General features: G+C 37.4%; 1 protein-coding gene across 3 annotated transcripts; it reads right to left on the bottom strand.

Annotated features, from left to right (window-relative positions):
- Positions 1-92849: 92849 nt before the first annotated feature.
- Positions 92850-130550, bottom strand: tsc22d3 (TSC22 domain family, member 3). Of its 3 annotated transcripts, XM_032554577.1 has the most exons (4): positions 129834-130550; positions 101892-101960; positions 95112-95163; positions 92850-94535 (listed from the first exon to the last, which is right to left on the bottom strand). In XM_032554577.1, the coding sequence occupies exons 1-4, from the start codon at positions 130172-130174 to the stop codon at positions 94266-94268; spliced, it is 732 nt and encodes a 243-aa protein (XP_032410468.1). In that variant the 5' UTR covers positions 130175-130550; the 3' UTR covers positions 92850-94265. The 3 variants fall into 3 exon arrangements, with proteins under 3 accessions (XP_032410468.1, XP_032410469.1, XP_032410470.1); XM_032554578.1 differs by lacking the exon at positions 101892-101960 and having other exon boundaries at positions 129834-130548; XM_032554579.1 differs by lacking the exons at positions 101892-101960; positions 129834-130550 and adding an exon at positions 95532-95902.
- Positions 130551-144179: the final 13629 nt, after the last annotated feature.

Raw genomic sequence — 144179 nt, 5'->3', positions numbered from 1 at the left:
TCATACTAAGAGAGCTGAAAACAAATGCACACCACAATTTTAGGACTTTTGTTAATAAGAAACATGTTTCTTTTAATTCTACTCTTAGTTGGTCTCTTGCATCCATTTTAAATTAAATATACTAAAATATGTTGTTGTAATGTGACAAAGTGTAAAAAAGATTTCTGCCATTTCTGTTGTACCTCTTTGAGGACACAGCACTAGAGACTATTTAAAACCCACCCAATTACCAGTTTGCTTCCTTTATGTAGGATTGGCCACTGATGGGAACATGCAACACTACTGCACTTGCACTGTTTTAATATTCATTGTTAAATAAGCATTGGCTGGGTATACCCAGCATGTAGCCATATTTCATTAGAGCCCTTTGGCAGTGTTTGGCTTTTAACAACAAGGCCGGTTTTTATCTTTCGAGGACCACTGCCCACTTCCACAAGCAGGCCATTTCATGTGAGACTCCAGGTGTTTGGAAGTTTAAAGTCAGAGAAGCATGGTGGGAGGCTGCAGTAAACAGCATGCGTACATGCCTTTTTATATATTGCCCTTAGCTATTGGCAAGGCGCCTTGTTGCGTTTTACAACTCTACCTACACACAGAGTTGCACAAACATGAAGACCCAAGAACTCAGAGTTCAAAAGGAAGACATGTATCCATGAGAACTCATTAAAGCTAATTACCTTCAACCTAGAAAGAACTCCAATAACGCTCCTGATGAAAAAATTATTTATATAGTGTGTAAGTAAATATATATAAATCTCTTCACTCCCACATGGTGTGAGTATTTCTGCATCGTAGAAACACCCCAAAGGGCAGCAGGGGGAGTAGATGGGGGCTGCAAAAAATACTTAGAATCTGCTCAAAGAGAACCACAAAGAGACTGAGTTATTCACTTGGCCTCCTAAATTCTGAGATACAAATCTAATGGGATCTGAGCGCATCAGTGGGGAGCAAACCCAATCCAAAATGATCCTACAATCCAACTCGCAGGGTCTAAAGGATTTATTTTGGTGCCTTGAGATGAGAGTAAGATAATGGCATGCTTTCTCTGAGTTAGATGACGTATCAGAGTATGGCTGGATTGCAGAAAGTCCTTAAGTGTGAAGGCAATAATAATGTTGCTTTTAGTACTAACCAGCTTTTACCCTAGTACTTCCCATACCCTTGAGATTTATCCTCCATGCATCCTCACCACACTTACTACGTCAGCTGCACTTTCCCATGAGCATCAAACCATATGTCCACATTCACACCACCCTGTCCTAGTCTATGGCAGAAATGTTGCAAACCACAACAGCTTGGTGCCTCTTCCTCATGCTTTTCACCAGCTTGGCCATACATGACTGTGGAATAGCAGCCATTCCTCAACTAGAATTTGCTGCAAATCAGCCTGTGTGGTTTTGTAGGACATCATGGCACAAACAGCATGCCCAAACGGACTTGCCGCTGAACCCAGCACTGCAGGCAGGTTGCTGTTCCCAGTGGTAGGAGTTCTAGAGAAGTCTACCAGCAGCCCATCATGTTTTTGTGTGATTTTGTTATCGGAAACCATTATTGGCAATACTTAAAAACCTACTGTAGAGTCTTAAATTCTAATTAAGTAATCAGCTAGTGAATCTTAAAACAAGCTATGCAATGCTGGTCTTATTTAAAAGTAAAATAAATGTGACCAAAAAATAAATATTTCCAATAATATTTTCTAAAATGGCGTAAGCACATTTATTTGCTTAACTAAATATGTTAGGGTACAAAATTCAAGTATTTAAGTTTCTTGTGCTTTCCTAAAGCCAAATGTTTTGTTTAATAATGTCTGGTACTAAGTGCAGTATGTTTGATTAACTGTTTTTTTATTTGATTAACTGGTTATTTATCAAGGCAAATGCAGGATTTGCAAGGAATACTCTGATTGGATGAAAAAAAAAATATATTATTGGCTGGCATTGAGGCTCTTTTGGAAGCGCTGACAAAGACATTTTCAACAGTTTCACCAAAGATACTGTTCAAACTGTCTTTGCTATCACTGGTACTGGTTTATAAACCTATTAAAATAAAAAAAACAAACAGGGTTTTGCCTGGCAGGGGAGCAAGTACAGCCTGGCAGCCAACCAGGCTTACAATACACTGGGAGAAACTCTGGCACTCCATCATTCTCCTCTCCCTATCTATCTAAAATTGAAGCTACATGAAGATATCCTTGTGATAAAAGGCAGAGCAGCAGTACAGTGCCACCAAGTGCAATACCCTGGTTGAAGTGCTGCTTGCAAGATGAGGTTTGTGTTTAGGTTTGACGCCAGGGTGGCCAATTCTGCTTCAAATTGTGTATAACAAAGCAACCTCAGCTAATGTGGGAGCCTCTTCATCAATACATTATGACTACTGCCACCACAATGCCCCATACTCTCAGCACATCTATATTCTAGGGAAGTTTTATGCATGGTCAAAACAGTTCGGGGATTATCATTCATGCATGATGGGTATCTGCAGCCCTGAAGATCTCGACCTGCAAGGACTATTCATGTTCTGTCTGATCTTTGCACATCATAGTGAGATTTTAATCTGGTGCGACAATATCTCTTATTATCGCTATGGTTACAACACCCAAGAGGACCGCAAGTAGATATTGTTTCTTCGTGTCCTGGCTGGTTTAAGTGAGAAAGAGAGCCTCCTTAGTATAAATAAGGCAGTCATAATTTCTGTTCAAATGCATGTATACAGTCCACAGCAAACACAAAGGAGCTATATCCAGTATTTTAAAAAGAGCACAGAACACATACATACTTTCTCTCACCCATACAAGCTATTCACGTATGCAAACAGATTTCAGTGTTTTACTTTAAATTTTCCAGGAAACAAGAATAGTCTAATTAAACGGTACACTGTATTTTCTGCTACAGTGTAATATAAGTTGGAGAAGTTAATTCCTCCAAAATTAATTACTTTTTCAAACTTTGGTGTAGTCTGAGACATTTCCATATTTTTAATCCGAGTTAGGCAAAAGATGTGTGTAGGAAATTACTCTGCAAGCTACACTGACAATGTGGAGTAACTTTGCATTTTGAATTCAGCTGTCAATGTTTCAACAAAACTCAGGAGCCCGCAGGTGTTTGTGAAGAAGAACTTTATTGTTGCACACAGATATGAAGGATTTTAAAATGTTAGCAATTTGTTCTTCTTAACCTTGCAATTAAAATGAAAATGACAATTCTGGCATGATGCTTCCAGAAATCCTAACAAAAGTGAATATATCGTGGTGAATTTCACTGCCGTTCATTCAGGGTTTTTCTTACACATTTAAGAAATGTGGTGCTTCCAGAAAATAGAGCTCATGAAAGTATGTGAGGTTAAAAGATTCAGTTCTCAAGCCAAAATTATGACCCTTAATTCATGGATCTACCCAAATTACATGAGTCTTAAAAATAATTATGGGGAGAAAATATATTAGGTTTAACAAACATAACTTTCTGTCTTACTACATCAATTTTGAAAGTTTGTAACAATTAAGACTATAATGCTTTATTTATACCACATTATCCATGTGATAACCGTTTTTCACACCTTTGCATTTTGTGAGCAGTTTGTTTTTTTGTTGGATATTTAAAGAGACTGGTATTTTCTTTGTATTTGTTTGCCTCTCAGCCCGTATCAGACTGACTGCAACCTGTAAGTTCTGTTCTAAAGCAAATGTGCAATTTAAAGCTTCACTGAAAAAGCAACTCTAACTGTCAGAGTTGAATACCCAAGTGTGAATACTCATCCTTGCAATTTTGTGTCAGCTTTATGCCATCGTTTTGTTTTTGTTGTTGTTGTCAACAAACCAGCTATGGAACAACGTCTTTGTTTACAAGGAAACCTGTGAATATTGTGTTAAATGAAGTTGGTATTGCCATGTGAAGCAGAAAATGAACTGTGACATGAATTTTATTATTAATCTGAAGCTAACAAGACATGTATGATCAAAGTAATTTTGATGAGATTCTGCTAATGCCTTAAGTACCATTTGAATTTATCAAAACTTTGAGGAAAAACAGCTTATAATGAATTTATTTTGCTTTAAAAATATAAATACCCCTTGAAAGTTTTGGCACTACACTAAAGTTTTGCCTTGTCAACACATGCAATATTTTAACAAAATAGTAAAGTAAACGTAGGGTCTCACACAGTTGTCTATGAACATACAATTTCCCAAAATTATTGAAGGTTAATTATTTCCTATTTGGTTTGTCCAAGACATTTTTTGAGCTTGCTCAGCAACTAGAGCAGGTTGATATTTTTTGAAAAACACTTCCTTTACTTAGCCAAGGTAGGGATACCATAAGTTTCTGAATGCTTGATGTCTTTCCTATTTTAAATTAAAATTAACTGAGTTGTAAGACCAACAATTTGTGTAGAAGTTAAGGCAAATTTGTTGGAGATAATCAGTTTTCATTTTTCTTATATGCTCATCAGAATCAAACACTTCAACCTCTTTTATTTTTTGAAGGCATTTGGTTGTTTTTTTTTTAGTTAGGGTTATCTGAGTAAAGTGGGCTGAAGGGAAAGACTTGATTTTTCTAAGTAACTTAAAAACCAATGTATCATTTTTTCATTTTTAAACGTGAATTAAAAGTGTCAACTTTGCATTAAAGTGTGATTATTCACAAAATACTTCAAAGTTGGTACTTTTAATGGACTTTTAATGCAACTTTTAGAGAAACTTTGCATTAAAAGTGTCATTATTTACTGAATGACACTTCATGACAACAGTCATGGACATTCATAAAGACTCCTTCATGTTAATGAACTATAAAGCCTTTTATGTCATGTTTAAGACAGTGTCATGTCAGTCTTATGCACACCCCGTCAAATGAAATGTTAGCCATTTTTCTTCAGTGTCAGGATTCTGTTGATCGATCACATAAAATTCCAATAAAATACTATGAAGTTTGTGGCTATAATTTCATAGTACATAAAAATAGGTGAAGTGGTAGAAATACTACTGCACTATGTGAAAGTGCTGCACAAAATTCCTGTAGAAAGCACAAATGAAAAATGTGAATTTCACTACAGAAGTATTCAACACTACTTCCTACAGAGATATGCTACTGAGATTTCTATGATTCTTAGCATTGTGGATACTATGAAATGACAGTAGAACACAATTGATACTGACTTGACAAAAATCTTATCTTCTTCTTCTTCTTCACCTGTAGGAAGACATCTTTATTGTGATTTCTTCTTTGCTTGGTGTTTATAAGGAGGAAGCTGCAGCACCATCCAAAAAACTGTAAAAAAGAAGATTACATGCCAAATTAAGCATGGCCTGTAAGTGTGGCTATCCCCTAATGTGACTGCTGGACTTGTATGTCTTATGCGGTCTGTTACTGGTGCGACTGTCATCATGATTTGTTACAGAGAAGCACCTGTCTGCTCCTTCACACATGACACTAATGTGTCCGGAAAAATGGAAAGGAATGGATATCTAAAATGGGCACATGGGAAATGGGAATAGTGACAACAACATTGGCTTTTTGAACTGTATGTAACAAATACACACATTCATACAAAACAGGTTGCAGTTAAGAGAAATCCATCTCAGAAGCTGTCACATCTCTTTGTTATTTATGCTTTCACCGGGGTCCGGGTGGTACATCTTAGCCCATACACCAGTGACATGAGGCGAGCGCACACACCTGCAAAGCAGACAGATATTATGCAGCATAACGCTCATTCGCACATCTGTTGAGGAAGAGACTGGATGATTTATTTATCAGCACCCAATTAAAACTTCAGGAACAAGAACACTTCAATGGGAATATAAATATCAAATAGAGTAAGCTCTACATGACTATTTAGTCATGCAATCTGGCTTCTTCACCACCGCACGCTGGTGAGAGAAAGAGAAGCTGAAGATGAGGAAATGAAAGTGGAAACACTCAGATCTTTTGTGCAGAAGAAAAAAAAAATCCTTAATTTCGCTCACGTCATTTCACTTCAGCTCCTCCGCTCTTTCTTGTGATTTCTTTTTTATGTTCACGCTTTTCTTAAGAGAAACCGGGTCTGTATTTCGGTTTGACAGAGGTTCGGTCTGACCACAGTGCGGGCCAATTGATTGGCCTCACTTGGTTTAGAGCAGGAATAAATGCTGTGGGCTGATTGTGTGGCATTTGTTGAGCTCGCTGGGGAGTCAAGAGCAGTATTGTTGGGAGTGAATATAGATTTGGGAGCTGCTGAAAATGGACTCACTTCTTTCATAGCAGCCTCACGTGCATGTGAAGTCACAGTAACTGCAGGTAACATTAGTGTTGGATACATACGCCCACACATCCAACCCCCTTTTTTTTGTTCTGTGCCATCATCTGAAAAAATCTCTGCAGCTCTCCTAACGTCTTCATCACTCCTCTTCCTGGCAGCAAAAGATGGATTGTTAATGTGCAGGACACATGGCCTACTTCGTCCTCAATTAATCCATCAAGTCTAAGATACTTTTAAGGATAAGTGTCTTCCCTCACACATGATCTGAGATTCATTTGAAAGTCATTACTTAATTAAAAAAGATTGGTATCAGGGGGTTAAAGAAGGGGGGAAAACTCTCACTGGAGGATAAGTGATTTCCACAGAGATGTACACATCAATTATAGGCTTATAAAAATATGCTCAGAAAAAAAAAGAAAATAGAACAGAAAGGTGCAAGAATGTGCCCTTTTAGCACACAAAGCAGAAATGTACCCTTTTACAGACGTAGACATATTTCTTGGCACACCTGGTTAAAATCCGTGAAAACACTTATTGCAGTTGCATAATGTCATGCAAAAAAAAAAAAAAAAGCAACCTTTAATTTGAATAAAAAAACAAATCCCATTTAAACATTTTTTTTTTTTTTTAACAAAATCACTGGTGACACTCCTGACAAACATTTTTTTTAAAAATAAATAAATCCAGCTAAAGAGTTTTAAAATGTCATTCTTTTATGTTTACTTTTAAGGTGGATTGTTGCCAATTTCATTCAGCCACTGGCCACTATCTTGAACTCAAACATTACATGTTGTGAAGGAGGAGCACACAGTGAACTTTTGTAAGCAGAAGAACCATTAGTCACTTTATATTTGCCATGATGGAGTTTGGGAAGCATGCCAGGGAAAGTACTTTTCTGTTCTTCTATAACATACGTTAACATGTGAAGCTTGTCAGACACTACTGGGGCTTTAACTTAGTTTAGTCAGAGGAGAATAACATTAAGCGTTTCAGCAAGAAAAGAAAAACACTGCAGGTGTGCTTGGCATGAAACAAAAGATGAATATGTGATGAAGTATCCCATATGTCCGATGTACGCACAATGGAGGATGTGTGATGTTGTGGGAGTGTCTTTCTTCCAAAGGTTCTGAAAACCTTTTCACGCTGTGACTTCAAGAACTATACATACTGGGACATTTTATATAAAAATGTGCTGGATTCTACCAGTAACATGAAAATGGGTCAACACTGAGTCCAAACCACATAAACATTAAAAGTTGTTCACAAAACACCAAATCAACCTTCTTCTATAGCCACTTCAGTCTCAAGACCTAAATCACATTGAAAACACGTGAGGGTGAACAAAGAGGAACGATCAAAGACGCCTCTCACTGTCGGAGTCACATTTCTGAAATGTCACAGGAGAAGACTAAATGCTGTCTTACTGTCAAGAGAGAGTTGGACAGTATAGTTTACTGAGTTTACTGCCAATCAAATAGTTTAGTGAGTTTTTTGAGAACAATTATTTCTTACAATTATTTCATAACATTGTATTTTTACTCCACTGAATACACATTAACCAAATAAAGGCTGGATGTTTTCAGAATTTGTCAACGTGAGGTTATGCTGCTGCAATAAGAGATCATTTTATTTGAAAGCTTTTTCACACATCTTTACCAAGGGTGGCATCAAATCTGTCTGCCTCTGTAAATACTTCAATTTGCCTCAAAAAACCTTGCCAATACTTGCTCTATCTATTACATATCCTATTTTTCGCTGCTCCTGCCTGAGAGGAGCACATAACAAGCATAACAAGCACGTCCTGCCTGTCATATTTTGGCAATCTCGGCCAACAGGTAGGGATTGTACTGCGCAGGCAAGAGCACGAACCCTCGCCAACTTCACACCTGCAAGAACTGCCAGTGTGACAGCAGGTTTTATTGGTGTTCTGCTCAGGAGAGTTTGAAATGCTGAACTACGGCAAGCAAGTTAGAACTTTAAATTTAAAACAAGTGTGTCCAAGGAGTTCAGATGATGTTCCTTAAAACTGTCAGAAAGAAAAGAAAGGCTTGTTTGTCTTGCAATGCTACTTAACTACAGAGTTGTTGTTCCCATGCTGGCACAGGGGGAATGATTGGTTTGTCCACAGTGATTGGTTTGTTGGATCCCAAATAACAGAGAAGCAAGTGTGATAGTGATGTAGAAGCTGAAGGCTGGGAGGAAGATGGAGCTTGAAGAAAAATCTAGGTGAAGTTCATAAAGATTAGCATCGAGGAGAGCTGTGAAAACAACCACAGTGTTTACATTGCAGACATCCAATGGTTCTTAACTGAGGAGTTCTGCAAAACAAATGGGAGCTGATTTCTGAAGAAAATGAACTGTTTCTTCCACAAAGCAGATATGGAAGAGGAGAAAAGTTATGTAACTACTGCATTTGCTACGTACAAAGACAGTTAAATTTACAGCCATGTAACAGGAGAAGAAGAACACTCTCCAATGTGGAAAAGTAAACAAACCTTTCTGGCCTTGATCATTAACTCACATGCCCAGTCCATATCGCACTATTCATTTACTCAATGCTTTTCTTCCTGCTTTAGAGTTATTTACGCAAGGGAAGACTTGAAAAGAGTGCACTTTCAGGGGACTTCATCTGTGGGCACAGGGCCATAAGCACACATTTCTCAGTGAAATATTAATCTGAATGCCTGAAGGGAAAAGCCAAAGTTCTTTTTTGCTAGTTAAAAGTTAAAAGTATACATGCACAAATGTATGGATGAAAATAGAAATCTCACTATATGACTAAAGTCTAGTTTGACTATATTTTGCTTTTGTTTCTCCTTTTTTGCAGTTGCTTGTATCAAACTACTTTTTTTTATTTGATTATATTTTTAGTTATTTTGTTGACTTCTTACCAGAAATTATTAAGCATATACAATGGATATCATATTTTTAGCTTCTAATGCACCAGAATCATTATTCTACTATCTAAAACAACCAGATAGTCTAATGTCTGTTCCATGGTTCTGCCCTCTTCACTTGAGGACATTTCCCATTTCTGTTATACATTTTGATTTTTAAAAATGTAATTTTGACACCTAATTAATGCCAATTCAGAATATTTTATTTGTCTGTCATCCACTTTGCATGGTTAATCAAAACACATCTGGTCTTGCGTTTGCATATTTTCTGCTCTACTTTAGCGAAAGCTTTCGTCAGTGTCAGCTTTCACAAAGAGACAAAGCGAGTGAAAATGAGAGCGGGGGGGGGGAGCCTTGTGAAAGATGAGTAAAATCACTCACAAAACAGCAGCACATCTGTAAAATTAATAGAAAAGCTTTTCCTAACAGGGAGCCTGGCTGACATGCTGGCAGCCTGCCACCTATCAGCAGAGTGTCCTTATTACCTCTGACATATCAGAAGTGATGCGCTCTGTGACGGCTGTAATAAACTAGAATTTTTTACATCCATGGCCTCTGCTGACAGGTGCACATCATCAGCATGTTCCATTTGATCCTGTCTTCGTCTCTTTTTCCACCTGTCACTCATGTCGAAAGGACAGATGGTAACATGAGGGGACAATTAGATTTATAGAGAAAGTGCTGATAATGTTTGATTGGCTTGTGCTTTGCTGCCATAAACATCCTACGGCGTATATGTTAGTCGGGTTACCGCCTGTCTGTCTTTGGTGCTTCTCAGTTGTTTGCTGGACAGTTTCCCATCAATGATGTGTCTGTCTGACACAGAACCTCTACTGTTACAACATTAGGAGCAAGACTTGAGCAAATGCGCTGGGACCTGGTAAAGCTTTGTCAGATCGGTCGAGAAGTAAAGCCTGTGCACAAGCTAAGCTTAGGATGATTTATAGGGCTTATTTCTGAGAATGGTAAAGTGAAATTAATCACGTTCCCACCTGACGTTGCTGCTCAGCAGTGATAAATGACAAGCTGCCAGGGACAGACAGTGAGCCATCCATGCAGCGTTTGCCTATGTGCTCCTTCCTCAGATAGCCTGACCTGGGGTGCTGCCTTGCTAGATACCCTCCTTGCTTCCTCCCCCCCATTCCTGAATGGTCAGTGCTAGTCGTAAAGGGGGACTTGGCCCGTTCTCTTTAACTCTAATTCAACCCTATCCCAAATGGGTACCCACATAGGATCCTAATGGCATGGGGACAACATGGCAAGCAGATGGAAGGTGGAACAGGGGCCTAGCCAAATATGCTGTCTAAGGGCTTGACCTCAGAAGGCCACAAAGCAAACTCTGCGTTTCTCCCAAGCTCCTAGAAAAGAAGTGTAAAAGAATAACAATAATTACATGTTAATCTAGGGGTGGATGATATGGACTTAAAGTTCTATCACAATATTTTGTGATTCTACTGTGATAATGATTAAAGTGACAGTAAGAACTATTTATTACTTCTTTCTATGTATGACTGTGGCTGTGACAAACGCTGCTGTTTGAAAAATAGAAATATGTAATGAACTCCTTTAGGACACCAGTCAGATAAAGCAGTGTGATTTGCATAACTAAATGTACACAGTAACTGCATTTAATCATATTTTCAAATGTATTGATATTTATCGATCAGAAAGGAATTGAGAACATTAATTCTTATTAATGTTTTTAAACATTAAAAATAATTTGTTATGACAACAATAAATCAAAATCTTATCATAAGAAATTTATTGATAAACAATATATGATTCTATAAATGTCCAACCCTACAAACCAGCATACTTCTAAAGCTAAACTCTGTACTTAGCTGTGTACATAAAAACATTTACTTCATCTACACTCCTGGTACCACTTGTTGAATAAAGGCAGATTTTCTCTATAGTGACAGAGTGCATCTGAAGAGGTAGAAGAAAAAACAACTCTGCACACACTGACTCCAGAAATCCCTTGTGAGAGGCCTTAATTGTCGCAAGTTTAGATCTTATCAACTTCCCAGTCAAAATGTTTTCCCCCATTCACACAGTTAGGACTATCATTTGAAATACGACTGAGAATCATAGACATTTAACATAAATATCATGTGGACAATGAGATTCCCTATTATTGTGGAATATGTCTGAATAAATAAAATGAAAATTGTTCAGTCAGAAGCTATAGTACCATGTAGAGATATATCTTATTCATATTTTCTATGGCCACTATGATCCTGCTCTATTCATCTGAGATTACACTGTAATATTGTAGGTTACCTGAACCTAAGGTAATGATTCACCTGTGTATGCACTATAAAGTAAATAGTGCTCTAGGTATTTGTAAAAGGGATTCAGCTATATGAATGGGATTACTGTTGTCTTTGATGTAGTTTTGACCTTGATGACTTATAGTCTTGCACAAGTGCCACTTCAGATGATAAAAGTAGTTTGCAACCTATTTCAGTTCACAGTTTCACAGTAAAGCTTAGCTTCACATGCGGTGTGCGATTCGGTTTCAAATGGAAATGTATGGGCATGTTCGCACTTTTTGTAAACAACATGCTGATAATTTTCTTCAGATTTTTTTTTTGTTCTGCTTTTTTTTTTATGTTTTTTTTTTTTTTTAGAGGAGCCGTGTAAGTGAGTAATGTCATGTCACTGACCATTATCGGCAACATTTATTCACATGCTCACACGCAGCTTTTGTAAAGTACACAACATTTATCTGGCCAATCAGAGCATGTCAAACAGTTTCTCCCTGATTAATGTCAGCAGTGGCATTGCAACATTGGTCGCGGCTGTCCCCTCTCACCCAGAAGTCAGGTTAAGCCATTTATTGCCCTGAACAATAATGTAGACGTTAGGGGCCTTTGATTGAATGACCGTGTTTCCCTGTTGTTCTGTTAAGATGTGCATGTGCACATGAAAAATGACTCTCCTAAAACCAAAGCAGTCACCTATGGCATGATTTCACTCTCTCCCATGAAAATAAATATTCTTTTCTCCTGACAGCAACATAATTAATAGTGATGTTTAGCAGGTCCATTTCAACAGACCCACTTAATCTAATTTTGTTTCCACTCCGCGATTTGTAAATTACTGCAAAATGACGCACCATTTACCACTGTCTCTGCACTAGACAATGGCAATTTTTCTTCCGGGGAGAACTCTCTCTTCTCGTGGCTCTCTTAGCTGAAGATTTGAAAAAAAAAAGGGAAACACTAAGTGCAGTACTTCTTCCCCTTCCTACTTAGCTCTTTTTGTTTCCCTCAGCTGTTACCCAGCTCCCTTCCTCCCCTGTCTGCTTTCCCCCTTCATTTATCGGTATTCTAGGCCACTGAGACCGTCTAACACATTAGCTGTTTTACAGCTTCCCCAGAACACATTATGAGCACTGATCTAAAATGTCAGCACTACAAATGCCTTGTCCACCTTCCATTATTTGCCACTAAATGTTAAGCGTTTATACTCACACTGTGTTACATTGACATTTGAGAACAAGAAGCAAGAGAGTGGCCCGGATATTTCCAGCACCATTACGTATCATTCGTGAACAAGCTAACAAATGAAAATCATCCGTGCGACTGGATTTTTTTGATTTCACTTTCTAGAGAACATTTAGAGAGCAAGACTCAATAATAAACTTTTCTATTCGTGAAAAGCTATAGCTGAAAGTGTTGCTAAGGAAAAGGTTATGGTAGCTCCTGAAAAATTAAGATACTTACCTTCAAATGTCACACAGTGAAAAAAGTACTCAAATGTTACTGAAGATGCTGTAAACATCCCACTCTTCACAAAGGGAACATTTTCAACTTAAATAATTGATACTTCATACAATTAGGCGACTTTCTCTACAACTTATGCTGACATTGTTATATCTCTGAAAGATGTTGCCCCTATTTTCTATCAATATGCATAAAATTAGCAAAATTTCCAGTGAAATGATTTTAACCTTTTCTTACATAATGTAAATGATGTGGCAGTTAGCCAAAAAATAATGGAGGCCTGAATCTTGCCTTCCGTCTTTTTCAGGGGGCTTAATGAGGCAAAGCAAAATGTTTGAACAAACGTCTTCCCCTTAAAGGACAGGAGGGGCCTGACCTTAATACCATTCACAATGTCAACTAGCTAGACTGTCATTTTATATGTGCCAGACAAGACTGATAGAGCCCAACAAATGCTACTAAGTAAGAGAAAATACAATTAGCAGGCTCGTTGGACAGGGCAGGAGGTACCCATTTATTTAAACTGTTGGCTGACAGCTGCTGCTTCTAGCGATTCTACATTCTGCACTCTTGGTGTTCTTCAGATTGTTGCAGTTATTTCCAGGCAGCATAGCTATAGGCTTTCCAAATGTCCTGTACATTATTTTTATGAGGCTATTAGCTGTATTTATTTTTATTTTTTAGTTCAACCCAGTTATGTAAATATTTGCTGAAGAATCATCACTCAGTTCAGTTCAAAACAAATGTCATCTCAAGGGGCTTTGCAAGACAAACGTATAATTTATTTATGGATCTGCATAGTAAATGCAATGCAATCATATAGTTACATACTTTTCAGTTTGGTCTTTTTAAAACAATGTGCTCAAATTTAGTTTATAATGATGATTGGCAAATGTATTTATTTATTTATTCTTTTGCTCTCGGAGACCCAGCCATTTCCATGAAGTGTTACTTTATCACAATCCATCCTCCCCCTGAATGAACAGATAGTGACAGTGGACAGTTGATTGGATCAAGTTGTTAACTTTGCATCAATACTGAACATGAACGTGGCAACAGTGAAAATGAGAAGTCATTTTTAACAGGAAGAAACATTCAATAGGGTCAGTATGAGCAGCCGTCTCCATTCCCAACAGTCTGAGAAGACAACCCTGAAAAAACATAGAAGTGCTTGTTCAAGAGTACTTTTTATGTTAAACAAAAGGTAAACAATTAACAGCCTCTCTAATCTGCTTTATCTAGGAAAGAAAAATGGTGAAATATATCAGCTTTGACAAGTAGTAAAGTATATGAATGAAAAACAGAGTATATAATAGAGTTAGTGCCACAATAGCTTGTTCAGTTGCTTTGAACGAGGAAAGAAAAAGGTTAAAGGGAGAAAGTCATAATCAAATACATCACGCGTTTAGAGAGAGCATAAAGTTACCGACAGCAATACCTCAGACGTTGAACCCTTTCAAATATGTGATCATATACAATCTGCTCATCTCTTCAATTTAGATCCGACTGTTACGCTTATGTAAGCCTAAGTGTTAATGATTCATGGCTAAATTAATGTGATAAAACAAAAGAAACAAAAATCATGTGAAAATAACCAGGTAAAAAAAAAACTAAATAAATAATAAATTTGAAAAAATTGCAAGTTCATTCCAACCAAATATTGAAAAGGATTTAGAAGGCCTGGACAACATTTCCAATTGATTACTTTTAAAAAGTCAATCAGACACCACCCAGTGAGCCAGAAAGTTCCTGCCTACGTTCTCAATAAAACTAGGAAAGCAAAGAATATCAACCCAGTTGTAAAGTCTTCACACTGGTTCTGAGCTATAGATATTGCAACTGCAAGGTAAATATTATTGCTGTTTTCTGTTTCATGTTTCCATCATGTAGGTAAATCACTTTGGATTGCCTCATAACTGAAATATGCCATAAGAATAACTTTGACTGGACTTGAATATTTCAAGAAACTTTTACTCGTCAGGACCAAAATCCAAAAAACAGTAACTTTAGGCTTTCACATAGTTTTTCAAATGTCACTGTAAATGTAACTTTTTGTTCAGGAAGTTGTAGTCATGCTGCCAGGCAGCAGTTAAGTCCCCACATTAGCCTCTATAAGTAAGACTTGCATGGGGGAACACAGAGCTAACAAGGGCTGCAGAGAGCATTGATTGAATAGACTGTGGTCAATTCTTTCCGTGACAGCAAGACGAATAAATAAGTTTATTTAGCTACTAACTACAGTAACAACATAAGAGCACAATAAAATGAAATATTTGGCAGTAAAAGGTCATGGCCAACTGTAAAAAAATAACTATCCAAACAATGCAACTCCTCTAAAAACAGCACAAAACATGCCCAAGTGGTATTTTCATTCTTTTTTTATTTGGCCACTGGGGCCAGCTAAAGGTGAAAAGCCTTTCTACAGATGTCTGTCGTAGACAAGGGGAAGAACGAGGCGCCTGTGTGCAGGTGTGTGGACACTCACGGTAGAACGGCCTTCAAATGATTTCTCTCGGGGAGTGTGATGCGGCCAAACAAGGGTCTTCTGAAGTGCGTGAAAAGAAAGGAAAGGCGTATATGTCAGAATTGAAGTAAAAAGGAGTGAATTACTGCCTCATACTCAACCATTCTACTTCTCTTCCTCAGACAAAGCCTTTTTCATTTCCAACAACATTACAAAAATCCCATAAAGGCCATCAAAAGTAATATCTGTCATAAATACAAGTTGACTGGATAATGAGAAAGATGCCCCAAAGGGCAGACAATTTATTAAAAGTAATTAACATTAATGTTGCAGATTAAGATTTCTAAATCTTTATGGAAGATAATATTTTTTTCTCTGACTTAACCTTTATAGAGCTGTTGCAGAGAAATTTGAAATTAACTATTTATTTGTGTAGAAATACCTAAAAGTTTATCAGATCCCAATGCAAGTACTTTGTAAAATAAAGACAGATTTTTTAAAATTACAATTAATTGTAACGTGAAAGTACACTCAATCAAGTGGGAAATAATCAAGCTTGAATGGAGAACATGCTTAAGTTAATTAACATGAACTTCCATGAAAAGTTATATCTGTACAATTCAGAATAAAATTGGTCATGCTCATCAGGCCGGAAAAGGACACACGATTGATTTGATGTCTCGACCTTTTGTGATGAGTTTTGCTTACAGTTAATGGAGAATAAATGATCACACCAGACCAATAAAAAATCAATACAGATATGCAGGCTTCATGACCAGCACATACTTATAAGTTTTTTTTAAAAAGGCATTTCTGAGCTTCCAAACGAACCTTCCCAAAATACGTTCTAATTCACTAAGTGCATCTGTAGATGACATACGTGCTTCTTTTAAACTTTGCTAATATCATTATGTTGCTTAGTTCATATCTTAGCTCACAAACCTGCTCCCTTGCACCTCAGACCCTTTAGAAATGTCTCCTTATTTGAGCTCTTCTCTTCCTGCTTCTCACCACTACAGTGCTTGTTACTAAAAATTAAGGATTACTGCAGTCTCAGTAACCTAGTGCCTTTCTTGTGTAGGAGGTCCCAAATTCCTCCTCCAACCTTGTGATGGGTAGCTGTAGTCTGTTGTTTCTGCTTAACACAATATGGTTTTGTTGAGACACTGCGGCAGCTTGAGCTTTCTTTGAGTTTACTGTGGATCTATTTCTTCAGGTTTTCTGTCTTAGACATACTCAGCTTCATGAGCAGTATAAAGAAGAGGAAGTAGGACAACATTCCCTGGTGGTCTATCCAGATTTGAACTTGTCAGGTAACTAAGAGATGTTTTCTACGACGAGGAAAGGTGCAAGCTTCTTGTCTGTTAATGCTTCCCTGAGACATCACTAGAAGATCTAGCAAAGCCATGTTGACTGATTCTCTGTGACGGAAATGCAGTGTCACTCACAAGAAAGCAAATTTTACTCATAATTCAGTGTTTAAGACCATAAGCTTAGAGATGCAAATGTATGAATCCAAATTTTAACATGGAAGCCTATTTTGACTGTAACTGAACTTAAAGATTTTAACTAGGATTTTATCAATTCCATATAATTCAACAATATGATTGCAAGAAAATTAAAATAATATTTGATAAAAAGTCACTTTAGATTTCTTAAAATTATTATTTATTTTAATGTTTTCTTTTTGTTAACCTCTCTCTTTTCTGATTAAAATTTAAATTGTTTTCTTATCTTTATTTTTATATGAATTCTATGCTCCTATCACTCCCCCTGTTCTAGCCTCCTTGCACTGGCTCCTTGTCTATAACAGTTTAAAGTACTGGCCCTGACATGTCCTGAATGTCAGGGCCAAATCCCTGAATATTTTCAGAATTTAATGGACCATTACTGTTCCTCTCAGACTTTAAGATCATCTGATCAGAGGTTGTTAGCGATACCACGGAACCGTTTTAAAACTCGTGGAGATTGGGCTTTTCAGGTTGTGGCTTCAAGGCTCTGGAACTGCTGTCCCTGCACTGCATGAGCTGCACTGACTCCTTTAAGAAACAGCTAAAGACATTGTTATATTGACAGGCTTTTAGCTAAACTGCTACCTTTTATGTCAGTTTTTATGTTCTTGATTTTATGTTTCTGTCTTTGTGAAGCACTTTGTGATTTTAATGTCGTGGTGCTATATAAATACATTTTACTTACTATCCTTTTCCACTAATATTTTTGTCACTGTTGTTAAAAACAAAACAAAACAAAAAAAAGTCCTTGTTCTCGTTTTCCTTTTGCTTTAAAATTTGGTAGCTTTAATAGAAAGAAAAAGAGTGATCTTGAAAAATTCTATTCTGACTGTATTTTTTGTATTTTTCTGACTGTTAGTTTTTCCACTGTGTAAGACAAGAGCAACTGTTGTGGCTATGGGCTCAACACTGCCCCCTATCTGTGAGACATGATACTTTTCTGCCTCACCCTGTGCATTCTCACAGCGCATATATAGTCAATAAGAATGACTAAATATGTTACTCATATTCATTAAGTATATTAGACAGAGTTTGGAATGTCAACAGATGTTGAACATGTGTAATTAAACGAATATATTAACGATATAAAGAGAGGCAACGATGGGCCTGCGCCAACTGCCCGTTTCATTCACCATGTGAGACACGGCGCCACCAGACGTGAGGCACTGCACTGCACTGCCTCACCCCGGGCTTCTAGTGTTTCAACAAGCAACCCATAAATTCAGTGATTCTGACCATAAAATTGTTGATACTGATTCATAGAAAAGTCTGGTGGAAGCATAGATTTTCTCTTTTCATAGATAGCATCAATTTTACTTCTCATGTAACCATTTTTCTTGTCAGGATTTGGTGGGGCAATGCCTCCCCTAGCTACACGTCACTGCATAAGCCTACCTTTGGTCCTTAGGTTTAGAAATGTGTGCTAGTGCTAAAGCACTGGAGTGGTACTTGGCAAGAATGTGTCTGTCTGAATATATCAAACTAATACAAATACATTTTATTCCTTTGTATTTTACTTCTTTGACCAAGATACTACCAAGAATAATCTGTGCCAGGTAAAGAAGAAAATGAAGCCCTTTATAGAGGAAAACTAATTCTTTACAACTTTAAGGTGCTGCTTGTAGTGAAAGATGTAAACAGGTTCTGTAAATATAAAGATTAGAGGAGGTTACAGTAAAGGTTTGTAGACTTCAGTGCATTTTTCTCTTCATAACAAAGAACAACAAAAACTACTGTAGAGCTGTTATAGACCTGCAAATTCTAATTTTTATTCTTTCAGATTTCTTTTTAAGAACTGTATTTTAAGAAGATTAAAGAAACAGGATTCAGAATATTTATTGTAGCCACCCTGCTGTAAGCAGCGATTAATTATTTATATGAGGAGAGTGGATGTCACACCGGGGTCCTGTTTCAGAAATCAGAGTTGGTGAAAACAGAGTAAGTTCAGGGGTATGTACTGTATCTGCATACATATTACTTTGTGAACTATCCGTGTTCTGTTGCTGCAGAAAAAACAAAACCTCTGAGTTTGTCCTATGTTTTAGCTGTGACCTGACACAAGGAAAGCTTCAGAACTGGCATTTTATGTTGGAGAGCAAATACTCTGCAGAAATCTCTGTCGGGCGAGGGTGATCTCACCGCGATTAGATGTCTTATCACTTCCGGAATAATATGTTTTTGAGCGTTACCTTTTTTCGCAACAGTCAATAATTTATCTCTATAAAATTTTGCCGCACACATCATTCCTGTGACACAACGATGACAAATTCTTTGTGCTACATTTCATTTCTATGCCATCGGCATTCTTTCAGGAATGTTACTGTAGCACCCAAGCTGTTACCGTAGAGCGTCAGGACGACTGTGATTTGCGGGTCGATTGCAAAAGTGCATTGAATTCATCCTCCCCTCTTTTGAAGAGTGGTGCCTGTGGCTGCCTGCCATGTGGGACACAGGGGTTCGATCCCCGAGAGGTGTTGTGTAGATGTGTTTTATTATACTATTACTTTTATCAAGCACAAATAGTTTAGTTTCAGTTCAATTTTATTTTAAAACAGAGCTTCTTAGACAGAAGTCACCCTACCATCAGACAGTAGATCATTGTGAGTTGGACATTTATAAGAAGCTCGCAATCTGGAAACTGTGGGCATCCCTGCTGCACAGATTTGAGGTATCCCCTATTTCCAGACCCACATAACTAATAAAATAAGAACTTCACAGAACTGCAGGTCTCTTTGAAAGCAATAATGTAGTCTATATCACATTTTGAGACTTCAGGCATTGGTTTCCAGACATAATTGGCTGCATAGAAGCCAGTTGAAATCGCTGCTCCCTCACGCCTTCAACAAAAAAGATTAGTTTTTTTTTTTTATGTTTTATGCTATCTTGCACAGTTTTTCATCTGCCCAACACATGTTGACAGATTAACTCCACTGATCAATGCCACCTCACTCTGCTGATGCTCTAATTTCATTAATCTGAATAAGCCTTGATAACTACACAGATATGTTAAAAATAAATTCCATTTCATTTCATTCCTCCTGGGTTATATCCCTCTTTACTATAAAGTCTATAAAGTGACTCCTGCTTTTCCTGATTGTTTTGTGAAGTGTGAATCTGCTTCTGCCTTTTGCTTTGCTGCTGACTCAAATGAATTTCCACATTGTGAGACAATAAAGATATGCTATTCTACACTGTACTAAGTGCAAATGCATAATAGATGCATATATTAGTGTGACAGGGCATGTGGCAAGTAAATTCCTAAAATTTTGAAAAACGTTAACTTTTAGTATCACTCATTTAAACCATCCACACCAAAGACGGTTGTTGTTTGTGTAAACTGGTAGCCATGGCGTATTTGTTTCATAGAAATAGAGGAGATATTGGATTTTCTTACCACTCAGTCAGAGCTAGTCAACATAAAAACTGTTTGATTCTGGTCTCTAACCCGTTTACCAATACAGATCGAACTACAAGGTTTTATCAACAACACAAAAGGGAAAATATGTACACATAGTCCACATATTAAATTAAATGTAGACTATTATTCATTCCACATTTAGTAATAACCTGCAATGTTTTGAGCTTTTAAAAATATAGTAAAAGTAATTCTTTGTCTTAACCAACGGTGCTTAACATAGTGCTATTATTCTCTCCACCAAGTACCCAGAATGATTGACTCACATGGATTGAGGTTCTATTAACAAGCTGTTTTACATGTCCCATGCTGCTCTTCTTACACTGGGGTTCTTAATCCAGCCCTTTAGGTGTCTACTTATGTGCTTTTATGGATGATGGAGCCATCATTGAGCCCACGTCTGTAGCACCTACAGCCTTTGCCTTTTTCCATTTACACCTCCTTCCTGGTTACAGTAGTGTACAATTTTCACACAAAAGCCTTATGCAATGACAGTGAGAGAGGTTTCTATTATTTATACAGCTAGAATGATTATTTAAAAGCAACCTAGTCCCTTCACATTTCGGTCTCTTCAGTTGTTATCTTTACTGTTGTTATCACCTCATTCTCTTTTTTGTCTTTGCTCGTTTGCATGCACGCACATTTTTAAAGATATTATGATGTACATATTGTGCAACATGGAAGAATTCACATTTCTAGAATAATCCTCAGAATAAAACATGGAGTTCCATGAATTTCAAGTAGGTCAGGTCCCTTCCTCACCATGCAGCCATCTTCTTAAATGAATATTTGCTCAGTATTGATTAGCATTAAACCCACAGCGGTGTCTCTCATTTGCATGAGGCAGGCAAGGATGATGATTGGGTGAAAAATAAATGACACAAAACATGAAAAAAAGAATGATGGGAGGGAAAAAAAGACTAAATGTAGGTTGGTTGGATGGTGGCAAAGATATCAAAAAAATCTTTTCTCTCAACAGGGCTTCCCTTAATAATCCAACCATTATCTTGTGTTTCTCTGCTCACCATTGGGCCTCAGCCTGCCATGCTTTACAATCTGGCCCTCATCAGCACAGACAGCCAGATAGAGAGAGGAAGCAGTGAGGCTGGCAGAAGTGTAAGGCGTTTCGGTGAATGGTTGGCCGGGCACCTCACTGTAGGATACCAGAAAGATAATAATGTGCGGAGGCAAGCAGGAGCCGTCTATGTCTTGCAAAGGAATAATTGCTACCCTTTCAAGAGCCATTTCTTAATTGGCCTGGCTGTTGTTGAGGGGAACTTGGAGAGGAGACAAGTGAGAGAAAGACTGAGAGAAAGTGAAAGAGTTAGAGGAGGAGACGGAGAAAAGAGAGAAAAAGTCTCCTGCTCACAACTCAGTATGGCTGTGCATGTGTGTCTGTGTCATGGGGGTGGTTGTCAGTGTAGCCGAGTCTTCTCTACCTTCCCAGCACCGCTGTTGCCCTGGGAGCAGTAGTCATGGAGCTGCACTTAAACTAAGAGAAATTTCACACACACACAAACGCACACAGTCACTATAGTAGGCATAGCAAATCCATACACGCGGACACATCGACACAGACATACTCCAAAAAAAAAAAAAAAAAGAAACAGAATAGGTCCAAGTATTCGATGCATAGATAGCAAAAGTGAATGTTTTTGACATATCTCTACAGCAAACATTTTTGCAAGCAAAATTACAAAAACATAAAATAATCTTACACAGTGCTGACAAAACTCAGACCATTTTGTATGTTAAGATCAAATTGGCCCAATTTTATTAGTTTGTGTAATGCTAATACACAATAATAGAAAAATACAAGCAGTTGACCAGAACAGTCAATTTTCAACTTGATCAGCCCTGACAGTTGGAAACTGAGACATTTTAATCTTTTCATGAATTCATAATATGAATGTACAGTAGATAACAATGTTGTGTTTACAGCAACCCTCTTAAGTGTGTATGCTGTTACTTTATAAGGAGAACCCAGTTAGCTGTTTCAGTATCAACATCATACAAATTGAGACGAAACAACAATGTAAGAAACTTTTTAAATGGAATCTGTACTATATGAAAGTATTATTATACTTTAGAAAATGTTGAGCCGTGTGCAGTCCATTCAGACTCTAAGAAAGCAATAAAAAGAGTGACTTTCAGGATACAGAAAATCTTTATTCTCTGGAGATTTTAATCGCTGTGTTTACTGGGTGTGTTGGAATGTAAGAGTTTGGCAGACTTTTGGAAATACTGGAATTTATTTAGGTATATACAGTCAGGGAATGCACATGGTGACTGCATGTCAGTCATACGAACATTACTGATTGCTAATGTAAAATGCTAAGGAGTTAGAATTTGTGACTAGATAAATATTTAGAGGTAGTCTTAATCTTATGATCCCTCAAACATATGTGATTTAGCCTCTGCTACTAATTTTGACTCCTTTCGTAGAGAAGGTATTGGCTGGACAAAGTTTTCCAAAACCAAGAGATTTCAATTCTTATTGTGCATCTCTGCTGTGCAGTCATTATCAGGATGAATCACCAATGAACAGGAAAGCCTGCTATAAGCAAAACATGGATAGAAGAGTTTGGTAAAATAATATAAATCAGCCAAAAAGATGGACCAGATTAGAAGTTGCAGTTTAAAACAAAACATTGTCTACAAGTATTCATTCTGCATTCTACAACACTGCATCACTGTCATTGCATTTTCATTTTAAAATTCTCCTCACACCGACTGTTCAGGACAGGTCAGAGTTGCAGACAGGACTTTCTCTTTCAACAACTACACCTTTATAACGTGTGCCGAATGCAACTTAGATTGTCTTTGAAAAACGTGTGGAAAAGATGTAGGCAGCACATGTTGCTTTGAAATCAGAATTTACTTTTCTCATCCATGCTGTCATCATATAGAAGAGTGAATTACCTTGGGCCTGGGCACTGACACAGCAACACAGTTAGTGGCTTTGAGAGCTGTTAATGATAATAATGTAGATACTCCTTTCAGTCTTTGATTTAGTTTGCACTCTTTCTGGAAATCACCAAAACCAAATCTGAAACTGTGATGGAAGGATGACCCATTAATATAAACTCTAATCATGGCTAACTTTAAAGTTGGTGTTTGCACTTTAATAAGTTTTATAGGGGTGCTGGATAGCTCAGTAGAGCCTTAAAATGAACAAATAAAAATATATATACTGTTATTTCTTCACACTACTCTACTTACTTGTTAAAAAATATAATGCCAAAAAACAAAATGTACGGTTTTGCAGTAGAATTTGGTCACACTTAAAACTGTAGAAAATTCAACCTTTAATTTATTCGGTTTTGGAAAAATACAGAACTTGGATTCTTTTGACTTTTTTTTTCAGACTCTCCAATGCTACACTCATTGGCATGTCAAAGACTAAAAAACAACTAGTTCTCTACACTGAACTGTTCAAAATCATAAACTGTGATAAAAGAGACTGCTTAAGGACCCAACTTTATTTTGTCACCATTTACTGAAACATGGTTAGGAAGACAGAAAAAAAAATAACTGAAGCTTATTGTAGAATATTTGCAGCATTTATTTATTCTTTTTAGTGGGAGACTATTCTTTTGCTTGATTTCTTTACCTGTCTGCAAATCAATAAATGGTCTAAGACAGACTGGCATCCATCCATCCATTGTCCATCCCCACTTATCCTTTCAGGGTCGTGGGAGGACTTGTGTCTATCTCCAGCAGTCATTAGGCAAGAGGCAGAATACACTCAGGACAGGGCGCCAGTCATTCACAGGGCCACACAAAGATATACAGGACCAACAAAAGTGCACACACACACACACCCACACACACACCCCGGCATATTAAGACACTATTGTGTGTGACAGCCTGATCACACAGGGCATACACATCTCACAATAACTTGTGCTTAAATGAACATAATGTGACTAGCTTAAGCATAAAACTTGAGCATGCTTTGTTCCACATCATTTGATTTTAAAGCTGTCATTCATTCCACAATAGTGTAACTTCATGTTGATAGCACTGACAGTACTCAGCTCTTATGGTCAAAACCTCAGTTCGCAGAAAAAATGTAATATGTTCATAAAGACAACCACAGTCTATGTCAGAGGAGGGCAAATCCTGGTCCTCGAGGGCCAGTGTCCTGCAACTCTTAGATGTCTCCCTGGTCCAACACACTTGAATCCAACAGCTGAATCACCTCCTAAGTGCAGTCAAGTTTTCCAGAGTCCTGCTAATGACTTCATTATTTGACTCAGGTGTGTTGAAGTAGAGATACATCTAAAAGTTGCAGGAGACCGGCCCTTGAGGCCTGGAGTTGCCCACCCCTGGTCTATGTACACTCACTGACGGGGGAGGCAATATAAACCTACTTTAATCTGGAAAAAAGTTGTTTTGCATCACATTATTTTGTGTGAAGTTATTACGTTCGCCCCATGCATGGATGGGTTTTTGTCCAGGAAATTCTATTTTCTCCTTCACCTCCAGAGGCACTGCTGTTTATACCATCAGTGCTTCCGACATTCCCAATGAGTTGTTTACATCCCTGTTACTATTTGCATATATCCATATTCTTGTAAATATTGTGTTTGTAAGTGAAAATAGCACAGTTTGTACAGATTTAAAATCTAATATCTTATTTAATTGTACATTTCTACGAATTTGCAGTAGCCTGTTTATTACAGATTTTATTTTGTATTTGACCTTGCTGTACTGTCTCTACCTTATTTCAAGTCCCAATTTTTAAGCATCTGGTCACTGCTCACTTAAAGTACAGGCCTGTCATTTCTCAATAACTTCATGATCATATGAGTTTCTTAATATACGAAGGTGCTGTGCTATGCTTTTCACCCTAAATATTCCAGACATTATCAAGATTACTAATAATTGTGAACATTTGCCTTTAGCCTTGGTAATGTTATGTAATATGTACAATAGCTTGAATGTATATCTTCAATATTTTTAACCAAAACTGAAGATTTAGCTTTAATCAACTTTACTAATCTCATATCATCTGTTCTGGTCTTTGCGGGCAGGTGACTTACATTATGCTTTAATGTGTGAATCTTTGAGATACTACAGAGATAAATGTTTGATAATATTGCTGGTATATAAGAGTTGTGGCTTTCTTTTATTTATTTATTTGCTTATTTTTCTCTTATTACAAAAAAGGCAAGCAAGGCCAAAATGCAGCTTGCATCAATCATCAGGTGCTGTATAAAGTGTTTTGAGCCATTTGTTGTTCATTAGTTTACTTCAAGTGCAGTGCTGTAAAGAAGTAAAACATGGATTAATGATCCCCATGTTCTGTCCTTTCTTCTGTTAAGGTAAGCATATCAATAGTTTTTAAGAACTGAGTGTTTGCTTTACATATTACCTGAATTACAGAATACAACTTTTTTGCGTGCACAACAATACACACATTTATTCTGCTATATTGAATCCCCCCAAACTTAAAATGTTTTCTTTTTCTTCTTTAACCACTCTTTGGGTGGTTATAGAACATTACAGTGACCTTGATAAGAACATATTGAGTGCAAGTTTAATGATTTTTTGTTACACCTGAGTACTTACAAAAAATCTTGTGTTACAGTTTTGTTTTTAGTTTTCTTCACATTTTCTCAACAAAAGCATCAGTAAGTGCATCATTAGCTAGGCAATGGGATTCAGTATTTCAAACACAACAGGTACAAAACATTCTGAGTTCAAAAACTATCCATCTAATTGCTATATTGTTGCACTGTGCAAGGACTGTGCACCTACATCTTAACAAGATGTAGGTGGATTAAGGAGTTTTTTTTTTTTTTACATTAAAAGTTCTTCCGTAGGCAGCATGGTCAAGCTAAAGGCAGACATGTATAAGATTACAGATGTAACCTTGCAAAGGTAAAGGTAATTTTATTTATGTAGCACATTTTCAGCAACAAAGCAATACAAAGTGCTTTACAGTTTTTAAAGGAAATACAAACAAATTAACAAACCAAAAGAAAGAGCAAAAGAAGAAAAAGCTAATAATGTTGATCCAAGGTAAATAAACTAGATACTCCTAGTCAAGGTTGGTAGATAAATATATCCTCTGGTCTAATTCCTTTTCTGGTTTGGACAAATAGGAGTCTTAAAAGTAGTTGCTAAGGTAGTTTTTCTGGGTTCCAAGTTCTGAAGGAGCTAAATGGGGGCGTCGTGGAGAACGGGTACTCTGTGAGACGGAAGCCCCAGAGCTTGGAAACTGCAGCTCCAAGGAGGAACTGCGTCTTAAAGGCGGCACTAGGTTCACCCAGGTGTTTTGCATGACTGAATGGTTGCCATGGGATATTAAAGGATTTCTCAAACATGCATGAAAGAATCAAGGCTATGATTTTGAATAGAAAATAACATATCATGATATAAAGTTCAAAAGAGTTAATTTTACATAATACTATCCCTTTAATTCAAGTGGGAAGAAAAGGGGCACATCTAAAATTTGGAGGACTTTGGCCTTCATGTAATGAAGTTTGAGGCCACTGCTTTAAAACATAATTTTCTTAATAAGAGTGATGCTTGACAGTCCTGTAGTTTCCACATCATGCCTGTTTCTTCTTGTTTCTAAAAAGAAATTTATGATCAGTGAAATATGTCATTTTTGTAAAAGAGGGAACAGCATGGATGCCCATTTTCAGACAGTTGACTGGCAGTTCTCGGCAGCATGCAGGGGAGGGGAAGCTGTGCTCCAAAACCTTCAGTCACTTTGATATCTAATTACAAGGACTTTTAACAGTGGGAACAGCATGGCACTGATTTTTAAAAAAGGCTTTAAAACATTGCACACCTTTATACCACTAACCAGTCCTTACACAATGAAAAACAAAATAGATGTAATATAACTGATACCAACATTGCACAAAAAACATGTACTACCACTTCATTCCCACCATATACCTCATTGACATGCGTAATACTATATAACTCCTAACTTTTAGTTAAGCCTCCTTTTCTACAGTGACAATATTTATAACACTTTTGTGATGCAATATAAATACACAAGATCTTATCTTTTTGCTTGTAGCCAACTTTATAAGTTATATAAACTGAAACCAGCACATAAAACAGGACCATGTGTCAAATGGAAAACCAACAATATAAAACACAGCCAACTGTGTATTTTTATCATCAAATCCAGTTGCTGGAAAATACACACAAAAATATAGTTTTTGTTTTTAGTTTATTAGCTTGTGGTAGGATAGCTGCATGTAGTCAGTTACCTTCAGCGCTACAGGACCAAGGACAACGCAAGGGAAACAGAAGATGGAACGCACAGTATTTGCTATATTGGTCCCACCAGAGGAAAAGTGATGATCTGGCAGTTTATGACTGTGGTGACTGCATGTGAGGGACACTTTAAAGACAGAAAGATAACTCTTGGCACACACATTTTTGTACAGTATCTTATGCTCCATATATGTAGGTTATTTTATTAATGTTGTTCAAAGAGGACTTTGGCAAATTTCTGTATGCAGAGAGAGTGAGGAAGAAAGCGAGAGGTTTTGATTGAGTGCCCGCTGAGGTCCCATCTGATGTGGCTTAAAGGAATAAAGGATTCATTTGAAGGAGGGTGAGAAAGATTACATACAGTCCTCACATCTATCCAAATCCCTTCCAAATCCCTCTACATCACACTTATCAAGCCATGCGCAGGGCGGTACACTAACTCTCATTGGTCTTATCACAAGGCTACCATGTATCATGGTTGTCTAGTAGAGGAGCAATTTATTCCACGATATACTTAGGGATCATGAAAGCAAGTCGGAATAGGTTGCTGGGCACACCTATTTTTTGCTCATGTTCCTGAAAATGCCAAACTTTAATCACATAGGGATTTGAAGAAAATCCCAAAGGAGGTCATGCGTGAGTTCTAGCCCTCCTTAAAGGCAGAAAAATGCATTAGCAATGAATGTTGTGTAATATTTAATGTAAAGTCTTAATGATCATTTCTAACTAAGATGGTGTGTTTTGTTTTGTCAGTGTTTGCCAGGAGCATTTGTTTGACAATGCATTACACACATCGGTAAACATGTTTACGAATGTGTTAAAAGCCTGAGGCAAAGCCCTCAGCATGGTCTTTTATATCTGCAGGGCTCTTCAGTCAGGCCAAGGGTTCAGGTGACTCATAGCAAATCATGTCCTGCACATCAGGTTGACCCTCAAGGTTTTTACATCTAAAGGTAGAGATACGCATTCTAAAAAATTAAGTAATAGGAAGATTTGTTTCTAACTTTATAGACAGTGTATCTAAAAGCAATGCTTTTCTTCATCATCATCTGTTTGGCTTTGTTTACTAGCAAACATGTTTTCGCCCCAAAACACAAGATTTTCCCACATTCCTTGCTTTTATTAGTAATATTTGTATTGATATTAGTAAAAATATTGCACATAGCCCTAGTGTCTCAGCAAACGATAGAGTGTCTAATCAGATCTTGTTTTCCAATTTTAATTCTACAAGAAATGTGTATCCAAACTGTTTATGCTATCTTTTTTAAATGTAGAGTAAGAATGACTGACAACAATTACATCATGCAAACAAGACATCTTTATTATACTTATAAGCACATATAAAAGATGGATGTTATCCACCATTTTATACATGATTTAGTGATTCATATCATGGAAATCAATCTGAACAGATCACAGTGTTTTGTTTAGTGGGACCGGCTTATGACATTAGCATGTGCATTTGTGTCTCCTGACATCTAAATATAAGCCAAGCTGTGTATATATTTTTTAATCTATAATCTGCATCAGATTCAGATCTGTGCATCTCTTGAATTAAAAATGCAATTTAGAATCATACGATGGAGCTGCTCTGCCGATAGCTTGTAAAGGAGTGCTCGCATACATCAACAATCTTGGAGTGACTGCACATTCACTCAGCGGCACCTCTTCTGTCTCCAGCGCCTCCTACTGGTGGCTCCTGCTGGGAGATCCATCATCGATGCCAGAAATGTCCAATTGGTGCCTGTTGAAGAAATCAGTGACACTGTCTTTCTCTAAAGGGTAACAGTCCACAATAGAAAAAAACTCCTCAGCATTGGCAGTGAAGCTTGCCACCCAGTGCTACTTTTCTGCCGACAGAAGAAGCTCACAGTACGTGCATAATGCCTAGGGACTCCGAACCAAGCCAGTATGTCTAAGGCAGCCTCCATGGATGCTGTGTGGGTCGAAGCTCATTATGCAACCCAGCTGGTGCTCTTTGCTCATGTGGATAAAGCCTGAATTGGACATTAACTTCTATCTTATCCTTTTTTTTCTTACAAGAATAAGGTGTTGTTGCCTTGCTTGCTTAAGACATATCGGAGCCATCTGAGTAGACTTTTCCCTTTTAATAATCATGCCAATGGTGGAATTGGGCCAATACCAATTGGGTCACTACCAAAAAATGTAGACCACTGCTATAGTGGTCTACCTTTTTTTTTCCTTTTCTGAGCATGTGAACAAGGGAAAAACCCATTAGTCCTAGTTTAAAAGAATGAGACTTCTATGTGATTATGAGATAATCTTGGCAAAATATTGATATTTCATCATAGTCCGCTCACTACATTGCATCAGCACCATGCCAAAACATTTTAGCAGCTTTTAGACATTGTGATAAACATTAAAATTTATACGAATGTTAATGTATACAGTATGATAAAGCACTTGACCCATCAAAATTTATTCAGCATTCTAAACATCTCTCAAAAACCCTAAAAGGAAGTTCCTATGCATGTATGGATTGCAAAAAAAACAACAACTTTGTAGTCTAATATGCCTATGCAACATACTTTTGTAGAACCTATCATTACAGGACAGAAATTGGTCTGTAAAATACTTTCCAAATAAATATTCCTGGAAACAAATCTTCTTTGACTAAGCTTCTAACCTTTCATTTCGGGCATTGCCCAATTTAGTGATGCAAGCACATTTGTTTAAGAAAATGTACTTACTTATTAAAGTAAATAATGAAAAGAATAAAGTGTAATTAGAACTAGATTCACCCCATGTTTTAAAATGGACTACACTTTAAATGGGCTGAAATGAACTGCTTTGACTTGAAATTTATTAAATTAAAATGGCCTAAAGAGGAATAGAAAATGGATTACTCTACCTTTGGTTTGTGTAACACTGAGATTGTTTTTATTGAGTTAGAATGTTAGTCTTACTTTCAGCTGCCCCCTTCACTCCAGCTCTTTGTTTGGTTATCATCACCTTTGTATTGTTTTCTCTTTCAGCGTATGTGCATGGTGATTTTCTTTGTTCAGTGTCACACTACTGTCACTGTAAACTACTTCTGGTTTCTAAAACTTGTTCTTTGTGGCTTTCACAGCTTTTTTTCTGCTTCTTCTTGTGTTACCTCACTATTGGGTTTTTGCTTCCACTCGACAGCTTCTCTTTGGGAATTTAACTTTTTGGTCCTTGGTTTCCTTATTCTAGATTCTATACTCATCACTTCTTGTGACGCTTTATAAATAAACTGAACTTTACTTAGTATATTTACAAAAGCAATTTACACTATTTAATTGGGGATGTCTAACTATAAACTGGTGCTAATGCATAGGAGCAAACATCATCACTGCACCTTTCAGCAATTTTTTTTCATCTATAAAAGATACTGTTATCAGGGCTTTCCCTTATTTCCCCTTTGTACATATCAAAGCTCTTACTAAATTAAAGTTGGATATTTCAGATGTATAATTTGCATACACATATGTAACCCTCCCGACCCCATTAGGGACAAGGGTGAACAGAAAATGGATGGATGGATGGATGGATATGTAATATATTTATTTAATTTTTTTTGCATCTTTCTAAAATGTAAAAATATATATGTCATGTGACAAATTTATAGATTTCAGGTAACTGCAGTGAAATATAACAATGGTAGACATAAAACAGTATCTGAGATCAGACACACAGTTTATGCCATGTCCTCGCTGTTGGGGGTTACAGTGCATCACAATCATTATGTGATGCCGGCAGCAGACAGATTTATAGGGGATATTTTATGACACCACTATAAAGCCGCTTAAAACATTTCACTTCTTTTATCAGTGGAGTTCAAACATGGTTTCAGACCTGAAGGATTTTATCAAACTATTGAAAGCATTGCGCACACTGTTGCCATGGCAAGCAGAACAAACTGCACTTGCACAATAGATCCTTTTACTTTTTCAAACCTCGTGTATGAATATTGTTTCCATTTTGAATCGATACATCCTGCCTCTCAAGGTTGCTAAATCATTGCTGATTTTAGCAGCAATCCTGTTCTTTTCAACACGCTGCAGCTGTGCAGTTATAATGTATTATTTACCTGGCTCTTTCAAAGAATTCATCTGCAGCATCCCTTTTTCCAGGGCTAATCTAGTCCTTGTTGTCTATAAAGCATCATTAGGAACATGTTATAAAAAACACTTGACCAAATTGTGCTCAGACAAATTATTGACCATTGATGAAAATGATTACTGCAGTACAGAAAGAGAGTTCTGAGGATGGATTTTTAAGAAACAACCTTGAAAGCAGACAGTCGCCTGTTTACGAATGAAAGCAAGAGGAAAACTTGCCACACCTCATGTAACCCAATAAAACCCTGGTGAAGAATGTCTAAACAAATAAACAAATAACAAACAAATAAACAAATAAATAAATAACCTCCTCATGAGTTATAATCCAGACAGTGGGGCTGGAATTGAAATACTAAGCAGGAGGACTGAAGGGGTGGGTTAGCCTAAGTGAAGGGAGAAGAAACGGCATGCGCTATGGACAAAATAAGGAAATCATTAGAGATGATGAGACGGCGCGTGGGCCAGGCAGGGTGCAAGTTTTTTAAAGGTCTGTAAAAATTACTGTTGTTCGAAAGGTCACTGTCTGGTGCTGGAAAGCAGCTGGGAGTTGTAAACGACCCTTCTTATCAAATGTTAATGCTGGCAGACCTCGTGTCAAACGCGCCAGCACTGGGAATATGTCTTTGAGGTCCCGCAGGTTCCATAGAAACAAGTCATTTCATTTACATGCGGAAATGTGACCAGCTAATTGCTTTTTGCAGAACATCAAATAGCAGGATGGCTTTTTGTGGCGGGGGCCAAATGGAAGACTCGAGAGAGGGGAAGCACACATACGACCTCCCATCGAGTCCATTGAAGCTGTCTCACTTTGTTACCATATGTGTCACCAGTTTGACTCAAGGCCTGAGAATGAAGGGAGAATATTTAATTTCACCCAGAGGAATCCTTATGTAATTTGTTTACTTTGAGGCCATATTAGGGTCACTTTCTACATGATGTTAAACCAAATAGTTCTCTACCCACACAAGGCTAAACAGTAATACAGGGAGGGGATGACAACAGCTACACCTTAGTGCACTCAAACAGCCCAGATTTGACCTTTCACCTGAAGAGAAACTTTTTTTTTTCCTGGTCCCTTCAAATGTTTTCACTATGCCGTCAAAACAGACTTTAATGGACAAAATATTAAAAGCATAAACCTATCAGTTGTTATCAAGGATGTTTTGTTTGACTTTCTCTCAATACATGCTGGTCGTCATAGGTGTCAAACTCAAGGCCTCTAGATATAAATAGAACTTCAAGATAGCAGTAGTGTGCTTAAATATTATGTTAATCAAATTAAATCAGTTTATATTTGTATAGGGCCAAATTACATCCACTGTGAAAGATGCTTAAAATTAGTTTATTCTTAAGAAGTATAAATCAAATGCAGAGAAAGCTATAATATTTAACAGTTTGTTAATAGGTAGTTTTAGCAATATGTTCTGCCACAACCCTTTGAGGACATCCATAATCTTGATGTGGCCCAAAATAAAAATGAATTTGACACTCCTGTTTTACACTGTTATTATTCAATCTGTCCTGCACACATCCATCTCTGAGAGATTTGGCTCATCCACAAAACAGGACATGACCAGACTGCTACAAACAATTAGGACTGCAAGGATCATCAGGGCTGATCTAGCCTCCATGCAGGAGTTGTACAGATCTGGGGTCAGAAAATGGGCAATTGACATCTCTGCAGACCCCCCACATCCTGGACAGAAACAATTTTATGCTTTACTTTCAGATTGGTGCCACAGAGCGCTAGTTTCAAAAAACAGCCACCACAGCTGCCGAACAGTCCCCCTGTTAAAGAAAACAGGGATATATATATATATATATATATATATATATATATATATATATATATATATATATATATATATATATATATACAGTACAGACCAAAAGTTTGGACACACCTTCTAATTAAATGGGTTTTCTTTATTTTCATGACTATTTATAAGGCAAGAAATCCCACTTATTAACCTGACAGGGCACACCTATGAAGTGAAAACCATTTCAGGTGACTACCTCTTAAAGCTCATCAAGAAAATGCAGAGTGTGTGCAAAGCAGTAATCACAGCAAAAGGTTGCTACTTTGAAGAAACTAGAATATAAGGGGTATTTTCAGTTGTTTTACACTTTTTTGTTTAGTGCATATTTCCACATGTGTTATTCATAGTTTTGATGCCTTCAGTGTGAATCTACAATGTCAATAGTCATGAAAATAAAGGAAACTCATTGAATTAAAAGGTGTGTCCAAACTTTTGGTCTGTACTGTATATATATAGTCCTGTTATTTATGCTATTCAGCCATCAGATTGGAACAAAAGCCTTTTAGATCCATTCAATTTTCAATCATTAATTTTGAGAAATGTACAGAAATCAAATTTATTCTTTTATAGTATGTGTTAAAGATCATACAGTACGGATAGAAATTCTTGATCAGAGGAAAGGGCAAGAATTCATATTTCAGAGAAATTTGAATTGATTATGTCATGACAAAATGTCTTTAATGTATCTTAATATTGCCATGCCACCTTCCAAATCTTCTTCTTTTGGGATGCTCAGACTGGAATAATTTTGACTTTCTAATGGAAAAAAAATGAAACGCTGTCATCTTTTAGTCTCTCATCAGAGCTGCTAACTGCTGGCTAATGTGTGCCAGCACTGATTCCTTAGTAAATCCAGGCCATGTGAATATTGATGTATCTCCCTTGTAAACATTATCACGCAGGCTGGGCCCATTATGATGTGAGTTAGAGCGCCTCTGGACTGCAAAGGAAGATGGCACTTACTGTCTGTTTACCATCTCAAGGCTGATAACATGATGTGACGGAAGCAGAGAAATTGATTTAATCTTCAACCGCGTAGCAATGAATGTTAATTTTCTTCGAAGATGTAATCTTTGCCATGAATGGTTTGTTATAGACATTAGTGTAAACCCCACTGTTGGAGGGAACATGACTGTTATCATTCCCCTTTTGTCCCAGCTGAAAAGGGAGATCAAATGATGTGCGATTACAATGATAGGGTGTTATTTTCAATCCAAAATGCCGGAACCAGGAAACGTAGAAGGCAAATCCCTCCAGAATTATTTATAAACCTAATGATATGCTCAACACTTCGCACTTTCACAAAAAAAAAAAACATAAGTCCTGCATGCGAATCCCTTTTTGTCCTTGAGAGCTAATAATATGAGAGAGTTCATACCAATGGGAGAAGGGAGTAAAAGTGAGGCAAAAACCTATAACTAACTCTCAACACACAAGGCATACTAATGACCAAAGAGTAGCTGGAACTTCTGTCTGTAAAAAGCAACAGTGTCAGTGGTAATTACACATGTAGAGTGGGGATTGTCCAAACACAATTTAGATGTAAAACAATGGGTGAAGGCTGCAAATCCACCAGCTCCCTTTTCAGCCCTCCTCTTGATGCACTGCTGGGTTGTGCAATGCAGTAGCCCCCCCTTACTCTCCCTGTCTTTATCCAGACAAGACTGCAGCAGCCCCATCAGTCTGAGAGGACAAAAAGTCACCACTTGAACAGATATACCTCATTTAACACTGCCCCCTGCTGCTTGACAACTGGAAGAGCAGCCAGGATCAGCGAGAGTAAAAAAAAAGATTGAACTCGCATACCTCGCTTACTCCATCTAAACACCAAAAGAAAAAGAAAAGAAATCCATGAATTGCTTTATGAATACATAGATTACATGCTTCTAAAAATTCTGTCTGACTACGTGAGAAATACAGCCTTCAAAAGTGTCTTACGTGTCACGTTGATGGGAGCACTTATACAGCTGACAAAATATAAATTGTTGGCTTAAAGCAGTTATAGGCTGATGGTTAGAAAATTACATCCATGTCTTCCAAGTGGCTTGACTACATCGTTTGCAGTTTGATGTTCAATTTAATATTTGGCAAGAGGATGTTACTTTGTCCGCTGATGTGCAAAGACAAGCAGAGGTCCTGCAAATGAAAAAGAAAAAAATAGAAAGAAACAGCAAAATCATTAAGGCAGCCAAACATAGATTTTGTGTCAGTGCTTCATTCTAATTGTACAGACTTGCATGGTGTATTGGATGTAAAGAAGCTTGAGGGAACAGTGTGTGTTTAGTGTATGTTCAGACCTAGTTTGAACTCTGAGAAGATTGCACTCAAACTGCCTCCCTTAACGGCCTTTATAGAAAGAAAAAACAAAACAAGGTAAGAGATGGAAAAGGAGACAGAGCTGGAAAATACAAAGTAAGGAAAAAAAAAACAAAGCACATCTGCTGGGGCAACAAGCCACAATTGGTGGTGTTCTTCACGTCGCATCCCTGCAGTCACCTGTGCTGCTGCTCTCACCTCAATCCCAAACCCAGACCTTTCTCCCCTGCGTTTGTTGAATTGGTACTGTCCAGGAAAATAAACGATCTGCAAGTTCAGGCACAGCGTAGTGCCACAGTTAACTTAGCCAGTGTTAGAAAGATGTTTGTTTTTTTTTTAAATTGTATTCTCCAAAGGTCACGCTCCCCTCTCCTACAGTCTCTGCCCATCACCTCAGCTTTGTGCGTGGAATCCTTGCCTATTGATCCGGACTCCAACAAGCACGTCCTCAGAGGCGAGCTGCTCAAATCACAGCATGCCGTCCGCAGGGCGGCTCCCACACTGTGCCCCGGATCACAAAGCATTTGATAACAGAAGAAAGGACGAAAGGGCCTGGAGAAAGGGCGAGTGGATGGCAGGGAAAGAAGGATGAAACGGTGCGGGATGACAGAGAGGAAAGTAGGCATTATTGTCTGTATAAACGACATTTTTGTTTGCAGACGGAGAGAAAAACCTTCCCCCCGGATGTGTGAATCTTTTTTTTTTTTGAGCTTTGAAAATCTAAACGCTCTATCCAGCCCTCCCCTCTCTTTTCTCCACTGCTAAGCCAAGGCCAAATCACAAGCCCCCTTGTGTAATTTCTCAACAATGCCTCTGGCCGCCTGACTTGATGGCTCAATGCTCCCTGTATGGCATGGACTGCCTCAGAGGGAGGTCTGTGCTTTTATTTAACTCAAACTTGATACTAAAGCTATTCAGACAACAAGGATTTTTCTCTAAATACGCAGTAAAGAGTGTGTGCATGTGTGTTTGTGCAAGTCAGTGAAAGAGAGAGGTAAATCAGTGGGTGGGCCAACCAGATACTCAAGGCACAGCAACATTTGTCATCTTTCTTTTCCTCCACTCTTTTCTTTCCCCCAATAACCTTTTATTATGTATATTTAGAACTTTTTTTGTTCTTTTATTAATCGCAGTTTAATTTCTTTTATTATTATTATTATTATCTATAGATGTTTTCTCCTATCCCTTGCATGCCTCCTTCACAACTACTTGAAGTGTACCGCCACTGAGAGTGAGATGTGTTTTAACCTACCATGACAAATTAAAAGATCAGCCAAAGAGAGCAAATGTCATCTTTATTTGCCAAGCCCTATCAATAAAGTTGCGATCGATCCTTGTCTCTTTATCCGCAACTCCAGTCTCGTGTCGGGGGGACATTAATCTCGATGGCCAGCGTTTGTGTGGTCAGTGCGGATCTTTAAACACAGGCCCCTGGGATACAAACAGGCAGAGCGGCTCTTGAATTAGTGCTTTTGAGTTGCTGGCCTGACTGCAAGACTCCTGTCCACTTGTGTGTGAATTAGCGATTGATTGCAGTCTGATGTTGCACTTGCAGACAGTAAGCGTTGAGAGAGGAAAGTCCTGAGTGTGCTGGAATGAAAAAGTCTCTTATCACAGGGAGATATTTGATTATTTAAAGAAGCTAAGTTTGCCCCCCTGAGGCCCTCAGGGCATCAACAGTCGTGCACATTTTAATTCAGGTCACATCAAAAGCAACAACACACTATTAATGGGGCATTTGATTAATTAGTTTAATTCATTGTAAGCAGTGGACTGCTTCTTATGAGACCCTGACACAATATCCTCCCACGCTCATCTCTTCCATAAGTGTTTGCTAATAGCGGCAAGATAATGAACTACCTGAGCAACAACACAGTGGAACATTTAGTCTTGTTGTTATGTTCTTTCACTGCTCAGCCAGCCTTATGCGAAGGTTCAATGGGGACACTTACATTTAACCTCTTCTCTTTCTTGTTTTAGCAGCTTTTCTCTTCAGCTGTCAACTTTAAGCATAGCAATAATAAATCATGTACAATGTCATCATCGTCTACTCATTTGAGTCTGCAGCCACTAGCTGTCATTTACAAGTTAATTACAACAGAAGCTTTTTATTCAGACCTAAATTTTAGTTTATAAGTAGAAGAAAATTTAATTTAGTGCTAATTCAGATATTTCAGCGTTCACATTCCCTTAATTTGTTTGCCCAAATTTTGTACCACCAGATAGATGCATTAATAACATTTGTTACTAGTTATTTTTGTGAAATTATCAAACATTTACAGTGTAAAACTTATAGTAAAAGCCACTACAACAGCATCAGGTCATCACCAACCTCAAATTAGCACAATTAAGTTGCCTCCCTGGAGGAAAGTATGGACCTGATGATGAGTTTAGGAGGGAGCTCACAAGCCTGAGCAGAAGCCTGAGCAGAAGCCCTGCTGTTTAGTGCCACCATGTGGCAATGTAAAGTAAAACCCATTAAGGCAAAAGAAATTTTGATAAAACTCTTTACACTTTAATTTATTTGTTTTGTCTTAAATGAGAAGGTGGTGTGGAACCAATCACAATCATATTGGTAAAAAATTGGCTTAACAATTAAGTCTTGACATGACAATTTGTGATCAAAAGGCAACAGAGATGAAATATGTTTATGGCTTAAAAACAATCTAATTTGTATGCAAACCCTCACTTTTATTAATAAAGCTTTTACATATTCTTTAGCATTTATTGTGACCATGATATTAACTTGTCCTCTTTCAGCTCAGATGTGTGTATGCATGTTTAAAATATATGAATAAAATAGCTTTCTGTCTTTTAAGCAATCCAAACAATATGTGTACACAAGTCTACCAATTTTAACATGTTTAACAAAGATAAACTAATTGAATATGTGTGATCTATGCACACATAGATTACATTAAATTACTATGACTACTTGTCATAGTAATTTATTTCAGGATGAATTTATGCTTTTAACATCATTACCAAGCTTCATCCGAGTGGTGTTAATTTAATTGAACCATTACTCATGCAGGAACAATCTATAAATAAACCTCATAAGCCAATCATGTTGGATCTTCAGTTCACTCATATTTTATTTATTTATTTATTTATTTTAAATCTTTCCTCATCCACTCTGCAAGTCCTTCCAGGATTATTTTCACCTCTTAAAATATCAAGCCTCCTCTAAACTTCACACACTTGGGGGTTGCCCAAAGTTGTCCGAGGCAATCAGCATAATTTTGTTTGGGGGCCCATTTCCCACAAAGCCTTTTACAATCACTGCAGATTTGGATGAGCTGATGAAAATGAGCAAAGTTTAATTTGTTGTTCACAGGCATCATGGAAAAAAAAGGTTAATATTCTTAGACCTGCATAAAGAACTATGGTGTGTGAATCTAATGTTGACAAAAGCAGCAGAAAATGCTCAATTAGAATTAAAATATCACTTTTAATTATACTTTAGAATTGTGAAGGTGTTCCTCTCTCCTTAGTATCTGCCTTGCATGTCTAAGGTGTAGGAGGATATACTACCATAAGAAAAATGCTCCAGAATTGTCTTCTAAAGCATTTGATCACCAACTAAGCCAAACCACTGCCACAAGATTTACTGCTACTCAAATAGTGCAGAATGACCCTATCATAACCTTTCTTTGTAGGATGCAATATTAGTCAAAATTAGGCACAGCTGAGCATAAATTGACTGTTGGTGACTAAGTAGTTGCAACATCATACTAGGTATGTGTGAAATATGCATATACAAGTTAGCAGTAATTAGTTACATATGACACCTTTGCTGCATTAAGACCAGAAGTGGTTTGGAGCAAATTTGACTGCAGACAAATATTTAAGATTCACTCACCTTGAGGTACCAGATGCAAGGTCTTGATAGATGAATGATGACATGACCTGCTGTCTGATTATTCCAGGCTAATAATAATCTTCAGGAAACTCATAAAGCATTGTAATTTCGTTCCCAGATGCTCAGCTGATCATTAAATATATCAAAAATAAAATACATGTACCCCATCATAACAAAGTTTAGCACAGTGAATTCTTCAGTGAAATGCAACAAATAAATTTCTTACTCTGTCTTATGTAAATCCATGTGCCCTCAGGGACCCCAGACCAGTATTGGACCATTAGTGCTCTGCACTTTCCTATCTAGTCATCTTCCTTTGTTTTCACCCTGTCATAATTTGAAATTATCTCTGTATTTCTCATAGCAGGAAATAACCAAAACATATGCTCCATATTTCAGCCTGAATGCTGCACATGCAGAGCACTCAGCAACCTACACCTTTTATCGTCTTTCCTCTAAATTCACACAGTGTGTAACGGAGATAATCACTCCCCTAATGAGTCGCCAACTTACGAAGGAATGCATTGCCAGATTAGAGTGGAGCACGGAGCCAACAAAGGGCTTAGGGAAGGGGGAGTTAAGAGTTGACAGAGAAGCGGCCAAATAGCTATAGAATGGGGAAAAAAAGTCAGAAGCAAAGAGGGAGACGAAAAGTGCTAGCAGATAGTTTTATTCGTTAATTACTCCCCTTGTTAACCTCTCTCTAAAACTATGTGCATGGAAGCTCCACAAAGTGTCTGGGTGAAGAGAAGGAACAGTTTAATCCCACTTCCTTATATATCTCAGGCCATGCAATAAATTCTTTCCGTTGTCAGTTTTCTCCTCCTGCATCTTAAAATGTTCCTTCAGAGTTCCCCTGGGCTTCTTGTTTTAGAAGATAAGAATCAGAGGGAAAACACAACACAGCGTTTAAGCAACGGTTTGCTCTATCTCCTCTGTGCAGCAGAAGTACACCAGGATTGTACATATTGAGACCACACATTTTCAGACAATCCATCGTCATGCCAGACTATTGCTCCCGTCTTATAGTCAGTTATGTCATATAGAAGGACTAAAGTAAATTTTTTTTAAGGTCAGATCTGAAAACCTTTGATGTGTCAAGTTTTATTCACTATTGTGTGATTTGTTGTCAATTGTCTCTGACCTTAAGGAGTATGAAAGCAAGCACTCAGTGCATGAGGCTGATTCAGCAACCAACCAAATCGCGCGCTGCTTCTTTTTGTCACTGAGATGAAAAATGTAATCAATGCTTGCACCAATCTGAGCTCACGATTGCATCATAACCACTTCTTATTGCATTCATTTTGCATTTCATTTTGAAATTCAAGTGGGAGTTGTCTTCCAAAAAAACATTATTTATTTTTTTTTTTACAGTCCCTTTTTCTCTTCTGGAAGGAAAGCACACTGTGTCCGAATCTTTCTGATGGAGTACGTGATCAGAGACAAGAGTGTTCTTTTCAGTAAGATTGCACAATAGATTATACACACACACACACACACTCGTATCTGCAAAGGTTCATTGAAGATAGTTGATTCGCAGGTCAGAGAAGAGGGAAAATAATGGGTTCTGCAGTGCATGCACAGCTGTGTACATGAAATAAGACAGACTGCCATATGTAGCCAGTTATGCAATGTATTTTGAAGTTGAAGTCTTCAGTTTGAATGAAAAAGGGAAAATTTTCCTTAGAACTCCTGTGATTTGAAGGTGTCAGTCATACCTACGCCTATACACCATGCAATTACTGCCACAGTCCAGTGGTTCTCTGGCTGATTAAGTCAGTGATCTAAGGAACCCTAAATGTGCTATAATGACTATTCACAGCAAAGCCAGTTTTTCAAAAAGAGCCACTCGCCTCTCTACATTTTTCATGGCTCACTTTTCAAGGCGATGCGCCTCTATGCTGTGAAAAATCCTTCACTTGTGATAGCGGTCAAAAAGTAGGAATGAAAGCAACAACGGGCATGTGTTGAGGAGAATCGAACAGCTTGTCAAACTCGAACGTGGATGGAATGAAGCTGCAGTAAAGCACAGCCATCGTACTGACAGCTGATGGTGAAAACATCAGGAAGTCCATGGCCGGAAGCCAGATGGCTGAAATTCAGGGTGAGCAACTCTCTTAGCAGACCTATCGCTCATCACCATAAAGATTTAAGTCTGATCTCTTTGCTTTACTTCTGTGACTGAAATGTGAAAAGTTATGAAAATAATAAATAATAAATAAATACACTATGTAACATTTTTGATTTCAATATGGGAATACCTGCAAGACTTTGATTCAAAACAGAATATGTAGAAGTTGTTGTTTTAAGTATATTTGGTTTTGTTTGTGTATGAAACATGCAATTTTATTACATTTTATCAGAATTTTTCAGTTAAATGTGATCCTAAATGCTCCAATTCCTTTAAAAATTGATAAAGTAAATTTGTCATCCAATAATCTACCAACAACTATCATCGGCATGAATTTTTTGATCAGATTGATTCTCTTTTTTAGCCTGCAGTAAATATATTGATGATGAAAGCTTAAATAAATTCTTAAGCTTGGAAAAGTTGCTTCTTGATTTTTGCTTGCAGTATTCTCAAACTCAGTCAGAGACAGGGCCAGAGCAGAGTAAATTAACTGAACAACCTTGGGCTTTGTTAAAACAGACAGACGAAGCCAGCGAGTCTCTTTTATCCTTATCAAGGCAAGAGTGAGAGTTGAGAAAAAAATATTTTTTTATGTTTACTTGTTGCCTTAAAAAAATAGTTACTTGTTAAGTAAATCACAGCCTCGCAATGGGTCATTGAGTTTCATAAGCCGATGTAGATGAAGACTGTATGGCCGCGTTCATTTGACCAAACAAACCTATGAAACATGACATTAGTTTAGGAGAAAGACCAGATAGAGAAGAATGCTTAAACAAATTTATACCATTGGATGTGAACAAAGTATATATATCAAGAGATGAATGTCATAATAAGACATGACAAAAAACAGCATTAATGTTTTTAACAACAGACTATTAGTGATGGTATTATTTTATTATTTAAGTTTGTAATACTTCGTCTCTAACAAGAAACTGCTCTTTCAACCCTTCTCTCGGTACCATTACGATTCAGCGTGTTGACGCGTGCTAAATGCAAACGAACAAAGACTGTGAGTTGATGGTGAATTTTTAACAGAAGAATAATTAAACAAGATCTTAGGATACCAGAAGGGAACAGAAACAAACAGGAACCAGGTACATAAAGTTAACAAGAAGAATTCAGCAGTGAGTGAGTTGAGCTTTTAAACAAAGGAACTTGGTTTTAGTAAAAAGAAAACGTTAACCTCCTTTTTATCAAACACACAAATAAGAAGGCATAATTTCATTCAAGCGTTTGTGGACTCTGACACACTGCTTACATGCTTACAATACATGCATGTTATTGTGAAAATAGAATCCCGATTTCCCCTGCTCTGCAACATCCTTCAGGCACATCAGCCTGACTCTGATTTAACCATTACAAGAATTGCTGTTGTGTGTGGGCATATTAACAACAGAAAATTTAGCTGCCTATCCTATTGGTGTTTTTAAACTGAGATCTGGAGACTATAATTTGACCCGCCCACTGCAATGTTTAGTGAACCAGTGCTACTTTCAGTAGTTATATTTTTTTCAGATCAGTCTTTGCAAACCACAGAGATAATTATGTGTGAAAATTCAAATAAATCAACTGTTTCTGAAATCCCATCCAGTAAAACATGGCATAACAGTAAAACACGTAGGACAAACATGCCGTGTTGAAAGTCACTTAAATCATATTCCTTCACAATTTTGATATAAGTCATCTTCAGTACGCAATGATAGCTACATCCATTTAGCTGAAGTCATATGATTACCTGATTTTGTGTTTTTGTTAAAAAGCATTTAAACAGGTGGCCATCGAGTTTCATCTCATAGATTAATCGATTCTCATCAGCATTAACATTCTTCGGTATTACAACATGTTAAATCTAAAAATGAAATCTGAAAAACTGTGTTTTGTTCTTTGTTTGAAGATTAAACTTAAAAAGTCCAGAAATAAAAGGTTTGAAATGTTGGGAGCTAAACCATAAAGAAAAGTCAATTAACTACTTCAAAAATAAACTCTAATGATCAAGAAAATCAAAATACTCTTTGAAAGAGAAAGCCCAATCTTCAAGTTAAAAGTCAAATTTTGTTTTAAAAAAAAGTTTGAAAAAAAGTTTGATTACGTAGAAAAAAGTCAATATGCTTAAAATAAAATTGAATTGCAAAGAAAGAAGAAAATACTGAAAAAATGAATACAGCGAAATTGAGTTATTTTTGGGGCTTTAATGATAAAACATAGCAAAGATTGGCAATAATCCCAGCTTGTTAAAATTAGCTTGTAGATGGAATACAACTGCTTCTTTATTCTACATTTGTCATACATTTGTCAGAGAAGCTCAACATTGAAATTTAAGGCTTCAGAATTACAAACACCAAGTTCATAGAGGGTGTCTTCTTTAATTTTTGTTGCAATCATGAAAAAAACAATTTGATCTTTGAATTTCAGTGTGTAGCAATTCACCTATTCAGCAAAGTAGTAAAAGTATGGAGAAAATATGTACACATACCTAAATGTACCATTCAGTAAAACTTACATTCTTTTGCAACTATATTAAAACATTTGAGACTGGCAGAAGGCATGCAAAAAGAAAGAAAAAGCTAACTTTTTGGAACCACCTTGTGGTGGTGGTGTGCTCTCATACTTGACATGTTCAATACATACAACATCCAGCAGGAGGAAGCACAGGCTTTCCCTCCAAAGTTTGTGACCTGCTTTCAACCCTGAGTGTCTAGGACATTTTGTTCTAGTCTCGTCCATCGTTCCCTATTTTCTCACATGAGGTCAACCGTTTTAAGTAGCTTAAAGGCCAACTGTTCAGCCAAGTGTGGCCAAAGGAACATATTTCACACTCGTGTACAGAGCTTGTGACAGATATGTCCTTTTCATTCTAAACAAAGGAACCAAGCCCAGTGTGGTTGTGACATTAATAACTGATCTGTTAGTAAACTTAGGAACTAAATCAAGTGATAAATAACAACACTTCTTCATCAATCACCAGACAAATTTTGATCTCTTAATTTAAAATGTTTCATTTTTGTTTCCTGAAAGAACTCATAAATTGGGGTTCTTAATTTAGATCTGCTGCGTTTATTACACATTTCAGATTACACAGCACTGCTGTCACGATATTTTCTTTCAAAGCAAAAGTTCCTCAAAGTTCAGCACAAATCGTTCATGTTACATAAGAGCTTTTTGTTGTGTATTTGTGTCAATATCAGTGTTTTTGATCATATTGCGTTACTGTTAGCTGCTGGATTATGTGGGTGTGTACGTGAGAAGGAGCCGGTGAGATGCTTATGTGTTGTTTAAACTGCCTTGTGAAAATGCAAAAGCTGTGACAAGAGATCTTTTATCACATATCAATATTTATATTTTCAGTTGAATATGTCTCTGTTCACAAAAAATAGAATTCAAATGCATGGAGTAGGTCTGGAACAAGATGTACAGTACCTTACACAACAGGTATAAATGCATATTTCTTTTTTTATTTTCTCAAAATTTTATAATCTTGCATAAGGAGTATTTTATATAAATGCCAATTTGGTTATTGATACTGCAGCTACATTATATCCACATGTATATCATAACACCAAACAGTTACAAATCCCTTGCATAAATATCCCATAGAAGGACAAAATCTACAGAGCAGACGCCTCTAAACCCATGAAAGGCTTCGACAGTCAGCCAAAACACCAGCCTTTGTTCCCTGTATCACAAATCTTCTGAAAACCTGCATGAATCCTTGTGGTTACAATGCAGGTCAGAGACATCCAGGGAAATGAGATGTACAGTAAAGTTTTGTGAAACGATTAACCAGTCTATGCAAACGAAGCCAAGTGAGAAACAACACAAAGGCAGGGAAGTCCTTGTGATTTTGTGATGATTTTCTTTCTTTTTTGCACACATGCCACTGTACCACAGACCAAGCCAATTACACAACCACAGTGGCTACAATACTTGCTAGTGACTGCTGCAGTTATCTCAGGTCGTCTTCAAACTCTTTATTGAAGGTTTCATCCCTTGTCTCTCAAAGAAAACATGTTGCCTGTACTCTTGTCATCAGCTTTTCTGCGGCTGCTCAGTAAAGTGAAAGCAAGTCGTGCTCAGAACATGATGTCCTTGGTTGGTTTTCACAAAAGGAAGTGGCTGAAAACCACCTACACACAGACACACGCAACATCTGCCTTCACACATGAAATGACATGATTTATAATAGGATGTTGTGCATCTGTTGACGGCAAAAAGAAACTAAGCTGAAAAGACTTTGGTGGAAAATATTTTCTTTAACTTCAGTTGCGAGTTTCAAACTGCGGTCAAGGATTATATAACATTACATTTATTACAATACAGCTCTATAATAAAGGGTAGGAAGAACTCAAAGGTGAAAATATTGTATTTCAAAAATTAGTTTTAACTTTTTGGCAGTGAATCCCACACATTTCAACACTAGCAAATGTGAATTTATATAAAGTCATTGCATCACATGCAACAATTATTTCTTTAAAATACAAATACCACTTGCTAAAGAAAATCATAGTTATGCTTTGGATCATTGTTGGAAGCTGCATAACAAAAGCAAGTAGTTGCTGAAGGACCCTCTCGACAGTATTTCACAAAAAAACACCCAGTATCTTTTGAGCTTCCTCAAAGATCAGGAGCTGCTGTTCATCTGACCTGAAGGGCAAAGAATGTAAGCATATTGATGAAGAAGTTCAGAGAAGTAAGGTGGGGAAAGGTCATTCGAACACTTAAAACCTAAAATAAGGATTTTTAAAATGAACACCAAAATGTACACCCCGTGAAGTGAGACCAGAATAGAGGTGATATGTTGTATTCTTGGCAGTTAAAAACCTTGCAGCAGCTATTTGAATCATCTACAGACAAAAAGATGTATCACATTGGTGGTTGAAGTGGTGAAAGATAAGCTAATCACACAGCTAATCCGACAGACCCCTGTTTTAGCTAGTAAAACAACACAAACTGAAATTTTATATATTCATGGAATCCAACACAACGTTATGCATAGTAAACATCTAGACTTACATAACGGTCGTTAAGTTATCTGCTAGCATGTGCTCCTATAAAAAGTTATGTAAGCCAATTCTGTCAGTTCGCCTCATCAACTTGGACTTGTCAGTCTGTTCTGGGTCTGCTGACAGTGCATTATACTTTTAGATCTTGTGATAGATTGTCATTTGTCCAGCACCACTGAAGCTGACACACACTTGAGCTTTTCCAGGTATTTTGGTTGCTTGAAGGATATCCCAGTTACGTCATCATCAGCAGCCCACAGCCTGCATCACAATTACTTTGTGAAACCTTTACATATTTCTACTAATAGTGTTGTATTCCACAAATATTCAGTTTGAGTTTTTTTTTTGTATGTAAAATAGCTGAAGAGGGATTCTTGTTTCAATAGCAGCAAGCCTCTTTTCTTGAGGTGTGTTTGCTGAAGGACCAAAATGCAGACTAGCGATGGAGTATGGATCACGTTAATTGTTTAATGAAAAAAAAAAATTAAGGTCTTACTTGTCACATACAGCTTGTCTTCTCTTGCCCTTGTTGACTATAATCCAGCTGGTAACATATTTGAATTAGTTCCAGTTAATTGTAAACAACACAAAGTTAAAGATTTTCAGATTTTCTTTGGGACATCATAAAACATAATGACGCACCTTCTATTTCCTCAATGACAGCAGGAGGAGAAGGTTGCATGTCACAGACAATTTCTCTATCTTTTAAGTAGATGTCACCATAAGAGAATAAATAAAATCTTTGATTTTAGCTATATCTTATCAACAAAATAATAAGCACAAACTATAATTCAGATTTGAAAGCCCAGTCCAAAAACAATAGATCTTGACTCAATCACAGACAGAAGAGAGAGACTTTGGGAGCTGAGTTTTGTCAGACTCTCAACACTGATCATTTACAACTGCTGTGATTGAGCCCAAAGTCGATACCTTGGACTGGAGCTGATAACTTCACAGAACCTCATGTCAAAAACTCCGAACCTCATGTCAAAAACTCTGTAAACATCATCACAGAAGACTCTTTAGAGATCTGACTTGTGTAAATACTTAGCATACTATTTATAAAGTTCACAAATATGAGAAATTATACTTACGCTATATGTTTTTCATAAAAAAACAAATGAATTCAACCAAAGAAAATGCCCTGCAGTCTTTCCATTTTATGTTTTTAAAATTCTCTTTGAAACATATTTGAGAATTTTTACTGGGCTCAAAACATTTTCTAAATAAATAAAATCAATTGTTCTTATTTCTTTCTATATTCTTGGAATAAATTTTTTCTGGAAAAGTTTTGTTCTTAAAATTACGACCTTTAGGCACAACAGCAGGCTGCTGACATTCATCACTGGTAGTGTGAGCATTTCAGTTTACATGACATGCCTTCACCCTTGTGATGAATAGCAGCATTTTGCTATTGTTTACTGGGTAGTTTCCGGCAAAATGCTTTATATAATATGAGTTGGTCATGAGTTCACCTTTACAATCATTTTGTGTTACATTTCTTATTTATTTGTAGCTAAATTTTATTTACTATTTATTTGTTTATTTACCTGCTTTAGGAGACCGATAACAAAATAACCTAAATAAGAAGTGAGGGCAAGGAAGACTTTGCAAAGACTGAGAAAACACAATTGCATAAACACACAAAGACACACGACCCCACAGACAGACACACCCCCACACACACACACATAAACAATGAGTGGTGAATTATCCCAGTTGTCTCTGTAGCCCAGATGCAAATCTACCCAAATAGCGGAGGCACGCAAGCAGCAGCCGTCTGGGCGTTGTGCCATGCTGCAGAAAGGAGACATACTGTGCTGAGGACAAGCGAGGTCATGCTGTTTTCCTTCTCAGCAGGTTTAATGAGCATGAATCTGAAAGGACAGGGGCATGTGGTCTCAGGAAAATCGAAATAATAGGGAGGCATAGAATAACGCTCATGATATGTAGTCAGTGGTGCATGTATAGCAAGAAAAGAAATATGAGCAGTAAATTGCAAGTTGCTTTGTTAGAAAAGTTCCTGAAAGTGGAAAGCTTGTGAACTCTGTTTTAAGGCTTAAAAGTGCATAAAAATAGATAAATAAATAAACTGCTGTGGACTGCAGGATTTTCCCAGAATCCATTGATGAACCATGTAATTAATAAAATGCAAATTTGAGGAAAATGGCAACAAAAGCTTTTAATGAGGGCACACTGTCTGTCTTTCTTCATATATGTGCAGAACAACGTCAAACAAACTTGTGTAATCTGACTCGACATCCACAACAATTATTATACTCAGGCACACCCAGAAGAATGCATTTAATGTGTTTTTAGTGTGGCTGTTTGTGTGACATTAGGTAGCTGAGGCATTTTGTTTGCAACTTTGACAAACCTGTGGGACATAACCAAGATTGCATCTAAAATGTCTACCTCTAGGGGGCTCACCACCAGTAGAATCCCACTTAATTTTCACTACCATGCAAACTAACTGAACATGTACATTAGGGGAGCTTTAAATGTTATTGAACAACAATAACAACAGCACAGACACATCGGGCGGATAATAAGTGTGTATGTTTGTATATGGAACATTATTTATATATTTATATATATTACCCTTTTTTAGTAACCTCACATTTTAACTCTAAACATTTTCAGTGTCTGTTAACAATGACAATGAAATGTAAATATGATGGATGCATAAAATGGAAATAAAACATTTTTAACTGCTCTGTTAGTGCTTTGTGGCCACCTGAAGGTAAACCTCAGGCCTGCAGAGGGCCCACTAACATTACCTTGTTACCGTTGTCTGTTCAGTTGTGTTACATCAGACTAACCTCTTCTCTGCAATGTTGGAGGTTTACATCAGATTTCTTGGCTGATACAAGACTTCTGGAGGTATAATGTTTTTTTTTTTCTTTTTGTCACCTGCAAGTGTCTTAACTTATTTTCTTAGTGCCAGTGTTGGTGAGAAGTATGTCTTCCACTTCTGCCCACCAGCAAAATAAAATGTTACAGCTCTGATGTGAAAATGAATGAGTGCAAAGGAAGGTGCTGCTGGCAAAAGTGTGCATCCTGACTGAGGTTTTCTTGTAGGTGAAGGTTGGGGAAACACTTACGGCTCTTGCTGATGTGGTGCTAGAATGTGGTGACATTTAAGCAGTGTTAGTTGGGAAGCCAGCTGACTTGTGCCAGCAGGGAGCTCTGCCAACCTCCGTCCTGTGTCCTAGAAGGTGTCAGGTCACCCAAGTTTACACGCTTTTGCCTTTCTTCCCCAGGCGGACCATTAAATATTTATGTTCAATAGATTTTCTTAGCTTTTTCTCACAAAAGATGTGTGGACTTTTTCACTGTTTTACATAACTGCAACAGGTTTAGATTTGCAAATTAGGTTGCACAAAAAACTGCTAGGACAAGATTTATTAGCTGTAATGTAAAAGCTGCTTCTTCTTTTTCCGATATCCGTCTTACTCAGTGTTTTGATTATTTTGGCCTCTCTCCAAGTAACAACCGTGTTATTGATGCTCAAAGATTCTGCATGAGGCTAAACCTTTTCCCTGAAATGTGTTCATGCATGTAATAGCTTGGACTCATGAACTCAGTGTTACTGGAAAACCCCATGGATTTAGTTTCACTTTAGTACTCAGCTTGGTTGTCATGTGATTAGTAACATTGGCCAAATTGACAGTGACTTTCACTTCACTGTAAATGGACATGATTTCAGGAATTCAATTTTTTAATTGACTGGACGTAATTGTTTTGGAAAAAAAAAATACATCCTTATATTAAGCCCACAAAAAAGATTAATTATATTAAATACTAAACTATTCCGTTCACCATTTGGTTTGACCTGTTTTTTTTGTTAAATCCAACAAAAATATATCTATACACAATAAAATACATAAAATCTTTTTCTTTTAACCCATATCCAAAATTTATGTCATACTTAACTTGTGGCAAGCAAACTACTGTGGCACCTTACAACAGCGTTTTAATCGCTCAGCTAAGTTAAAATGTGCCAGTGGAGGTATTTTCGTCACAGGAAGCAGAGCCACCCTAAGGCTGGGTCCCTTTTGGTCGGGGGTCGTTTCGCCACTGTACATGATTGTTCCCACAGAAAAGGGGAAGTTTGCGGTTGCTGAAAACCTGCCTCAGCGCTGCGCATCACATCTGCGGGGCGTGATGGGAAAACATCTGAAGATGTCACCTCACTATCACGTGGTGAACTTCTGCATTTCGTGGCGGTATAAAAGCACAGCGAGTTATTCCTGTGCTCAGTGCTCAGAACATGCCCTAGCCACGTAATCAGAGCAGAATGAGTGTGGGTGGAAATGAATGTAGCTAACTAAACAAATAATTGACATGTTGTTTAGCAACTCTTGAAGGACTTCAAGTACAAAAGCTACATATTCATTCTTTAGAGGTGTTTTTAATTCAATAATTCTTTAAGTTATAAAAATAAAGGTTAGGTATTGAGCTATATTTTGTAGTTTTTTTTGTTTGGTAATCCACTGGACTTAAACCTTTTCACATTTTGTCACCTTACAATTTCAAATAGCAATGCTTTCTGAAACCAATGGCAGACCAATAAAAAGCATTGAATATTTGTGGACAATATACACTTTTAAATTTCTTTTACATGTAAAAAAAACATTAGTGCATTAGTGTTCAGATACTTGAGTGAGTACTTTGAAGAACCATCTTCTGCTGCAATTAAAGTTGTATGTTTTTTTCTGAAATGTCTCTTCCAGTTTTTAGATCTAAGAACTGAATTTTTTGCTTAACTTTAACTGGACCATTCTAAGATGTACATATTCAATATAACTTCATTGTAGCTCTGACTAGGTTTGTCATTCTGCAGAAAAAGTAAACCTCTTACCTAGTTATGTCAGTAATCACTTTGAATTGCCTTGTTGCTGAAAATGTGCTATATAAATGAAATTACCTTACCTTACATCTTATGGGCCTCTAACAGGTTTTTGTTCATGATTGTCCAGCACTTATATCCATCCTGTCTTTGACTTGTTTTCCTACCTCTGTGGAAAAAGAACATCATCAGGTTTCATAATGGAGTTGGTGTATCCAGAGTAATGTACAGTTTGGTTTGGTCTCATCTAAACAGACCAGGATTCTTCAAAAATTTGCTGTGGTCTCTACAAAACTTGTGGTAAACTAAAAATAGTATTTTTCTATTTGTTTGTTTTTTTTTGTTGTTGTTGTTGTTATTGTTTGTTCATTATTGTTCTCTTAATAACTTCTGGATTTTAATAGATTACTTATGAAGAAAATATGTTGTGCTGTGTTGTATTTTGCAATGTCAGCATAAAAGGGATTGAATACACTTGCATTCCACACATATTTGTACTAATTAAAATTTTGCAGATCATGTATACATTTTCATCCACTTCACTATTATGCACTGCTTTACATTGGTCAGTCAAATAACAAAAGAAACTGTTATAGCGAGGCATTGTACCTGGGGGAGCCAGTTGCATCAGAACATTTGGGAGGATACAGAAAAATAGGTGATGCCTATGATTGCATGAATGCATCTGTTCATGTCTCTGCCACTCAACATACTTTAGGTGCCATCTCTGTGAAATTGTTTGGTCAAACTGATGTGTGCATCAATATTTACCCAGATATAACAACAGAGCCGTACTGCAGCATCAGGATTACAGATGAAAACAGTTGCTAACATTTTGATCTAAGACAATTCCCCAAGTGAGTTCCTCAAATCAAAACTGTCCTCCTTTGATTTCTTGGGTTTCTCTGTAGATTGCACAGAGCGTATGATCCCGCTCAGTTACTGCCCTCCAGAGAGTCCAATTAAGACTTCTGCAGAAAGAAAGCGTCCGTCGTCTGCTGCCGTATTAAACGGTTTTTGCTAAAGTTTGAGCCAGAACAACCACTGGGTACGTAATAGGGCACAATTTGTCAGATGGAGAGGAATTTGGCATGCAGTTAAAAAAGCATATTTTATGCTCCTTGTAGTAGTCCATCATAAAGCAGAACAAACATGGCATAAGAAGACTAAAGCTTGTTCTTTTGTTTCAAACCTTGAAGGTTTGTAAAGTAGAGCTCAGAAATTCCCTTTGGCACAACACAAGTAACTAAAATAGACCTACTAGCTATTGCAAAAAGTTTAATTGTCATGTTTAAATACAGCTAAGGATGTATGTGCACATACATTCCTTACATTAACTGTTTTGGACAACGTCTTTATGATAGATGATTTTTTTTTTTTATTTTATTTTGGAAATATATCTACAGAACACAGCGTTCCCCACAAGCCCAAACCACACAGCATTTTACAACAGGTCTTCGTAATAATAAATTGCAAACTGCACACGCTCATGTTATTTTATGTGACTTCATCTCCGCTCAAAACTGTGCAAACAAACTGTCCTGTGCTCGGCTATGCAGCCAGACTCAAATGTCATCACCTGAGGATTACCCCTCCCTGAACTGACTGTCGGCTCAACACAGCTGGCAGCACAGATGGGCACATGATTGCACACACACCAGCACTGAAACACCCCACAATGAATACAATAATGAGCACATCAAGGAACATCAAGGATTTTTGTTGACGTTCGATCATATAATTCAGCTACGTACAACTTCAACACGACCACTTGTATTTAAAATGTATGGATGCTAATGGTTTACATACACAGCACACACTCGTAAACACCCCTGAAATCATCAGTCCTGCAAAAACATACTACAAGTACAAACCAGCTGTGTTCTCACCTGCACGAGTCTTTGCTGAAACCATGTTTTGGCTTTCAGTGCGGAGACACTGGTAATTGGTCATTTGTTTTTTTTACTTGTCTGGGGACATTATGTAACTTTAGCAATTTCACACAAGGATAAACATAAGTCCCTAATCTACCAAATGAGCTTATGAAACTGCCTCCTTAACACTGCAGTGACTCTAAAATTATTTGATATTTGTTAGATACATTGCCTTGTAAAAAGTATTCATGTACTCTAGACATTTTTAGTTTTACTGTAAAACAACCATAAACATTATTGTATTTTATTGTCATTTTATGACCGACCAAAACGAAGTAGTGTGTAAATGTGAGGTGTGAGCCAAGTCAACACTGGTTTTTGAAAATTTTACATAAAGAATTTTTTAACTTTAGTCAGCCTCCTTTCTCTGAAAAATACTTCAAAGAAGCTACAATATTTTGGTTTGCAGTGGAGTTTGTTGTGGAGCTCAACAAATTGTCACTCCACAACTTTTTGATATTTATTGTAAAATTATTCTTAAATGTCACTGAGGACACTGGTGTCGTCATGGATCCATTGACTAAGATATAAGAGTTTTGGGGATGACAGTTAAGGGATGTCGCTCCTTTGGGTCGGGTCATTACATAAAATGATGATAAAAATCTTTGTAACAGGACAATCAGCAGGTGAATATGTGAATGAATGAGTGAATGGCTGAATTCCACTGGAATAGAACATGTGCAGTACAAGTACAGGTCATTTACCATTTTACCGTAGTTATGGCTCAAAGGAGGGGCCCTATGCTGAAATGTTTCACAAATTTCGTAAACAGACAGTTCCTAAAGCTCTAAGTTGCATTGTGCATGTATCTGTGAAATCACAGTGGCTTTTCTCAAGGGTTGCGGTGGATCCTCAAGATGTTACTTCTTTCCTGGAAAACCATATGAATTCCTTCAGCTTTCGTGACATGACAAAATAACTTACCAAATGCCATCTTACTGTAACAACTGACTGAAATCTTTTTTCCCTGTTGTGTAAGAGGTTTTTTTTCCCCACACCCTGAAATAGCTTGCAAAACAACTTTTGAGTGTGAAAGTATTAATGCAACTTGAATTCAATGCTCAGATGCACTAATAGAAATAAACATATTTGTCCTGGTAAGATAAAAATGCCCCCCAACTCTTTTAATAACCCGTTCATCCATCCATCCATTATCTAACATGCCTATCCTTGCAGGGTCGCCAGGGGGCTCGTATCTATCTCCAGTAGTCAACGGGCCAGAGGTGTGGTACACCCTGGAAAGGTCACCGTTTCATCGCAGAGCTATTTTAATAATCAGTTTGCAAATATCTCTTACCTCTCAGTGATTACTAAATTCACTTCTCACCCTAACCAAAATGCTTTTCTTGGTTAGGATAAGAAGTTACATCCTGATTTAACTTCTCAAGAGTGCTGTGGTCATATTTGAAAATACAATGTTACCAAATCAGAGAGGAGAGAAGCTTTGTACCAATGTGTTGTTTGGTCTTTCTTCCATTGCCTTTTTCTTGCATCAGATTTCAGCTTTGCACTTTGTGAATCAGTATTATTCCAAAATTCCCACGCATGTGCTTATGAGGCTCATAAGTGCTCATAAGCACATAAGCAGTGTCTTTACCTCAGCTTCTTTTTGCATTTAAATTATGCACTTTGTTCCACTCTCCATCCTCCTCTGTCTGTACAAACTAATCACTTATTTTGCAAATGTCCCCCTACAGGAGGTAGTGGAGGATAAGGCCATGAGTAGTGGCCTGTCATAAGGTGTTGTGAATGGCTGAGCCGCTTTTGCCAGACACATCCAAGGTTGTTAGCTGTCTGGATCCACGACTTAATCCATGAGCTGGTAGGAGTTAATAAGGGTTTAGAGGCAGGAGGCTGTCTATTTAGCCAGGGCCTGCTTGTTCCCGTAAGGGTGATGTGGCATTAAAAAATGTCATTCTTTAATCAAATATACAGACGTGCATAAGACTGCAAGGGTTCTGGATTTCGTCTTTCACAACTTTTTACTCTTGAATATCTGTCCCTGTAATTCCTCCTTCCTCAATATAGGTGATAATTGCAGTTTATTCTCCTAAAGAAACAGTATTCTCTATACTTCATAGAAAAAAAAAACTCAAAGTATTGACTTCATTAAACATCCCAGCCCATTCTGGGAAACCCTTCAATGCAAGTTGATAAAAAAGTGGGCGTAAGCTTCCATATTTCAATCCCCATGAAACTTCCCGTAAAACACTGACAGGTGCAATCATTGAACCCTTTATAGCTGACCGCCTAAAGCTGAGGACAGGAAGTTGGATGATTTTGCTGCCAGAATCCCAGCATCAGCAGGAAAAAGCCTGGGCATGGCACTGGAAACAACTCCTTCCTGAGCCAAAGGCGCGTCGTGCACAGACATCCATGCACTCACACAATCACACTGTGCTAGCTGACAATTATAAAGCCTCTCACACACACATATGCACAAAGCAGCATGGGGTTATTAATCTGATGGGCAAAAATATTACTCACTGTACCTGTTCAGCTCCCTCTGAGCTGGGCTGGGAATCACAGTGCGTCATGCACAGCAAGAAGCATTTCTTCCTGCATTTCACGCCCATAAAGGCCTCTTGTGTTTCAGCACTAACTGTCAACTTCAAAATATAAAGATATATGATATGGGGTGACTAAACCTTATTTTTGCTTTTTCAAAACCTGTTATAGGTTGCAAAAGACTTGAGACTTTAAAAAAAAGATTCAGCTTCCAATAGAATAGCACCCTTAAGCATACAACCACAACTACAATATAATGCTTAGATCAAAGCGTGTGTGTGGGCGTGGGTGGGGGTGTTCAAATGGCCAAGTCAAACTACAAAAGATATGTGAAAAGAACCGATAATTTATGTTCTTAGGCAGTTTCTATCCAACTTGAATGAACTTTAACAATTTTGCAAATAAAAAATCAAACTCTAGATATCGCAAGACATGCAATGCTGAGAAATGTCACTATAATGATCATTGTATTTTGAACAATAACGTCACAAACTAGATTCTATACTCACTTCATCTCAACAACCACATGTTGTTCTTTTTCTACAGCAGCTTTCTGAAAATGCTGCTGTTGCTAATCAGATTGTTTCTATTGAAGGAAGTGAAAGGGCAGGTCTCAGTTATCATTTCCTTCTACCTTGAACATTTTCTTCTTTTGTGCAGCACTTAAAGTGTTTAATATCAGCTTGTATAACACTTAGAAATCCTGCAGTATGAACACTAAATAAATAAAGAGTTTTATGTAAGAAGCCAATCAAGGCCCAGTTGAAAAGTGGTGATTATGTCTTTCTAACTAATTCAGTGTTAAAAGATGATTTCAGATATGATTAGGTAGAAAACATGGAGCTTTGTCAGAGGGTGCAGTTGACTGCAGGAGACAGTTATTAGACAGTTAAAGAGGTGGATGTAATTCTCATTGACAGCGATAATGAAGGTTTTCATGGTCATTTCACACATCATACTGCATAATGCTTAATAACTGTTCATCTGTAACTTTACCTCCATGCTCATTTGGATTGCAGGTATGTCATATCAACTGACTTCAAAGTGATAGGTGGGCAAGTTAAAACTAAAGATGCAGTGAGGTGGAAATGAAACATATTTTTATTTTTGCTTTTATACAGTTCAGATCAGAAAGTTCTCACCAACAAAGCACAACCAAAAGAGTTGCTTAGCGGATGATTATTGTAAAACAAAAAATAAGTAAATAATTGTAATTGCTTTTAGTGCTGGTAGGGATACATTGATCCTTTTTATGACATAGAATGTGGAAATTCACAACATTAACTGCAATACTTCTTAGACAGGATTTATGCCTCTTGAATATTTCTGTATTTTGTAATGTTACAACCCAATCACATTTTGCCCATTCTTCTTAGCATACTTTATAACTCAAGCTCTGTCACACAGGAAATAAAGAATGAACGTTCAAGTGTTGCCCAAGACTTAGGTCCAGACATTGACTAGACAAAAGCATGGATATGTTGTGATTCCATCCCAGTTCATTGTAGTTCTGGATTCTATCTCTGCTCTCATGTGTTATATTGTCTCTTAAAACTTTTCAGCTCTGACTAGCTTCCCTGTCCTGCATCCCCATGCCACCACCATGTTCAACAGTGGAGATAGCTTGGAGAAGATGAAGAGGTGTTCATTTTCCGTCAACCATAGACATTTGGATGTGGGCCATACAATTAAGTTTTGGTCTAATGTGAGGACCTTCCTCCATATCTTTGTTGTTTCCATCACATGACTTGTGGCAAACTTTCAACATGGCTTCTTTCTTTTGTCCTTCTCTGAGGAATGACTTTCTTTTCCCCCTCTTTCATAAAAGCAGATTCTTCCATGTAAAATGTAGATTTTGCTGTGTTATAGCAATATTCACTTATATTGTTATTTGTAGTGAATATATACACTACAAATAACAATATAATGTAGGGAGCAAATAATAGAGAATTCAAAATTTCTGAATGAATGTAGCAGGAAGTATTTTTCTGCATTTGCTTATTTTAACAAAGGTTCGTAGAACAAACTAAAGTCACCTAATGAGCTGTTCAGTTTAAGAGAGGTCTCTATGGTCATTATTTTGAAGCTGCAGCTAACTGTGGCTAATAATCAAGCATATCCTTTCACAGCAAATATGTGCTGCAGAACTGGAGCTGTCAGAAGGCCACATGCTGGCTTGTTTTCACTCCTTATTCCATGAGATAAAGAATGGTAATACGGCTTGCGTCTTCAACCCCTAGTTTAAGTAAAGTCATGGGAGTAAAAGTCTAAGTTAAATCTGAAGTTTTTATTTTTGTGGCCTGATTGAAACCTGACTTTGAGTCTCAAACTAAAGTCAATATTTCTGCTTTATGTTAGTTTAAGGTATACAATCCAAATAACAAAATACTGTCATTTGTGATGGTAATGTGTCAAAATAAAAAATAAAAATAAAAAGAACTGTACCCTTTTGCAAGGCTCTAAATCATGTTGCAGAATCTCAGAACTTATTAAAGTAAATTGTAACGTCTTATTTTCTGGGCTGAGAAATATGAAAGGCAATGTATTCTATGCACAATTGTAGTAGTCACGTATTTCCAATGTACTTTCCCCTCTTCAGGGAAAGCTAAACAAATGGAAAGGAGCACAACTCGCTCATGACGTTATTTGGATATAATTAACACCCACAACTTTGCTTCTGTGGACCTCAGCTATTAATCAAGCTTAAAATGGTTGCTGCAGGAAGCAGGTCTCACACCCACAGCAGAACAATATCATGTCTCTTTTTGGCTCAATCCACCCTCATCAGTCTTCATCTACTGACAGCCACACCCTAGCATTAGCCTGTTCCTCACGTCTAACTTTCCTCACCTCAACAGTCTCCAAGATGAGGAGACTGAACACCATTAGAGCTGGCCTGGAGATGACTAACAATGCCAGCAGCTACACGGGCACAGTCACGTTCAGGGTCTAAGAGCGTATAAGTCCTTACAAGGTAATTGCCACACTTGGATAAATGTATGTGTACTGCTCAACTCACATGGGTCACTGCACACCTTCAGAGGTGACATGGATAGTTGAACATGCACTTCACCTTCTGTAAACACTCACTGGTTGTGTATTAAACAAAATCCTACATAAATTCAAACTGTACACTTTCAGATGCAAACCTGTACATTGAGCTATTTTGGACAAACAGTATCCCAGATAGGTTAGCGCAAGACCAAATTCTTTAGAAATTGGAAAATGATGCTAAGTTGTGCAATTAAGCATCACTCACACTTTCCCACTTATTCCCAGTTATTTGGCATTTGCTGCAGATTTGATTTATAGGCTGCAACTTATTCCTCAGTCAATATAAAACATCTTTCTCAGAGTGGTATTTCTTACTGCAATCTTTGTTGTAATTAGCTTGTTTTTGCAAATGTTTTTTTTTTTTTTGGCAAAATAGCAGTGCCCTTCCTCCGTTCAACACTTTAATCTGAGTTTGATGTTGTGGCAGTTTGAAGTCCGAAGTATGTGATGCTGGACTTGAGTCTGAGATTCTGATTTGTGCCAAAGACATTCTGTTTCTTTTTGACTTCCCTCTGCATGTGAAGTAGCTGTGTGAGTGTTTTTTCGCAGCCTTTTGGCTGGTTCTCTGCCAGTGACCGTACTTTGAACCAGCAGCAGCTGGGGCGCGAGCACAGCCAAAGATAGATGACTTGCTGGTGCTGAAACCAGCCCCTCTCTCTCTGTCTCTCTCTTCCCCAGTCTGTTTGCTTTTGGTCTATCTCAACCCTCCTCTTTCCCTCTGTGTCTTCCTTTCATCGTCCACGTCACGTTAGTAAATCTGCCAAATTACCATCCTCCTTCAAGCAGCTTTACAGCTCCCTGAACCACAGACGGGTAATGCTGAGCTCATTTTCCTTTGACCTATTTTCTGATGTTTTGCTTCAGTCTTTCAAAGTTATACAATTAATAAATCTAATATAATATCATGTAATATCAAAATGATATTATATGACCGATATTTCACAACTTTTTCATAGAAGCTATAGATGACCTTTATGCAATTTTGAAAACTGCATATTTTCACATAACTGAAAATATCATTGGTAAGGTTGTACTTGACTATATATTCTGCTCTCTGTGTAGTACTGGTGTTGGTAGTGACTACTAGGTTTTCATTGTAGAAACTACTTTAAATTATGTAGGCATTCATATCAGTACAACACACTCCAGAATTTATTGCCACCAATAATAAATATGTACAACACTTTCAAGAAATTTATTGTTTTGAAGACATAATTTTTCACAATAAACAAATACAAATATAACTTTTTATCTATGAAATCCCATGATAGCTAAGAAGCTTCACATTGTTTACATTTTTAAATAACGCCATATTAAAAGAGCAATTTAATATTTTTAAGATCGAAGCGCCTCAGACTTTTTTGATAGTTAAGCTCAAGCCCGTCCCATCCAAAGAGCATCTTATCATCTGAAAAACCTTCATAACATAGAAATGTTTTAGCAAAATCTCTGACTCTACAAGTGATAGGACATATCCCAGTTCCTAAAATTAAACATAACTGCAATACTTGTTTTATTCGTTTCAATTTAACTTTTTGAATTGACCGTAGGTCTTTCTTTGCTAATCTCTGCCTTGCCATTTGTGGAGGGACACAATGAAGGAAACCTCTGGCTGTTAACTTGAAGCTGAAGTTAGTTGTCAACCACCTTTTTAAAGCTGCCCTGATAAAAGACAAACTTTGACATGTATGGAGCGATGCCAGACATTTTCTGTTACCACCTTTTCTGTGAAATGTCCACTTTGCTCAGGTTTGGGCTTTTTCACAGCTGTCTCCTTTCCTAAACCTTAAGTGTCTGTTTTCAGCGCATTAACATCCATTGCTTCAAGATAGACAATGTTCATTTATTAGAAAAATTAGGAATCTTGCCCATTTATGGCACTAGAACAATATTTAAAAGGCATGAGAACACAATTTTATCTTGACAAGATGCACAATGAATGGTTTGGAGTTTGATAAGGGGGTAAGAAAATTCTCCAAAACTTATTCACGGAGGAATTCAGCAATGTGTGGCATCTAGGGTTAACATGGTGTTCACAACAACAAACTGTTCTAAGACTTTTCTTCAACAATTGTGGGCAACAGAAACTCCTGTGGAAGAATTAAGAATGATCATGTTTAGGGAGGAAAAGAAAAAACATTAATGTGATGGAAATGTTGACGTTATGTTGTTGGATATGTCCTGTTTACACCAATTCTTCTAAATGCCATTGCTGTTATTTCCTCAGGCATCTTTTTCTAATAATAGCTCATGCCTCTTCCCCTAAATAAAATGGCTACTAATGAACAACAGATTTCCTCCTTTCCTGCTCCCATACATCTTGTTAGCTGTCTGTTTTGTGCAGAGAGTCCTGCTGAATAAGATGAGCAGGAGGGGCTCTAAACAGCTGTGTTTTCCATTTACCTAAAGAGGAGTACTAAACAAATTTTCAACAAGAGATTTATCATGTGAAATATTGCAGGTTCTCTGCAGAAAAACTATAGAGATGCTGAACAGATGTCTAGTCAGTGGTTCAAAGACCTTTTCATCTGGATGATAAAGGACGGAAGTGAACACGCTGCTTTGATATACATCAGCATTTCTTCATCTCTTATGTAAATATACTTTGAGGCTCACTTCCAATGAGCCCAGCTATTGTTAATTCTTCTCTACAAAGCTTTGACTTTTCTGGTCAACATAAAACACTTATAGCTTCTTTTTGGTTTTAATTTATATTTCTCATGTTTTACTGTTTTGCAACCAGTTTACATTCTCCTATCTGAAAAAAAAAAAAAATCACTCAACATTGAACTACAAATAAGGGCATAAAATCTTTCAGAAGACAGAGCTTCTAGTTCATACTAAACATTTTTGTGTCTTAAGGGATTTAGCTCTCAGAGGCAGATGAAGCACAGCTTTGTGGTGGTGCCTGAAATCCTCACAGACTTGTTCATCTTGAGCTATATGGATATTTGGATACATTTAAACAGTATTTAAAAATTGAATCGCAGAAGGTTTTCATAACAAAATAAAGTTTTGTGTGCAAGTCTTAGCAGCCAGTGTGGACAGAAAAGGGCAGACTCAAATATCCTTTAGATAAAAAAAATAAATACACAGATAACTAGAAGTGCTCTTTACAGGTTGTGACGAACAGTGACATTTGAAACCCAAACAGTTTGAAAGATATTTGGCTAATAAATAATAAACTTCAGTATCACCCTGGCTTGCCATAGGTTGTAGACTTTTATCATTTTTTTTCTGATTTAATCTTCTCTGAGCTATCTGAATTTTTCATGTTGCTTCAGTTTGGGTCTTCTAAAGCCAGCAAATGAAACAGAATCATTTTAGATGTTCCATTATTCAAAATAATTCCTAATGCTGTCAGATGTTTAAAGCCTGTAGAATCGCTGAGATGAAATCACACAAAAGTACCCACAATTCTAGCTTCTCACTTCTTTACAAAAAAAAAAGCATCTGCAAAGCCTGCCTACTGGTCATTTAGACTCTGATATTTCTTACCTTTTGAGGCTTGACTGATGTAACACGGTCATTCTCAGATGTCTATTTTTATTTTTGTTTTTTCGATTCTTCAATTGAAAAATGTGCTGCTAAACTTATTCAGAAAAATATATTTGTATGTAAATCAGTTTTTAAATAAAAGTTTGTTTGTATTCATGATGGAACATATCTGTGTGCTGGGAAGGAGCACCATTTATGCAATCATTCAGTCATTCAAAGCTCTGTTAACAGGATTGGGGCTGGTCCAGCTCCAGTTCTGTTTGCCAATAGCCATCTGTCAAGGTGATTCAACTGCCAAGTTGTCGTGTCAAACATAAACTTGGGTACAGTGAGTTTCACAGAGAACATTGGTCAGATTGTAAAAAGGTACCTCAATTTACAAAATGAGAAACTTGGAAAATAAATCTTTCAGCATGTATTTTTCACCTGTGGACTGAAAGAAATCTCTATGTCACCTGAAACAAGCTGTATTATTAGTAGTAATCAATTGATTTGTTTGCTTTTGTTATTTTTAGTATTTTTCTTTCTTTTCTGTTCTTTCCTCTGAATTAATCTAAATATTCCTAAGCATAAGGCACACAACTAGCAAATTCATAATTAAAGGTTTTTCATTTTGCTGAGATATTTTTGTCTGACTGGAAGCATTGAATGTCGAGTAGATTAAGTCATAACTTTAGTCCAACAGAGAATTTGGGAAAAGAGCCACAAATTAGGATGAATCTAAGGAGGCCTTTTCAGCTCCAAATATGTACACCTCTTTGAAAACGATTAATTCTCAGAAATATCACTGGAAGCATGCAAAACGCTCGTCTTCAATTATGAATAAAGTTTGCTTGTTTATGGGGAAGGGAATGAAGAAATTTCCTCATATTGTTCAAAAAAGATTTCCTTTGTACCTTTTGGAGATGCGTGTCATTTCCGATCTGAAACAAACTCATTGGATTGATATAGATAACTTTGGATTTAAATCTGCCAAAGGTGTGGAAATTCTTGGGCATGTATAAATATTTTACTGTGCCTGAGATTTATTTTACAAGTCTAGTAAACGATAATGAAACTGCAAACTATTAGACACTCACTGGCACTAGTTAATGTCAAGTCATCAATCTTAAACAGTAAGGGTTTGTTGGGTTTTTTCATCACATTAACTACACCCAAGCATTTTTTAAAAATATGTAAACTCCTACAAGTGCCTGTACCACTTTTAATGAATCCTGTCCTTTCATTTACAAGGTGTTGAGTTTGACCTACATTTCCAGCCCTGGTTTGTCTCCTAAACACCCCCGGCAGCTGCAACCAGCAGCTAGAATCCAGACTGCAAGCTTTGGGTCAAACTTGGTGTTTTTGCCACAGTGGCAAACCGGAATACAGGGCATGAAAACCCATCATGCTGTATGTTGGTATAATACTTTTTTCCCCCTTTTCCATATAAACCTGCACACAAACACATGAATGTCAGCAAATTGGTGAATTGGTGGAAACGGGAACCTGAAAATAGAAGCGCTTGAATGTCATAATTGGCTGATTCAGATAATGGGGGAAACATTGATGCCAGTGGTAAAACACGGCCATACTGTTTAGGTGAAGTCACTACTGGAAAAAAAAAAAAAAAAATAGAAACCCAAACCCTCCTCGTCCTTCAACAAATGCTTTTTTTCCCCTTGACCTCCTAAAAATAAAATTGAAACAGGCTGTGCTGCAGATGGAAAAATTTAATGTATAAATCTTCCATCCATCCGTCGTCTGTACCCATTTATCCTTGCACGGGAACAGAAGCTTATCTTCAGTGGTCATTGGGCGAGTGGCTGGGTACTGTAGACAAGTCAGGGCCAAAAATCAGCCTTCCCTTTATATTTACAATTATACAGTTTTTAAACTCTTAAACTATATTTATAGGACTTTATTTTTAGAGCTTTGTGAAATGGCATTCATGTTTGTGTTTCAAAGTAAACAAACATCAAAGCTCATTTTATGAGTTGGGTGTTTTTGGAGCAGGAGTGTAAATTTCCCTCAGGGGTAAATGCATACAACTTAAATGAACTGTTTAACATTCTTGTAGTGTATTTAGGTTGACTGCCTCACCTTACATACTGATGAAAAGGGTCGCTTTGGGTCTGAGGAGAGTGTGGAGCGAGCTCATGAATGAAACTCTTGTACCACAACATCTGCATCAACAGTCATTAACGACCCAATTGTGTTGCTTTAAGCGCCAAATATAGGCACAGCATACATGACATAATGCGTCCAGTTTAGAAACTGCACTTCTGGCTTAACCACAGTGACGACAGGGTGGCATGACATCTTCAACAGCAAATCATTTTGCATGGCTTTTGTTTTTCTACCGAGTTTGGTCAATGTGAGGAGGACAGGGCTCAGCACCTCTTATTCATGTGTGAACCGAGTAAAAGAGGATCCTTGTCTTGTACTGATCAAGTCATTTCCTGCAAAATAACTTTTGATGCATTTGATGGAAATGAGAGACATATAGTTCTCACACTAGCTTTTTTTTTTTTCTCTGTCATTTATGTCCGTTGTCAGTTTAGAAAGGCACATCTCGTTTCTGAGATACTTGCTTGCGTCATTTCCTCTTTTTACCCTGTTTCTATAAACTGACTGTCGCCATAGTAACCATGTACCGCTGCTAAGAACAACAAACAGCTTATGAGTAAAACCTGAAGTGTTTCAATAGAGGAGAAATATCCCAGTTTGCACCCAGGTGTTTAGACTGAAAGCAAAATTACTTTTGCAAACAAACACGTCCATCAGCTTCTCACGTCTCTGCAAAATGAACTAAACATTTTAACTTTTCAGTGCCCAGACAACCAGAATAGATTTAAGAGTACAGGGGAGGGGCTGTGGAGGATTTTAGCTGGAAAGGCTGTCTGGCTCCCTTCCTGATGGTGACTCAGACTGAGGGGGGTTTCCTCTGTCTGTCTATCCACCATGTGACTGCAGGGTTTGCTACTTTTACTAACCCCTTTTTTACATCCTACTTTTCTTTAACAATTTTGTCTGGACTGTTTTTGTCCTTATCTTTTCCTCTATCCCTCTGTGTGTCTACCTTATCCTTTCACTTCAGGGTGTGGAAGCAAAATGAGCATGTCCTTATAAGGTCAGGTTAGCGCGGCTGTGACAATAGGTGTGCTGCTGATAATTCCCTCTGTGACCGTGCTCTCCCCGGGGAGCAGAATGGTTGGTGTTTCCCGAAGCCTCTATCGGCAGATGATATGAAGAGAAAGTAAACAGGATACAGATTGAAAACAGCTGCTGAGCTCCCTGGGTTGTCAGTCAACTCTAGCTTTCAAATTGTCTTCTAAGATTAAACAGTTTCAAAGATGTTTTGTCTGGTGGAACAGTCTGGAGGAAGCTTGTTGAGGGAAAAAGTTGCCTCTCTCAGCAGGATAATACCTGACTTTTAACACGCCGTCTTTGATTTTATTGCTGTGACTCATGTTTGACTTGAGTTTCTTCAGACTGATTTGGGAAACAGAGTTTAATGTCTGAACGTCACTCTGTTTTAACCATGGGTGCTTTTCTCCCGTGGGATTCTTTGACAAGAGTCTAGTGTGTTAAAAAAATACACTCCTATTTAACACAACAAAAGTGTATCTTTGACTTCAGTAATTACAGGCCTGTTGCCTTAAGATCTAACATAATTAAAACCATATTATTGGCACCTCTAATCAAGTGAGTTGCTTTTAGGCCCCACTGCAGTTTGTGTTTTGCCTGAAGGTTGTAACTGAAGGGTCTATTATTTACCTGCTTTTGTAAATGCACTCTATGCTAGAGGTCAATGTTGTTAGACTTCTCCAATGAATCTTTTGAGGCTTTATTGACACAATATCTTGCTATGTTAAAATAATGCAATATTCCTCAACAAAATATTCACAAAGTACATGCTGTCATCAAGTGACCTGGATAATTAGGTGAGTGTTATAGCCGTGATATCATGTATCAGACTTTAAGACTGATCCAGTCTGGTCATGAGGTGGTGCTGCAGTCACAGATGTGGATATACAGTATATATGTAAAGAAGTTGTGTAATCAATGGTATTTTACCTTATTAGTGTATGCCTACATGCAAGTTGAAGTATTTACATAACATTTCCACCATCTGATTCTTGACTCTCCTTCAGCAGTGAATTTCCCATGATGGACGTTTTCTCTTCTGTGGCACTGCTCCAGATGTAAAGCTAAATAACCAATCCTGTGTGGTTGTTATGGGAAAAAAAAACAAAAAAAAAAAACTGTTGCTATGATTTCTTTTTCAAAATTATTAATGATGCTCCAGGCTAAGAGAGGTGAGCTGTGCTGGCTATGAGTTGTTAATAATTTTATTAGCCTAATTCTAAATACTATAAACAGTTAAAACAATGTATTCTTTCATTCTTTCTTTCTTCACATGAACGTAGAGATAGATTTCAATCCAAATCCTATCTGTCACCAGTCCATACTATGGAAATTGGATGAATGGAAATACAACTTATAGGATTTGAGCTAATCATAAACACCAAAATTATTTACTTATTTATTTCTTTTTTAATACTGTTTCTGTTTTGGAAACATGAGTGAGGTACAACAATATGACTAATACCTGGTTTATCTCCTTGACAACAGGAAAACAAGATTCTTTAAAAGCAGGAAGTGCAGTGGGTTTTTTTTTTTTTGAGAAAACTTACTTCACTCATTAAGCAAAAGAGGAATGTTTATTTTTTTCTTTTACATAACTCTGAAATAGAGGAGGTTGTCATGCAGCTCATGGAGTAGGTTGTGAGAAGAAGAAAGTCTGATGATGTTCTTCAGCACATTAGAAATGTCTAAGTGTCTACAATCTAACTCATTTAGATTTTCTACAACAAAGGCTGATTTTGAACCCTTCCAACAAAAAATTTGAAAATTTTTTACCATCAGAGTGGTTTTCTCCTTCAAGCTAAAATAAACATTATTTTTCTTCTAACATTTTAGTCATTTAGGATGTGCTTTAGGAAGTGTAATGTTCTCAATCATTTTGGCAAATTTCATCAAGAGAATAAATGTTAAAAAAAAACAGGCTTCCAATAGTTATTTTCAACAGTTAGAGGTGCATGTGTTTACATGTTGTCTCTCTGTTAACAATGTAGTAGTTTCTGTTTTGCCAGTTTGAGTGGCATAAAACTGAATCTTAAAGTGAAACCTGACTTATAATTCATCATATTAAAATATGAAAAATGCAAACACCAACACTAATCAGTTGAAAGCTAATTTGTTGGGTCATTATACTATTAAACCTCACCCTCCATAGTACAAATCCTTTTGTGAGGCCTTCTTCTTTGTTTAAGCCTAAATAAATCAGTCTTAATCCAGACACATGTTTCTGTTGTGAAATAGGTATTAGAAAGCATTCCACAGACGGACATTCCCAGGACATTCCTTGATTCCCCTTAAGCATCTTTCATCCACTACTAAGGAGTAAAATGAAGTGCTACGTTCTAGTGTGGATGAAAGGGGGTCTTAATATTTTGCTATAAATAGAAAAGTCACTGAGCAGGTTTGAGCTGTTCTCTGAACATAATGATAGCACATTCTCCAACAGCTGATTGAGGCGACTTTCATGCTGTTCAATTCTAGATTGTATAAAATGAGTATTAGAGTTAGCCCAGTTTGCCAGTTAGTGCCATATGGAAAACAAAATGATGCCTCCATGGCAACTCATCTGGTCAGTAAAATAAAAATGTATCTGTTATATTTTGAGATTAATAAATTTATCCCATTATGGCAAAAATAAATGCAATACCTTTATCATTTTATGGGTTAAGGTTCCCTTTGGTACATTTTTTTCTTTCTCTCAAAATAGGTCTGCACTAGCAGAGGGCATAAGTCAAATCAATAAAAATTCTTCAAAAAAGAAAGAATAAAATATTCATAATATATTTGGAAAGGTGTTATGTTGAGTAACTTTAAAGACGTAAATGCTACAAACAAAAAAGGAGTAACAGAAAGCAATGTGTCTAAAGAATAAGCAAGAAATCCAAATAGGGGAGGTGAGAATAAAAACACTTAAAAACACACATGCAGCAGAAATGGTTGGGTTTTGAAGCAGAGATCAGCGAAGAAATGACGGTCCTGGGAGTTTCTGTCTCAGGATGCAGAGGTGATATGATAATCGGGTGCTCCACTCACAGGAAGGATGCCAGTTTCTTGGAGGTCGACCGCCTTGTACTCTTTTGTGGTAAACAAAGGTGCCGCCTTCTATTTGCACTGTCACCTCAGGCCACCTTGTGTGTGTATACAGTTACCATAGAGTAATGTGGTGCTGTTGGTAATCAGGGTATACATGACTCATGCTGAAAGCAGCTCAGCCCGTCCCTACGCACCGACAGAGGTGGTATGAAAACGACTGATTCAGCCTCATTCTCTCAGTCACAGTTTCTAGTGTGACCTCTGTTACTTAGCTACAGTTGTACTTTGTGGTTCAATACTGTTTTGCCTAAACTATGACAAGGCATGACAATGATTCAGTTTTTCAGGTATTTCGTCATAGAATAAATACTGATTCCTGAATCTGCATAACAGAGACTAAATAACTGACAGATACCAAACACCAGAGCTATGGATACACAGTGTTGCAAAGGCAAACTGAACACCAGATCCTGAATATCAGCCAGCAGAGCTGAACAGGGTAAACAGTGCCAGATGGCGCTGACAACACACCACCAGTGACAAGCACTGGGAACACTTTAAACAACGTTAGACGTGACTGGGGAATGTGCTCTGAAATACACAGGTCAACAAGTCACATTTTGTTCTTGTGCTTCCACACTGCCTCCGCGAGACTTTAAACACAAGCTGCCGAGCTGTGCCAGCATGAGTCCACTTTTTCTCGAAGAGTGTTCTGACTGCGTTTACCACCAGCACTTGTTGGGCTGTCAGTGTACATCATTTCGAGGCAGAGGGCATGTGGTGTCTCATGTGTAAAACAAGTGGATTCACAGCAGGTGGTCTGTCTGATTTTATCCTCAGTACTGTCACTGGGAATTTGCTCAAAGGAAAGCTTTGACTTTGGTGCTTTATAATCGTAAGATCTTTGCCTGATAAAACTCTATAAAATGACTCATGCTGTTTTCTGGTGTTGTATAGACAAGAAATGGATCAAGCTTGTGACAAATAGCAGACAATATTAAGTAGGGTCCCAGGCAGGGTTGAGAAATAATTTCATCTTACGCAATAGAATTTGGTTTTGTTTTCTTGTAAATCTATCCTAACAGTTTCCCGTGAGGGAAGTTATTTTTCACATTTCATTCATTATTTGCATCCGTGGATTGTTTTCATTTTGAATTAAAAAAAACATAACCAAACATGCTGAAAAAATTCCTGCCAGATTTCAGGGCCTATTGTACCAACTTTGTTTTATAAAATGTCTGCAGTGACATGCTGCTCTCAGGAAAAGGTAGCATGCATGCTATTTAGGTTTTCTTAGATGTTGGTGAATCCATGAATACAATTTATCACACTATTCTCCTACACCAATGATGTAATAGAGGTTGTTCATCCTCAGAGGTTATATCTTCTTGACTGGAAAGATTTTTCACTGTTGCAATTGGAAATGTTTCATCCTCAACCGCCCCAGGGAGTTCCTCAACGCTCTATCCTAGCGTCATTGTACATGATTCCTTTTGGCTCTATTTTTGTGCTTTCGTATTTTCTACTTGCTCTATATTTATTAATATTATTAATAATAATATTAATTATTATTATTAATAATTATTAATAATTATTATTATTATTATTTCATTTTCCTGGCAGTTTTAATGTTCTTTGTAATTGTTTTGGTATTGTGGAGCACTTTTCATAATTTGAATTGTGTACTAGTTTGCTGTTTCTTTTTCTCTATTGCCTTACTCATTCCTCACATTGCACTACTTCATTAAAACCACTTTTAGCATCAACAATGAGTGTGGGATAGAGAACAGAATTAAAAAAAATGTAGCACTTTCTGGAAGCCGACCACTTAGCAGTCACCTAACAGTCTGTGATTCACTTTGTTTTGGTGTCATTACCTAACAAACCACCTTTTCCTCCAAATCTGAAAGCACTTTAACTCCAGCCTAGCTTCAAAACCTGTATTTTCTCCAGCCAAATTATCCCATTGTGTGTTTAGGGCTAGAGATCATCCTGGCGTGTTTGCTTTACCATCTGTTTGCAGTCAGCCACTCCACACACACACAGGACAAAACCTGCTCAAGGACATGCACTTTGACAAGCGTGTCTGTTGCATAACTAAAGTGATCACTAAAGATATTTTTACTTAGTGTAAGAATTGGCTTCCTTTGTTTGGAGCCAATTTCTGTTCTAATTTTGTAAACCGGAACATTATTTAATTTTTTTCAATGCAAGACTGCTATGAGCTTTAATGTTTCATACTTGCTTGCAGGTCACTCCTTGTTATTACACCAGCTGCAGGATGAAAACAAATTATGGGATCCAATTAGCATATAAACATTGTGATTAAAGAAACATTTGCTTATCAAAGTGCTAATGTGCTGAAACAAATTTACACAAACACATTGCATAGATGTTTAGAGAGAGCAACTGAGGCATGGATAAGACAGTGAATTGATTGGTAACTCAGTTGATTTATAGATTCAAATCACATTGATGCTAGTCATTACAATTCATTTTGCATGATTAGGTCTGTAATTACTTCAGAATAGTGTGCCTGTTAAATACACTTACAGATGAAAGAAGTGCATGAAGGTTTGTGACTGTGTGCGAATATCAGTTTTAATACCCACTTTACTACACATGTACTAAGTGATCATGCTGGGAACTCTGGTAAAAAAAAAAAAAAAAAAGGATTTTAGATTTTCAACACACACATTGTTCATCAGCAAAAAAAATTTGGAAATTCATTCTTAATATTTTGTCATCACATCAGCATTTGTACCATGTAGTTTCATGCAATGGAATGTATTTTGTAATAAAACATTGTCAGTTCTTCTAAAGAAGTTGAGAAAAAAAATAAGATATTATTTGTTTAAAATAACATAAAATCAAACAAAAACTCTGATCTAATGTTATTTTAGCCTGTCACAAAATCTTGACATGCTAGTTTTTTTGCATTCCATCTAATCATCAGCATGAAGTATTCTTGTTTTCAAAGTCTACTATTTAGAAGTAACCAATCATAAAACTCTATATATGCTGACTGATGTTGCAAGAATGTTTGAACAACAAATGCTGATATATTAAATCACAAAGGTTTACTTTCAAAGGATAGATGAGGATTGCTGATTCATCAGGTTATTAGTCCTGTTTCTCAGTGTGATATTTTAAACAAATACCTGGATAAGGAGCCAAGGGATAGTGGGGAGAGTATTTGTTCTTATGTCTGTGAATTATTGGAATATGTTTATATTTTAGAGAGTGAAATGGATGTTTGCACAAGCTTTGTAAGTAACAGTCATCTCCAGAACCATGTGTAATTGGTGCTTTTGCCTTTGATAATTTTTGGATTAGTATATGTAGTTTGTTCACCTCTGTATGATTCTCTGTTCTTAAGAGGAAAAAAGGTGAGGCAAACACACCAGGGGAAAAAGTATTATCCTGGAACAAACACACACCCTTGTGTTTTATTTTTGCTCCAGCTTCGTCCACACCCAGTTTCAGTGTAAGACAGAAAAATGCAACATCTTTCCCAGAGTGAGGTACTAAGAGAATCATATGAAAAAAATGGGATGAGTCTTTGTTTCCTTTCACTTCTCACGTCACCTCCGTCTACAGTGTTTGTGTCAGAGATTGCTTTCATCTCTATAGCAACAGCGGCAGAGGGAAACCCGTAATCAGCGGACAGAATCTGATGAAGAAATTTCTCCCCTGCTCATGAAAGAAACCCAGAATAGAAGTTCTTGAGCCTCTGGAACTGGTTTGTACTTTCATGTACTGAAAGCGGAGGAGGTGGTAGCTGTTGTATGGTACACCACTGTTTGGATGGGGATTTATTCTACAGTTTTTCCCAGGGGTTTAACTGAGAAACAAAGAAGTAAAAGAGAAGAAAATCGGTCATGCCCTGGTCAGCCATAGAAATCCAACTCAGCACAGATGTGTGTCACCAGGAGTCCTGGCACAGCTTCTTTCAACAGAAAAGCTGGTCAAAGTTTACTTGCGCTCAGTGCCTGGTGGCTATTGTTCCAAAGTGTGCTGGTAAAACTAAAGTTTGGCAAAAAAACAAAACAAAAACCTGTAATTCCATTTAGGCTTATTGAAAGATTATTACTGCATTAGAGTTATTATCAATAAAGCTTGCTTCAAATTGTGTTTACTCTTATGCACGTGTTATGCAATAGGATTTGGGTTTATTTAATCTAATATAACCCTAAAGTGTAGCTCAGTGCAGGATGATGTGTGCAGCTGTCTAAATATAGAGAGGGGCCTGAAGGAGTCTCCTTCTGAGTGCTGTTCCAGAGAGTCTGCATGAGATCTGTGTGGGAAATGATGAATGAATTCAACAACAGTTTTACATGATCATAAGTTAACATCAAACCGACTGTGCCTGGATGAGTTGGTCTTTGGTGAAGGAACAGTGTTTTTCCTTTTCTCATTTTTTTGTTTGTTTCAACAACATTGTTGCATTCAAGAGAAACAACTTTCTATGTTGTCATTATAAACATAAATGTGTGGAGTTTACTCACCTGAACGGGAATTGTTTTCAGGAAAACAAGACAGTGTTTTTCAACAACAAAACCTCAAGGCAGACAGATTGTAAAACAAATGGTTAATTATGGAAAAGTAGCTCAAACCCAATTACAAGTATTGTTCAGGAGGCTGTGATGGCCTTTCAAACGCCTTGTTAGAGAGTATGTCACCTTGTTAGAGAGTGTGTCAGGATGAAATTTTTTATATACCTCTACATTATTCATTAATATGGATATGGTGGCCTCTCCCAGAGAACTCAAATATAGGTCATCACTGAATCTCTCAGCAGTATCACATTCAAAGACAAGAAGCCAAATCAGCATAGAATTGTTTCACCAGACGAATTCAACGCTGAATGGTGATCTTAAACCCCAGACCTAAATTCTACGGAATAAAATCCTCTGTGCTGAGTTGAAGACAAGAAGGCATAGAGAACAAGACCAACACATTCCTCTGTAAGTACCTACTTGATTTCACATTTGAGGAAAATATTTCCTTTCTTAAAGAAAGGAACTTTTGAAATAATCAAAGGAGCATCAAAAACTAAGAGGGAACAGCAAAAACCTGGAGGTATGTGCAAATCTGTAAAGACAAAGAAGAAAACATGAATTCACAGTGTCAGGCAGTACAAATTTATCAAAGAATGGAAAGTAAAACTGCTATTTCATAGTACTTACATGTGTTACTATGCTGTATGTTTAAATCAACAAAAGCTTTATTGGTTTAAAATATGAGTAGACAGTTTGCGTTTACTGTCATAGGAGATTATTTGGGGGATTGTAAAGTCTTCAATTTGAAACATTCACTCTGTCATTTTTGTTTTGGACCACCAACACTGAGAACATTTGCGACGAGTAGAATTAACTTGGAACTTAGGAAATTGCAGACTGTTGCTCGTCTCTAAAGCCTGTTGATTCTGCCTAACTTATCAGATGCGCTCCACACCAGAAAGTGTTGAATGATCTTGTCTGCAATTAATTCTGCATTTTCATTCGTCAAGTGTGACATCACAATGGAAGACATGTGTTCGGTGAACATGCTGCACTGCATATACTGTTACAGAACGATTTTGTTTTGGAAAAGATGAAGCAAAAATAACACTGTCTTTTTTTTCTAAAGACAGATGAGACCAACAGTGTTTTCTTTCTTTGATGTTGTTTTTTTGTCTCCCACAGTCTGATTCCTGAAACCTCCTGAGGGGAAATGAAATGAAAACACAGCAAGACAGCCTGATTTTATGCTGTGTTTATTTGAGTATCAGGTATAACAGTTGTAATATATTAAGAGTATCTCTGCATCCCAAACAGAGAAGTAAGTTGGTTTAACAATTTAAATCGACTTGATTTACTCTATAAATTAGACCGTCACTGTTCTTTAGATGTACACTTAACTAGCACAACATGGAAAATCTTCTGCATGGCAAAAATTCAATGATATAAAATTTATGTGTTGGAAAAGTTCCTCATTGCCACATTCAACAAACTAGTCTGAGTTGATTTGAGTTTTGTGATGTGCTACCATACTCAGTGGAGCCATCAGAAGATTGGTGCATTGTACTACTAAACAAATGGACATCCTAAGTAGTCAAAGTTTACTTATAAGTGGAGCTGACCCTGAGAACAGCACAACATATCTGTCCGTCCGTCCGTATATATTTTTTATTTGTTTTTGGGTGGGGGGTCGATTTGGTAAAGATTCCAACAATGATATTATCAATTCTAATTTAAGACTTGTGAATAAGGACACTGTTTCTTGAAGCAAATAAAGTTGCTGGGCCATTCTAAACAGTAGAAAGATTAACATGACAAGTTGTTTTACTTAATTTCACTGTCTGAAATCAGTTCATTTATGATGTAAAATTGGTTCTGTTTAGTTTCCCACAGTGCTTCTGCAATAGAATCTGATAATGTTCAAAGCATTTCTTCAAGCTTTTTCTTTAGTCCCTTTTCTTAACTGTTTCTCGGAACAAAGCACTATTATAACATTTATTAGTCTGTGACTCACTTTTGCCTACGCATTTAGACTGTTTTGCCCCAATTGACATCAGTGGCGCATCCCAATGATGCTGCCTCAACCAATATAAACAATGACCTCCACTGTTGTGTTATGAAAGCTCTCCTACATGGCCTGAATTGGTAACATGCAATGTCATTTTCCTCAAAGATGACATTCTCTGTTTCTGCACACTGTGAACGCACTTGTTTTCTAGGACAATTCATCAAAATGAAGCTCCCAGAGAAGTAGTTCTCATGAGGATTTCTTCCCTGCAGCTTTGTGTGTTTGTTTGATTCTAAATCTTATTTTAGATTAGTTATTTGGTGGATTGTAAAACAGCTTTAAAGTGGATTAGAAATTGCAGCTTCTGTAAGACTGAGATCAGAGTTGCAAACAAATCCTCCATTCTACGCACCCTGGATTTGAGGCTCATTAAATACATTTCTTACGGTTCAGCAGCTGTTTTCATTGACTGGTTTTATGGGTATATAAATGGAATGCCTGTCAGTGTGTTTAGCGCTTTCAAACTTTGATAGTGGGGTGTCATATGTTAGCATCTGTTGTTTTACTCTCCTCGGCCAGTAAAGTAATTTAAAGAGAAATATAAAACTCTCCGTGTATTTTCTCTCTAATTAAATCGTAATGTTTCTGCTTTTTATGTGACATTTTTTAATGCAGCTACCACCGTAAATTTACTGCAAATGTCTTGCAGCATACCTTTGAAATGAAAGCTAACTTTAGCTTTCTCTAATTAAAACAAACTGAGAAGTTCTCCCTATAGGAGAACAAAATAAACCACACTCCAGTGTGGACATATTTATCTTGCTTACATAAATTTGCATTGGTGAAGATTACAATGTTGGGCGATAAATGGTAGGTTTTTTTTTACCCATAAACTCCATCAAATTGCCAACTACATTTGAGCTCCTTGCAAAGAAGCACAAAATATCTTGAATAAAACACCAACGACAATTAAGATCAAAGCCATAAAAGCTGTCTCATTAGCCTGAAGCAAAATTCATTTAATGTGTTTAATTTCATTTAATGATCAGGCACACCTTAAGTGAACATGCTGTACATTTTGTAAGAACAAAATATTTTACGTTACACAAGTTACTAGAGACATTACCTTGACACAGATTTCCTTCTTGATACACAAGAAGTGTTTTTTTTTTTCTTTTACAGTAAATCTGTGGTCCTATTATGGATTTTTTGCTTTGACAACATAAAAAAAATAATTGAACTGAATTAAGCTGACTTGAGATGAACTGAACTAAACTGACACACACTGAATTGAGCTGGAGGGAAACTAAAATTGGTCTTCATAGAATAGAGTAGAATGGAATAGACCTAATGGAAGTAAATTAAAATACACACAATATAGTCCTTGATTTTCCATTCCCATAAACAGCTTCATCAATGTATTTCTAGTTTTCCCTCCTGTCCAGATGTAAAACTTGTAATCTCTTCTTAATTATAGCTGTCACTTGTATGTTTTTCAAGTCTGCCATAAAAATATATCATAAAAGTAAAGTACAGCAACACAAGTGAACAAAGAAATCAACATTAAAGAACAAAAATCTAGACAAAATGGCTGTATAGCAAATATACAAAAACATTAATTCTGCTTAAGCCCAAACACAAACATACCAGTACCTTTAAGAAAAGGAAGTAAATTAAAATGCATGTCTGTCCTGTGTGCAACTGCCCAGACAAGGTCTGATGCGACAAGAAACAAGCTGACATCTGCTCCAGATAGATTATTGTTGTCTGAGGGGCACTATGGGCCAAGTATCAAGTCTTAATCCAACTACTGCTAAAGTTTAACCAGAACAAAAGAATAAAGGACAGAAATAATATAAGAAACAATTAAAAATACCAAATATTTATCTTTCCCCCTTTTTGGTGGAAAACGTTTAGTGATTCAAAACAAAAAGCACTTCACTACATTGTATTGGCACACTTCCAACACACGTAAGCTAATGAAGGTCAGCTAAAAATGATCTGTTCGCTATGGTTCACATGACCCAAAAAAACAAATTAGGTGAGGCAGAGATTAGATGGAGGTTAACATGCAACATGTGCATGAATATAGGTTAGTTCTTTCAACACCACACAGACTCACATGTGCTGAAATTCAGAACAAAATGTTAAAAATTCTTCCAGGACTCAGGTTTGGATTCATAGTTTCTGGAGTTTACATATTAATGGTTAGACCCACCCAAATCAAGTGCAGAGTAATCTGGTGTTAGATAACGGATCAGCAACACAGCTGAAATAGAACAAGATATCCACTAGGAAGGAGCAAATAATGGAAGGCAAAGGTAAATAACTCAGTTGTATTGATGCAGCTGAAAATGTTTGGAAAGAAATACCAAAGGTCAAACCTACAATATGCAAACCTGAAATATTTAATCAGTACTAAACATTGTGTTTGTAAATACTATTTCAAATTAAACATTTATAGTATTTTGTTAGTTCTTAAAGTTTGTCAGTATAGATGCAAGTTAGTAAAAGCATTCAAAAGAATGTGTGGATAATTCCTGTGGATTCACTGACTCTGAAAAAAATCAGTTGACTGAATGATCTAACTGAATGTTAGTAAGAAAATAACTCTGTTCTCTTTACTGATCAAGAGTTCCTGGAAAACATTCATAGGAATGGAACAAACAAGCAAGAAAGAATGACGAAAGTTTTATCTCCCTCCTGTTTACCTTTAGACCGCTACATTGAATGGACCTGTTTGCATGTTATTCAAAGCTTACCATCTTTTGACTGTAACAAACCACTTTAAAAGACGTAACACTTGTGTTGTTCTTCTCCTCCGACTCAAAACTATTGAACAACATACCCCACATTCTTTTACTATAGGAACAGTCAATAAATGGAGTAAAAAATAATTTGAGCAACAAAGGCATGTGATTCTGGATGCAAACACCTAAAAATATGTCTTTGAATGTGTGCAATTATTCCTTTTGGCCTTAAGGGCACGGTTTGTGTAGTGGTCTACTAATTATTTTCCTGCAGCTCCTCCAGAGTTCCCATGGGGATCATGGCTGTTTTGCTGATTTATTCTGTCCTTATCAGAAGGGCACTGACTTGTTTGGTTTGCTGTTGTGCCATGGCCGTTTTGATTTTCAGATGATGCAATTGAACAGAGCTTTGTTAGACAATCACAACTTTTAATACTGTATCTTAACCTTATTATGATTAGAAATTCTACACATATTTATCCATGACATGTCTGCCTTTGTCTTCAGGTTGTTCTGTAATGTTCTCTAATAAACTGAAATTGCTTCTGTGTGCAGTGGTTATCTCCAGAGGTTATTTGTCAGAAAGGGTTATGAATAAAAATGCACACTGCCCTTTTTAGATTATTTGGTGAATATATATATATATACTGTACTTTACGGTTACTTTATAATGTACTTTCCTTTCCTTTGGTCTAATGCATATGATTCTAATAAAATGTATTGCACTTTGGGGATGTAGCATAAAATGGGAAAAAGGTCAAGGGTTGTGAATGCTGTTGCATGACAGTCAAAGTCTAGACTGAAGGTTGACAAGTTTACAATAGGCTACTTTTTTTTCCTTTGCTACCTACTTTCTGAGGGACAAAGGTCAGTGGTTTCATCTTCTGATTCGGCACACAGCTGAGGCCCGTGGGCCTGGAGGCCTTTTTCCAGTGTTATAAGGGAGGCAACCCATTCTTCAGAACTGGGCTATGCTTTGACAGCTGAGAGGAAATGACAGTGAAGTAGGTCGGTGATCCTTCCTTTCTGAGTTTCAGGCCCACAAGCCGAAGAAGAGAGAGTGAGTGTTTGTTTTGTCCGTAAGCCAGGACACAGCTTTCCCTCAGGAAACTCCTGAAAAATGCAGCATCAGACCTGAATAGTGCTTTGTGTGTCCCAAACTGCAGCTGAGGCAGCAGCAGGAAAAGCTAGAAGGATTTCAAGCCCTTTTCCTTGGTTTATTTGAATCTCTGTGACACCCAGAAAAACTATTGTTAGTTGACGGCTCAGGTAACAGGATATGACAGAGATATGGAGCAGCTACAGCGTGGAGAGCACTCTGATCTCACAACCCTACAAAGTGTCCTGGTTTGCACTTTTATTTCAGCAGTTGATGTTGTCTTTCCCTAAATAAAACCTTTAATTTTAGGGAATTGTCACAGCTACTTTAGTTTATGCAACAGACTCCAAGTCAGCAACTCATCAGAACATTCACATTCGCTTACAGTATATATGTTTTAATTTTCTATTTTATAGATAATCTAAGAATAAATGTTTTTCTTGACTAATATGGGGCTCTGAGACAAAGAATTGGGAGCTTATGCTCGACCTTGTTTGGCCATGTAAACCTTGCCCGTAGGGAACAACCATTGTATTTTTCCATATGTTGTTTTCTCTGCACAGCCAACTGCTTCCTGTGTTTTCACCCCAGACCTGACGTGGTCTTTGCTCTGTCTTTTTGTGTAAAACAATCAGCCTGGACAATCAGCAACCAGAAAAACAAGTTGTTCCCTATGGCTCATGGTTAGATTCCTCACAGAAATTACACAGAGTTTAAACTTTTCTCGATATCTTGGTTATTCTATAAATTTTTACCATCACACCATTTTGCAAAAAAATAAAAGTATTTAAATGAATTTAGGAAATCATGAAGCATCTTAATTATTATGTTTATTGTAGTTATTGACTCCTTGACTGCCTGACTTCTAAAACTACAGATTTTCTATCAACTCCTGGAGGTCAGAGTATATTGTTCCCCCATTTCTGACTTCAGTATCTATGGACAAACTTTACCATCAATAAATAAAGAATGAATTGTTTTTGTTAAATAAAATAGCTCATCATGTGAATGAGAGTGTGAAGAATCAAACAGCAATGATCTGTGTTATGTTTTTTACTGGAGCAATCCAGTTAGGAAGGCATTCTCCGTAAATCAGTTTGAGGAATTGTAGATTATATAATAAACAAGAGTAGACATTACACAGCAGTTTTATGTAACTCTTAAGTTGTTTACTATAATAAGTGTCAAGTTTGGATTGAAAGGAGTGAATGTCATTTTGTACACACACTTATTGGCCACTAGATTAGGCATAGCTGTTCAGTTGCTTGTTAACAAAACGTCTGCAAATTAGCCAATCACCGCTAAAGTGTAAACCAAGTATCAGAATATGGGAGAAAGGATTTTTAAGTGACTTTGGATTTCTAATTGGTTTGATTTCACGCAAACCATCTCTCATATTCCAGTAAGTTGGGGTTGTAAGGATTAAAATGCAGCACTAATATTATGCAAAATATTATCTCTGAGCACCCAGCACCTGAAAGCCTAAAGAAGATGGACTACAGCTGCAGAACACCACACTGGGTGTAACTCCTGTCAACTTAGAACAGGAAACTGAGGTTCGCCAAAATTGGACACGAATTTCAACTCATCTCAAGTTGCTTTCTTGAACTTGACAATGACTTCATTATACACCAAAATTTCTGAGAAATGTCTCTTACACTGATGCTATTAAAGGTGTACCTAGTATTTTGGCCAGTAAGCATTGTATACCTTTTTTAAGTTCTCTTCAACTTTTCACACTTTTAGAAAATCCTAAGGAAACTTTTGACATAAGTGAAACAAAAGAAGCAAAAAAGAAAGTGTTAGACACAGCCATCAAAATTAAACCTATTTGACAGCCTTAATAATTTGTTTTTTAAATAGACTAAATTACTATTAGTAGTTAGTCAGGGGAATCAGGGCAAAGTCATGCACACCCTCTTTAGCACACACACACGCGATGTGTGTGTACACAAACCTTTGGCTGGAGAGTGTTGCGTGTGAAGACTGTTGAGTCTGCAGAGCGAGACAGTCCATGCACTGATCTCTGTCTGCCTCAGAGTTATGCAACACAGGCTTGGCTGCACCACATGCTGACTTTTGATTGGCTCTGCGGGAGTTGCTGATTTGAAAGCCCTGCCCCCCAAAACGGTTTCTCTCTGGAGTCACTCTGACTGAGTGCAGGGCTGTTTTGAATGACTGTTCTCTATTTTAGAGCGGTCATGGTGGCATTTTGGCAGCTGGATCAAAGATGTTGAGCGACTAAACAAAATCGCTATTTTAGCTATTTGCAGGTGGGAAGAAAGTAGGTGAAATGAAAAAACAAAAACACATTGGAAAGAAAAATCTCTACTATTAGAGGTATAGGACTAGACTAAGATATAGAAGATCCAATAATTCCTCAGCTATACACCAATAAAAAAAATCACTTTATGATAGCTGATAAAATACATGAGACCACCAGAGATAAAATCTGCATTGAGTATTTCAAGTTGTATTTTTTTCTTTTTCTGAGGTGAACAAACTAGGAGCACAGATGCTCCTGGTTTTTACACAATTTCTTTTTTCCCCCTTTGAATCTGTTTAAATAGTGATTTTGCTCCTTTTTTAAACATCAAATCTGTCGTTATAAATGAGTCCACAGAGAAGCCAAACAACTCCTTACCTTGATGCATTTTGACAGCTGATTACATGTATTTCAGTTTAAAATGACCTTAAGCTCTATGTCCTCTGGAAATGCTGATGTGGCATTTTGCAGGCTCAGGGAAGTTAAATGGGAATTCTGGGTTAAAAGGCTCAGTGATTATGAAGGAAGGTAAACATGTGGTTGGACAGCTAATCCACACAGGGTCATCTAGATCCAGCTTGCTCCCAACAAACATAGAGTTCTCTCAGGTGGTTGAGATTCAGTATTAAACCAAATATTGGTTATCTTATTTCAGGCTTTTCCCGTAGTTTGTTTATATTTTTATAGTTTTTCATGAAGGATGGACATAACTGGATGTGATCAACTGTGCTTTTCATTTCACTGTCCACCATATTCATGCAGACTAAAAGCTTGTGAACTTGTTTTTGTCCCTGACCGGTTATATGAGTGTGCTTGTTTAATCTGAATGTTTCTTTCACCTGAAAGCATGCAAACTAGATATAGGATACGAGTTCTGGCCTGCCACTGTTTGTCCAGTGCATTAAAGCAACAGAGCAAGAATGGTCATGTTGCAAGAACTTTGCAACCATTGTTGCAGTATTTAAAATACTGACTGGTGATAATTTGGGAAAATGCATCTCAAGATTATAAATTAATCTTGATTGTCTAATAAATAACATCTAATATCTAGAATTTAAGGTTGGAATGACCATGCCACATACAATACTATTTAAAAGCAAGAAAAGAGGTCACTAGTTTTAATTTATTGTTAATTTACTATAATTCACAATTGGGTCAAAATTAAATATACAGGCGCAAATATTTATTTAAGAATCCACTGACATTTGGATAAATGCTCTTTTGCTACTTGCAGAAAACCTACTTGCTATTGGCAGTCAACAACATATTTGCATAGTTCTATTTAATTCATGATCTTCCTTGCTGAATTATGGACATTCATATAAACCTAATGGCTTTCTACCATAAGATGACTAGAAATGCCCAAAAATGTTGTAAATGTTTTTGTCTTTGCCATTTAAGAATATAGTCTTCTTGTCATTGTTAGAGGGTAGCTCAATGTTTGTCTTGTTGGACCATAAATCTTTTTGAATAAGAATTTTGACCTTGTCCTGCAAATTCAGTGCAGCTTGAAGGTGTTAATTCTGGAGCAGGGTTTTTCTTCATGTTGATTTTGAACCAGCTTTTTGGACAGTGACACTGGTGTTCCAGTAATCTCCAGCTTATGATCAGCATGAGCCTTAAGGTTCTGTAATTCTTTCTGAATATTCAAACCATTTATTTAGTCTTAGAGTAACAGTTTTTAGCATCTGTTTGGAAACTTGGACACAATTGGGTGATCCCAAAACTGTCTGTGGACAAGACAGACCCGACTCACATTGAAGTTTTGGAAAACCTAAGCCTCAACTGTGAAAGATTTGAGCCATAAAAGTGAAGATGCAAGCCTGGAATAAAGCACATAGCCAATGTTTTTTGAATTAGTCACTGCAAAATATATTTGCTTTTATTGTGTTTAAGAGGTACATCAGAAAAGATCTTCAAGCACTATAAAATAAATTATCTCCAAATAAGGTTGACAGACAGACACATAATAGCACATTACATTCAAATTGACATCAGCATTGCTAATTGTCTCTTGTCATTAGAGACAATGACTAAAACATAGTCAGACAATGACTATGTTTTAGTCAGACAAAGTTGTAATGAAGCTGGACAAGCCTACATTCTTGCTTTCTGCAATGCTTGCATGTCACCTAAAGCATGTTAGAAATCGCATCGCATGACAAGGCTGTATTTTAAAATATTTGGAATGCACACTGCAGCGCAGCATGTACTTACTTCATGCATTAAGATGTATGTCTGCAGTCTACAAACCTGTCAGTGTCCTCATAAACTGGGTATTGAGTGTCTTACGTACCGACAAGCTGTCATGAGCTCGGCCTTCTGTCCATCAGGGTGTCAGTTATCTGAACACAAGCAGCTGGGAATGGTGTTTATAGATATGTCTCCCCTGCAAATTAGCAGTTTGAAGCAAATGATTTACAGACTAAAGTGGCAGTAGACACTCACATGACTCTGACATGTAAATTGTGCTAATATTAGGAGATTAAAACATTGAAACCCAAGGGAAATAAATTTTGCAGAAATACTTGGATGTTTACTCCTTCACACACAGTCTACAGTCACTTTGAATGAGTTTACGTTATTTTACTAAGACCATTAATAGAAAAACAATTCAGATTTTCAAAGCTGGATGATACAACAATTATAAGACCTGGTGGTTCTGCACAGTTTTGACTCAGGGGGTTGAAGATAAATGCACACCATTTTTAGATCTCTATTTGCCAAAATTATCTTAACCATGTATCCATCTTGTTTTACTTTACACGTATGCAGTCCTTCATATTGCTCTATCACATAAAATCCTCAAAACATATATTAAAGTTTGTAGTTTTAGTGTTAAAAAGTTTAAGGGTTGTAAATAGTTTTTCAAGGTAGAATTTTTTATTACTTTGTTTACACCAATACAGTCACCAGGCGAGCTTGTCACCTGATCAGAGACTTTATATGAGGGGTGTTTCTGTGATCCACAGTTTCTCAGCTAGTTTTGTGTCTAGCCGTAAAATAACACTTTAATTGCTATGCAAGATTATATGAAGCACAGCACCAAATGGTGCATTAAGTCTTTATGCGTTTCAGCACACATGGCGTTGCGTGCGACTGCTTTTATTTGTGGCTCTGAAACATAAAATGTATTGTGATATAATAGTAACTTAGCTACTTTTCTTTGCATTAAGGTAGGTCTGACTTGTATAACATTATGACTGCTTATTAACCTATTGTAGATTACTGTTAATACATCTAAATGAAGTCTTTAAAGCTAAAGATGTGCCTCTGTCACATTTAATGACCTCAAAAAGTGAAAATAACTGCCTCCAAATTTGTAGTAATCCACTGATCTAGCAATAATCCGGGGCTTTCCTTTGACGTCTAGTTTACTGTAGCGATAATCCTACTAATTTTACAGTCAATTACAGTGAGTCAATGTTGGACATTGTCTATTGCGGATTTCACCTGAAGAATCAATTATAAGGCTTTAATCATTGACGCAAATGCATAATCATGGTCACAAAAATAGGTCAGTTCTCCCTGTTGGAAAACACAACACTGGATGGGATGGGATAGTACAGAGCTCGTCTGCACACAGGAGCCCTGAAAGACAAAAGTCATTCTGTTAGATCAGGGGTCTCAAACTCCAGTCCTCGAGGGCCGGTGTCCTGCAGTTTTTAGATGTGCCACAGGTACAAAACACTGGAATGAAATGGCTTAATTACCTCCTCCTTGTGTAGATCAGTTCCCCAGAGCCTTGCTAATGACCTAATTATTCTATTCAGATATGGTGCAACAGAGGCACATCTAAAAGTTGCAGGGCAGTGGCCCTCCAGGACTGGTGTTTGACACCTGTGTGTTAGATGAAGACTGAATAAAATACACAAGTAATTCCCCCAAACAAGATGTGCTTATATTTCAGTAAAGTGCTAGGATTTTTAAGTTTTTCAATGGTCACCACCATCAATATTTGTATCAACTAAATGTTGTGTCAAGTACTTTGGAGTCCTCTGACTTGATAATGCACTATTCAAATGCTGGCCACTTATTGTCACAATAAGCTGAGCCACAACGATCCCCACCTCACATGTATGTCCACTGAGTGTCCCAGTGCACCTTAGTGTTGATTTATAAGACCAAAAAGTATACACCATAGGGAATACTGCCATTTACTCAGTGTAGTAAAAGCTTTTTTTGTTTCTCATTGGGTCTTTGTTTTGTGCCACTGGCCTTCAGCTATGAATGATGTTGGTCTTAGTCTGCTAGTACAAAATTTTAATTGTAGGGATCAGAAAAATAAAGAGAGCGTGAGCAGCCCTGCCCTGGCAATTAAGAAGCTTCTTATTTTGACTTGTTGTATAACAGTTACATAAGGTAGCGCCTTCAGATCTGTCCTGGTTTTTTTTTTTTTGTTGTTGTTGTTTATTTTGGGTTTTTTGTCTTCTGTAAAAGCTGCTGAATTCCAGCAACAGTGCAAAGCATGCAAGCGTCGGGGGTGGCCTCTATTGTAATCGAATAAAATCATAGCCATGGAGCATAGCTGCCAATTGAGAAGCATAAAGATTTGGCTCACTGACAATGCTTTCTGATCTGCAATAGCTTTGCACAGCTGGGAACAGGTTAAACGGCTGTAAAGCAATCCTCATAAAGTTCACAAACCCGGAAAACCACAGGAAGGCAATAAACCATGGAAGAACATGATGTTCTGCCATCCAAAAGGAGCTCAAAGCATTCGACCTCCCAACACAATAGAAAGGTCAAGTGTGATTATTAGGTCACACTTAAGATATATTCAAAGAAACATTGTTGTTCTTATTGTTATTATATAATCTTAATAAGTAATGTGGGTCCATGTTATGTAGAGTTAGTTCTTAATTAAAGCTATTTTTTGTCTGATTCAATGTAAAAGTTGAGTATTAAGCTAAAATACAATTATTTTGGCAAAATAAATAATTTAAAGTCAAACATACAAATCTGGAAAGTCTATGTATTACAATGTCAATGTCTGCTTGTTTGTTGGAATATGAAAAAAAAGAGCAAAATAGCTACGTCTGTTTGTGTGTTATGATTTGCACAAACAGACATAGCGTATGCATACCAGGCTACCTGTAAGTGTTTTTCTGTGAAGAAGAGTCCAACTCAGCATTATGTAAGGTTTTGGTGTTACCAGGCAAGCTGCCTCCTATTCAGATGTAAGGCATGTAAAGAGAAATGTCAGAGATGAGACATCAGATATGCAACGAGACATACTGTATTTTCTCTGTACAAGGAGTTGTCTGTGTGCAGCCAGTTTAACCGCTTTCTGTCTGGCACACATCTACTCACTCAACACACATCCAATTATCAGTGAAAAACATTAACAGTAGTTGAGGCCTGTTTTGACACATATTTGAGTAACCTGAGGTGACACGTTGTTTTTTTGTTGCTGTTTTTTTTTTCTTTTAAAAAAAGAGTGCCTAGGAAAACCTTCTTAGTCACTCAAGCATTTTAAGACAGTTGGCGATGGTGCCGACGGTGGTAGGAGTTCACCCCACAATCAGCGGGGTTTGATCCCCACTCCTCTCGTCTCTGTCTTAGGCAAGAAGACACTTCACCTGCTCTGCCTGCTAGTGGTGGTCAGAGGCCCCTGGTGGCACTGGTGCACAGAAGCCTTGCCTCTGTCAGACTGCCCCAGGGCAGCTGTGGCTACTATCCAGTAGCTTACCACCATGAGTGTGTGCGTGAATAGGTGAATGACTGTAGTGTTTTATGACTGTAGTGTTTTGGGTTACTCTGGGCTTGATAAGATGCTATGCAAGTACAAAGCCATTTACCATTACCAGGCCACATCTTGTATGAACTGCTATTTTAATTTTTCTGAAATTTGCAGCTTCAGAAAATTCTGCAGAGGGGAAAAATGTGTAAATTCAATAGGGGGTAATGATGATTGTTTCTGCAAGGAATTTCAAGCTGCATCAGGGTTTGTTGCATAAAAATCAAACCTAGTGCATGAAAAATGTTTCCAGAGAGAACAGTCATCTCACCTTATAGACTGCTTTGTTTCCCAGCTCCTCCCGATTCAGACTAAAACCTTAAGTCTTGCACAAAGAAAGCTTGTGCAAGATTGCTGCTTCAACATCTTTAACTTCCTCATCAGTGAGCTTATTAAAGTGTTCTCAGGAGAATTTTGACATGTCACAGCAGCAATTCAAGATGAAGGGATAATACCTTAATTGCTGTTATATAATTCACTTCAGGACCCTGATATTAAGTATACAGCTTCTGTCTTTTGAATTCAAGTCATCATCAGTCACACCTTACAGTGTCATGCTTTGACAGGTTATAAATGTCAAAAAGCTTTACTAAAAACATCTTTCACATGTTCCTGCCTTTTCAGTGGCATGTTAGTGTTAAAAGAATTCATCGTTTCCAACATTCTACATAGGGTGGAAGAATTAAATTACATTTGGCAATTTAAAAGGCAAAGAGCAATGGAGAGGACTCAGAACTGTGAACTGAGCTAGTGACATTATGCTTAACATACATGATTTTTTCTTAAATCTTACCTTTAATTTGACTACATATAATCAGTGAGGAAAATATTGTGAGATATATCACTGCAGTAAAAGGCAGATTTATTTTGGCACATTTTGTCAAGGATTCTGACAATATTGTCCACATGCATTTTTAGGGAACAAGATGATCATTATTTCTTGTGTTAATTAGCAGTAATCCTATTGAAATTCATTTTTCTCCACATGTTTGCAAACTGTAAACTTTTCTCAAATTTTAGTCTTGTTACTTACCTCCAGCCACTGGCAGCTTTACTTAGCTCAAAGTAGAAGCAACAGTTAAAAGATGCTTTCCCAGACAGGTCCCATATTGGAAGCACAGCAGGGGGGAGTTACATAATGCTTTACAACCCATGTCTCACAGTCTTTATACACTGAATTAATTTTTGAAACCCTTATTATGTTGCCATCATGTTGGGCTAAATGGAAGAAGTTTCCCAATTTGATGCAATTTAAAAATTGCATCACTTTTCACATCTGAAAAATATATCTACCCTATCTAATTCACGTTATGTAACCATTTCTTTCAGGAACTTAAATATGCCATATTTGGAAGTGGGGGTTAGTGGAGGGTTTCAATTGTGTGTGTAGTCTTGCTGAGCATTTGTTCCAGGAACAGAGGCATCAGTGTAAATTCAAAACCGATGGCTCTTGACCTTTTGTCTATTTGAGTAAGATTTTCTGACCTGGCAGAAGTCCTTAAAAATCAGCATGGATACAACCAGTGGCGGCAGGAGTCCCACTCCCTCTATGAGAAACTGTGACTGACACACAATTACACAAGAAAGGATTGCATAAATAACTAAAAGTGGGTAAATACTTCTATGACTCTTAAACCTACATAAAATGAGAACCACTTGGAACAGATATATGGATAAATTTGTTTAGAATTTGATTTTCCTTTCTGTTTCTCAGGATTGGCTATGCTGCCCACATTGACGAAAGGTCTCAATAAAGTTGTTTAGCTGTGTATATGTTTCTGCATCCTTGAGGTTTTTGTGTGGGGGAGATCAAAAACCACATTACATAACCATAACATAATTATCTTCAGTAATTTGCCAACTCTTCAGAGCAACGTTTTCTAGAACTACTAATCCTAGTGCCAGAAATGCAATGCACAATTTCAGTTGTAGAAGGTGTAGCAATAAATATTTAGCAATTGTTTAATTTACTCTTCATGTTGACATTTTTAGCAAAGCACAGCAAGTTGGGAATGGAAAACAATCTGACCAAATGATTCCCCTGCATGCAAACCCAACCACTTGGAGGCAGAGCCAGTCTTTCCCCTGCACCAACCCAAACTTTCCATCTGAGACTGATGTGTATTCAGTATGCATGTGTGTGTATGTGTTGCATAACTTCAGTAATCCAGCAGAAAGTCCTTTTTTAGCAGTTTAGTTTCATGTGGCCTAAAGCTTAAACTCACAGAATCATAAGTGAAGATTTGAGTTTGAGCATTTTTTTAAGAGAGTATTGATTTGAGAGTTTAACTTACCAACAAAAGAATACAGTGTCTTCCAAAAGTATTCCTAGCCCTTGATCTCGTCCACATGTTTGCACATTCCAGTCAGAACATCTATTTATTTGAATTCAGCCATCTTGAGTCTATACACTATAGTATTCCCTTTTTGCTGCAGCTATAGAGACAAGTCTTTTGGGGTCTCTTCTGGCTTCACTTCAGAAATGGTTGCCAGTTGTTTTTTTTTTCAGAATTGTTTAAGCTCTGTCAGATTGGAGAGGAAGCTTTTCTAAACAAAATCTTTTAAGCCTTGATCCCAGCCATCCTGTGCTTGTTCTCCTGTATCAGATTTTCCACCAGGATTACCCTCCATGTAGCTACATCCATCTTGATAAAAGAGCTCCCAATGCATGATGCTGCCACTACCATGCTTTGGTAGTTGCTGATGTATGCTGATGCTATTTGCCCAGAGCAACTTCTTGCACATGTTTCTTTTGTACCCTACATTGCTTATGACAAACTGCCAACGGAACTTCTTAGGCCTTTCTTTCCATAATGGCTTTCGTCTGACCAATCATCCACAAAGCCCAGACTTTTAAAGTACTAAACAGTAGTTTTTCTGTAAATAGATTCTTCCACCTGAGCTGTGGCTCTCTGCTGCTCCTAAGAGTCACTGGACCTTTGTTGGCTTCTATGCCAACTAATCTTCTGATTTGTCAGTTTAGTTGAACACAGCATTTTTCAGCAGATGTGCAGCAGTGCATACTTGTCGCCTTCATACCTCACTGTTCAGATTTTAAAAAATTGTAAAACCTTTTATTCTTTACCTTATACTTCTCAACTATGTGCCGCTTTGTGATGGCCTGTACAGAATATCAAAATAATACACTGAAGTTTATGGTTGTAATGTGACAAAAGGGGAAACTATTCACATGTTGCAAAGCCCTGTCAACAAGAAGATGTTCTAAAGCAGGGGTGCGAAAGTCATTTTCAATTTTGTCCATGTCAAGATGGTGAGTGTCTCAAAGGAACAACTGAGGCAGAATGCATTAAGAAGGTTAACTCATAACTAAAATATTGTAACTTTCTCTGCATTCAGTCTTTATAAAAATGAAACATTTAACATTGAAGTAATTTGACATTAAACACATAAAAACTGATTTGATTTGACTGATAAAATAACATTTAAGCACACTGTTGTGAAGTTTTATCAAGATTTAGTTTGCCATAGAGTCTAGAGGGTCACAGAAATAGTTATGACAGCCGGATTTGGCCAGCAGGCTATGAATTTGAATCATGTTCTAAACCCCACTTGGTATGATTGCTGATGAGTTTGAGAAAGTATTTGATATATTTTCAAAGGGACCCTTGAATTTTGAATATTGTGGAAAAAAGTTTGGGCTGATGAAGTTTTTAGGGATTTCTTTAGAGTATTTTTGCACTTCCATTTGGACCTGGTTTTAAGAAGCTAAACTGAATTACGCTCACCATTTACCTAATGTGTTTTCAAAGAAGCTGCAAACAGCAGTGAAACAGACATCATGGCTATGGTTAAGAGACATCTATTTTATCAGCTGTATTTTTTTGGTGTTATGTCACATATGAAGCATGCCTGGAAATTTGTCATCAATCAGTTGCAAATCAAAGGCCACTAAAATGAATCAGGAACACACTGTTTCGGAACCAGCCTTAAAATAGAACAAGAGAGCAAGCAAAGTACTAGCTGAAACCACAGTCCTAATTGTCTTCAGGTTTTTCCTGGGCCTCTATAGTTATTGGCATGCTGGCTCTACAGCCAGATTGAATTTTTCCTTTGCGGTTGAAGCTGTTTTTGCTATTAACATGAGTGTGATTAAACTGGAGCACTGCTTTCTGTAAATAACCCTGAAGCCTCTTTCATTGATAGACTGACCAGAAGTATTTTGTGTGAAACAGCCAATAAAGACCTGACTGTTTCCTCTTTGTTAAATAATTAATGCGGCTCTCATTTAAAACTGCACACCCATCCTGCCTCTAGTGGAATTCAGAAAGCGATTGAAAGCAGAGGATGCATTGATCTAGACCATCAGCTGCACAACCAATCAGTTATTCTGTCACAGATCACCTGAAGGAGACCACAGATTTTAATCGGTGGTGATGAGTCTCAGGCCAGAAGTCACCATGTTTTCAGCAATAGATGGATACGAGTCTAGTCTTCGCATCAGGAAGCCACAACATATCTGGTTACACGCAGGCTGCCAGCTTGACTAAAGGGAAATAGCTACTAGTACAAAGTGTTTTTCCCCTCCTCTGCAGATTCCAGTCCACAGGCAAACTAGCCATTATTACTTCACTATCATTAGTGGTTGTGCTGTTTTTGACTTTTGGGCGGGGAAAACACTTACATAACGATTATACACAATGACTAAGAGTATGAAATGTGTCTTTTTCAAGTTTGATGAGACGACTTCAAGTTGCTTATTTTTGCAGGAGAAACCATGTAGTGCCAGGTAAAAGTATTCACACCCCTTTTACCTCTACATATTTTGTCAAAAACAGTTTTGTTTTGATATGTGAAAGATCAACACAAAGGAAACTTTGAGATGAACATAATACATTCTTTTCAAATCGTTCAAATACGGAAAGGATGATGTGTCTTTTAATTGGGCACCCCCAAATGTTATGAAACTCACTGTCTTCTGAAACCACATAAATAAAGATTATATGCATATCATATAAAATCAACATAAATACATTTGCTTCAGTTTGTTCAATAACAAACACCATTAAGACAAACAAGGAACACAGCAGACATGTCTGGGATAAAGGTGTGGAGAATTTTAAAGCAGGGTTGCCTTATAGTATTTGTCAGATATTGGGACAACTCTCAATTAAGAATTTTTCTTTCACAAATGTTGAAAGAAAATCAAATGTATTCCCTGCATGGTTGCTCACAATTCACTTAGGACACATGTGTGACAAGGGGTGCTTTAGTAATGTGAGACTAAATTTGAAGTTTTCTGACATACATGCTAGGTGAGGAATAAAACAAACACACTGAAAACACCATGTCCAGAAAAACATAATGCTGTGGTCATGCTTTGGTTTAGCAGGGGCAGGTGATGTAATCAGAGCAGATGGCAAGATGGATGGAGGCTGGGAGAAAATAATGATAGAGGCTGTAAAAGACTTAAAGTAGGCCCAAAGAAATTAACACAAGAAATTCCTTCTGTGATGTGCTTAGAAATTTGTAAGCAGTTTAAAAAATCTGTTTAAAATGTTACTTCAAGATGAAGATTTGGGGGATTTCAGTGGATTTCATGTCTCACCCTATTAAGTGTCCTCAAGCAAAAATGGGTAAAAATTTAAGTGTTAGCTTGTGAAAGCTTAACTTACACCTAATTAGGTTTCATGAAGATGACAGGACAAACTGAATACAAATTGTTAGCAGTTCAAAAATAATACACAATCTCATTATGATAGAATTATGAGAGAAAGACCAACAACATGATATATTATGTAAACATACGGTTTATTGCAACTGTGCAGTTGTATCCAAAAATTACAGTTGTCAACTGTTTCAGGGATACTTTATAGCAACAAAATCGTAATTTTTACAAAACAAACACAAACAAAATTTAGCACTAGCTACGAAGAAGACTTCTCCCTGTGAAGTTTTACACATGGTCCTCATTTGGTTAGCTTTTGTTGCCGTGTGAAAATACGTCTTTGGTAGCTGGAAAAAACGACAACAATAACCAAAGTCTTGTCAGAAATGCGATCATCGCTCACAGGCACTGTTGTCGTGCCATTGTTTTCAAGTTGCGATCTGAATAAGGACAGAGACCATATACTGGACGGCACTACCTACAAACAAAAGGAGTGCATAGGCTGCTAGAAACGCAGCTGTCTGCTTGCAAACCATCCTAACATTATTTACCTCAGACATTTCATCTGTATGTACATTGTAGTTTTCCTGTGAGTTAAGCAAACAAAATGGCAGATATGGACGGACCTGTAACAAAGACAGCTTCTGAAAGCCTAGTACACTGCTCTTATTGTACAATACAACTGATTTTTGTTCTGAATTTAACAAAAACAGAAGATATAGCAGAATTAGTTTTACCCCCATAAGCAGCAAGCCCCGACAGCAAACAATACAAGTCTACATGTTTTATGAGATATTACAGTATTCTGTTAGTTTACTGCAGCAGTTCATCAGATTAGATGGAGAACATTGCGCTGACCTCCACCTCTGTAGCCTTAGCTTATCCTGTGTATTTTCCTTGTTATGCTTAGGATGGACAGGAACATGGCAGCAATACACTGTAGGTAGATCAGAAGTCTGTATGTGTCTGAAATGTGCGGTTGGAAGTCCATTAAAGTATTTTGAGATGAGGTGAATCCACACCGATGGGACTGTTCTTGTTGAGACTTGGAGGGCCGTCTCAGATGGGTCTCCTCTGGGTCATGAGGGAAGTGAAGTCCCAGCACTTTCCAGGTTAGCGCCTGCAGGGCAAGCCCAATCAACACCTCCTTGCTCTCCCCCTTCCTCAACAGAGGAAAAAAGGAGGGTGCTTTGCTGGAAGAGTTTGGCTAGGGAGGGAAATCCCCCACCCTCTGTCTAGGCTAGTCTGCCCTTTCTATGCTTAACACTCATGCCTACGAAGAGAGACTACGACAAAGAGCTGGATGGTACACAGGATGGGCCTGATATGGCACCAGTTTTAGAGCGTCTCTAGTTCTGGTTTTGTGCTTATCAGTATCAGCAGTTCATTTGAGTCCCATCAATCATTTACAGCACCGATGATTCTTCTTCGATGTCCCGAAGGGATCTCGGTGGCGGCGATTTAGTAACGCTTGCGTTCAAAAACGAGGTCCACGACTTTTAAAGACAAAGTGGCTCTGCCCGCCCCAAAGCAGAGCCACTTATACAGCAGAGCCAGTGCTGTGGCTACAGCTCTGCTGCTGGTTCTTTTGCTGTGGCGCTGGGGTCACCCGGACGTTCTGATTATCCAAGAGCACATCTGTCGGGATGCGGGACTGGAACTTCTCCAGCTGCTCCGGACTGGCCAGGTTCTTAAGCAGGTAGTTCTCCCTCTCAAGCTGGTTGTTCTTCTCTGCTAGCTCCTTTATCTGCTCCTTGAGGATTTCCACCTCCTCACGCACCGCATACATCAAGTGGTTCTTGACAAGATCCTGTCATTTGAAAACCAAGAGATGGATCAGATTCAGAATAGGCATGGAACAGAAAAAATCTTGTAAGACAAATGAGTTTATCGCAGAACTGATGCATGCATTTGGTTCGCCTGTTGATTTTCTCCTCAGTTTTTCTGAAGGGTATTATTACAATTAAATTTGCATATTATGAAGCATGTCATTTCTAAGTATTGTTTTTTTTCTCCCAGGACTTGTCTTCAGCTCTGAGACGTGAGGAAAAACATGCCTGTACTTGTTGAAAACTTCAGGAGATTTTCACTACTTTTATTCATAATTAGTTTTAGATATTATTTCTTGCAGATGCCAGTGATTCTAAATGTCCCAAATAATCATTCTAGGAAAATGATCACAAGGTTATTTACAGGGATAAACAGCCCATGTAATGTGATGAATGAATTCTCTGTTTACAAATTATATCGAGGTCAGACTGATTGCACTGTCATGCTGTGACCTGTATAGCCCAGCCATTACAGTTTCTGCTAAAAGATGCATGAGTCTACTATATAACCTTTCTGCATGCATTAGCGTTGTGTTTGGTGTTCATTCTCTACTTACCATGGCCTGCTCGATCTTGTTGTCAATGGCCACCACGCTAGCACCAGAGGCACTGCAAACAAGAAGAGAGAGCCATAAACACACTGATAACTTCACATGCACTGTTCCTTCCTGACGTAACACCTCTGACACAGTGAAATAAAAAGCTCCCAGAACAGAAAGAGAAAGAGATCATCACCCTGCTGTTATCTGAGATGGCTTAGCGTGAACTGCACCAAGAACTTTATGACTCTTTTCAGATCGAGTACAATGTAACAGTCATTGCATCGGTAAACAGCGCCAGCTTCATGACACGCAAATAGTGGCGAAGTTGATCATTCAAAGAGTTTGTAACAGTAAACAGTAACAGAGGGCGGCTAAGGGATTACAACAAACTCCCGTCGGTTCAGTTTCATTCAAGCACTAATCGACCAAATGTACCTGTTGTCAAGTTTGACCGAAACGACGTCTCCTCCGAGCAGCGAGGAGAAGAAAGAGATGGAGAAGTTGTGCAGCTGGTAGACTGCCACCTCCATCGGAGTCTTAGCGAACATCTCCGTGCTCATGTTGAGGACCACACTCGTTTGGATGATGCTTCTCGCCACGATTGCGACTTGGTCGGTCACCGAAGTGAGTCAATAAGTGAGGATCCGATTGGGATGATTCGGTTTGTTTGGTTCGTCGAGTTAGTAGCGCTGCACTGACTCCTCTTGTTCTCTATAAAGCCTTAGAGCTCAGTGCTGTGTCAGGGTTATATGTCAAGCTTCGCCGGTTTGTACGAGCGACTGTCTGTTGCTATTTCTGCCCCCAGCCGGTATTTGTAAGACTGGTTTCGTGACGCAAGCATAAATTATGCAAATTAGCTTTAGGGCAGGAGGGAGGGGAGAGGAGGAGGCAGAGCTTCTGTTGCCTTCCAGGACTGTCAGAAGAAAAGAAATCACTAATGAGCCATATTTTTGGGTTCTGATAAATACACCCCCCTCCTCTGCTTTTACATAATGCAACAGGGTACACTTTGTTCTGTACGGTCCATCAAGTGTCTAATTCACCCCGATATTTTTTGATAATGTATATAAGCTGTTTTATGAGAATCTGTTCACAGTAATTTTCATTCTAATGATTGCTTAAAATGGAACATGAACAAAATGATCACACATGATTGAATGTGAAATGGTTTCAATGCTACAGAAAGGTACCTTATAAGCATTTTTCACATTGGATAGTGGATATCCGGTGCATGTTTTATTTTTACTCAGAAACTTTTCAGATGTTCTTGAGAGCCAAATGACACAAGCACAATCCACTGCAATTTTAAAGTGTAATCAGTGTAATCAATGCATTATCATATTTTTTTATGCAACACGTCAGTTCTTACACAGAGCAACGGCTTTCACCAAAAGACAAAACAACCTCCTGGAGAACGAGTCTTAATATGAGGCTTTGAACGCAGCATTGCAAGTGCCCCGCTATTGAACTTCTGTTCTTTTCAAATGCAGATGCATGCATTTAACCCACAGACCGAGATGTGCTCCAATTCTAACCAACCTAGCATAACAAAATGAACTTTTGCATATGCGTAAACAATGTGCTGCCTTTGTAAACTAACGCTTGATTTGATCAAATGTCCCATGCACTGCGCAGTCGTCTTAATCAAATCATGATTCTCACGTGAATTGGACAATAAAATAGGGTACTTGTTTTATGTTTAGTTGATTAGATTTTCACTGATTTGCTCATGTGAGTTTCTTGTTATGGTGTAATTGATTCGCTGTGTGCAGAAATTGTTGTCAGTGTGATTCCCTAGTAACTTGGTATAGTAATGACAATAACATGTCTCCAGGCCTCGACCTACAAATTGTTTATCAAAAGGATCTATTTTCCATCCAAGCACGTGCACACTTACACTTTATTTAGGTATTTTTTCATATAGTTAGGTAAATTTCCTTAATTTAAGTCTGAACTGGATCGCCCTCTAGTGGTGGGAAAGTAAGTTACACTATACACTATAATGTACATAAGATAGCCCTTCTTTTTTTCTTGTGGGTTTTTTTCCAGTCATCCTTTGGCACCCAGTCTCAACTTGCTTTTCCTTCCTCGATGTTTAGAGCTATTAATACATTTACTTTATAATGTTTATATGTCACACTGCTGGAATTATATTTCTAAAGAGCACAACAAAAACGTCAGGAATATTTTAGTGATGTAAATAATGGTTATTAAGTCTGCAACAATCATCCCTATAACGGTGCAAACTATAAATAATCACTCAACAGTCCCTGCTCCCTGTTGCACGACCTTCTGCACTTCTGGTAGCATTTTGAACTTGTTACCACATGTGACGCAATTACATTAAGTCTCCTCCAAACTGTAATAGACAGATTGTGGGCAGCAGTACATGTTGATAAAGCACACAAAATGTCAACATATTTTTTTTCCACTGAGCAGCACCTGAATGTGTTGTTAGATGTGTTTATGATTGATGCAAAGTTTAACAGATTTTATGTCATTTCCTACAACTACTCAGCTGTCGCTCTGTGTACTCTTTTGTTGGTGTACTTTAGTGATACTGTATCAATTATGAGCCGGATATATATTTTTTGAAACACCTCTAGGTAAAACATTTTGTTCTACTACACCAGGAAGAACATTCAAAGTTATTCAGTAACTTCTGTGGAATTTTTCCTCTGAACTCTGAGAGCCTTCCATTTTTAATCATTCATATCCAATTGAACATAATCAGGTTTGTAATACAATTATTTGATATTTTGTTAAATTAATCAGTAGTAAAACCCATACAGTCAGAAAAAAAGACTACATTTACAGACATATGCATACCCTTTTAACTTATAGTTATAGAGTGGAAAGAAAATAAACTTTGTTTTTAAATTTTGTCAACAAAAACAATTCCGAAAGATGTGTTGTTTTATGTATTCCGCCTCCTGAATCAATATTTTGGCTCAAATTACAGCTGCAGGAACTGTACATATCAAGAGGCACACATCTTTGTGCCACTGACTTTTCAAAATACTTCAAACTTATTCTAGGTCTGGACTTTGACTGGGCCATTCTAGGGCATAACTACTACTCTGAGCAGTTTCCCTGTCCTGTTGAAGACAAGTATCACCATAGCTTGATGCTGCTGCCACTACCATAGTTAACTAGGTTGGTGTGTTCAGGAAGATACTGCTTATTTTTTTCCAGCACACATTACATTTTGCATGTTTTCTAGCCAGTTTTGGTCTTCTCAGTCCACCTTATTTAAAATGTTTATAATTACAAACTGTAATGACCACAAGCACTAACTTGGGATTGAGCACTACCTTGTAGACAACTGCAAACTTTAACACTGTTCCATAATGGACAGATTGTCAAATTATAAGATAAGATAAGATAAGATTTATTTGTCATTGTCATCAACAGATTACAACGAGATTGAGATTTGCTCGACTTGAGTTAAGATGCAGGTTATGTGTATATACGTAATATACCAAGATAAAGAAATTAATAGTACAAAATGAGAAATAAATAGACATCAGAAGATGGTTGCAGCGCCTGGAGGTGTCGCAACAGGATTTACATTTATAACAAAGTGGTGTCAAGAGCAGAAGTTCTTATGCCTTTGAATTTAGTGCCATGATTGCCATCAGGTAAAAACTGTTTTTTAGGCGATTTGTCCTGGTTTTTATTGCTCTGTATCTCTTGCCTGATGGCAGAAGCTGGCCATCAGGCAAGAGATCATGGCCAGGGTGTGAAGAGTCATTTAAAATGTCCAAAACTTTCTTGTGGAGCCTGGAAGTGTAAATCTGTTCCATAGTGGGGAGGGGGCAGCCTATGCAACTATTAGATGACATGTCACTAAATTCTGTCATCTGAGTAGATTTCTGCTACTCCTCAAGAATTATTGTGGACCACCTTGCTGCTTCGCTGATTAATTCTCTCCTCGTCTGGTCTTTTACCCTCTCTGCAACTCCCATGCTAGTTTGCTGTGCTCCTTGTGTTTTGTGACGTTGGTTGGTCACTGACATTTCACAAAATTCCTTTGTTGGACCTTCACAGAACAGCTGTATTTCTGTCAAGAAAAAAACTACAAACACATTGACTCTATTACTACTTAGAGGACCTTATGAAGCAGCTGACTGCACTAGATTTTATTTAACGGGAACAAAATTAAAGTAGTGAAATACAAATGCACACAACACTTTTGAGATTATTTGTGAAAAACATATTTAATAATTTATGTTACTTGTACTGCAGTATTGTGAGCTATCTTGTTTTGTGGAAAAAAAACCCAAATATGTTTAATTCAAGTGTGTGGTTGTAAAATGATAAAATTATGAAAAATGTGAAGGGCATGAATGCATGTACAAGTTCTTTTAGGCAGGAGTCGCACTTAATACTTCTATCTAGGCTGAAATTCAGTCTCCTAAACATATCTTATATGTACTGAACACATGGTGATCAAAAAGATGAATGCATACTTATTTCATTGCTTTGCCTCGTTTTAAGTTTTAGAAAAATAAATCTTGACAATATGTTTTTCACAGCATAAACAACTTCATTTAGCTTGCCAGCAGCCTGTTTCTAAACAGTTTTATGTGCCACATAGACATAATTTTGTTCCTTCTCAGTAGCTGAAGTGGCTCATATTTCTGATAAACCATTGGTGCCTTATCACATTTGATGCATGCCAGTATCATTCAGTGAGTCACATTACAGCCAGACCACAGTTTCCATCAGATGTCCAGAGTTCCAAAGCCAAACATGTCATAAATTATTGTTCATATGCAATAATGGCTGAAGAAGAAAGAGGGTGAGTCATGCTGCCAACTGTTAAGCTCCTGCCTCAAGCAACATTTCTGAGTTTTGACACACCAATTTCAAGATGTACGCATCAATAACTGCCAGAAATGCATACTGTTAAATCAACAGAAGATGTAAGCAAATAAACAAAAACAAGCACATTGTTTTGAGCTTGCTTTCTGGTCATTTTCCTCTCGTTTTCCATAAGTTTGTAATGTATGGCGTAGTGAAAGTGTGGTCCAACAATGTGGATAATTGCCACAGGCTGCAGCCAGAGGCAATCTCAAAGGAAGCTGGTCTCAAAGGAAGCTGTCCATGTGGGCAACAACACTAGCTACAAACCCTTGAATACTGAATGGTCTCCATAAACCAGCACACCCACAGGCAGTCATTACCACATCTCCTTCAGTGTCCTGAGCAACAAATAACAAGAAGGTTTGTGTTTTTCATATTTCTAATGAGATGTTTTATTAAATTTAACATGCTGTCAATATCTGTCATTTATTCAGAAATATTCTCTCTAGCAAAATGTTGTGCAGAAGATACAGAATATTTGATGAGATTTAACATGACGGGATTGGCATTGCAATTCAGTGTCCTTTGCTACTAATGCTCATAGATAAACAAGAAAATGTGCACATTTGTTTTATTAATGCAGCACAATTTTAGAAACTATTAAGAGCTTCGTAGAGCATTCAGCATTCATTAGTGTGGCAACAAATCACTAAAGGTGCAGTCATATTGTTATATATATATATATATATATATATATATAAATTGATGTTACATGGAACCAAATGTGAGGAACTTTAGCAGATGTATTTATTTTTTTTAAACGCCACAGTCCGTCACCTCTGAACTATGTGTGCTTCTTTTGATAAACCTCTGCTCTGAATAGTACATGTGGACTGGAATCAAAAGTGTGGCATTTAGTGTTCTGCTGTGATCGGACTCAGTTTGTCGCTTTTGCCTTTCTGTCATCATTTCTTTTTAGTAATTATGTCATATTATAATTTAGTCACTGATCAGCTACTTAAGTCACATTTACGTAAATTCAGTTGCGCCGACGCTTACCTGTTTTGACGCTCTCTAAAAGAAACTATGACAGTTTGGCTTATTAGGTGATCAAATTATAAGTTCTACAGGGTTAAGTAATGGGGCAAAGCTGGTCTTATTCAAATAGAAGGCAGGTATCTAATATTGTGTCAGGGTACGACAATGTGTCTAATATTAGGGCTGCATGATATTAGGAAAACATTTGATATGTGATAATACTGGATAACATTGAAGAGCAATATGACTTGCGATAAACATTTAATTAAATAATGTTAATGTCTTTCTGGTTGGGGTTCAAAAAGAACATAGACCCCAGAAAATAAGTAGATTAGCAATAGCAATAGAATAGCAATTGGAAAAATGGTAATCTATTCTTTATTTCTTAACAACAAGGTGTTATTGAAAAAGTTACTCCTGCCTGGCATCTGCTGTTTTGGTAGTAAAACAACTTAGCTAGTTGCTTAATGACTAGACTATCTTCCCAGCTCTGTAACTTTTATGTTACAGAGGTTGTATTTAATACAAGCTTAATACTGTAAGCTTGTATTAAAGCTTACAGAGCTTTAATACAAGATAGTTAAATAATTATAGTGACACCTTTGCTGTCCAATTAGTTCTTTGGGAAATGCATATTGCATGTCCCAGTAATATACGGATAAGGTAAATATGCTGTGTACAGTGCAATCCTACCTGGTATAAAGAATACTAAGTTATTTATTTCTGCTGTTTAACTGGAATAAAATCTATGTTGTTTTAGTAAAAAAGAAAGACAGAAAATATCCACCCACAACTCAAGATCTCTCAGTCGCTGACAAATTACTTATCTTCCGCTCCATTCATGTGCTACTCTGTCTTTGTCACTGTCACTCTCATGGCACCATCATGCCAAATGTCCTGCTCGAAACAAGACAAATTACTTTCCCCTCCTCTGCTGCACTCACTTACCGGCGATCCGGCCTTTTGAAGAGACTTGGTGAGTATGGGGGAGAGTAGCTCACAGTTCTGTCTGGAAAGCTGTAAGGGAAATGGGGATGATAATAAAAGAATCTCTGAGGTGGTTCGATCACCTGAAGAGGAGTCACAATCCTAGGAGAAGGCGGCCTTGCCCCAGAATAGGCAACTCCAGTGGGACACGTCTGGGACTGTCCCATCGTGGTGTTAGTGACTGTCAGGGCTGTGAGAGGCTCTTGGCCGTTTTCACACTGTTCTGTGGGTGTTTGTACCCAGGGAACTGCTTCCTCAGGGCACAAAGAGGCAATTGAGCAATGACGATACTTCTGGCTCTGCAGCCATGGCTCTGAGTGCCATGCTCAGACTGATACTTGTATGATGTGACTCCATTCTAGTGGAATACAATAGTCCTAGACACCCAGCGAGGATGACAGTTCTTTGAATTGGGGCCAATTGCTTCATGTATGCAATGCTGGAGTATCTCTCTCAGGCAGACAAAAGAAGATATTTCTCAAATTGCAGCTTCAGAAAGCAATTGCCATGCCGGTCTCTGTACTGTATTTTAACAGTAGTATTAAAGCTCGCTCAAAGTACATGTAAATATCGCAAACTTATCAAGAGCCTTCTGGGAAACTGAAATTGGTCAAATAACAGCTGACATGTCGACATTTGTTTGCAAGCAAATGCAAACTGAGACAGATTAATGACACTAATTGACTGTTATGTAACATTTCATATTATGTATGTGGTGTTAAGGAAATCCTTCAAAGTTCTGGGTTTGCCCGATGCATAAATCCTCTTTTGTCATCGGGGATATACTTGTTTGGAGAGTCACTGCTATGGAAAAAGAGCTCTAAGCAGCATTACTAAGCCAGTCTTGATTTGACAAATTGTACGCCTCTTTCCAGTTTGACAGCTTTGCATAAATATCTCACATCTCATTTTAAGCTTAATCCTGTCTGCTGGCAAGAATGTTGTGACATTTGACATCCCAACTACAGTGCAGATAAGTCTAGTGGTAAAGGTAGTCATGCAATGTAAAACTGGATTTTCCATTCCTGTGGACCATCTGTCAGATTTATAGACGCATCCTGTAATAATCTTTTAAACTATTCATTATAAAATTTTAGGTAATTTACAATTACAAAAAAGATCAGCAGCACGGGGGAGAGGGAAAAGAGATTCTTCTTCTTCTCCTGGAAATGTATGCCTTGGATGTGTCATTTACATCAGTTACTTTATGTCTTAAGTGTATGCTTATATTCACTCAAAGCACACTGAAGGACAGCATGTGGGCATCTCTGTTAATTTCCTGACCTATGTTCATCACATTTCCAATAGTAGTTCATCTTAATTCAGTTTTGAACTTGAAATGGACTATAGGAAAAAAAGCTTTTTTCATATGGTATCAACTGTGATTATGATTGTACAAAATACGACTATCCAAGAACATATACTGGTTGGTATAAGTTGTTTATTTATAGTCTCTTCTAAATTAAATGTAATAAACAATCAGGTTTCATTAAAGTCTGCATTAATGCATGTACGGTACCATAAATTTAGACCTTCAGCAAAAAGGATCTTTTGCTGGAACTAAAGGAGGGGCAAAAAGAAAATGTGGCAAATGGCGCTGTGATCAGTATCGGAGCAAACAAGCTTGGGCACTTTGTAACTGCAGACACCAGGATATGTCTCAACAAAAGTCAGGTGTTTTTGGGTCACATCGTAAAGAATTACCCTGCAATATCCCTGGATATTTAAGTGTACACTGCAAGTCAGCTATCAGAGTTGTTGTGAAGGTGTCTACATCTTATTTAAGCTACTTAAGCCTGCATCATTTGAGTAATGGCTCTTTCAAGCTGAATGATGCACAAAAACTAATTAAGAAGAAAACCAGTCAGCTACATGCTGCATGCTCCTAGTCACCAAGTGTTTTATTGCAAATTATGTCATCTGTTGAGAGTCAGAGAGTAATTATGATGAGCAACCTTGATACGTTGGCAGATGCAATTTTTTGTTCTGAAAAGAAGAATCCTGGGGCATGCACAATCTTTTGCATTCATATTTAACCAAATGAAGATATCATTGAACAAAAAGAGATAAGGACTCTTGATGGGATATTCTTTTTAAAACAAGTTTGTTGTTTTTTGGTTCTTTCATGTATTTTTCTATATATCTTTTCTCATGTAATTTTCTTTCCCATCGTATCTCTTCTTATTTTTTTCCCTGTCTTGTTTCTGACTGAGTCTGCAGCTGTGTGACCCAAGTCACCAACAACTGGAACAACAGTGGAGCAACTCAGGCCATCGATGAGCCGCCCCCTGGCGTGCGATTATGTGCTTAGTTCTGTTTTTGTTTTCCAGTGTGCACGCTGATGCATGGCGCTTGCTATGAGGGGCCGTTTAGGACAAAATTTACGTTTTGTCTCTCACACACTACCAAAAAGTCTCGCATACTCCAAAAAAGTAGCCACGCACACTCCAAAAAATTACGTTTTGTCTCTCACCACACTACCAAAAACTCTCGCATACTCCAAAAAAGTAGCCACGCCACAATCCAAAAATTACGTCGTGGTCTATCACCACACACTACCAAAACTCTCGCATACGCCAAAAAATGCCTAGCACAATCAAAAAAATTACGTTTTGTCCTCACACACTACCAAAAAATCACGCATACTCCAAAAAAATAGCCCGCATACTCAAAAAAATTACGTTTTGTCTCTCACACACTACCAAAAACTCTCGCATACTCAAAAAAATTACATTTTGTCTCTCACACACTACCAAAAACTCACGCATACTCCAAAAAAATAGCCTCGCACACTCCAAAAAATTACGTTTTGTCCCTCACACACTACCAAAAACTCACGCATACTCCAAAAAAATAGCCTCGCATACTCAAAAAAATTACGTTTTGTCTCTCACACACTACCAAAAACTCACGCATACTCAAAAAAATAGCCACGCACACTCAAAAATTACTCACGCACATTCAAAAAATACTCAAATTGCGTATACACACACTACTAAAATGTCACACACACACACACAAACGTTAACTTTCTCGCTCACATACACTACTATCAGCTCGCTCACATACACTGTACTAACAGCTCGCACATTCACAAACGTTAACTTTCTCGCTCACATACACTACTACCAGCTCGCGCACATACACACAAACGTTAACTTTCTCGCTCACATACACTGCTAACAGCTCGCACACACACAGACGTTTATCTCTCACATACACAAGACTAAAGTTGAACACACACACAGTACTAAGACTCGTTTTATGTATGTGTGAGAGCGAGACTTTTTATGAATGTGTGAGAGCGACACTCTTTATGAATGTGTGAGAGCGAGACTCTTTTTGAATGTGTGAGAGCGACACTCTTTTTGAATGTGTGAGAGTTGTCACGGAAGAGGCGGGGCATAATTTTTGGATCAAACTGCGCATGCGTAGATCCTAAACTATAAGCTTCGATTGTTGACTCACTGTATGTTCTATTACTTAGTATATTTGTGCTTTTAAATATATATAGAACGTTTAACTTTCTTGTAGATTAAATGTGCTATAGAAATAAATGAATCTGATTGATTGATTAAAAATAGCAAAATTGCTGTAGTACAATCTGTCCACTGGGTGCCAGTATTACAGGAATTATTAACCGGCGCCAACTAGTGCCGAAGAAGAAAGAGTTTGCTATACCGAACATGGCTAACTCTAATTCGAAACGAGAGAGAATTGGTCAGGCAGCTGCCATTTTAAACACCATTCTATCTTCTCCGGAGGCAACCAGCACTTTGACAGGCGCATTAAACGATTCAACGACTGCCCGCAGTGCTACAATCTGGCACCCAGTGGACAGATTGTACTACAGCAATTTTGCTATTTTTAATCAATCAATCAGATTCATTTATTTCTATAGCACATTTAATCTACAAGAAAGTTAAACGTTCTATATATATTTAAAAGCACAAATATACTAAGTAATAGAACATACAGTGAGTCAACAATCGAAACTTATAGTTTAGGATCTACGCATGCGCAGTTTGATCCAAAAATTATGCCCCGCCTCTTCCGTGACAACTCTCACACATTCAAAAAGAGTGTCGCTCTCACACATTCATAAAAAGTCTCGCTCTCACACATACATAAAACGAGTCTTAGTACTGTGTGTGTGTTCAACTTTAGTCTTGTGTATGTGAGAGATAAACGTCTGTGTGTGTGCGAGCTGTTAGCAGTGTATGTGAGCGAGAAAGTTAACGTTTGTGTGTATGTGCGCGAGCTGGTAATAGTGTATGTGAGCGAGAAAGTTAACGTTTGTGTGTATGTGCGCGAGCTGGTAATAGTGTATGTGAGCGAGAAAGTTAACGTTTGTGTGTATGTGCGCGAGCTGGTAATAGTGTATGTGAGCGAGAAAGTTAACGTTTGTGTGTATGTGCGCGAGCTGGTAGTAGTGTATGTGAGCGAGAAAGTTAACGTTTGTGAATGTGCGAGCTGTTAGTAGTGTGTATGTGAGCGAGCTGATAGTAGTGTATGTGAGCGAGAAAGTTAACGTTTGTGTGTGTGTGTGTGACATTTTAGTAGTGTGTGTATACGCAATTTGAGTATTTTTTGAATGTGCGTGAGTAATTTTTGAGTGTGCGTGGCTATTTTTTTGAGTATGCGTGAGTTTTTGGTAGTGTGTGAGAGACAAAATGTAATTTTTTTGAGTATGCGAGAGTTTTTGGTAGTGTGTGAGAGACAAAACGTAATTTTTTTGAGTATGCGAGGCTATTTTTTTGGAGTATGCGTGAGTTTTTGGTAGTGTGTGAGGGACAAAACGTAATTTTTTGGAGTGTGCGAGGCTATTTTTTTGGAGTATGCGAGAGTTTTTGGTAGTGTGTGAGGGACAAAACGTAATTTTTTGGAGTGTGCGAGGCTATTTTTTTGGAGTATGCGAGAGTTTTTGGTAGTGTGTGAGGGACAAAACGTAATTTTTTGGAGTGTGCGAGGCTATTTTTTTGGAGTATGCGTGAGTTTTTGGTAGTGTGTGAGGGACAAAACGTAATTTTTTGGAGTGTGCGGGGCTACTTTTTTGGAGTATGCGAGAGTTTTTGGTAGTGTGTGAGGGACAAAACGTAATTTTTTGGAGTGTGCGTGGCTACTTTTTTGGAGTATGCGAGACTTTTTGGTAGTGTGTGAGAGACAAAACGTAAATTTTGTCCTAAACGGCCCCTCATAGCTTGCCGCACTTTTGTATGCCTGCGTGGCCTGCTCATGCACGTCCCACTTTGTCAGCAGGATCTGGATTTAACTGGATGATAGGCACCCTGCTAATGCTCACTGTCAGTGTCATCCAAACACTGAGTTGTTCCCACAGACTCCTGCAGGCTCCTCTGCTGAGCCTTAAAGCTATTTCTTTGTCACCTGTGAGATGACGATGGAGTCGTGACTAAGTTCCCATGGATAATTTTAAGTCACTGGCGGTCATTCTGATGATAAGATATCCAAATGACCAAAAGTCACACATTTCTGCAATAAGACAATGAACTGAGAAAAAATGGATGTAATAGGATGTTTGTCTGATGTTTTTCATTAGTTTCATGCACCTGGTGAAAAAAACTGTGCACATACTGTGCATTATTTTCTTGGATATGTAGGACAACTCACTGGAATCAGTGACTAGTTGTGGCTTCTTCCACTGTTTTTTATATTAGCCTGAGGATGTTACATCAGACTAATCTTTGCCAGCAACACAACTTGTGTTATACACCTCTGACAAGACCGCAGTAACTCAGATCACACAACTGGAGCTCTAAATTATGACAAAAATGACAAGTCAACATATAATCCATCAACTGAATGTATAGAGAGTATTTTCATTTAAAAAGCTGTCAGATGCAATATGCTCATCAGGTAATATTCTATCATAGAAAGCTGAAAAACTAGGAAATGAACATTAGGAGTGTGCAAAACCGAAAGAAAAATTAAAAGCAAATTTAGTGTATTATTCCAAATATCCTTATTTTACACATGAGGTGCTTAATTTTGAAATATTATAAGTCAACTTCAATACTCTCATGTTGTTTCTGCAATAATCCAATCTAACACTGTAAATTCACTTATCCAAATGCCACCATGGCTTGTGTCTTATTGACAAACCTCATCAGACTTTGTCTAAACTTATCTTCTTTCTTAATTAATTATCTGAAGAAATGAAAGTCTTTCAGCAACACACCTGTTTGCAGAAGCATTTCAGTAAGAGTCAGTGGGGTTTAAGTAAAGCAAACCTTTTTTTTATTTAGTCGTCCTTTTGTTATTCTTTACAACTGTCTCTTATTTTGAATACAAAATAGGAAACAAAAATTTTCAATTTAAATCATATTTAATATATAGTTATGGAATTTAAAATTCATTTATTTACACCATTTTATGCTTCCTTTGGGAGATATGACCACTTAATTATGTTTAAACTTAAAGCAAAGCACTAACCCCAGAAATAAAGCTAAGCAGGGTTCACACACCTGAACATCTATAAATTCAGCCAAGCCATAAAGGTGCTTTTAAAATTTTCACTATGAAAAGAAACTTCTGCTTCCTATCACCAGGGAACCTGATATAACATAGTGTTGCTGTGACGGAGTACAATGGGGGACTATTCAGCACCTCTTGAAACGCTCTCTTTCAGCAAAACGTAAAGATTAAAACCATTGAACGCTGAACTATTAAAAAGCGCCAGGCCAATCAGATCTCCACAGAAAGGCACAGTGAGAATCTCACTCAGGAAAGTTGAGGCCTGAGAGAACGTGATGATTGCAATATTTCCACAGCCTGTCTGCATGGTGAGAGTCCCCCACAGCGTGAGACAAACAGGGACAGGGACAGATGTGAAGACTCTTGAAAGGAAACATGTTGATTTAGAGCAGAGGAAAGCTGGAGGCATCTTTGTCTACTATAAAAGACAAACCGAAATGTGTGTCCAGCTGCCGCCCACCCAGGCAGGTACAGTTTCTGAATCACATGAATATGACTACAAATAAATTTACTTACTTTTGATTTCATGAACTAGTTGCATTGGGGAAAAATAATTATTCTCTTAATAGCAATGCTTAATATTTGTTCAAAACTGGATTAGAGCATATTTTACACATACATGACAAGTAGAGTTGGCTCCTTTGGATAGAATAATTTAATCAGATCTATCTTTGCAATATGTTAAAGCTGTGACCTGAATTAATCTACCAACAATTTGCTACCCTGCTCTGTTTCTGCATAATATGATCTACAATGTTTAGATGAGCATCTAATGTTTGCTGCTTGTTCCTCCTGACTGAACGAGTCAGTTATCGCAACAAAGTCTACCCAACAACTAACCGATATGGTTGATAGGTAGTCTTAGATCCTGTTTACCTACTTAAATCTCTCAAAAGAAATTCAAATTTAGACAAATAGACAACAGGATGTGTTGTAAAACAAACTCATTTAAGTCACATTTCAGAAATTTTATCTCTGGGAGTCAGTTAATCACGATCATTGATAAATCAATTCATTTCCTCCTTTCTGATATGCTATTGAGCTGAGAGTCCCAAAGCATCCTGCACTTGTCAATTACATGAATCCTTGAAACACATTTAAGGATTTGCACAATTTTAGGATGAGACTGAAAACAACATTTGAACCTGCAGCAAGAATATCCAACCGTCTGATATTTCCTATGGTAACGGTATGACAGTTGTGACAATCAAGATATGATAGTGTTGCACTTTCACTGTCTTGTTAGAATTTTCTACTGCACAGTGTGTTCTGGGTTTAAGATGGCCTATTATAACAAACACAGAGTTCTTGCACACCTCGAAAAGTCTTTAATTTCCTTTAATGACATCTAAATTAGTTTGGGTAAAAGAAAAACAACTATGGAAAAAGTTTGATTTCTGGGTTTTTCCTTTTCTTTTCATTTTCTGAAGGACAAAAATGGACCTTAAATGCAATGTTTTTACATTTATCTATTATTAATTGACATTCTTTATCTTTGATTTGCCTCATCAAATCCCGATGTTGAACAGTTTACCTTCTGACATACTGACTGAATGAATCATTTTACAAGTATTTATTGCATCCTAGTCAGAATCAGCTACGAGTCATTCTGACAAAGCAAATGTTTCTGTTCACATGTGTTATCATTTCTAATATGACTTAGGAGTTACTGTAGGAAGCATTAGAGGTGGAACCAGTTTGTCCATTGTGAACTGTAATAATAATTTAAGTTGATGGAAAACCCTTGATCTAAGAAGAATAATTTACTGCTTTAGTGATTAAAACTAGCTAAGGGCTGAAATTATGTAATTTCTTATTTGGAATACTTTAAGCATCTTTTCCATTGAACAAACAGAAAATGCTGGCGATTGAAGTCGCTGCTGACCTCACAATTGCTTACAGGACACAGGACAATCTGTAGATGCATCTTGGCTTATTTAAAACCCACACAGAGGGTAAACAAATCTGCTATCATGGTCATTTTAGGCTCAGGCTGAAGCACCTCCACCGTGTACACAAGGTGTCCAAAGTTCACTTTTAAAACCAGGGAACATTCTTTTATCTGCTCTGCACGCACACTTCGTGCAGGTACACTGATCAGCCATAGCCCAGTGCAATTGAAGATGTGCATTCAGGCATGCATGTTAGCAAGATTTCCAACAATGCATGCAGGCAAAAAGTACAAGTGTGCATCATGACACAAAGACATACGTGCGTGCAAAGAATACATGGGAATGCAAATTATAGATCAGCGATGTATTCAGACGAAGCTCAGACACACATGCAAATGCAAAGACCCCAGTCTGCCTTTTCTCTGCCCATGTTGTTTTGTACCTAAACTTAACTTTGTGATAAATTTTAGCTCTTCTAAAACTGTGATCTTTTTGGATCACAATAAACATCTTAAAAATATGTAATTGACAATATAATGATTAATGGTAGCAGAAGTGGAAATGAAGCAAAATGGCTTCTGGAATTGTCTCTCACATCGGTCAATTAAAAAAATCATAACAAAAATGAATGTGCCAGCAGACAAAAACTCTGTTGCAGTGAAAACTGCTTCTGACGTGACACATCTTATCAGATCTGGCACTTGAGTGAGAAAGTGTGCGTAAGAGTCGTTTATTGTTTCAAAGAAGTGCAGATTTCTGCACGTAAGCAGTATTAGGGAGCCAAGAAGTTGTCATTTTATCTCAATGCTGAAATCACCAAGATCATACTTTGATGTATGAGCTTCGCACCATGATGGTAGTGTGTCTGTTTTAAGCTGACACATCAAGAAAAAGGCAAGGAAATTGCAAATAAAAAAAATAATTTTAATAATAAATGCAACTGCTTGTAAATGGCGATGGAAAATATATATTTTTTAGACCTGGAATGTGGGAAGAAATCATAAAATTAGAGAAAACACGACTCAGAGAGACCCACTAGCTCAAACCTGTACTGCACACCAGAATGCTCATCCAGGGATGTTCTTCTTAAATACAATGTGGAATTACTATGCCCAATAAAAATATAAGTGCCAGCTTGTTTGTGAGCCATTATCAATCATTCTGTCTACTAACCAAAAGCTGTTTCAGTTTATCAAATCTAAAAAAAAGACAAAACTTTCTAAGTTATTACTACTTTTGCAGGCTAAGCATGGCACTGTTAAATATGTCACTTTTTTATTTTATTTAACAATAAATTGTTAAAAAAGGTTTATGTTGGAGATTGTTTCAAGGAAACTGGAAAACAATTCACTAAACAAAAATACATTTATTAATGTTGATTTAAATGTATTCCTGAAATTCTTAATTTTTAAAATTGAGCAAATATTTAGTTAATAAAATTATATTTGTAAATATGTAAACACACACAAGTATTTTAATAATTATTCTCCTTAATTGCGTCACAAATGTTTATCTGTTAGCCTTACCGTTCAAAAACGTTGGACACTGCTACCATTGCTAGAGAGAGTGATTCCTTTGAATTTAGTCTATTTGATCTGCAAAGTGATAATTTATGATTTATTATTTAGATATAGCACAGATACCACACAAACATAAAATAATTATATTTAAATAATAACTAACTAAACTGATCTAAATTTGTTAGTTCTTTCATTCTATTTTTCATAAATGATTATTTTAATAAATATTGATACAGTTTGTATTTATGTGATATGTGTTTAAATTGTGTTGAAATGAACACATACTTAAATAACTAACTAAAAAATTATTTCTTATTGTCTGAATTATTGAAACTTTGCACCCCAGTAATTTGCAGAAGACATTTTAAATAAAATAATACTGAGCCCTTTAAACAGGTTGCTTCCTGTCTGCCACTTATTTGTCATTATAACTGATTCACTCATGTACTGTAAAGTAAACCAAAGTCTGTTAAGTCATTTTGAGGAACTGTGTCAAAATTTGAGGAACTAAAACAAAATCACACCTTTTACAGGTTCTTTAGTAACTCCCAAAATGTGCACGTACACACAAATGTGCATTCACAGTTAAAATTATAGGTCACTGTCTTTGTTTTCTTGTCTTCTTGTGATTGATTGCTGTTTTTAATGCTTGTGGGTTTTTTGTTGTTGTTAGACTGCAAAGTCTTGCTACAAAGGTGTCAAAACAACTAAATGCCTCAAGGCATCTAACAACCTTTCCAAAGTCAACAATTGCAGATTACTAGGAGTGTGAAGCTCTTGTTGTTTTAAATATTATTTAATTCCAAACATATTTAAATCAATTTTAAAATGTGCAGCTTTTGACATTGCCATGCAACTTTTGTGTCTTGCCTGCCACCTTGTGCACAACCATTTGTCCTGCTGCCTCAGCCGTGCAGCTCTTCAGTCGGGTCTGTCTGGCTGCTTTTCTGTCTCTGTTCTTCCTTTCTGCACAGCTCACCTCCTTCTTTAACAGCTGGTATTAATATTATTCCTGTCTGTCCTCATTGTCCCTGTGCATAAAAGCCTCTATGAGTGGCGTGCTTTAGGAAAGCCTAACCCCCGACTTTGTCTCTAGATAATTATCCTGTCTCTGACCTGTCTCGTCATATACCTAATTGCCACCTGCCGTACGACCCCGCCTATATTTGGCCCAAGTGTTGCTGTTATGCAATGGGAAGGACCCGAAAATGTTAGGACCTTGCATGAGGAGACACAAGGTAGGAAGGGTTACAGTAAACGACTTCAGCCTTGTGGACAATGGACTTAGATATTTGTATTTACTCTGCAAGTGTACCATGTCGGAGCTGTGTTCCAGATTAAAGGTGAACACGCAACAAGGCTGCCCGGTCATGCCCTGCTACCCTGGTGTCAGAAAGTGAAAAAAAAACAAAAAACTTTCCCCCCCCAAACACATGAATAAACTTGTAGATTTTTGCTCAGACTAGAGTAAATAAAAAAAAATCAATTGAAGATAAGCAAACCTGCATGTATATTTGTCCATGTGTGTTAACTAGTGAATTACATAAGGACCTTTTTTTTTAGCACAATCGCTGATTACGAAGAAATGCTGCAAGATATGCACATTTCTTCACATCCAACGCCACTCTCTGTTTGCTTAAAAGAACACAATGCAACTCTGAGCCAACACAACTGGAAATATGCGCTTCTTAAAGTTTCGTTTTATTTCTAGTCATGTTCCAGGTCAAGCACAGGCATGATGAGGCAGACAACAGACGTCAAACCAGTGTATCGCTTTTCATCAGAGAGCAATTCACGGAGAGCTTCATATCTGAAGGTTGAGCAGAGCATGACCAAACACCAAAACAGGAAAATGCAAAAACGAGGAAGAGAAAAGATGAGGAAGAGGAGGAGGGAGGAAGGAGGGCTTTCACAGCTGTTGTTCGGCGGTGTTTCCTCTGATAGGAGATGTTGGCTGTACTCCCAGTTCTTTAGGTAAACTACCAAAAAAACATGGTTACCTCAAGGAACAAGGGAGGGGAAACAGGGTGATGGGGGTCATGCTAGTTTGTAAACATAAAAATGAAATGAGCTAAGCTCTTGAAATTAATAAAAAAGAAAAAAGAATTTCTGAATGGAGTTGCCACAATCAACTAAAGTATCTAAGCACTTTTTCTTGTCAAGAGGAAAAAGTGTGCAGCATAATTTTGAAACAACCTACCCTATTAGTTGTCAAGCTCTTGATCTAAAGGTGAAAAAATCTTTTACTTTATGACATCTATGTTGTACCTAGAAAGCACGTGTACCTAGAAAGCATTATTGCGCATGCTCAACATGATGCTTTAGAGTAACTGTGCAGACATCTGCAAAACATGTTAGCCTCTTATCGTGGGATCAAGATGATAAGAAGAATCTAAGTCTTTAATCTGTCCCACTGGATGTCCCAATGTGTTTGTGGAAACAGGTGTCACAGCCTGTTTTAGACTATCACTGCAGGCCAAGAGTTTGCACAATTACTCCATTCTATTCCCAAGACAATTAAGATCATGGACAATGAGTGAAACACTCATTGACTCCCAGAAGTGGCTGCCAGGAAACAAACTGGTGGCATTACCAAGATTATGCAGCGCTGGCGTATAAGATGTGCAAGAAAAAATTACAAATTAATATATATAAAGTGCCTTACAAAAATATTCACACTTCCCAGAATGTGGTGAATTACCACTGACAACATCATTGTAAGTTATTCCAATTTTAAGTCTAAGAAAAATACACACTAAACTAAGAAGTTTTTGTCTTCAAAGGTTTTTGTTAAGAATATTAGAAGTGCACTTGTGTTCAGCCAATTTAGTCAACACATTACAGAACCACCTGTTGCTGCACTACAGTTGTAATTCTTTTGTGGTGTGTTTATACTAACTTTACACATGATTAAAATTAAAATTTTAACCTATTCTTCTTTGTAAAATAGCTCAAGATCAGAGCCCTACACTGACCTGCTAGAGGGTGAACCTCTGCCAAAATATCCTCCAGTAGCCTGCAACAGGTTTTCTTCCAGTACTGCCCTGTAATTGGCTGCATCCATTTTCCCATCAACTTTGACTAGCTTCCTTACCCCCTGAAGGAAAAAAAAAAACATCCTGACACCATACCTGATGCTGCCACCAGCTGCATCTTAAATGCTCACTCCAAGCTGAGTGTCTAATTTGACCAGCTACATTATTTTCAATCTGCTTCAATAAAATGTTTCACAAGAAGAATATGTCTGTGCAAGAAGGAGAGGAAAGGCTCCCCGAAATCGAATTGCATCCTAAGAGGTGCTCAGGGAAGCTTTTTCAGGTGCAAACAACACTCACAGCACAAGAAAGCCTTTGTCAAAATCTGATATCTCCTCCTTGCGAAACATTTAAATTTGAATAGGTGGAAGTATCTTGCTAAGCTCACAGCTTCAGTTTTCTTTTAAGGCTTCCTAAGTGTGCAGAAAAGCACAGAAAAAATACTCTCTTCCCATTGATATGAGCTACAGTAACTTCCTTTCTCTCTGAGCCACCAGAAAGAAAGTGTGAGAACAAAAACAGAAGAAAACCCAAAAAGGCCTTGTAAAAAAAAGGTGGTTCAAATAACAACACTTTCATTCAAGCTGGCTACTCAATGGGCAATATAATGAACAAAGCTGTTGAAGGGTTGTTTTGCCAACACGGTCACACAGTTTTTCTGTGTGTTTGTTGTGTAACCTCTTGTGAGAACAGGACAGCCTTGGGAGCACTCTGCCATTACAGCACATCTACAGATCATTCACGGTTGGAGAGTCAGAACATTAACCACGGGTCGTCCTAATCCAAGACAATCCTCATCACTCATAGAATGATTGCTGCAGCAGTGAGAGTTTTTTTTTTTTTTTGGTTTGCCCACTTTTTCTCTTAAGATCAATTCATCAACAAAAAGACTACGCCTTGTTGATATCAACTTTAGTATCAGCATAAAAACCAATCACAACATTCAAAGTAAGAGTCAGGCCAATTTTTGAAATTGAAAACAAAAAGTATGAACATTTTGTCACATTAAAGCCAAAGTGTGGACAGCACTTGTCTGAAGCACCCTGAGTCAATATTCTTTAGCGATTCCTGTATGTTTGCTGCCCAAGGCCAGCCGCTGCCTTTGCACCTTATAAAACAATCTGTGATCAGTCTTAAATAATTCAGTCCAGGTTTGTCCTGTGTTTATAGTGTTTACTTGCTCGTCTTAACCTTAATTCTAAATAGAGATGACTTTTTGTGAATGTGTATTCACAGTTTGAACTACTGATTGTCAAGCTCAGACTAGAGTCTTTAAAAATCTGTTAAGTTACACTCTAACTGAGTGCTAATGGAGAAACTTCACTCATATACTGTCTTCAGTATCCTAAGCCAGCTCTGGCATGCAGCCATATTTCTTTACAAATACACCTTGCACAATACTGGTACCAACTCGACTTTGTCCTGCTACACATGCCTGTAAGCAATAGAAAACTTGCTAAGGGTAAAACTGATAAATTACTTTTTTCTTTTCTTATTTGACAACCCTGTTCTGTCCAGTACTGCCCTTGGCAGAGAGCTACCAAGGCCACACCAGAAACCACTATTGCTTACTGCCTTCCTAGAGCAATATCCTATGGTATCATGCTGCCACCACCATGTCTTGGCATAGGGGTGATGTATTTAGGGTTTATTTGCTGTGACCTCCTAAATCACTGGTCAGTGAAGGCCACATTTATGGAGTGTTTTCCTGTCAACAGATCCATCCACCAGAACTACGCATCTCTGCAGCTGGTACAGAGATAATGTGTGGCAAAAGTCAAAGACTATTTACAACTTTTGCAAGGTACTGCATGTATGCAACAATACTTGTTTTCTTTATTATTAAAGCCCCTTTTCAGGATATTTTTACCATCTTGAGCTTTGTGCAGCACAACACACCTGATATTCAAAGTGCTTAAAGCATAACAACATGTTTTTCTCTGCACCTTGACTGAACATTTCAGACTTTTTGTAAACATTCTGCACAAAAAAGCAGAGTTTAGTAACCTCCTCTTCAGTATGTGGACTATTCCCTCCCACGCCATGACCTGGCATACGAGAGCAGCCTGCAGAAGAAGCATTGCTCAGATGAAAGTTAAACAAGCCTAAGGATGATGGATCAGTTTGCACTTAAAGGTCAGATGAAGCAAGTGTGTGGAGCTGACATGTAAATAGGCGATGTAAGGCAAAGAGGGAAAGACTCCTGCAGCAGATTCCTGTAAATGTGGGAGAATTTAGCACTTGTGGAAAATTACTGAAAAGCTGAATATGTACTGCTGGCTACATGGAAACATATTTTTTTCTTTTTTCCATTTGTGTTATTGCTCCTCTGACATGTTACAGTTGACTTGTGATATACGTCCAGCTGTGATTGCAAAGTTTCGGTGAAGTAAATGCTGGTCTTCCTGTTTTGCTCAGGCGCTCCCACAACAAAAGATCCTCCCACTGACACACAAAAACCACTTGACCCCAACTAACTTCAACGAACACTGAAAGGTTGCAACCTTAAACGTTACGTAAACGGCTCTCTCTCTCTGTCTCTCTTTCCTTCCGAGGCTTCCCGTTATGTGACACCTTACATTCAGGCTAGTAATAAATAGGTCTTTGTGTGCATTGTAGGCCCCTGAAAGGCTTGTGTCACGGATGTGGGTGGCAGCCTAGATGGAATCTGGGTACATATGAGAAAAATTGTGTTAAGTAAGAGAAAAATAGTCAACCTTCCCTTCTTCTCATCAGCCTGGCTGCATTTGACTATGTTTTGTCCAGAAACATCGACATGCTTCATGTAGGACTACTGTTTCGCTTAATCCCAGATTGTCGACACAACAAAGAGTGCAAACATAACGATGAATCCCTGAGTCATTCGTTTCCATGACACCATACTGGAAAGAATGCAGAAAGGGCATTTAATGTTGCTAGTATTAGTTGTCCCTAATGGTGGTGAGATGGCACGAAGGGACGGAGAGAGAGAGTCTTGTCAGATCCAACCAGTCTAAACCGCTCCTTGCTGGAGAGCAAAGCAGACAGAAGGGAGGTCACGGACAGGATGCATCTTGTTATTTTCGCTCATTTGACTTGGCTGGTGCCTCCCACTCTCTTTCAGTCTCGTCTCTTTCTCTGTCAAACAGCCAGAAACAATCACAGACTATCTGAAACTTGGCCGATATGTTCAGATTTTCCTTCACAACATATTGTTTCCCAGAAAGAGTAAAGCAGAGCCAGACTGAACAGGCCTACCTGTCGACAAATATTTTCTCATCTGCGCCCTTCCCAAACTCCCCTTCTATTTTATTTTAGTTGCTCTCTTTTCTTTCTTTGCCAGTGGCCTTTCCAGGAGTGCAGAAACCCAGTGCATGTACAACAAATCTTGGAAATTTTACAGGAAACTCTATTCATCAAACCCAGAGTTTGATGGTTCATGGAGATCTGCAAGCCAATTTTAATACAGGGCATGAATACTCCAACCCTAACTCACATTGTCAGCTAAATTTTATTCAGCGTCTGCCAAGTTCCAGTATATTTTAACTGGGAAATGAGCTTTCTTGAATAATAAAAAAAATAATTTATTGCCGGCTTTATGAAACAAACCCATTGCACCACAGAGCATGCAGGTTGCCCAACATGCTCTCCAGTTTCCCAGCTTCACACCTGGGTGAGGTGTACAGCTTGTTTACCTTTCTTTCTCGATTTATCAGCGTTAAACAGTTTAATGACGCTTTTTCCCAGAAGTTCTCTGGGTGTTGTTGGAGCCACACGTCACATGTGAGACGTTTCAACATAAATCCTGTTTACCTCTACTTTCAAAACATCCACTGTATATAACTGTTTATTCCACAGAGAGAAATATAAGGAGAACGCTTGTACCCATTTAACTTTGTGATGCATAACTCAATTCAAGATGGGCTGCTTGGCCAAAATTATGTTCCCCCTCTTATTACCAAACTCATTACCGTTTTAGGCATTGCACGACAGGAAGAGTCTTGTTTAGGAAAGTCAGGTCTCCCTAAATTGCATCTCCACCCCAAGAACCTAAAGCTGTTTACTAACACTAACATTTCATCAGTGCTGGAAAACTGCAGGCGTCCTGTAACTTTAAAAGCAGACTGTGGGATTGGGGTCTTATGTGGCAACTTTTGAGTCCTGATAAAAGATCCAAGACCTGCTGAAGCTCTGAGAAGTTGTTCTTTTTTCTAAGAAATGAGATGTTGCATCTGCAGAGATCTGCAATGTTATAGGAAGACTCAAGAGGAATATAATTTGGAGGGTGAATTGAGCCCACCAGTGAGTTCAGCTCTACTGACTTTTTAAATTGTCCTCTGACATTTTAAATTGTCCATGGTTAATTGTGCATTTTGTATTAATGCAAGTGGTTTAGTAGCATTTACTGTATTGTGTTTTACTGTCACAACTATCAGCAAAACATCACTCTTTGAAAGCTTGTGTGCAGTTATAAGAAGGGTTTTAAATCCTAAATCTAAATACTGCTGGTGACATGAATACTTTTCAGTTTTTTCATTAGGTCAACACATGACAGAAACTTGTGCTTGTTCTAAATAAGAATGAAAACAAGGAACATAGGACTATAACTTTCTGATTTATTTGTAACTAGCTATTGTGTACATGACGTTGTTTTTAGCTCAGATTCAAGCAGGATAAATTATTAACCTGGCTTCAAATTATGACTATGCACACATGAATTTAAACTTATAAAGGTTTTTCTCAGGATCTACGCTATAAGTGAAATTGTCAATTGGTCTTGTGTGAATTGGAGTTTTCTTTGTAGCTCCAAGGCCAGCATGAGGCCCTGAGAAGCTGCAAAGTTTACTAATATGCTGGGTCAATATTGCTTTAGGTATATCTCATTACTAGGTCATCCTCCAGGTTGATGTATGTTTCTCTGAGCCATTATTATCTTTTTCTTAATGAAGCTGCCCACGTTTTTCTGGTCTTTCATGTAGTTAATCTAAACATAGCCACAGTTCTTCTGTATTTGCTTTGCACCTCTCTCTCTCTCTCTCTCTCCCTTTGTGTCTGTGCATGTGTACACAGAGTACATCATGTACCCAAAACCTGCATGTGAATAAAACCCAGGGAGAATAAGATAGGCTAATGATAGTCCTGGCTCAGACCTGCTCCACAAAAGCACCGTCTGGGTGCATTGTGTGGAGCTGGCTACTGTGGTTAAACAGAAACGAAAGTGATGCAGTGTGAGATGAAAACACTTGGGATTGTGAAACAGGCGTCTAACAGAAAGAAAAACAGTTGGAGCAACATCAGAATTAATTTCAAATAAAGTGTGAGAATGCCAGTCTTTTAACAACAAAAAGGTATAATTACCTTAGGATTTTGAAACATATTTTTGTTGGAAAATATTTCCTATGTTAAGTTAACTAGGGGCACAAAGAGTTTAAACTTTTCAAGCAACATACTTATCATATACCTGCAGAAGTGTTCAACTGTCTCTACGTTTCACCTTCTCTTTAAGTTAGCAAATAGTAGCCAGGAAGGTCAGAACATCACAACTAACACAAAGTCAGAAAACAAGTGGGATACTCCTGTTGATGAAAGCAGAACATGGTGAACATTTCAGAGTCCTGCATCAGCTTCCACTAAGGCTACTATAAAGACATCATGTAACAACATGCTTTGTCACATTATAAACTCAAACTTGAACTTTTTGTCGGGATTTTGTATCCATACAGCACAAAATAGTTTGTTACATGGAAAAATTATGTATCATTTTTAAAGTCTTAGACGGTTTTATTAATTTATTTATTAATACTTATTTTTTTCAAACAATTTGAACTCTATATTAAACATTTAATCTGAAACCCCAACAGAAAATTCATTCCAACAAGTTGCTTAATTTATTCTCAGTAATGAAGACAAAGGAACACACCAGACACGGCTGTCCACCAACACTGACAGACTGTGCAAAAAGAACATGAAGGAGAATTCCTTGATTAGTCACCTATTAGTCATGCGATACTTGATGAAAGAGAGGCAGAAAGAATCAAAGCCATTTCTGAAGGAAGAATGTTACAAGCATGTAGGACACGGGAAGCATGTGGGAAAAGGTGCTCTGCTCAGAAGAGGCCAATGTTAAACAATTTAGCTCACATACAAAATGTTCCAGCAGGAAAATGACCTAAAACATACAATTAGAGACAAGGTGGAATGGAACACTTGTTAGATTTTAAAATCTAAATCTGGATTTTTTTTTAAAATCCTTTATCTTTCCGCTTCACAATTATGTGCTACTTTATGTTGGTGAGGTTTGTGGTTATAATGTGTCAAAATGTGCAAAGACTCGTGTCGTGTGAATATTTTTGTGGAATCTTAGAGGCCATCCCTTGTGCCTTATCACTTTCCAAACTAAATACAGTAAAACATCTAAATAAATAGAGGCAGGATGACTACACTGACTATTTGAGTTAGGCTGCATGCAAAGGAGAGTGTGCTCTCTTATTATCTAATTAGGCGCCACAGCCATGGTCCAGAAAGATAAGACAGGGAGAACCAGTCACAGCTGCTCCACCCCACCACATCACCGCCTCCTCTGCACACTTGCATACTCTGAGAAACTGCCAACTGGAACTCAGAGAGATGTGGAGTAGAACAAAACTCAAGGAGAGCGAAAAGGCAATGTGGCAATAATGAGCGCAAGATCCTGAAGGACTTCCTCACATTTTTTAAACCACAAATATATAGTTTCAGAGGGTACATTTATAAAATCACCACATTCTCTTTAGGTTCTGGACAATTGTTATGTTTTACAACAACATTCTATCTTAAGCAGTATTAAGAGAACATTATTGGGGCTTCTTTTACACAATCAGTCCAGTAACTCATGAGAATTTCCAGCATACATTACAAAAAGCTGTTTCATAACAATTAAAATTGCCTGTCATTTTTTTTCTTCTTACATGATCTTGTGGCCATTTTATCATTGGCAATATAGAATAGCAAGTAAAAGAGTCTTAAATCTTGCTCAAAATAGCTATTTTATTATGAAACACAGAGAAATACTATGAAAAACACATATATATTTTAAAAAAATTTTTTCTTTGTCATTCTCAAGAACAAGGGTGAAAAATATGGGGGGGTTTTAGCCAAGCAAGAATTATTTTTTTGCAGTATAGGCATAGGTGGACTAAAATATCTTGCACACATGCATCCTTCCATCCCTGCATATGCTAACATGCAGCACACAGATTCTTATTTGAGGTAAATATCTAGTATTTTGTGAAGTAGGGAAAGTTTTGTGAGCCTTTGTAGCATTGGCAGTGAGCAGGAAACATACTTTTGGGAGCCACAGGGGAATCCTGCTCCTCAGATAACAAAGCAAAATACCAGCGAGTCAGCCTGAGTGCTCAGGAACAATGTCGCATTTTTGACATACTGGTAGCCCAATTTCCTTTGTACTGCAATCTGATATCTTGTTCTCCTTAATGCCTCCCTTTATGTTTGGGCTTGGTTGGTTGTGTCTGCTCAGGCAAGGGGAGCTGACCAGGTCATTCTGGTTACCTCCTGTAACACCCATCTTGAATTGTAATGGCCAAAGTTGAGTTTGAATGCATTTAATTTTAATGGTTTGGAAAGAGCTCATGATCAGCTCCTTGTCATAATTCTTAATTGCTTCTCTGCACAATCTGATCTTGAGGATGTGACTTCAACGACTAACACGTGTCACTCACAGATTTTTAATCCTCCTTTGGTACATACAGTATCTACGCTTGGGACAAAAGAGCTTAGATGGATTCTGTTGTTGTGTTGTGCTAATAATGCTTTGGGTCACCTCTGTATAATGAAGGAGTATTCAGGAGTTTTCCTGTGCTTTTAAAATGCCTCATGTCAGTTCAATGCAGAAACTGAAACGACTAATAACAGACCAGTTTCCAAGTTTATTCCTACCATTTGGCCAATATTTGGCAGAAAATCTGCCATGTGTATTTGGACCACTTAAATATGGTTATTTTGTAATAAACCCTGGCTGTTTCATGGACAGAGAATACACAAACAGATTTTTATTTTATTAAAAAGATTTTATTATTTTTTCAGCAAATGAGCTTCGTCCAAGTCTTTCATTTGAAAATGCATACTTATGTTTTCGCATTCCACAGATTTAACCTATGTTTTTTCTCGGTGCTTATACTGTATTCCCATGACAGTCTGACATAGCGCTTGGAGATTCATCATGCATTTTTTGCTCAAACTTATTTTGGTTTCATTAGGGGTCCTAATCTGTCAAAAGTCAGCTGGTGCAAATGGGGATCTGAGCCAAAATGAACTTGAATAAATTGTAATACAAACCTTTGAGATAACAATGTACGATTATGTTAAAATATAGGTGACAAGTTATTGCCATAACTCATTTAAGAAAATCTTGTAAGGAAATTTTGCAATTTTTGGGGTGTTTCCAGCACCTATTGACTGAATAACCTGTATTCCTTTGGTGACAAGAAGGTAGTGAGTCTGCAATTACACCATACTATTATTATGGCTGTGCAGAAGAAAAATGTGTTTAGTGATATTGAGACAAATAATCTAAACAAAGTTCACGGAGAAAAGGAACAGCTCTCTGCAATATATCTAATATTTGTAATGTTGCTAAGAGCAACTGAGCACAAAGTGGCAACAGTGTCGTTTAAGAAAGAGTTGTACGGCCCAGATTGCATGAACTTGTGGTTCAGGGTGTGTCTGTACATTTTATACATTGAGACACACACCCCCGCACACACCCATACACACACATTCATTTCTGTCTGCACAACAAGATCATAATATTGGTTTCCATTGTCTGTGTTTGTGCAGGTTTAGGAAGTAAAATGTATGCATTCTTCATGTTTTGTCTTTGGTCTAATAACCATTTTCTCACAGACAGTAGACCTGGTGTCTGAGGCCCTTAACAGTCTGACGCAGTTATAAACTGGAACACCAACTATGTGAAGGTGGTTCCAAGAATCGTCTGGCAATGCACCAAGAACATTCCCATGCTGTTCACAAAGTCACAGCACAACAAGGCAATAAAAGCCCAATTAAAAATAAATTGTTTTGCATTCATTTTTAACCAGGTCCTCCAGTGAACAAAATGGCACAGTATGTGTTTCAAAGACAAACAAATACATGCTAAATTGTTAAAGTAGTCTTTTATGCTGGAAAGTGATCCCTGACCACCTCTTGTTATTGTAGAGGAAACTCTGGAAAGCGAGAAGAAAAAACTTTTCATGAAGACTTCCTCTCTCTTTGGCACTCTGTTTGATTTATACCACAAACATCAGCACTCTGCCTATATCTTACCTCAGCTCACTATCAACAGTACCCTATTTTTAGTTAGCCCGGACTATGCTTTGTCTTCTTTCCAGCCTCCTGTCTGACAGCCTGACTCTTACTGAAGCTTCAACTCTCCATCCTGGCATTGCTCCTCATGGCCTTTATTTGTCAGAGACATGAATCTATTACATCCCCCCCGACATTTTTGGCCTTATTGCCCTCTGCAACTGTGTTTCAAACACAGATGCTCCAACAGCTCAGACTTTTCTTCAACAAGCACAAAAAATAAAGTGTAATAAAAAGAGAAACTGACCAGAGTGTGCCTGCACTTTGTTCTAGGCATCAACTCAAAAGCCAGGTGTCATTAAAGACTCCATCTTAGGCTTTAATGCCTCGGTCCAGAGTGTGACTAAATCTGCTTTTTATTGGCTGAAGGTGCCTTTTATTCTAAGCCAATACCCAATGCATGAAATGGAACTAGCTGTGTGCCATGTAGGACCAGGAAAAGAGCAGATTTTTATTTTTTTATGGATTCTGTATCCTGGGGGATAGAGACATTTCACAGGCTGTCGAAGAGAAGGCCATCAGACATCTGCACTTTACATTAATAGATGCATTTAAGGAGGTGTGAGTTAAAAATTGAGGCTATGTGACCTCATGTGAGCATTTGAAATGAAACGGATAGTTATGTCAATTCAAAAGGAGCAGAATGTATGTACAAACGCGCATGTTGTGAGGTAATGGGGGTATTTTAAAATACCTCAGGTATTATTTTACATGTTTTTCTTATTGCTATTTAAATCAATAATAAGATTGTATGCATTTAGAGAATTTCTGCCATTTCATGGGTCTACTGAAAAGAGAAGTGGTGGTAATTTTATTAAGACCAAGGTTTCAAATAATAATTTTGTATGTAATTTTATACTTTCTGAGAAGAATATAAATATATAATTCTTCAAGAACATTTTTCTTTTAAGAAAATGTTTACATATGATAATTAGGAATGAAAATTTATGATAATTTGGGCCAAATTTTTTTTCCTATAATAATATTGTTTTTTTTGTCAGTAATTGTTATTTACCTATATTATACATACAGTATTTACTTACATGGAAACAACATGGATTTTGATACTGTCACCAGTGTTACTTAGCTCAGATAATAATGCAAAGGAAAACAAACAAAAACAATTGCTAACTTATTGAACATAATCTATTTTATAGTTGTATTTCTCTTATTTGGTGTATTATTATTGCTTATATCATAAAGAAATGAGTAATAAAAATGTAAAATCAATTTGACTTAATAATTCATAAGTATTTGGATCCTTTTATTCATCCACCCACTAATCATTATAATACAGTTAATTTTTTATTTAGACCTTTGTGAAACACACTTTTCATCTTTGCTGTACAAGTAATAAATTGTCTTTGTGGTTTGTTTTTCTTAAGAAATCTCAGCTCAAAATATGTAATTAGGAAACTTTTATGGCTTATGATGATGTTTTGCCTCTAATGTGGGCAGCGCAGGGATAGCTAATAACAGTTTTCTGGGAACAGCATTTCATCTTCCAGATTACGCATTGTGCCATGTCTTTGCAGGATTTAAGATTCCATCGTTCTTGCACAAGAATGTCTTTGTAACATTGGAAAAGGGATTTGATTTTTAAATGTTATAGGTGGCGCAATGACTTTGTTCTGATCTCTGGGCTTGTTTCACCACGCAATCCATTTGGTCTGTTAACCCGCATGCCAGAAAATACATTTTACATCTTTACATTTTATATGGTAAGGATTTGGAAAGTGAACTCCAGACTGTTTTGAGTTGTTCCACATTAATATGATCTGCATAGAAAGGCACTTAAGAGATGGTGGTTCATTCTGAGATGTTAACACAGAAACAAATCTCAAAGAATGGCACGTAAAGCAGCCAAACTGCACAACGCCTGGGTGAAACTGAGTGCACATTGAGGCCTGCTTTGGTTTTCCATACGTCTGTTTCACCATTCATGCAAATCATGCCTCTTTAAAACTGAGGAGCTGTAGTCAGTTCAAGTTTCACTGATAAGAGGCACATTTTCAGGTGTGACTTGTGTATAAATTAACTAAATTGGTCACTGTCTGGGCACACCTTGGATTAAGAAGGAATTTACAGCGTCTCCTGCATATTTATAGTGATGTTAAAGCAATAAGGAAGTCTTGTTGACCGAAGATTTTATCAAAATTTCACCAGAGATTAGATGCACTGTAATTTCAGAATGTCACAGATTGTTCCAAGTGAACTGATATGAATTATTTGCCTCCTTTATTTGCACACCTGATAAAGATGTATTAGAAAACCTTGGAATAAAGGAATGTTTACTGAAAATAGCTCAATCTCACTTGGAAAGATTTGCTCTCTCTAAGCTCTGGAAATTGTTTTTAACTTCCTCTTCACCAGGCATGTGGCAAGATTAGCTGATGTTCTCATCCAGGCTTGCTTATTACAGTTGTTCCAGTTGTTTTATGCTTTTTAATTATTTCACCTATTGTAGAAATGGGCAAGTTTAAGCAAGTAAGCGCTCTGTGTAGTCATATTCTTATATTGGAGAAGATCAACACACAACTGCCTGATGGGAATGGCATGTTCTCTTTTATTTCCATTTTTTTTAATAGATGCTAGGAGAAATGAGTTTGTGTTACTTTTTTTCTCTATTTGTAAGGGCTTCGGTGATTAGAAAGACATCTTAGCATAGCTTCATTTATATATATTTATAGATGCTTTTGTCATGTTTGTTTTTATAGTTACAGTTCTATAGGTGCCACTAATTGTGAGGCCGCCGATTTTAATTCTAAACAATAATCTCTTTGTGTTTCTTAAACACAGAACAAAATGTATTCAAATTAAAGGCTGGATTCTAATTTATGTATTCATCTGATACTATGCTACAGCATTAAAGTGTTTTAACTGTGTTTTGCATTAACTGTCAAGAAATGTGGACAGGAATGCAAGCACTTTAGAAAGGCACCATTAAAGATGAACAAATATAGATCTTCACATTAAAACTTTTGGGTAGTCTATACAGTATTTGAACCAAGACTTTGTGAAAGGGATTGTGAAAAAGCCTGATCATGTCTTTACTCCTCTGTGAGATGGTCAGATGATGATGTTTCCTGACCACACCCAGCAATAAACTCAAGATAAACTGGCCAACAATTTTCCATACAATAGGGTTTTGATTTTGCTGTAAACAAAACAGAAACTAAGGAAAGTGACTGTCTGTGTCCCACTTCTGCTGTTTTCTGCAAAAAATTTAAACAGTGTTGGTGTCTGTAATTTCTAATACTCTCCTAAAGAATTATTAGCCATTTATCACAATTTTCCCAATGGAGCTGGAAAATTAAGTCTGCAGGCAAGATCTGGGAGATTAAGGTTTAATCTCATCTTTATGTGAATTATGCAGCATTTGCCTGCGCTGTTTTAACAGCTCATTGTTATTTCAAACCCATCTCTACCGAATATTCTCACACATAGCTGAGGCGTTCACTCCTTAAAGTGATTAAGTTTCAGACAGGAACATGAAATTCTTCATACCTTTTCATTGCATAATTTGTTTGTTGCAGATATTTGCCCTACTGTTTGTAATTGCTATGTGAAGGGAGCAAATTCCTGTACAAAGAGTTCATGGGGAGGATTTTATGAGGTCTTTGACACACTGTGCTGCTGTTTTGGAAGTTTTCACTCCTTTGTGTTTTGACTGTTATTTGGCTCTTTTCATAAACATAAAGTCTCATGATCAGTCATTGTACGGTATGTGTTCACAACTCTTCAAGTTTGTCACATGATGGCACTTTTGAGACTGAAAATGAGACAAAAGTGGCCCAGCATTGCAGTCACCTGTAGTCGCCTCTAGATAAATGATTAATATCGTTTGGTTCATTTCTGTTGAATCACAAATCCTGGCCCAATCTGAACTTTTTGGCTTTGCCTCAAACAACAATCATGCCAAAAAGTCCTCCTAGAAACTTCCTGTAAGTGTTGTTTCATTTATAATAGAAGATTTTCTGACTGCTGCAACTATGGTGTTTTCATGCAAATGCAAACCTTATCCAGGGTGTGCTAAAGAATAACTATAATTATCACTATTGACTTCATCAGCAGGACTCCAAAAGAAACAGTAATAGCAATACTTGTGCAGCCCAATCAGGTGAAGACTGCAATAAATGGCTTTATGTCCTCTGCATGGTCTGTACTCATGCAAAGTAGATCATGAGCCAAAGAGATTAGAACAGCCATACATTACAGGAAAGCAAAGGCTGGTTAAAGTTTAACTAGTATGGATAATCTGCATTATTATAACTCTTATCCAAAGAACATAACTGATATGGTAATGCCTCCAAACAACTGAAAAATTTAACAGTAACTATATTTTCCAGAGTGACGCCTAAATGTTTAATCAAAACAAACAATTGCATAGATGTTTTTTATCCAAATAGTCAGTACATACAAAATGGGGGTTTGTTTGACTTCTTAATATGATGAAAAGATGGCAGTGAATTTAAATTTATGATCTTTTATTTTGCTTTTGTATTTTCAGACAAATACAACTAATGTATTTATAATTTTTATTGTCATGGTAATTATATGTAATAACTGAGGAACAGCAATAAAATATCAGCCTCTCTGATAACAATGAAACAGTGACGGTAAATGTTAAAGAAAATACAAGATTATGTGAAAGTAAGTATTTATGAAGAGAAAACAAAAACTGAGATAAATATCAAGAATGTCCTCAAGATTACCTGTAAAAATAAATCAATAAAAATATGTCTTTCATTGGTCAACAATCGACCTTAATGTTTTTGTTTCGCATATTGTGTATAAATGTTGTTAAATGGGATTTTATTTTCCTGAATATGTATTGATTTTCCTCTCTAAAATTAGATCAGCCTGACCTTTACCCAGGAAATTAAACAACACTGAAAACTGCAGTTTGTTAGAAAAAAACTGAAGCAGCATTTCATTTATTGTTGCAGCAAATCAAACTTTAAATCACTATGACTTAATAGGTTCTGGTCCCTCTCAAAAGTTCAGTTATGAGGTTTAAAAAAATGTGTTATAAAAAAGACCTCAGAGGGAGATGAGACACTTTCAACTTAAAGTGTCAAACCATAAAATAATTATTTTAATAAATTTGTGGGAAGAAATTGCTTTCCAACAATGAACTTTACTTTTTTTCCCCCGATTGGTCCAACAAAGGGATTTATTTTCGAGGTAATGCAACCAATAGTCATTGCATGTAAAGTCAGGAAGTTCAAAAATAAAATCACAGATCACAGAGTAAAATCCCAGATTTGTCAGAGTTGCGCACGTTTGATTGCACATGTCAGTACATGCAAGAATTTGAGAAGGTGTGCAAGTGTTTTGAAATGATTTAGTTTAAAAGTTGGATCTTTTCGCCTAGCTGTTTTAGATACCAGATAAAATCTGGAAACAGTCTGAATAACTAAAAATAAGTTATAGTTTTCATTGATAATTTTACGCACACTTCAACAGGTGATAAGGCAAACTTCTTCATAAATATTCTTCAAGAACCATAAAGAATCATTTCAGATCAAATCAAAATTTGGTATTGTGAGAACAGACCTTCTAGATTCAGTCGCTGACTTATTAGTTAAGTACGTCTTAATCAAATCAGAATATTAAACGTACCTGTGAAAGAAGAGTAGAATGGACAACATAGTCTGGTCGATGTTGCTGCTGCAGATGCCCTCATTGAGGAGAAAGCAGGGGTCCCTCACCACTGACTCCAGGGAGTCCTGCCTCATGATGTTGTTCAGCTTGTCTGTGTTCAAGTTCTGGTACATCAGCTGGCTGCGGAGCTGGCGAAAGTGGTTCACACTGGGGCTGGTGGGGCTTGGTGGCAGGGCCCCCGCAGTGCCATGGCTTCGAGTCGGACTGCTGGACAGGGAGTCATCACACCCGTTGGCCAGGTCCAGGCAGCAGCTGCAGCAGTCCAGGCCTATGGGCGAGCGGCAGTCTTCATCTGACATCTTCGTGCGTAGGTGTGTGAGAAAAGGGAGCAGGTGCAGGAATGACAGAGACTGATGTGAGGACTTAGTGGAAGAAGTTCAGGGACAGTCTAGTGTGTCATCCTGTCCCCACGCCTGGGCCAGTGAGGATAAAACGTCAGGTTGAGCTCCTCCTGAGAAGTCGCCACGCACTCTGCCTGCTTCTGTCAATGAGTCTCCCCTCCTGTGGCTGTCCTGTGTTACAGCTTTTTTGTTCCGAGCCGACGTTGCTGCACTGTTTTGCTACAGTGGCAGAAAAATAGAGTACTATGCAAACATTCTCTCGCCCCGATTCAGCGGGAGTCCTCTTGTAAGCAAAACCCAGAAGCTGCTTGCTGCTTATCACTGTTTTCCCTGAACTTTTTTTTTTTTTTTTTTGGCGTGCCTAGAGACACGGAGGAGGGAGCAAAAGAGGAGGGAAGGACACGCAGGGGGAGTGGAAAGACCTGTGATTGGTAAAAGGCATCACTGTTTGCAGAAACTGGTCCCTCCTTCTTTCTCTTTCAGATGGCCAGAGTGAGTACAGGAGACAGAGAGGGAGGGGACCTTGCTGAGCATGCTTCAAACATGTGCAGCTGTCTAAGCTCCACCTTACCCTGCTGACAGCCCAAGGAGTGGCCGAGAGAGAAAGTTTGCAGCAACTCTAAACTGTGATAAGATGTGCTAAGTTGTGAAAATAAAAGCACACAAGGGTTGCCTCAGCTAAAGTTGGCACATTTAATTGAAAAGGCCTGCTTCTTGTTATGACTTTACACAGTTTAGGGCCTTGCAAAAAAATTCCCCATTGCATTTTCTCCTATTTTGTCAAGTTGCAGTCACTCAAATAAATGCCTTTAGAGCACAAAGTGTGATCTAAACAATTCCTTTGTAGATCTCATTGTATTTTTAGGGTTAATGTGCCGCTGGAAGAAAAACCTCTGACCTCAATCTTAGATTTTTTGCAGCACTCCATCAATCTTTCAATCAACTGTGACCAGCTTCCAGTTTCCTACTTTAAATAAACATCTCCACAATATGCCACCTCCACATTTCACAGTAGAGACGCTGAGATCATGTCACATAGAGAATTTTGCAGGAAGGCCAAAAAGTTCAGTTTTAGTCTCATCTGACCACTAAATGTTAAAAAAAGTTCAAGACTACAGAGTTTTAAATTGAGCATCTAAACAAGTTTGAGCATTTATTTTGTATTTGATGGTAACTGATTGTCTTTATCTGCATGATTTCAAGGCAGAATCTGACATTAATGAGCTTGTTTGCCAAAATAGATTTAGTGTGTATGTTCTTTTCTTGAGAGCAGAAGACTCTGTTTTCTCAACTTGCACACAGCCATAATCTTATCAGGCCCCCACTGTGTTTGATAGCAGTTTTGCCGATTTTCATATCTCTTCTAAAACTGTGCAACTGTGTGTGTCGTGTTCATGCCCTGCAGAAACATGCTTCACAAGCTTTAGTACAAACCAGCACAGTGTCATTACAACCGCGCTGATGCTCCGGGATGATGGCACTGCTGACCTCGGCCGCTGACCAACGAGTGTACTGCATGCTGTCAACAGATGGATGGTCACGCAAGAACACGGCAACAAGATAATTGTACTCTGAAGCGTCAGGCAGTTTCTGCTGCAGAAAAAATATATCACAGCACATATTGTAGGGGAGCAGGGGGATCAATTTAGCAGAGAAAATGACTGACTATTGCTTTATTGAGTGTGTAATGATGTCCTCAGGCAGCAAGACTGCTACAGTTTGGTTGGGTGAGAGCAGAATGGCATTCTAATCTGGGTGTAGCCTGCCATCTAGTGGAAAATGGGAAGCATTGAGGAATTGCTTTAAAATTAACTATTTCACAACAGTTTCAGCAAAAGTTTATTTCTGCTTCTACTCTTTCTAGTCTAGCTGCAGGTTGAATGATTCTGTGTGGTACCTCAGATTTAGCTAAACAGCTCAACTATGTAGATATTATTGTATGCAGCTTCACAGCTTTTGGATGTTTTCAAGTAAATGATTCTGCTATTTGAAGAAGGAGATTTCAGTTTAGCAGTCAATGTTTCATTCCTGTTTTTACACCAGAATACACTTCATACGTCTTCATTTTGCACATAATTTGAATTAGCAGAAGCTGTCAAATGGATTCAAGCTAAGCCAAAAATGCATGGAATGACATTGGAAAATATTTTTTGTTAATTGCCGCAGTATGGGATTACTTTCATAAATTGTATAATACTTTACCACTGAAATCTTCTTCTAAAAGCAATGCTGAGCATTTCTGTATTCAGTGACTGCTTGTATGCACCATAATAGTGAAGATGTGATGGGTTCTCTGGTTGCGACCTGGTTTTCTATTTGTTTTAGAATGAAATGGATAGAGTTTTTTCTGACCATTTACGTTGCTATCAGCAAGAAATCCATTCTTTTCATAACAATTTTTTATCAGGGCCCTAGTAAAAAGATCAGTTACCCTACTGGGAGGCAGTATTAAGAGAAATATGCAGAAAACACTCAGAACTGATGTCCAAGTATTCTTCAGCATGTAAACAAAAAAAATAAAATATTCTGCACACATTACATGAAAGAAGAAAAGACATGAATGGCCTGGTTTCAGTCTGAACATGTTCTGATTCGAGAGTGTGAGGAGAATTGCGAAATGAAAAATGCAAGAAAATGATTCAATGTGGCTACACACTTAAGAAAGTCTTTGAAGAAGGAATGGAGTAAAATAACATTAGGCAGGCTTTGCTGTGTTGGATCTTTAGTGAATCTTGTGTTTATGTCTTATGAGAAGTAACTTTGACAATAACAAGAGGTGAAAGTTTTGCTGTCTTGTTTTTTGTGACTATATGCTTGCAGGACAGGTAAGCATGTCTAGACATTCTCCAGCATCATAATTAACCAATCATTTGATTTAGGGTAACATGCAGGACACTAACTCTTGGGACATGACTTTAGACACCATATGGTTCTAAATTGTGTGCCTAAGGCTGTTTGTCTTGTTTGTTTCTATGTCACCCTGTAATGAACTGGCAACCTATCCAGGATTTAAAGCAGAAGTATTCAGGAAACATGCAGGAAAAGAATATTACTTAGAATAGTGTTAGATGATGCCTAAATCTAAAATGTTTAAACTGAATGAATCTCTGTCTGAAAAAAAAAAATACACAGAAACTGACACCAAGTAATGAATGCATGTTGAGAGTTTTATCTCTGCCTGTTATACTTTGTTTGAAGTCTTGTTTTAACTTGCTTGGACAGAAATTAAGTCTCTGGACATTTAGATCGCACCATGCCAAATGATGCAGAAAATTGGTGTAAAACATTGATTGGTGGGGAATTGCTTTTTTACAGACAGAGTCCCATAGCTGCCTAAACTAGGTCACAGAAAGTAGGATAGTGGATGTTCTGTGTTACTGGTGGCATGCTTCCAAAATTTGCTCAAATAATTCTGATAATTCAGCCCTGACATAAAACATGTCCTCGCCTTTTGCTTCAAGCTGCAAAATTGCAAAAGCTCAGCTGGTATGACTTTAATTAAGTTTAAAATATTTGCTATCATTTAAGTTTCAAAGCAACTTTAGCTCAAAAATAGGAACAAAATGGTATGTATTACCAGGCTTGAAATCATGAGTAGACCTAAGCCGTATATGTCTATAAAGAACCTTTTGGTTAATGACAGATGTTCAAGAATGTGTCCCTATTTATAATTTGGTCTTCACAAGTCATTTTGCTTCACTTTCTAAACCCTTGGAAACTGAAGGACTTTCAGGAAACCTTTGTTGAGTGAAACCAGTGATTAGTTTACAAAAACTATCATCAGGAAGATTAACATAAAGCCTGCCTCAGTCCATCAGTAAAAATCTTTCAGTCTTATATTGTGAAAGAAGATTGATGGAACACTGTTTTGTAGATATTGTAATATGGATGCGAGACAAGTACTTTCCACCATTGTACAGTTTTCAATGCAGAGAGTGCATCCTCATATGCAGCCTGGAAGATGAGAAAAAATGTTAAACTTCTGTCTAAACTGTGAAATGTAATAATTGCAGTAAGAGAAAAAAAATAACTGACTTACACTGCACATAAAAAACACAGAACTACCTATATTATTAAGCAAGGCTGAATATTTTCTGTTTTAGGTCAGTTAGTAATTACCACAATTATTTCTAAACACTGTTAGAAATGCTGGCTAATATCAGAGCATTTTCTTGCATTTTGTGTTTTCAAACAGTGTAGAAACAAGTTCACTCCGCTATGGCATTAACGTTACAAATTAACTTAAATAACACTAGAGGGCAGTAAAAGCAAACTAAACATGCAGTATGCTTTTTTGTATTATACTAACTATGCATCTTAAGGACAATATGACTTGTTATTTTTTTCTGTTTAACATTTCTCAAGTTGCAGCATGCGCTTATAACTGGAGCTGTAATTTTCAATGTAGCACTTGTGTTTACATTCTAGTAGTTTTGTAGAGTTGGGCTCTTCATTAGAGAAATGTGCAAAGTCAGGATCAAAGAGCATGGAAAAAAAGATAAACAGATAATGCTGCATTGTTGTTTAGAAAGCGAGCCTCCTCTTAATTCATGGAATAATTTTGGAGTCCAGTTTTTTATAGGTGAATACAGAATTAATCTATGACACTGTCTCCATCCCAGTGCATTATTTCTTTACTGCTACTATCGCCTGTGAATTTGATCCTCTACCTTGGGCTGCAATTGGTCAAGACCCAGACAGACTCATATCCTTGGTTGGCAAGATATGGCAAATAATCTTAAGCTTCTCACCCCCTCTAAGGATTAACTTTGCTGTCCAGTCATCTTTAAGAAATGCACCACCTCTGGTTAGCCTTGGATTATAGAAAAAAAAAGTTAAGCAGGCAATCTCTCATCACAGGAGCATACAGCACTGAACTCAAGTGGTGAGCATGTGCTTGCCATAAAGTAGATTTAGGCCATATATTAAATCGGAGTAGTAATTGTCAGGAAACCTATATCTGAGCTCATTGCCCAACATGCCTGGTTTCACTTTCTTAGTGCCCTGCTCTACCACCTTCCTCACTACTCAATTTCAGTTTTATTTCCACATTTTCCTTTTTCTTTTTAAATTACACATTCCTCTATCTACCAGTTTGTCTTCCTCACTGAGGAAACATGAAACAAACTAACTTCTGCACTGTTTTCTCTTTGTTTGCAGCCTGGTTTCATTGATAAAACGTCTCTGACATTTAAGTATATTTTTAATGTTAATGCAATGTGCAAGGAAAATGTTGGTGCTTGTAAGTACAATCTGTTTTCAGATAAACTATTAGTCACATGTTTAAAAAATTTGGCCTTTATAGAAGACTGGCAGAAAAGACAAAACATTTGCCACAAGATTATAGGAGAGACATCAGATGAATTAAATTTGGTTAGCTGACACTAAAACAAAAGTGTTTGGCCTACATGCAAAATATTGTGCCTAAAGCTTGTGTGGTGGTCAAAAATACAATGAAACATGGAGGTGGCAGCATCATGCAGTGGGATACTTGCTTTTTCAGGGAGGAGGAAGCTGGAAGCTAAATACATATCAAAATACTTTGCTTTTCTTCAAAGGGAAAGGGTAGCAAAGTTGATGTAGATATTACATGTCTGTTCATATCTATTCATTAATTGTAATTGTAAATCACAGTTGTAAATGCAATTAAATGTGTTTTTAAAATCAATGAGCGGAGGGAGCTGAGTTGTAAAATCCACAGATCATTTCCCTTCCACTAAACCTAAGCATTTAGTGTATTGTCTACCACATAAAATCCTATTAAAACACAATGGGTTTCGTGGTTTTAATGGGATAAAATATGAAAAAGCTCAATAAATATGGACTTCAAAGCATTGTATAACACACAGCAAATATTCCCCACTGAGATCTAAGATGGAATAATGCATCATAAGTTTCTTGATAAATGTTAAATAAAAAAAGTAACATTTCAAACAACCTTGGGATATTCCTTTAGAAGATTGTGCTTTCCCATAATTCATTTGTCCCTGCAGTCAATTTTTGAAGTGCTGCTACTTTGATTCAAATGTTTGATCTCCCCTGTATGTTTCTGCTGATTATTTGAGGTTCAGATGGGTTTTTTGCTCAGCAGGCGGTGTCCTTTCGACAGCAGCATGTACAGTACATTTGACTTCCAACTCTCCTTCTTTGAAGGAAAGATTTGTTATGCTTCTGGATTTAGTGCTGCAGTTTTCGTAACGGTAACTCACGATGCTTACACTTGAAAAGAGTCTGTTAGCCTTGATAACATTTCTGGTTTAAATTCAGGTAAGACATTTTTTTTAAAGAAACATGTGGGAAGAAAGGCTTATGCTGATTATTCTCTGGGCTCAGCTTCAATTTTAATGGGATCCCTTTTAAATCAAACAGAATGTAACTCCAATTCTGGAAGATTGGAGTTACATCAACTTCTGATGATCCTCACCAGCAGACGTTAAGCAATTAAAAGCATATCTGATATTTTATGTCATGCCAAAATGATTAACCCACAGTTAGGTATCCTGACATATTTGCACAGTCATCACAGATCATAGGAAGATCCAGGAAAGGAAAAATTTATAATCTATAAGTAGTCAAAAATGATGAACATTTTTATTCTTTGATAGATTCAAAATGTGTCTAGTTTCATGCAGGTCCACATTGCAGACCAATGTAATTTATTTCAAACTGGATATTACTAAGTGAGAGAAAAAAAAATATGGACAGCTTTAAGAAACTGATGCCTGGCTTGAATGTTCAAATTTATTTTCTATCTGAAAACCTTAGGAAGCCTAAAAATAAAGTTGTAGTTGCTTAAGACAATAAAATCCCTAACAATAAAACGTTTAAAGTAGAACAAACTAACAGTTTCTCAGAAGTCATAAGAATATGTCTGCACCAATTAAAAGCTACAATTACAGTAAAATCATCCAGGTTATTGGACAGAGTTATTTCAACAGATAGAGTTCAACTAAAAAGAATTACTGCAAATCTTATTTATTGTATTGCAAGACAGATCAACAGCAGTTCAATGACGTTTTTCCTTTTCTCATCAGAAGCAATACATTTCTTTTCTCTGATATCAAATGCAAATAACAGCTGTGTCTGTGGATAAGACTAAAACAATCTGTTTTGCTGCTATTTGTTATGTTAAATCATTCATTAATTACACTATACAGCAGTGTTTAGCATATTTTTGCTATTTTGATTATTCATATTAGGGACTGCATGTGAGTTAGACAGAGACAGCTGTCAGTGTTTCACAGCTCTGCTGTTAAACAGGATTTTACTATCACTTCAAAAAAAGGCAACATTGTAACTGTTTTAGCCACTTGTATTAGAGGTCAATACAGTTAGGTTTAGTATCTTTAAATATCAGCGTTCATTTGTATTAAAATAGCAAACCCTTTCTGAAAGCATATATTTTTTAAAAGATTGCCTACAGTCCCTAATCTAGAATGTCCCTAGAAAGAAAGACAGAAATAGACCTCAAAAATATTATTGTTATTATCATAAAAATCTTGCCTCATACATGGAATCTGAAGTGGGTGGTGAGTTGAACTGAGGGTGGATGTGTTGCTTGGTTTTATTACATTTATGTAATCCTGAGGCTGATGGTGGCACCCAGCGTTTGTCTGGTCTGTCAGACCTTCCCATGTCCTGAAGCTTATATGTGTCAACAGTCAGACTGAGAACATCCACTAGTGTCCTCAGCAAAGTCACAGCAAACTCTTATGTATGAAAACCATGAAGTGTCCTTGGCTAAGCCTCCACAGTGGAAACATTAGTGCAGTGTTTTCAAACGTTTTCAACAAAACTTCAATTTAACGCTTGCCAGGGGACTAACTCAGATCAAACAAAGCAACAATTGCAAGAACATCTCCCCTGGGGTTCCCATGTTGAATCTCTGGTGACAGTATTTCTAAAAGAAAAAAAAATGCTCCAGAAAAAAAAACATTACAGCTACAGGGGCCTCTTCGCTCACTGTTAATTAAATCCAATCAGTCATTCCAGGGGCCACTGGAATCCTGGACAAACTCTGTTACAAAGAAACTGGTAACAACAAATGGCAAAAGGTCTGTTTGCTTTGACAACATTTTCAAGAGGACAACGCAGATCTCTATTTTGTTGCAGCTAATAAATTGTGAGTTCACCAGAGGAGAAACAATTTGATCCCAGTGGTTCCAAAAGCCATTTGATCTTTATTTGAACAACATTAAGAATGTCGTCTTTTTGTTTTCTTTGTGTTTGTGTATGGTCTTTTTCATGCCTGAATTAAACTAAGCTGCAATCAGGCAATTCATCTGGGGAGACATATCTTTCAAAATCTCCAACAGAGTGTAAGACAGACCTGTTCCTTAGCTAATTAGCATTAAATCAAAGGTCAGAAATTTAGTTTTAGTCATTCTTGGGCAATACAGAAGAAGAGAGAAGTGTTTTCCTCAATATGTTTCCCATATTCTGACAATTATTTGCACTTCTATTTGTTTACTACTGAATGACAGTGAATACTACGTATTAACCAGCAGGCAATGTGTTTACAGAAGAGGGTAAAGATAAATCAGAGGAAAACTGAGTCATTCAACATTTTAGTCTGCCAGTTTTCATGTACTTCTAATGGTCATTCATTAGTTTTATGAATCCCCATTGTATGCCTTAGTGTGATATCTTTGTAATAGGAAGCCTGTATGGGGCAGTCAATTAAGACTAAAGCAATTGATTTCAATTTGCACTGACAGGAAGCACTATTGTTTTGTAAATACTGACAGATTTCAGTTGGTTATCTGGGCTCTCTGTACCAGCTTCTCTTCTTTGTGTTCATTATACTTAATATCCTGAGTCACTCCACTACATAATGCATTATTTATTCTAAGAAAAGTTTTATTTTGAATAATTTTATGTGTGGGTAACTTTACTTGTCACCAATATTGTGTATGAGTTTCAAGTCAGGGTCCCCAGAAACATATTTAAAGAGGAAAGTGTCAATGTTTTTTGTTACTTTCTCTGCTTCATCTGCTTCATCTAGTTTTAATGTAAATAAATAAATGTGTCATGCAGTCAGTTGATTTCTCTCTGCTTCCAGCTTTCACATAAGGATGTCTGATATTTTTAAAAATACACTCATAATGGGGTGTTTTCAACCTAAAAAGCGTTCTGCTTTTTCACTCGTCTCAAAACAGACAAAAATTTTTTCTATTGACAGTCTACACACATTTCTCCAGAGCATAGAAAGAAAATCTACTTTTTAAAGCATGTCTGTCTGAGCTCTATGAACAAAAATCCCTCTGAAAGACAGCATGAAATCCAGAGACTTTAAATGTGCAACATACTTCTTATTTCTTCTTCTATGGTTTAACTTCTTACTTATACAAACCTAGTTTTAGTTCTAAACACCATAGAGATCATTTCCACCTATATCTGTGGTAATGGGAGAGGAGTGGGACGCATCATGGGGTTGCCAGTGTTTGTACTACTAGGGAAGCCATATTTCAATGCCTTTCTAGATTAAACATCATGACAACTGTGACAAACTCCAGTCTGCTAATGCGAAATGGTATCTGGGTAACGAGTTACAGTAAATGAATCTGAGTCTAAGTTAAATGTCACAGTGTACAGTTTGCACAGTGCATCAAAAGAAATCCGAGTGTGTTTGAGTGTGAGTGGGACTTATAGATATCGAGCTGTATGTACATATGGAGGAAGTGAATGTGCTGCTGGGTCACTCAGTGTGACAGAGAAACTATCTGAGGCCTCTGACTTTGATGTCTGTCCAACAGCCCAGCAGGATGTTCTTCTGTGACCTGCTGGTGCCGTTGGATTGGTCGCAAACAACATTTCTGTGCCGGACACTGCCATTTTATCTCTCTTCATGCTGTAATTGACAGTCACAATCAAATTCATCTTTGGCTGTTGTCTGTTTTGTATCACAGTGCCACTTCAAACAAAAGCTCTTTTCAGTCTTACTTCTGGCTGATCCTTGGAGCTCGTGATCTAATGCTTTTTCACACATATAAAAAGAACAACACAAAAAGTGTGCTTCTATAAAACACTAACAAAAATATCCTCTGAGCTATTTATTTGCCTCCTGCTGTTCTGTCATTTGCTCACATTTTTGTAACTTTTTCTGCTAATCTGTTTTTTTTTCTAAATGATACTCAGGGGTCTAAGCATCATCATCATATAATATATATTTTTTTTCCGTTTTTCCCCCCCCCCATCTCAGCTTCACATCTTTCTCTGAAGCATGTCTTCCAGTCACGCCTGAGGCCAGAGGATTCTGAGGACAAATAAAAGTCAGTCAATGTGTCCCAGAGGACCTTCAGGTTATAGGAGTCTTAGGGATCCATGCACTGGCTGTCACGACTCTCCAGGCTTGGCCCAGGAGAAATTATCTCAAGAGAGAATGAGCCAAACATCCTACTGCAAGAGGTCAATTCAGTCATTCCTACTGTGGCTACAAAGCAGTGTTACGTACTATGATTGATTTTAAACAGAAAAGCATCACATTTGAATTTAGTTTTCCATATTCTATGCACTTTCATCATTACCCAAGGGGCATTCACATGCAAAGGTAACACTAAGTTTTCTTTCCACGGATCATTCCCAGAATGTTTGAAAAAATCTAAGTCAAGAAGTTTCCTTCTGTAGGACTGAAGACATTTTAAATAGTGCACTGTTTTTGTTGTAAGTAGAAGAGCAGACATCAAAGTGGACAATTAAAACAGCAGAACTTTAGAAGAAAGTCTCTTTTTTCTTCTAAACTAGAGGAAGAGAGTACTATTTGAAATACAAATTGCAGTTTGCACAATTAGGTCACGCAGAACAGAGGAAGTCTGAAGTGAGAGCTTAAAAAATGTTCATTTCTGTGGTGGCTCTCAATGTCGGGTAAAAAGCATTCGAGCACCTTCAGCTTTTTCCCACTTTGTTGTATTACAGCCACAAACTTTGTTGTATGTTATTCACAGTGATGTTAGTAACGCGTTATAGAGTAATATTTTTAATGAACAACATCGTCCTCTTGAAGAAGCTTACAAGTGGACCTCTTAATTAGAAGTCATGTATTCCTCTAAATTTCTTTAAAGCACAAATAGGATCACCATGTTGGATTGTAGCAGTAATTATTTCTCCAGCTACATGAATAATCTCGGTTTGATTGTTAAATTTGGTTGTGTTTTTGGCCTTACTAATGCTTTTGATAGAATAATATTTAAAAATCAAGTAAAAAAAGTCTCATATACAACATCCCATTTGCTTTGTAAATACTTTTTTGTTGCCTCATTTTCGTTCATCTTTCTTTCTTCCTTCTTTGTTCCTGTGTCTCCAACTGCCATCTACATTCAAACCGTCTGTCGGTTTCATTTTCACATTTTCCTCAGTTATCTAACTGTGTCACACTGACAGCAAAAGCCTTAAACCCCATTAAACCCTCCCAATTCAATTTCAGGACTGCTGCTCTGTTTTCCAGGCTGCTGTCAAGCTGGACTCTAGACAGGGCCGCAGGATAATCGGAGTCCCCTCCGGCTCATCTCATCTAGCATCGCCTCCTGGCTGGCAGGAACAGATGCCTGGTTATTCGTTTGAGGATTGTGTGACACAAGACCACTTCTCAAGCTTCTACAGATAATCATCCTAACTATGCAGGACAGCGGATAGGCGTCTTAAGTTCTGTTTATTCTGTTTAAAAATAAGATGGAAAAATAAAAAACCTGAGCGCCTTAAATTGGTTTAAAACAGATTTCTTTTCAGAAGAGTCAGATAAGTGTTCTCTATTCTTGCAAAACTTGCGTAAATGTCTGACTAATAAAACTGGACTTAGTTCAAAAATTTGTGGCAAGATATAGTCTTTCTAAAATTTAATGAACACAGAAAACTGGAAATTAATGCTAAAGAATCTGTCAATATATTTTCTATATTACAAATAATAATTCAAAAGTGATCAGTATGAACAAATAGTATTTTATTTCACAATGGACTGCTTTTTCATGCATATCTCTGCTTGTTATATACTGTATGTGCTTATAGAGTTCACCGTGTTTGGGCTTTTTTTATCCATAAAAACATATTCTTCACTATCACTCTTCCTCCTTTTAAGTATTTATGCATCTGTACGGCTTTACCCACATTTGGCTCACAGTCTGGACAGCGAGCTGTAAGAAAGCAGCTGGCAGCCTGTTTATATCAGCGCTGATCCTCAGACGCAACAGACAGCCAGACAAATAGCAGCCAAATCCTCAGAGCAGCTCAACAAAAGGAATGTGTTTAAAAACTTGCTGAAATGCTCATATACAGTTAGAGAGCAGCGATTAGTCACAGACAGTTACATAATCTGTGAAGGGCTGCATGAATGGATTCTCTGAACCTATTGTTCAGCAAAAAACAACAAAAAAAATCATGTAGGGTAATCTGTAAAGATGCAAAAGTATTGCCGTTTACTTTTAAATATCTTAAAAGTGAAAGTCTAAATAAATAAATGGTACTTCTTCTGAGAGATTAGACTGAACTGAGTTTGAATCTTGTTTAAGTGAAACATTCTGGAGCCTTAAAACTTGAGTTTTCCCTGTGCAACTTCAGAAATGGGTCATTTGCCTGCGCCAAAATTTAATTAAGTATCCCACACTGTCCCATCTGCACCCAGCTTCATCAATTATTACTTCCCCTCGAACCTCAAGTTACACTTCGTCCATTAAACATTCATAAGCCCCGTAATGATTAACAATATGTTTGGGATAATCTCTATGCAAATTAAGGATGCTTTGTAGGAGATAATGCATTTTGAAACTTATCTCCACACTACGCTAAATGCTTTCCTTTTTTTTTTTCATTGATCTCCAAGGTTTCAGAATAAGTTAGGGCTGATATTTCCTTTAAAAAGAAAACATCTCATTTACTTTTCATTAGTAGGTGGAAAGCAGAAGGTCAGTCCTATTGGAGAAATATGTTTATGTATAACCTGTCTGCTAGCATTTTATGACTAGTTTACAAATTTGCAGTTGGAAAATTGTATAATTCTGTACATTTCTGGAGCCTTTACAGATCTGTGCTCTTGGAGTCAGAACTGGCTTGAAACACAGGAAACTTGTGTTTCAAGCCACAGGAAACTTTGAGAGAAAATTAGAGAAATTTTGAATGAATTTCTCTCATTCAAAAATGAGAGAAATTTTTCTCTCATTTTTGTAGAATGAGAGAAAAATGGAAGACATTTTTGGTTTTTTTTTCAGGAACAAAACTCGGCAACAATCAAACCAAACATCTTGATGTACATCATAAATGGAAGATAAACAGCTCCAATTTGTGGAGACATAAACAGCATAAACTGACTGTCAGTTAACTATTTTTGGGTTTGTTCATGTTTGTAGTCATTGTAAATGTAAGGCTAAATCCCAAATAGCTCTTACTACTTTAAAAGTCTACCTCTCTAGTTTATGTGTTGATACAGAAGAGATTTAAATTTTTTTGCTCCAACTTTGTGAAATGTTAATGCTGTCTTTGCAAAAGGATAATTTACTGAGTATTTACTGTAGAGGCACCAACAACCAGCTCATGCTACCAAATTAACTTATTTTAGGGCTTTTTTCACATCTTTACCAGAGGTGAAAATGTGTAAGCCTTTTGTGACCTTGAAGCAACTGATGTTTAAAATCAGGGGTGACAGAAATTAAATGCAGCATAAGGTTCATAAGAGGACTCCAGACAAACTGCGACAATGTGAGATAGCAAAACAACATGTCTGTAACATGTACGGCAACTCCAGTCTTCTGTGCATCTGTCAATGTGTATTGATAAGGCAAATGCCATGACGTGAAATCTGCAAAGCTAGCAGTGGCATGTCCCCAAAGGAGCAGGCTGTTTAGCAGTCCTTCCACGCCAGAACAAAGTTCCATCATCCACTTTTGGTATTCAGTCCTGAGGACACGCTGAGCCCTGGAGTTCTACTTTAACACCTGCATACAGAGGAAGGTGAGAAGGAATCACAGCACTCCTCCTG

This window comes from Xiphophorus hellerii, chromosome 23, assembly GCF_003331165.1.
Source record: "Xiphophorus hellerii strain 12219 chromosome 23, Xiphophorus_hellerii-4.1, whole genome shotgun sequence".
Taxonomy (NCBI): Eukaryota; Metazoa; Chordata; class Actinopteri; order Cyprinodontiformes; family Poeciliidae; genus Xiphophorus; species Xiphophorus hellerii.
The sequence above is the reverse complement of the archived record's forward strand: the minus strand, read 5'-3'. Positions and strand labels throughout refer to the sequence as shown.

What these genes read in the sequence shown, in the direction of transcription:
- tsc22d3 (XM_032554577.1), bottom strand. Translation starts at nt 130,174, where the DNA reads ATGTCAGATGAAGACTGCCGCTCGCCCATAGGCCTGGACTGCTGCAGC. An exon ending in ATTCTACTCTTCTTTCACAG is followed by an intron (nt 101,961 to 129,833) that starts GTACGTTTAATA and finishes TTTCCCTTACAG; the next exon opens with CTTTCCAGACAGAACTGTGA. An exon ending in TTCAAAAGGCCGGATCGCCG is followed by an intron (nt 95,164 to 101,891) that starts GTAAGTGAGTGC and finishes TCTTGTTTGCAG; the next exon opens with TGCCTCTGGTGCTAGCGTGG.